The sequence below is a fragment of the Acanthopagrus latus genome, chromosome 21 (genome assembly GCF_904848185.1).
Source record: "Acanthopagrus latus isolate v.2019 chromosome 21, fAcaLat1.1, whole genome shotgun sequence".
Taxonomy (NCBI): domain Eukaryota; kingdom Metazoa; phylum Chordata; class Actinopteri; order Spariformes; family Sparidae; genus Acanthopagrus; species Acanthopagrus latus.
The window spans coordinates 13,909,467-14,050,222 of NC_051059.1; the positions used below are offsets into that span (position 1 = coordinate 13,909,467).

General features: G+C 40.0%; 8 protein-coding genes and 1 long non-coding RNA gene across 25 annotated transcripts in view; 4 read left to right on the top strand and 5 right to left on the bottom strand.

The window, feature by feature from the left end:
* The window catches only part of LOC119010865 (epidermal growth factor receptor substrate 15-like 1), a 17,914-nt gene extending 11,623 nt beyond the window's left edge, over window positions 1-6,291 (bottom strand). Inside the window, exons 1-12 of one of the 4 annotated variants that reach the window (XM_037083417.1) lie at window positions 6,139-6,289; window positions 5,568-5,609; window positions 5,390-5,479; window positions 5,249-5,296; window positions 5,057-5,152; window positions 4,791-4,856; window positions 4,575-4,700; window positions 4,379-4,438; window positions 3,900-4,166; window positions 2,138-2,295; window positions 1,410-1,575; window positions 1,114-1,176 (exon numbers count right to left, since the gene is read on the bottom strand). In XM_037083417.1, the coding sequence (XP_036939312.1) occupies window positions 1,114-1,176; window positions 1,410-1,575; window positions 2,138-2,295; window positions 3,900-4,166; window positions 4,379-4,438; window positions 4,575-4,700; window positions 4,791-4,856; window positions 5,057-5,152; window positions 5,249-5,296; window positions 5,390-5,479; window positions 5,568-5,609; window positions 6,139-6,192 (1,236 nt within the window). In that variant the 5' untranslated portion in view covers window positions 6,193-6,289. Of the gene's footprint in view, window positions 1-1,113; window positions 1,177-1,409; window positions 1,576-2,137; window positions 2,296-3,899; window positions 4,167-4,378; window positions 4,439-4,574; window positions 4,701-4,790; window positions 4,857-5,056; window positions 5,153-5,248; window positions 5,297-5,389; window positions 5,480-5,567; window positions 5,610-6,138 lie in introns of all 4 variants that reach the window. The other 3 variants (XM_037083419.1, XM_037083420.1, XM_037083418.1) reach the window with 3 other exon arrangements.
* Window positions 6,292-7,616: 1,325 nt separating this feature from the next.
* Window positions 7,617-11,335, bottom strand: calr3b (calreticulin 3b). 2 transcript variants are annotated; one of them, XM_037084980.1, is made up of 10 exons: window positions 11,157-11,335; window positions 10,570-10,671; window positions 10,035-10,238; window positions 9,845-9,939; window positions 9,529-9,738; window positions 9,224-9,337; window positions 8,972-9,115; window positions 8,787-8,879; window positions 8,524-8,685; window positions 7,617-8,392 (listed from the first exon to the last, which is right to left on the bottom strand). In XM_037084980.1, the coding sequence occupies exons 1-10, from the start codon at window positions 11,251-11,253 to the stop codon at window positions 8,264-8,266; spliced, it is 1,350 nt and encodes a 449-aa protein (XP_036940875.1). In that variant the 5' UTR covers window positions 11,254-11,335; the 3' UTR covers window positions 7,617-8,263. The 2 variants fall into 2 exon arrangements, with proteins under 2 accessions (XP_036940875.1, XP_036940874.1); XM_037084979.1 differs by having other exon boundaries at window positions 7,617-8,685; window positions 11,157-11,333.
* A 1,544-nt stretch (window positions 11,336-12,879) lies between these two features.
* LOC119010577 (dynein heavy chain 8, axonemal-like) lies at window positions 12,880-46,372 on the top strand. The gene is made up of 93 exons (XM_037082814.1): window positions 12,880-13,036; window positions 14,435-14,542; window positions 14,674-14,808; window positions 16,807-16,891; window positions 17,290-17,441; window positions 17,978-18,161; window positions 18,335-18,498; window positions 18,786-18,962; window positions 19,061-19,174; window positions 19,809-19,916; window positions 20,019-20,120; window positions 20,585-20,731; window positions 20,818-21,015; window positions 21,143-21,219; window positions 21,334-21,433; window positions 21,555-21,674; window positions 21,759-21,894; window positions 22,042-22,229; window positions 22,309-22,389; window positions 22,717-22,833; window positions 23,106-23,225; window positions 23,626-23,731; window positions 23,852-23,934; window positions 24,022-24,128; window positions 24,200-24,290; window positions 24,389-24,512; window positions 24,792-24,964; window positions 25,063-25,189; window positions 25,439-25,674; window positions 26,235-26,339; window positions 26,423-26,536; window positions 26,635-26,697; window positions 27,287-27,387; window positions 27,521-27,658; window positions 27,807-28,047; window positions 28,162-28,361; window positions 29,067-29,220; window positions 29,307-29,470; window positions 29,860-29,962; window positions 30,350-30,454; window positions 30,681-30,845; window positions 31,055-31,279; window positions 31,365-31,537; window positions 31,647-31,825; window positions 31,904-32,091; window positions 32,192-32,278; window positions 32,367-32,474; window positions 32,548-32,682; window positions 32,789-32,950; window positions 33,057-33,303; window positions 33,549-33,790; window positions 33,889-34,029; window positions 34,352-34,583; window positions 34,684-34,826; window positions 34,939-35,073; window positions 35,181-35,303; window positions 35,388-35,601; window positions 35,687-35,796; window positions 35,887-36,050; window positions 36,134-36,326; window positions 36,398-36,520; window positions 36,606-36,736; window positions 37,045-37,198; window positions 37,283-37,447; window positions 37,647-37,873; window positions 37,986-38,104; window positions 38,215-38,318; window positions 38,611-38,787; window positions 38,875-39,042; window positions 39,253-39,468; window positions 39,745-39,882; window positions 39,974-40,101; window positions 40,270-40,441; window positions 40,544-40,699; window positions 40,796-40,951; window positions 41,037-41,219; window positions 41,456-41,561; window positions 41,667-41,919; window positions 42,181-42,371; window positions 42,453-42,574; window positions 42,655-42,770; window positions 42,871-43,073; window positions 43,187-43,260; window positions 43,352-43,504; window positions 43,665-43,820; window positions 44,012-44,128; window positions 44,207-44,308; window positions 44,411-44,571; window positions 44,696-44,852; window positions 44,936-45,088; window positions 45,289-45,478; window positions 45,719-45,840; window positions 46,013-46,372. The coding sequence occupies exons 2-93, from the start codon at window positions 14,498-14,500 to the stop codon at window positions 46,298-46,300; spliced, it is 13,632 nt and encodes a 4,543-aa protein (XP_036938709.1). The 5' UTR covers window positions 12,880-13,036; window positions 14,435-14,497; the 3' UTR covers window positions 46,301-46,372.
* Window positions 46,373-52,056: 5,684 nt separating this feature from the next.
* On the bottom strand, window positions 52,057-55,939 carry rx2 (retinal homeobox gene 2). Its single transcript, XM_037082825.1, has 3 exons — window positions 55,657-55,939; window positions 53,006-53,262; window positions 52,057-52,656 (listed from the first exon to the last, which is right to left on the bottom strand). Exons 1-3 carry the CDS (start codon window positions 55,937-55,939, stop codon window positions 52,219-52,221), a joined length of 978 nt encoding a protein of 325 aa, XP_036938720.1. The 3' UTR covers window positions 52,057-52,218.
* A 12,675-nt stretch (window positions 55,940-68,614) lies between these two features.
* atcayb (ATCAY kinesin light chain interacting caytaxin b) lies at window positions 68,615-82,891 on the top strand. 4 transcript variants are annotated; one of them, XM_037082823.1, is made up of 15 exons: window positions 68,615-68,738; window positions 69,335-69,548; window positions 72,035-72,251; window positions 74,438-74,544; window positions 75,694-75,752; window positions 75,831-76,058; window positions 76,621-76,779; window positions 77,390-77,492; window positions 77,805-77,936; window positions 78,073-78,159; window positions 78,974-79,072; window positions 79,644-79,679; window positions 79,783-79,830; window positions 80,198-80,244; window positions 81,351-82,891. In XM_037082823.1, exons 4-14 carry the CDS (start codon window positions 74,468-74,470, stop codon window positions 80,235-80,237), a joined length of 1,068 nt encoding a protein of 355 aa, XP_036938718.1. In that variant the 5' UTR covers window positions 68,615-68,738; window positions 69,335-69,548; window positions 72,035-72,251; window positions 74,438-74,467; the 3' UTR covers window positions 80,238-80,244; window positions 81,351-82,891. The 4 variants fall into 4 exon arrangements, with proteins under 4 accessions (XP_036938718.1, XP_036938716.1, XP_036938717.1 ...); XM_037082821.1 differs by lacking the exons at window positions 68,615-68,738; window positions 69,335-69,548 and adding an exon at window positions 71,110-71,714; XM_037082822.1 differs by lacking the exons at window positions 68,615-68,738; window positions 69,335-69,548 and adding an exon at window positions 71,110-71,714 and having other exon boundaries at window positions 82,129-82,891.
* Window positions 75,911-97,498, bottom strand: LOC119010583. Of its 3 annotated transcripts, XR_005072001.1 has the most exons (6): window positions 97,384-97,498; window positions 93,392-93,526; window positions 92,948-93,227; window positions 78,110-78,225; window positions 76,610-76,757; window positions 75,911-76,045 (listed from the first exon to the last, which is right to left on the bottom strand). It is a non-coding gene; the product is annotated as an uncharacterized LOC119010583 (long non-coding RNA). The 3 variants fall into 3 exon arrangements; XR_005071999.1 differs by having other exon boundaries at window positions 92,948-93,526; XR_005072000.1 differs by lacking the exons at window positions 75,911-76,045; window positions 76,610-76,757; window positions 78,110-78,225 and having other exon boundaries at window positions 92,380-93,526.
* On the top strand, window positions 85,171-87,848 carry LOC119010582 (nicotinamide riboside kinase 2-like). Of its 2 annotated transcripts, XM_037082827.1 has the most exons (8): window positions 85,171-85,353; window positions 85,457-85,547; window positions 86,359-86,407; window positions 86,657-86,831; window positions 86,945-87,016; window positions 87,109-87,215; window positions 87,340-87,425; window positions 87,531-87,848. In XM_037082827.1, the coding sequence occupies exons 1-7, from the start codon at window positions 85,328-85,330 to the stop codon at window positions 87,423-87,425; spliced, it is 606 nt and encodes a 201-aa protein (XP_036938722.1). In that variant the 5' UTR covers window positions 85,171-85,327; the 3' UTR covers window positions 87,531-87,848. The 2 variants fall into 2 exon arrangements, with proteins under 2 accessions (XP_036938722.1, XP_036938723.1); XM_037082828.1 differs by lacking the exon at window positions 86,359-86,407 and having other exon boundaries at window positions 85,304-85,353.
* Window positions 93,512-100,113, top strand: LOC119010578 (protein-lysine 6-oxidase-like). Of its 6 annotated transcripts, none has more exons than XM_037082817.1 (8): window positions 93,512-93,693; window positions 95,687-96,494; window positions 96,910-97,018; window positions 97,452-97,589; window positions 97,703-97,859; window positions 99,498-99,593; window positions 99,692-99,807; window positions 99,937-100,113. In XM_037082817.1, the coding sequence occupies exons 1-8, from the start codon at window positions 93,691-93,693 to the stop codon at window positions 99,941-99,943; spliced, it is 1,434 nt and encodes a 477-aa protein (XP_036938712.1). In that variant the 5' UTR covers window positions 93,512-93,690; the 3' UTR covers window positions 99,944-100,113. The 6 variants fall into 6 exon arrangements, with proteins under 6 accessions (XP_036938712.1, XP_036938711.1, XP_036938713.1 ...); XM_037082816.1 differs by lacking the exon at window positions 93,512-93,693 and adding an exon at window positions 94,891-95,043; XM_037082818.1 differs by lacking the exon at window positions 93,512-93,693 and adding an exon at window positions 95,249-95,311.
* Window positions 100,114-104,148: 4,035 nt separating this feature from the next.
* Window positions 104,149-117,542, bottom strand: LOC119011758. 2 transcript variants are annotated; one of them, XM_037085102.1, is made up of 3 exons: window positions 116,087-117,542; window positions 113,467-114,127; window positions 104,149-110,049 (listed from the first exon to the last, which is right to left on the bottom strand). In XM_037085102.1, exons 1-2 carry the CDS (start codon window positions 117,080-117,082, stop codon window positions 113,576-113,578), a joined length of 1,548 nt encoding a protein of 515 aa, XP_036940997.1. In that variant the 5' UTR covers window positions 117,083-117,542; the 3' UTR covers window positions 104,149-110,049; window positions 113,467-113,575. The 2 variants fall into 2 exon arrangements, with proteins under 2 accessions (XP_036940997.1, XP_036940996.1); XM_037085101.1 differs by having other exon boundaries at window positions 104,149-110,052; window positions 116,087-117,541.
* Window positions 117,543-140,756: the final 23,214 nt, after the last annotated feature.

Consider the following 140,756-nt stretch of genomic DNA (forward strand, 5'->3'; position numbering starts at 1 on the left):
AGGGGACAAAAAGAAGGGGGAAAGGAGGGTGAGAGCAGAGGGGACAAGAATGGTGTGCATGGGGAAAGGGGAGCACCCTGCTGATACGTCTAACAAAACAAAAGACATGAAGGAAGGAAACACACAAACACCTCGCACAGCTATGGAGGGAGCACGAGTTCCAGACAATACATGGATGAGGACAAATGCACAGGCAAGAGAATGCTAAAGAATTCAAAGAATTTAACACTACAGTGAAATCTGGCTTTTTCACCAGCCTTCAACTTAACTTTCATGTTCCCCAAAAGGGGAACTGTGCAACAGAGATAATGCTTGTAAGGGGAGTACGTGTGCAATAATTACAAAAGAGTATCTATTTGTAATGTAATTTTTGAAACCTCTTGCTTTTTTTCACATCACAATAAACACAAAAGACCAGATTTTCTCTGATGTGGAGGCCTAAACCATTTGACCATATGCACTTAAGGCACCTTAGCTGAAATGGTTGTTCGTGTGACAACTGATTGTAAAAATGAAAAAAGCGAGCAAGCTTCTTAGTAATTTGTCTTTTTTCTTCAGACCTTTTCTTCTTTACACAGAATGAGAAGCTGCAGCCTGATGTCTGTTTTGATGTTCGGACACAAAAATTGAAATATGACATTTAAGAATGACATCTCAACATTGGAAAAAATTGAACCAGGCCTTTGTAAACACATCCTTTGCTTAAAAATAACAAAATCATAAACATCTTATGATGTTTATTTAAAGATAAAAGGCCTCTTCAACCATGGGTGACTTAGACAGGTGACATGAAACGACTTGAGACATGACTTGAAATGGTTGCTGTGACAGACCATTACTGATGAAAAGGCTGCAGGTGGCAGTGTTTGTTAAAAGAGACAAATTTGGGGAAAAAGGCATAACAAATATGTTGCACAGATTAAACTGTATTTAAGGATTTCTATGTTATAATATAAATACACACACATACATATATATACACATATATGTATATGTATACATAATACATAAGACAATGAACATGGTCCCTTTTTATACCACCTGCTTCCGACTGAGACAAAGAATATGATGGAACAAGAGCGCCACCTTGTGACTCAAAGTTCAACTACTCACTCTGCGCATATTAGTTAGTGGAGCATATTCAGCTCTCATGGATGCCATAAGCCCCGCATAGCTCTGTTAGACAGGACAGAGAAGAGCTCAAAAAAAGCAAAAGCATGAATAAATACAGTTCTGCAAGCCTGAAAAGCCAGAAAGCAGAAACCACCATTAAAAATGCATAAAGTAGCAGAGAGACATAAGAATCTTCAGGTACAGATGCAAATGAAACACTTTGCCTTGGAGGATAGGGAGCATTTCAGTCAAAACAGCTGCTGAAAAGTGAAGCAGTGGGCTAAGTCAGGACTCACGTGGGCCGCTGCTGAAGCCGCAGTCCTTTCTGATGGAGGGATCATGTCTGGGGTAAGAGTGGAGGGAGGGTCTACGCCTTTAGTGGTCTTCTGCTGGATCAGATACATGGCCAGAGAGAACTGCTCCCGGGTCAGCTTTCCTGTCTGTTTAGTGTCGGCGAGTCCCCTGCGGAGAGAAAGAAATTTTACTCAAAAAACAAGATACCGTACACTTTTTGAGAAATAATACCCAACACCCACTGACAACACTGTCCTCTGAAAGCTCACCATTTGGCGCACCATATGGCACATTTAATCATTCATGGCTCATGACTGCCATTGTGTAAAACAACAATATAGCAAAGCATATCCCTGAGCTGTGTAGAGAAGAAATTAATAATGCAGTAACTAAGAATATAATGGGATTTTCTTTTATTATGTTTTGCACTTACATTTTGTATCTTATGTTGCAGTCATCTGATCTGATCAGGAGAAACATGTAATAATTTGAATTGTCCACTAGATGGAGCTATTGGGTTATACCAAATGAGACCAGTTAAGCGTTGGTATGGGTGATTCAGCCCTATGAAGGAACCCAGGTATGAGGAAAAGCTCTGGTAAGACTGGTTCTATTAATCAGTTTTTGTTGAGGATGAATGCATGTTTTGTCAAATCCATGACAAACATGCTTGTGTTCTCTCAAGCCTCGAGCCACTGTGATATCGTTCTTAACTGAGTTGCAGTCTCACCATATCTGTGCCAGCATAGTCTGCGAGAGACTGGACTGCATGAAGATCTCTATGACCTCCGTTCCATTAACAAGGCCGTCGTTGTCGGTGTCTGCTTTCTTGAAGATGTCATCATATCTCTCCCTATCGGCCACCGGTACCACCCAGTTCACTGCTGGCTGGAATGAGCAAAAAAATGCCGTTTTTGTGACTTTAGATGAGGGAGAAAAAATCTGCTTGAACCTTGAGTGTATAATTTTTTTATTACAGGTGATATTTATCTATAAAACTGGTTATAAAATATGAACTGCACCTGATGATCACAGAATCAGTAAGTTTACTATAATGTATATACCAACAAGTCTTGTCAAAAAGCTAATGTGAATGAGATTGAACTTCTTTCCTCAAGAATTATTACTACAAAAAGCATGTTGATTTGTCACTGACAAATTGAACAGAAACCGATTCTAAATTCAAGATACGGTCACTAAATGAGCACATATGCACAAAATCTTCATTTTGAGAGATCTGACATAGACAGTCTAACTAGTTCAACAAGAAATTATCATCCTGGGGAAATGGTAATTAAACTGATAATTAAACTAGGAGAAAAACTGGAAAGACACGTGGCATGACAAGGAAGACACAACTAGTTTCCTGACAGCCATGTAGAAATGTAGGAGGAAACCGGTTTCTTGCAAAAGTCACGCATGAAAAATCCCCACAGCTATAACAAGGAAGAGAGAGAGGAGAAACACACAGGCTGTGCACAGTGTTAAAAACAATGTGGTGAAACAAGTCTACCCTTTAGCAACAGAAAAGAATCAATACATGAAATGCTGGTTACTTTAAAATGCCAGGCTGTGTCCATATGATGCTTAGTTATGGAGGAGAAAGGATAATTATTTTATTTTTTTATTTTTCCCAGAGGATTAAATGTTTTTCACCTTAAAACTACTCAACAATAAGTAGCCCACATTCAGAAAGTGACATTCTCATGCATCAAAAGATTATCCATTGCTAAATTATACCACTTAATAGAATAGGAAGCATGCATTAAAAAATAACATCAACAACAAAAAAACATATTCAGTAAAATAGCTTTGTAAAACTACATAAGATAGCAGCATAACATCATGTTGTTGATGTTCACAAATCTTGTTTCCTCCCTCAACAAGGAAACAAGATCTGTGAACATCAACTAGCAACTTGACAACTAGTGTGTATTTTTTCATTTTAACCTAATATTAACATTCATCAACTTTCAGTACAATTATTTGAGCATATATGATCATGTTATGTTTTCACAAAATTCTGATGTCTGAAATTAATTTTACTTAGGAAATTACTCAATAAAGGTTTTTGTTTTACATGAATGAATACATGTTTGATGTAATGCAGAATAGCAGAACATCGTAATGCAATAGTTTATCATTGGACTTGAACATTAGTTTACCGTAGTTTTTTTTTCTGTGATTTTGTTTTTTTTTTTACTGTGAAATCATGGTTTCTATATTAGGATTCAAGTCATCTCAATTTTATCATTTAGCCCAAAATCACCAATCACATGTCACAGGGCTGATCAGTGTGTGACTGTGACCTCTGTCAGGAGGCCCTCACCCTAAGAAATTTGAAAAAATAAAATAAATGTATTTAATTAATAGCAGTATAGGAAACATATGTCTAATAATACTGTGATAGTATCCCTAACCATATCACCCAGTCCAGTGAGTCAGTACACCTACATCAACACCGAAAGAGACACACAAGTGAGGAAACCTACCGGTGAGCTGGATTTAAAGGAGTGTTTTGGAGAGAGGTTGACAGTACTGCTGCTGAGGAGACCAGCGGTGCTCAGAGGAGGAGTGCTTCGCAGGGTCTCCTTGAGTGGGGCAGGACCACCCATAAGCCCAGGCATAGCTGGCAGCACAGCAACAGCACCTGGCAGACCACTTGCAAATTTTTTCCTTTTAGAAGGGGGTATGAGGGAAGTGGGTAAGGCCACTGGGACAGGCTCCTTCTCCATGGCACGATACACAAGATGCATGGCCTAGAAAATGGGAAATCACATAATTTTCTAATAAATCATCAATGCATCCTACATGTAATATCAAATATATGTATGTATGTATGTATGTATGTATGTATGTATGTATGTATGTATGTATGTATGTATATATACTGTGTTCTTCTTGGCTTTAAAAAACATCTATTAGCTTCCCAGACAGTGAGACTTCAAGTTAACAAAAGGCAGCAGCTTACCACTGTGAATTCATCTTTGTCCAAATGTCCATCTTTGTCAACATCACTGAGGTCCCAAATCTACAGAAACATTAAATGACAGTCAAAAGAAATCATATCAAGCAATATGAAATAGCTTTGAATAGTCAACAATGCAATAGCCAGAAAGACTGTGCTACAGTTGTATGTGTTACATCACTTCAACATGAAATACCACCTTTCCTAACACATCCAGAGGTAGCTTGGAGTTGACCAAAACCGGCCTGACTTTATCCCCAGGGAGGAGACCATTTAAAGGAGACAGACTCTCAAAAATGGCCTCAAACTTCCCTTTTTCATCAGGCTGAGAAAGACAGAAAAAACTCAAGTTCAGGCGACAAGTTTGATTTCCTTTTATCCTCAAGAGTGTTCTTGATATATGGTGTCAGCTCACCCTAATTGCCCACTGTGAGTCAGGTCCTGATGTTGAAGCACTTAATAATGGGCTGCTAGTGTCTCTCTGTAAAAAAATAAAAAATAAATAAGGGTAAGAGGGTAAGACACTAACAAGCAGCGAACAGTAACAACTGTATGAAGATGGGGGAAAGACAGTCAGGGATGCATTCGATGTCCATCAATTTATTATTTTTTGCATGTGTCCCTGTCCATTCCCTACCACATCATTGAACATCATACTTATCAGGGCAGTCAATAACTTACAAATTTTGGTGCAGCCAAGTTTCGGTTGAGGTTATTAAGGCTGATGTCATTTCCACCCTGCGCTGAGGCCACCAGTCTCAACGCTACGAAGAAACCCTACAAAAGAGGAAGAAAGGATGCAAGTCTGGTCATTTATGCTCACATCAGCATCACCAACTCTAGCATCAGCAAATCTAAGAAGAAATTCATTACCCGCTTATCCAAATAGCCTTTTCTCTCTGAATCTGCCAAATCCCAAATCTAAAATAAAACAAGAACATTTTTTTAGATGCTATTAAGCAAATACATTATCTATTCATTTTTTATGTGCACTTGTATGAGTTTGTGACCCACCTTCCCTAAAGTACTGTCCGACAGCCCAGACTTCTTGAGGAACTGAGCTGCATCTCCAGCTGATATTTTGCCTGTGTTTAATGGATCCAGCTAGAAAGAATCAACATAAAAAGCACAAAGTGAATACAGCCCACATAACAGTGTTTGTACAGTGATTCCATGTGACAGATAATGTTACCTGTCTGTAATAGCTCTCATAGGCTGGGAATCCACTTGATAACTGCAGACAGGGAAGAAATACAACACCAGCTGAGTTACAGATGAGAGTGTGTCAGCTAGCACATACACACAGTTAGCTCAGTTCTCAGAAAGTCATAAAGAGCTTCAGCATTAGCAGAAAGTGCATCATTTAGCTAATCCGTAAGAGGTACCGTTGGGAGAAAACACAGCTGTGATAGCTAACGTTAGCTAACTAGAGGTCTGTTTCTGTTCAGGTTTGGCTAATAAGTTAGTTAGCCATGTTGTTATGTTCAATAGTAACACCCTCGCTGCCAAGTAACGTCACTGCTTTACTTATAATGATGGCTTCTTTCTTCTATGAAACGCACAGTAACTTTGCTATCCTTAGTTAACCTAGCTAACAATGTTAACTTCGCTGACGCTGAAACGTCGCTAATACGGTCCCGCTGGCAAATATTCACCCAGCTTATGAAGTAGAGGTGTGTTGAGGCGACACAGCGACTGTCACTGTTATCTGATGATAATCAATATCAACATTTGAGACTTTTCTTTGGCAATTCAGTCCTTACCTGACTGAGAGTCATGAGCGCCGCCATATTTCCTGGTGTCTCGGGAGTGCGCATACGCCCCTTAACCGGGCGGGTACGAGCGGCGACGGGTCGTGGTTCCGCCTGTTGGTGCTCCTTCTCGGTCACAACATCAGGGTGAACCAAGAAGCGACTGGCACGGGGGAGTTATTGGTAGGAAAATAAATTTAAATTTAGCTGTGACTGGATGTGTTAAGGTGGCAGGTTCGCTGCCCCGATGGAATAAAACAGCCCCTAGAACCAGGTTCCGGTGGTCACGTTCGCACTCCTGTCATTGGGCCAATATACTCCGCCCGTATGCCAGCACGCCCTGCGTGCCAGCTCACTTACGTAATTGTTGTTATTCAATCAGTAGTGTTATTTTCTTTTTATTTGTAGACTGATATTTGTTATGCTAAATTATGTGTGTTCATATTAGGAAAAAAGCAAGGCATGAATACCTACCAGACAAAAATTAAGAGGGCCACCGGTGCTCAGCGGCCCTATGGGCCCTCTGGGTCTGCATGTGGTGACTTGATTTATTGCAATCTTGAGGAAGAACTGTATGCACACCTGTATCATACAATAAACAAATCAAGTCTTTTTACCAAATCTTGAGGCCCTGTCTTGGCAAGAGCCCATGTGTCTAAAACACCTACAATTTGATATATGTATTGGTCTATAATTGAACTTTTCTGATGTTTTGCTCATATGGTGCACATGCCAAATTAAGACTGACAAGCTGTCAACCTGAATCTTGGTGGTATTGCAGCAACAGCAGTGCCGGTGGCTTTGTTTATTCAGTGGGGGTTCAGTGATCACACTCGCACCCGGAAGCTGCTCAGTCCAACCAGTCTGATCTGCTCCAGTGAATCAGCTGGGGTTAAAGGCCTTGCTTAAGGGCACCTTTGTGGTGGTAATGACTTCCCTCGCCCAGATTTATTCAGTCGAACCAGCCGACCCTCTGGTCACACCTAACCTTCAGGCTAGCTGCCATTCTCTGCTGTGTTCAACACGTCACATTCACATTTCGGTGAGGATGGGAGGAACTAATGTGTCAACACGGGCCCACATCTAAGTTTGCCCCAGTGTCCCCTACCAGGTTCATGAGGTCCAGAGAAATGACAAAAAATGTATTTCAGAAATTGCACTTCATTGTTTTTGTTTTAGACTGATTAGCTTGCTCGTGCCATTACACTAGACACAGTTAGATTAAATAGTGCCTTATTTGAGAATCAATAATGCCATTTCAGATTTATTTTCTGACAGATCTTTTCAAACCTCCCCCAGAGGTTAAAATTTAAAAAACACGTCTGTTTTTTCCCAGTAGGCCAGATTGAAATAAATACTGCAACACCGCAGGTTCAAAGCTTTGTTTTCTATTCTGCCCATTACTGCAAAAGATGAGCATTCGAATATGGATGTTCATTTAAAGTAGATGCTTCCAAATGTGTATATGCAGTGGAAAATATGAGCAGTCATTAAGGTTATAATCTTTTAATAAAAACTTTGGTATCAATAACATTCTGTCCAATAAAAATAAACGTGTGATCCTTTGCGATGTCAAAAGTCACACCAGGGGCTCATCATCTGTTTCTCCAGACTTTCAGGATTTAAATCACATTAGAGGCAGGTTAAATTCATCTCATTTAAATGTCAAAAAAAAAAAAATCATTTTGTACTTTGATGAAATTTAATTTATGTCTGAACACGTCATTCAAGTGTGCCTTAAAGAGTGTTTTTAAAAGGGAAAATAAGAAGTCAGTGCTACAGCCATAATCAAAATAAGTTACATAACATTACAGTTTTGATTTGTCTGTACTTTGTGATTTGTGAAGTCTTACAGTTTGTGCATTGTAAGTTCAGTTATGTGCATTTTATTGTTGACCAGGCTGCAAGAGGACAATGGGATAATAAGGATAAAATCTGATTGGCTACTCCATATCTCAATTTGTCATTTGTACCACAGCTTCTGGTAAACTGTGCAGCCTGTTCAAGGGGATCTGCAAATAACATAGATGCTTAGATCACTACAATCAAGATAACAGATGTCAATGTCTGTTATAACAAAAAAAAAAAGGAATTATTGGACTCCGATTGTTGGAAACCTTAGAATCAAACCAGCAGTTCACGGGCAAAAGGGTAATATCATGACCAAAATGAAAGAGAAACCAAGTTCACCAACATCAGCTTGCAACCCTACACTACAGTACAAATGCCCCCAAGTTGTGTTGTGTCCAGATCTCAGGGAAAGGATGCACAGCAGCCACAATGACCCTGGAAAATATAGGACAGAGTTTCTAAAGGAGGGGCAGACAAAATCTCTGGACACCCTCCTCAAAGCTCATCCTTGGCCTTTGCTTCCTCCTCATCCATTTCTGAAAGGGCCTCCTCCATGTCGTCCTTTGTTTCTTCCTCCTCATCCAGGTCCTCATCTTCCTCATCCTCTTCTTCATCCTCCTCAGCTTCAGTGGCTTGCTCCTTGGTCTTCTCTTCCTCTTCTTTTCGTTTCAGGTCATCTTGGTCCTGTTTCATTTTCTTCTCTGGTTCCTGTGTTTACAGTTAATTAATTAATCCATTCAGTCTCACTGGCAACAGTACCATGTTTTGTACAAATGATTAAATACGGCTTGGAAAGAATATCAACATACCTTTGTCACCCCCCATGTTTCGTTTGCAATGTCCTCTGCCTCCTTCACGTCGTCTGTGATCAGGAAGTTGTCAAAGATGGTACCAGATTTCACCTGAGACAAAACATTAACAAATGTCACGCTCCAGTTCAAGTGTCACAACAGTGATAACATCATAATTCGAAGATGATCTCCTTTGTTCTCACCTGCCAGAGATCAAGACCTAAGACACCAATGCTGTCAAACTTATAGATGGTTGAATCAGGGCTATATTCAGGATTGTCAATCTCAGGATGCACCCAGGATCCTTTGTAGCTGGGGTTGTCGATCTGCTTGGGTTTCCATTCCCCCTGAAATTACAGACAATATTACTTACCTGACTGCAAAAGCTTTAGCAGATTGAAGTTAAGCATTTCTTGGGCATAAAATCCATGCCTGATTATCTATCTTAAGCCTACCTTGTACTCTGGGTTGGGGATCATAGGTGGTTCCCATTCTCCATCCATATCCTCGTCCCAGTCTTCAGGCTTTTTAGCATCAGGGTCTGGAATGTTTTCAGGTTTGTCCCAGTCCTAAAAGAAGGATAAAATATCACAAAATGGAAGGTGAATGAACAGAATTGGGGACGTTAACTTACTTTTTTAAAGCTTGGAAATCTGGGAGAGAAATACATGGATAAACACTTCTCTTGTCAGCACTTTCAATCAGAACAAAAGGTTTAAAATGCTGAAAGAGACCGATTAACTTTATTGAGTTTTTTCACCTCAGGCTTGGTGTCATCAGCATCGTCAATCTTGGCACGGTCATCCCAGTCCTCTGGCTTCTTGGCTTCAGGGTCCTTGATTTTCTTAGGAGGCAGGAAGTCCCAGTCCTCTTCCAGACTGCCGGATTCTACCTTCTCATTGTCAATCTTCACCTCATAGGTCTGATCTGGGTTCAGGATCAGTGTGTAAATGTGGGTAAGCTCATCATCCTAGAAGGAAGAGAAGTGTTTGGATTAAGCCACAGGTGCATAGATAGAGCAGGTTTCTATATCATAAGAATTTTTTTTTTTTTTACATCTAAAAAGCCAGCATTACCTTGCACTTAATCTCTTTTTTGATGAGGTGATTCTTGCCCTTGTAATTGAAGATGACATGGACTTTCTTGGTGCTGTAGCCACAGATATCAGGGCCTGGATAAAATAAATGTATACATTAAATGTTACAGATCCTGTTGTCATGTTAAGTTATGTTAAGATCACCCATTACAATGAATTTAATTTCTTACCAAACATGATGTAATATGAGGATTCTCCATGCATCGCGGTCTGATCCAAGTCGGCAGGGAAGACCTTCACATAGCCGCCGCCACAGTCGATCTTCTGCTCATGCTTGACTGTAAACTGAATGACCAGACTCTTGCCCTCATTGCTGAAAGGCTCGAAACGGGCAGAGGTAGCATAGAATCGAGCATCCTGGCTTGTTTGCAGACCTGAAAAAGAAAGTGAAAGAAAGAAACATATTTTTAACAAGACTGAAAAAAACAAAACAAAACAAAAACTAAACACCAAGAGAGTTAAAGTTACATATCTAAAGAATTGATTCATACTGAAGAGCTGTTTGAGACAAAGCAAAGTCCAGGAAAGCAGTACTGTGATTGTTTACTCTGTAAATAATCCATCTGTAGTATCAGATTGGAACTAGAGAATCTTTAAATGTATTTATTTATTTCATATGCTGTTCTCAAAAGAGAAAAGAGGTGCCTTTTAGCCAGACTCATTCTTGTTTTTCATTGAGTGGATTCAGTGTAGTGAGTGGTTTACCTTTGTCTTTCTCAGCATCTCCATAGAAGTTGCCAGCTGTTAGCTTCCACTCTCCATAGTCAGATTTGTGTTTGGAGTTCACCCAGCGACTTCTCCACTCATCTGAGAAGGAAAAGTAAGTGAGTTTGCTGATGTTCAACATTTGGAGCAACTTAAAACACATCAATCTGCTCCCTGAAAATCATTTGACTCATTGTTCACTCATTGTTGAGTCTTCAGTCAACTGTACGAAATTCGTTAGTTGCTTGACTAGGGAAGTGACTAGCAACTAAGATGTCATTTGTACAAGTTGGGGTATTACGTTTGCTAGCTCTGGGGCCTTGCTAAACGTAGCAAGCTAACAACCCAGATTAAGTAAGAAACTGAGACAGGAAGTATTTTTCACTGAATCACCGTTTGAAAAAAAAAAGTGTTTCCCGAAGAGAAAACGGTTATATAAAGAAACTCACAATGAGAGCTGTAAAAGAAAACAACATTTAAAAAAATAATAAAATAAAAGACATAATGGCTAACAGTCAAGCTAACATGCAATGAATTAACCTCCTGCACAAGAAACCTAACGTTAAGGATGTCTAGGCCAAACTTACCACCGTCCAGAAACTCCTCACGAAAGTAAACGGTCGCATGTACGCAGTAAACTGCCAATATGACCGCAACTACACCCAAAACTTGCATTTTCCCCATCTCAGCTCTACTTTCTACTACTAGCTGCACCCCCACTGAGTAGCACTTCTGGACACCGTGTGTGGAGAAGGAAGAGAGGGGAATATTTTAGAGTCGCTCCAGCGAACAGATGTCTGCCTGTCATTGGACAACAAGACGGTGTGTCTGGACCAATCAAAGTAGACCACGAAACATATGTCGTCTCCAGGGGCTGGTCCAGGATCAGTGGTTGTTTTTAGCATTTAGACCGTGTTGTTATACCACAGGTCCAGTAGAGGGAGCCAAATGACACATAAAAAGTAAAGTAGTCATCAATAGGAGGACTGAGCAGTCATCACTACCAACGATGAGGTGTCTAAGTACAGTTTTGAAGTACTTTTACTTTAGTCGTGTATTTCCATTTTCTTTTACATTTTGCACAAAAATATTGTACTCTCTACTTAATTACACGTAACTTACAGGTAACTTAAGTTACTAGAGTTAGTAACATTGCAGACTGCATGTTGCATTGAAGTTAAATGAATTTCATTTAAGACTCATGCTATTTTAGGACGTTGCTGAGTTACAATATACTATCACAATCAATCACAATTAATCTGGTAAGGGGTATAATTAGAGGAAATTTACCTGCTAGATTTAAATAACAATGGCTAAATGATACCTTATGTTACAGCAAACATATCAACAAGTCAAAGGTTTTTGACTGCACAGCTGAGAACAGGAATCCTTCCTCTGACCCTTGAGGTTGGCAGATTTAAAAATGTCCAGGAGGAGAACAGGTTGTGTGAATTATGTGAATTAGGAGAAAATGTTTCTAAAGCTTGGGGAAAAATATCGAGAATGTTTATTTGCTTAGTGTTATTTGTGCTCCATGTGTTTTTGCTGTTTTCTGGTCTGTTTGTTCCTTTCTCTGATAATGGTGTCTTTTGTAAGCCCATTTGGGCTGGGCACATTATTTGTTCATCACATAATAATAAAATGAATGATTTTTTTTTATGTATGTATGTGTATGTATTATATAATACAATCAATAATTCAAATAAAATGAAATTTATTGGGGATGGCAAAGAAAAAAAACAGTGATGCTGAACATCCAGCATTAATACATATCTCAGTCATGTAACTAAGTACTTAGTTACAATTTTGAGGTACAGTTCCTGCTACATTACACTTCCACTCCGATACAGTTTGTGGAGGCAAAAATTACTTAAATACAAGTATTTGATAACTTTAGTTACTAGTTATTTTGCAGGTTGTATTCTGCTTGAGCCACAGTGAGAACAAGTATTGGCAACACATTACTTTTAATACTTGGGCACATTTAATATCAGATACTTTATTAGTTTTACTCAAGTGCCACTGTCTTTTACCAACATAACATTTTAAAGGCTACAACATGGCTGGGAGGAGGTTGGTGTGCATAGATATTTGTCAGCAAGCTCAGGTTAATTTAAAGGAAGTGCAAGACGACAAGATTCGCAAAACTAGAGCTGTAACTGAAAGAAACACATGGACAAGAATGTTAATATCTCTAACAAGGCCACAGAAAAAGGAAGGCAGAGGCCTTTAAGCACGTGAGCATTAGCCGAAGTTCAACTCACACGTCATACGTCATCGGTTGCGCCAACCGACAGAGAGCGTGCAGTGGAACGGTGAACGTTAAACTACAGCTAAGGGCTACAACTGGACAAGCAGTCGGCAGTGAAGACGCAGAAACCCAACAACTACATTTCTACTTTATAGTTGGAAAAGAGAAACAACACAGACAGAAAATGTGGCCAGCAGGCATCTCTAATTTTATCCGGTGAGTTAATTTTTAATAAGAACGGACAATATGTAAATGTAAGAAGAGATAAGATGTTGGCTAATTGCAAATTGTCATCTGAAGAATGCCAACGGTCAGCTAATGTTACCTAGCTCGATCATCGCATTATGTCATTGCAAAATGTTAATCCACTTGCTTAATGTTACAGTAAATGCAACTTTGTGGTAGTTTATAAGTTACTTACTAGCTGTTACAGGTGTTTCGCTTTAAGTTGGAGTAAGGGGTGTTTCTGCCATGCCAATAAGCCCTTTCAACGGTTAAAACAGCTAGCTTAAAACCAGTCGGACGTTAGCCAGCCAGCCAGCCATTACGTTACTCTGCCCCAGTGTTCGTGCTTATTTGTGGAGGACATTACATCCGTTCAAACTCAACTGCTCAAATTTGTTTGTAAAAACTACCCAATAAGTCATACTTGAGTAACAGTCAAGATATTATGTGAAAATATTGCTTTGGTTAGAGTGAAAGTATTTCAGTAAAACTCGCGTGAAGTGGCTGATTATAAATGTACTTATTCATGTAGCATATTGCCATACTTGAGGAAGAGTGAAAATAACATGTTAAATTTTGTAGTTTGGTAAAAGTGAAAAGGGTCAAAAGTATCAAAATTACAAATAAATTATTGATACTTACATGTACATGTACACTACTCTGATTCGTCCTAGAGGTGACAGGGTGGCTGTGGTTCAGCGGTAGTGCATCTTCAGAAGGCCGCTGTTTCGATTCTCCTGGTCTGCATATCAAAATGTGGTTGGGGAATATATTGAATGCCAAACTGCTTCTGACGTGCTGGTCGGCACCTTGCATGGCAGCCACCACCATTAGTGTATGAATGAATTACTATCAAGTCACTCTGCACAAAAGCATCTGCTTGATGTCAACTGCTTGTCAGTTTGCCCCATTATCAGATATTCAGCTTTTGAATCAGTGTTTTTTGTCTAATTTCAGATAAGATAAGTTAATTTAACTTTTGCTCTGATTCAACTTGTAATTTGCAAAATAACTGGTATCTAAGTATCCAAATAAATGTAGTGGATTAAAGATAGTGGAGTTGAAGTATAGAGCAGCAGAACATGGAAATACTCAAGTAAATGAAAAGTACCTCAAAATTGTGCTTAAGTACACGTCTTAAAAAATTAACTTGGTTAAACTCCATCACTGCAACATTAATATATAATATAAAACTCAGCTTGATTAAAAACTGCCATCTTCGGATGAAACAGAAACAAAACACATGGATCAGCTAACTGATATTTCCGCCTCTTTTTGTCTTGTCTGAAATACTGTAATTTTATTCCCTAGGTCTATTAAACTAGAGGATCAAAAGTACCTGGCTCCAGTTCTAGTGACTGGCTAATTTTGTTTTTTGATTTAATCCAGAGAGGATAAGGAGAAGAATTGAGTTTTTCAGCAGCACATAAGGGGATTTTGCCTGAGCTCTGCATGATGGATGCGCATGATCCAAAGCCAATAAAGCATGGACCTCAGGTAAATGATTTAATATGTTTAAACAATGTCTAACAGAGTAAAAGTACACATGTTAAGTAATGTAAGCATGGTACAGCATTTTTACATGTGCATGTAAAATGACTGCTGTTTACATCTATTGCCCTATTAAGGCCAAATACAAGCAGGCAAGAGAAGAGCGCAAGAAGCTTCTCACGCCTGCACACAAGTACATGATCGACATCCTGGCTGACAGGCTGTCATTGGAGCCAACAGCAGCAGAGGAATTTATTTTAGATTCTTCATCTGTGAGTTTTTTCAATGGATTTTGACAATCAGTGCACAGAGTATCATATATTAGAGGTAATTAATTATTCCAGTGGTCTTGTCTTCCATGTGGCCACAATCTCTTTGGTTCAGAGACCTGAAGTAAAAGAAATGAAAGTAACAAGACTTTGCAATTGTACAAAGAAATCCTATTTGCAAGATATATAGCAGTTGCACCTTCTCATTAAAGCCCGACCAATAAAGGATTTTTAAGGCCGATACTGATACAAATATTTGGTGATTTAAAAATCCGATATTCCGGTGTGTGTGTGTGTGTGTGTGTGTGCGTGCGTGCGTGTGTGTGTGTGTATATATATATATACATAAATCCAGAAACGTGTATCAAAACATAAGCTAGTTATTTGTAGTTATTTATGAGTCTTCACTGAAATAATATGATAATGCAGTTTAAAAATAAACTTCTTTGTTTTATTGTCACAACAGAACAGATGCACATCACAAATAGGGTTTGTGGTGTGTGTTGCCAACAGGAACATTGTAGAGCAGGGCTGCTCACACTTTTTTTAGCTTGTGAGCTACTTTCAAAATGACCAGGTCAAAATGATCTACCTACCTAAGTTGCATTGCTGCCATCTATGGGACTAGCACCTTAGTGCACTATATCCTGCTATATAGACCAGTGTCTTTTAAGAATTTGAAAAAACAGTGTTTTCCCCTCCTGCTTGACGCTACTTCTAAAATACTTTTCAGAGATACTTCTTCCAAGCCAATTTCTTGCAATTCTCTGAGTGTCTTTGGCAGTCATAGTTTCTCCAAAAAATCAAAGCATGTTGCACTGTCTCAGATTCCTGACATGAACGCAAGCCATAGAGCTTTTATTGAAGCTCCTTGTACTCCTTATAGGCAAGATGTACTATGTTGGGTCCACCATCACACCAGTATCAATATGGCAGCAAGCAGAAGCAAATGTAAACAATGCCACATTGTTTCAAATGTAAATATATGTCATTGATTATAATGAAATATCTATTATGAAATATCCAATAGTTAGCTTGCACTGTTTTCATGTTGTAGGCTTGTCAATAGCTGCAGCATTCGAGCCAGTGATTAATATGGAGCATGAAGCCAAAATTGGTGGTTTTAAATGCCTTTACTGGCTCCTAAAGCATGTAATTGCCCACCAGTTAACTTTTAACGCTGATTTAATGCAAGGCAGTATGGAACTACTCTAAACTCTACACGTCATGAATCTGTTACCGATAGGGCACTGCCATCAGTCAGTTGCTGGCCTGTGTTAGGCCCCTGTCACAAAAAAAAAACATGCTTTGCCACCGGTGGGCAGCCCTTCCAACTTACCACCGGGCTTATCAAGTTTTCTGGGGGAGACCCTGCTGAGTATACTTTATATAACACAATGCATAACTGATAATGAGAGAGTAATGTAACCCTTGGTATTGCACATAAAAATTGACAGCAGTAATGCACACAGTTTACTCACTGGGAGCTGGTGGTTTTCTAGACAAAGTTGTTGAATGACTGAAAAATGTCCTCTCCCGCTGATTGATCGGTCGGGCTCTACTTCTCGTTATACTCTCCAGATGGAAATCTCGAGTGTCATAATCACACATGCTTCCAACAAAAACAAACATAGTACAAGTTGGATGGCATTCAGTTGGCCAGATAAGGTTCCTTCATTGATTTAACTCTGTCAAAGCATGAACTGCACGAAGGCAAATGTTTATGATGCTACCAATAATATTGCAAATTGCCAAAACACATCAACAGATCAAATTGCTGTGCATCTGTGTCCATCTCTGTGTTTGTGTTCCTACTCTACTGCTGGAACATGCACAAGTCTGAAGTTTACCAATTTGAAACATAGTTTCTGTAAATTAAAATGATTAATGATCTTCTGAGATGACAGGAACATGGTGTTTTTCATCTCACTGTGTTTCATGCTACATTACCATATCAGTAGTGTTGAAATGTGTTTCTGTCTTTGTTTCCATGTAAAATAGCTTGCTGCTTTTGATGATTTCTTTGCCAAAGGGGGTTCTAAAACCATTTCCTTCATGTATCAAGAGTCTGATATTCCAGGACCAGGTAGGCACAACTCTAGAAACACAATAGGCCAGCTTGACACATGTACTTGTCATGAGACTGTCTTGATTGTAGTATTAAATGCTAGATAACGTTGGTTTGAAATAGTCCATGAATTGTCAGAAAAATGTTGAAATGTAAAATAGAATTTAAATAATATCAGAAACCACAACATATATTAATTTTCTTACATGATAACTTTAATAAAGGAAACAAAACAGCCAAGTTTGATTCCTTTTTACTGAAACCAAAATGATAGCAACAAATTATCCAGAAGACCTTAACCAAGTCAAACTGATTGGACTGTTCTTCTCCCTGAATGGTTGAATGCTCAAACTGATCATTTTACAAGTCTATACCACTTTTTCATCTCATCAACAAGTATTTGGATTGTATTTCAGAGTGTGGGCGCTCATATCCTGGGACAACCAAAGGGGGAAAAGTATTGAGGCTGTTTGTAGCCAATTTGTCAAAGACATGCCTTACCGGCATTTGCTGCTCTTTTACAAGGAGTAGAGTTGACATACCTGTCAATTCAGAAAAGATACATGAGGTAAGACAGTCTTGTATGTGTGAATTGGTGTGGTTCTGTTATTATGATTATTTTACTTTTCTGTGTTGTGTAGAATAACTGTATGTAGAGTGCTGCAATTATGATTAATTATTGTGGGCTATAATAGTAATATGTAACAGTAAAGCTTTTACATATGGATCTGTGTCAAATTACAGAGATTGATAAAGAGCATTGATTGAAAGAGGTTCTGCATATTTGTTGCATCTTGGGAATATTGGGATCAGTTTGGAAAAAAAAAATAAGTCAGACAGACCCATGACTACTAAGTTCTGTTTGTCGACAGTTTTTCCACATCATTTGAAATGAACAAAACAGTGCTTCTACTGAGTAGCACACTAACCAGCCAGACGAAACTAATCATTTGGGAACTCAGCTTTGGGAAAAGTTGGCAGCTATTGTGGCCTTTGTGGTGTGAAAACACACATGTTGTAATACCTAGAAAGATGCTCAATGATGATGACAATGTAACTGGCACTAAGCTACTTTTTAGAGATGGATGATCTTGTGTTTTGTAGGAGATCTTCTTTTCAATGGTTGATGGCAGAGATGGCCTCCTGAATGGAGTAAAGAATGCCTTCAACTTTGTGCTACCAGCCCTTGATGCACAAAATTGGGGTGTCTTGGATAAGACTAGACATGGAGAAAAATTTAAAAAGAACTTCAAGTACACAATAAAACGTTGTCTTAGCTCCTTAGATGGTAAGCCTTTTCATTCTTAAAATGGTAATTTGCATGTTTGTTTTTTTGAATATACATTAACATTAACTTTCAATTTAAAGTTATCATTTGTTTCATGGTCTTTCAGTGACATAATTATTGCAAAGTGATCACCTTTATTTATTTATTTTTTTACTTTTTTGTTTGTACCCTAGACATCCAGATGAGCAATGAGAGTATTGTTCACCTGAAAACAGTCACAGATATTGACTTCTCTAACTTGGTAACCCTTGGTGACATGAAAGTTGCGGCTGCTGACTTTGACATGGTGCATCAACTGGAGGAAATCTTGCTGCAGTGGTATAAGCAAATCGAACAGGTTGATAGAACAACTTTTTTGTGTGTTTGTTATTACCGCAATAACAGATAGTCAAATGTATGTTGACAGAAAATGCTCAGAGAACCAAGACCCCAACCTTACAATTTCATTAAGATGCCATTCTGACATAATCTCATAATCATGTACTCCATGGAGAATAAATCCCATATTTTGAAATGTTAAAGAACATAACTTTCTAAAGAATTGTAGAATTGTTGTTTACTGTAGACTGTATGAATTGGTGCCTCAAATAAGGCAATTGGAATCTCTGTTTCCATGATCAACAGGTCCTGATTGTAAATGATCAGCTAAGAAAAGAAATTGATTCTGCTGGACCACTGAGTGAGTTAGAACACTGGAAAAAGATGTCTTTAAGGTTCAACTCCATTATCAATCATATCAAAGGCCCAGAGTGTAAAGCAGTGGTAATGGTGCTCCATATCAGCCAGTCCAAGATTTTGAAGGTATGGATGCTTGAGTTTTTGACCTCAGCAAACATATGTGTTAATCTTGGGCTCTGGTGTAGTTACTTGAAAATGGAAATTCTCCTGTGCCTGTGTAGACGTGGCGGGAGTTGGATGCCAGGATAACGGATCGTGCCAATGAGGCCAAAGACAATTTGAAGTTCCTGAAAACACTGGAGAAAGTCTGTCAGCCTCTTTACAACAGTGACCCGGTATGTGTCAGTAATGATGTGATTGATGTGATGACAGGAAAAGTTGTATTTGTTAGTATTGAATGTGAATCTCTATTATTTTGTACATCAAATTCAGTGAAAAATGTGTTTTCTATCGAATATTGCAAATGTGTGAATCATTTTAATTGCATAACACATATGTGACATTGCAACAGCTTGCCCATGACACAAATCAAAAATAGTTTTGGATGACTCAATACCATACAGTATACTATTGATGTTGATTTCCCTGTAGTGTGAATAGTGAATAAGTAAGTTTCAGATGCAGCCCATGTGTGCAGCAGGTGTACGTAAAAACGTAGGTACAGTGACCTCTTGTGGATAATATCAGGCTTTATTAAAGACACAGCAGAAACAGAATTTAGACAGCTGTGCATTGAGCTGTGCTTGCACTTACCAGGAAACAGTGACAAAGTTTGTCAGACTTTGTGATTTGATGCCATCAGGATTAAACTTGTCTTAAACTATACAGTTCATGATGGCAACCACTCCAGGTAATTCTTCAGACTAATACTCACCAAACTCTTGAGAAAAAATGTAGGCATCCCATTAGTAGAGTAGGCCGTATTAGTGATTCCTCCATGTTACTAAGATTTGATTCATTTGATTTCAGGTCACTATGAGGAAAAGTGTGCAGAATGTCATCAACACCATTCAAATGATTTACAACACTTCACTGTACTACAATACAAGTGAAAAGATATCTGCACTGTTGGTCAAAGTAAGTGTATTGTATAAGGTGTCAGAAAAATATAAGCTGCATTTAGAAAATCCTATACAATTTCCTCTATGAAACTAATTGAGTTCCTGAAAAATTGTCTAGGTCACAAATCAGATGGTTACAGCATGCAGGTCATATGTTACTGACAATGGCTCGTCTCTCATATGGGACCAAGATGCTGGAGACATCATCAGGAAAATGCAGGTGATGATGACACTGTAGCCTTTTCCATGCTACCATGAGTTGTCTGAACACGCACCAAGCACACAGCTCTGGGTGTAAACCTCTTATTGCTCGACACCACCAAATACACAGACACGGGGACTGAACGCGGCTCTTGCGTCTCGTCCTGTGTCTCGTCCTGCAGCTCCTCTTCTGCTCTTCTGCTCTCCTGTGCACCTCCCATGCATCCTCCATCTGAGGTCCAACATGCTACTGCATATAAAGGGAGACGGTGATTAGTAATTGGGTGCCACCTCTGTCAGTCACTCACCTGGTGCTGCTCTCCTGAGCCCTTGCCACCTCTCTCTCTCTCCTACAGCCACACCTCGACCACACTCACCTCCCCAGGCACCTACCTTAAATTGGTGGTATTGTTGATGAGGTTTGAATATAATGGATGTTGACATTAGCATGTAACTCTTTCCTTCATGTTTTATCACTGGCAGGCCTGTATCAGCTTGTATCAGGAGTATCAATCTTGCTTCCAGAAAACAAAGTCACAAACAATGGAAAGCCCTACAAAGAGGCCCTTTGAAGTTTCAGAGATGCAGATTTTTTGTAAGTTTGAAGGCTTCTGCAAGCAAGTTGAAAAGGTGCGGCCCATACTAACTTTCCTAAATTTAAATCTCACTGTTACAATGAGGCTTTTCCAAGTAACAATAAGCCTGTTCTCTTTTAGATCACACAGATATTTGGAGTGTTCAAAAAGTTTGAATCTCTTGAAAAATCAAATATTGAGGGCACTGAGACGCTGGTCAGACAATTCCAAACTGCATGCATGAGTCTGAAAAGGAAGCAGTACGATATGTTGGCTCCCAGAGCAACCGAATTCCAAACAGATTTTGTTCAGTTCATGTGTCAAATCAGTCAAATTGAGGTATGTATAATTTTTTGTGTTTACTCTGTAGTGTACATAGCCACTATTGTTTCCCTTTCTCTTATGTGTTCAGTATTGCTTCCAGTGTTGATGGTCATAATAAAATGTTGACTGTCCTTGTCTGCAGAAACAGCTGCAGGCATTTATGAGTTCATGCTTTTCAAAGATCTTCTCATCTCAGCAATCTCTACGCCTAGTACGTTGGTCAGTATAAAATAGTATTATAGTAAAAGCTAAATATTGCCCTTAACTTTGTATTTTAACGTTGCATAATTTGGCATTATAACAGTAAAGTAAAATAAATTCCTTTATTTGTAGTTTTCAGAGACTCAACTTTCCCTGGCTCAAGAAAGAAATTTCTAACGTCTTGGGTCTTATTCTTCAGCATTATGCCTCAGAATTAGAGTTTGTGAAAAAGGTATCCAATCTTCATAATAGAGTAGATACTGAGAACAAGTAAATTTATCATCAAATGTATTGACATAAAGGGAAGTTGTTGATTCAATGAACAGATCTACTTGTGTAAATTTTCTTTGCAGCTCTATGAAAGGCAAAGAGAAGACCCCCCATTAGCTCGAAACATGCCCCCTGTGGCTGGAAGGATTAGTTGGGTCAGACACCTTTACAAAAAGATAGAGGAACCCATATCATACATCAAAGTATGCCTATATTTCCCCATCAAAATTAAACTTGCACCTGCACTGAAATATTTTAACATTGAACGTATATGTTGTCATCAACAGGACAACTCTGACATCCTGTGCAGCCCTAAGGGAAAAGATGTGGTTAAAATGTACAATCAAACTGCATCTGCATTAGTGGAGTCTGAATTTGTTTACCACAGAGTATGGATGGATGACGTGTCAAAACTGGATAATGGTAGGTTTTCTGGCACTCAGGAAATTACTTGTTACTAAACTGATAGTGTTGATAGCTAAAAAGCACACAATGCCCTTTGTCAGGTTACATCATGGGATTCTGTTAATACCAGTTTAATTATTTTCTCCCTATTCTACCCCATCACAGTCTTAAATATTACATTGCTGGTTCGTCACCCAGCAACTGGAAAATTGTTCGTCAACTTTGATCCCAAAGTAACTGAGGTAATTCGTGAGGCTAAGTGTTTGTTGAAGATGGGTCTGGAAGTTCCAAAGCAGGCTTTGTGTCTAGTCAAGTTTGAAAGCAAACTATATGCCCATCACCTCAGACTACAGGTAAATCAGCACATATTTTTTTTTACAGATAGATGGGGTACTTTAATGTAGAATGACTTGTATATATATATTTTTATAGACCATTTTGGCAGATTATGAATCCACTTGTGAGAACATCCCTGCAGACTTCGTCAGCTTGATGGCTTCAAAAATAAAGAATGTAAGCAATTCATCAATACAGTACATTTAAAACTGGATAATATTACTAAACTCATTATATATCAAAATGTTTAGGAAGGTGAAACTTCTTGTCCTCATAAATGTAAATTAGTAGTTGCCACAAGTCAGTGTAAATGTTTAAACTGTTTCAGTCAATTGCCTTGCAAGGGGAAAAAAAGCTCAAATTTGGAGCTTGCTACAGGCAGTGTGAATAGATGTTGAAGGGGCTTTGTCATTTTTTTATGGATTTTGTATCTGAAAGAGTTACTATTAAATCATTGTTTCAAAGTTGCTAGTTCCAGCTATTATGTTTTGGGTACATTTTAAGGTGGACTCTGCGCTACGCCACGGGTCAGTGCTGCTCACCTGGTCATCCTTCCTCCTGGATAAGTTCTTCGAAAATGTTGAGACTGCTTTATTTGAGCTCAAACATCTTGTAAAGAAGGTATCGTACTTCATAAATGCACTAAGCAAAATTCTGGCTCTCATCCCTTTTCAGATATGGATACTGACAAAAAGCGTATTGAAATCTGAAAAAGATTACAAATTAATTCTTTATGTTTAATTCCTTCCTTGGATTAATTAATAATAACCTCTAGCGATGAATTGTGTTTTTACAATGTAAAAAAAGTCTTATATTGCTCCAGCAATTAACACTTTGTCAGCCTTCAGGGATTTAAAAAAACTTTTGCTCAAGAGCTATCTTCTTTTTTCCAGGTGCTGGATATCAGTAAGTTACACATTGATGATGTCCTTAAAGACATCTCAGAGACTGTGCTGATCAAGCTTCCAGAAGATCATGTTTCTTCTGTGCAGCACCTGATTGAGAGTAACAAGGTGTCGACTCCTTTTCCATTTAATTACTCCTTGAAGTGGCTATAGTTTATACCTTTATATTATCAATCTATCAATGCCAATGAAAAAATAATGTGAAGGTAGTGATGTGACCTACAGAGGATTATCAGCCAAATCTGCCACTTCCACCCGCCTCAGAGCTGTCTACAACTTTACTGTTTTGGCTCACTCTAACTGTTCTCACAGCGTTGTTTTCAGTTGCACTAGGCATCTGTTTTCAGTTGTCTCAGCTCTCAATTGGCAAAATTGAAAAAAAAAAATCAGTTATTGCAAATTCAGTAGTAATGACTTTTTTAAGAGGATGATAGTTTTATGTGATGCTTAGAAATAAATGATCAATTGTGCTTTGTTTACTGATCCACTAATTATATATTTCCTTTAGACTCAGTGTAAGGAGCAGGCAAAGACGCTGAACTACAAGGTTGGTCGTGTAAAAGAAGCAGTGAGGGAGCTTGGTAAAGTTTTCAGTGCCGTTTATGAATCAAAAGGTGATTTCACACAAGCAGAAATAATATAAAATACTAAAATAAAAATCATATATGTATATGTGGGTGTTTTTTTGTTTTACCCTTTGAATGTTTTATGACTGAGGAATGTGACATTTTCAGGAGGGAAACAGAAGACCCCTGATGAGGATGAGGGAATCTGTTCCGAAGGCCCAGATAGAGATCAAGCAATCAAATTTGAAAGGGTATGTTTGCAATGCCAAAAACGGTACTCTCATATACAGTATAGCAACAAATCTGTTAATAATTCAAAAAAAATATCTTAATTTCAGGAGTTCAAGAAGCTTTATGAATACTTTACTGAACGGGTATTAGATGCACTGGTCAGAGCAACCAAATTATCTCTGGAGACCTTGAAAATGAGGATTTTTGGAACAAAGTAAGTATGTCTGTGTTTGTTGGAATGTTAAAGAGGCGAATTTTTAACGATACTGATATGATGTCTTACAGAACAACGTTAAATTGGAATTCAAGCACTAACCAGAAGTCCAAGATGGTCACGCTAATAAGGTCTGAAGTAGAGCTGGTTATACCTAATGTGGTGAGTTTCCGCTATTCATTGGTGACAGGACAATCTAAAATTCCTTGCCAATCATCTTACACAAAAACATTTTTTTGTCTGATATTTGTCATCATCAGGTAATGATTCCCACTGTGGATGAGATCCAACACTTCATAAATCAGCTTGTCGATCTTGTATTGGGAGTTAGCAAGGAAGTTGTGTGGAAGCTGGAGTACAGTCGTGATGGCACAAAGAACAAAGGTAAATCATTGCCAGTATTCACATGGAAAGAAAACCCAAAAGTCAGATGAGAAGTTGATATGAAAGATTTGTATGGACCAGTAGTATATGATGTTATTTTAAGTTGATTAGGTAGTTTATTTGTAGTTCTCTTGTAGTCAGTTGTTATCAATCTTCTGACATGCCCAATAGCAATCAAAGCTGTGCATTCCTCTTAAAAAAGACCTCTTTCATTTGATGTGGTAAGATTGTCAAGGAAAAAATTCTGGCTATTGTGTCTGTTTGCCCATGATCTCAAAGATGGAGCAAAAAAGAACTTCCATCACATAGTTGTTGAACACAGGGAGATCAAAAAGGCTGTCATCATTCTGAAATCAGCGATTTGCTCCCAGAGAAGAGAAGCAACTGATGTTCTCAAGCACTTCGATCAGTTCAGAGTTATCTGGGATGAGAACAGGGACCTCAAAGTCAAGGTTTGACCCCCTGCTCACATAACATGTTTTGAGTTTTAGACAGAAAATATGATTTTTTTCTGCAATAATGACATCATGATTATCTTCACTTTTAAAAGGAATTCATGGACAGCAGTCCGTCCTTGATCCAGATCAAATCTGAAATCCAGCACTATGACTCAGTTGAAAAGGAAATTGATGATATTAAACCCATTATTGTTTGGGGATCTGCTGAATTGTCCACAGGTAAGGGAGCTATTATTACAAAAATATGAGAATTTGGAAGAAATTGTATTGCACAAAGCCAGAGGAAGTAGCTCAAGATTTAGAGATTTCCTCTACTGCAGTTTGTGTTAGGCCCATGTTAGGCTGTACTGTACTATGCTGTATTTTTGAAGCGATGATGGTTCTATACGACAAGGAAGAGTTTGAGAACTGTGTACATTAGAGGGGAGAGTGGCAGATTCCTCACTAATTTGTATCTCTTGTACATAGAGCCATTGAAGAAGTCCTTGAGGATTGAGACCAAAGCCTGGCAGAAACTGTTGTGCCAGCACCTGAAGAAGGAGTACAAGAAGAAAATGATTGACACCAGCATACATATGAACAAATACTTTGCACAGCTATCTCATCCTGTGGCTAATCTGGAAGACGTGCGTCGTGCCATGGCAGCCCTGTCAAAGCTTCGGGATGTTGAAGTACAAACTGATATGACATTGATATCCATTGAGGTATGAATAAACAATAACAAATGTGGTGTGTAAATGTAATCTATAACTTCAGTGATTATGTCACAGTGCACAGATCAGAAATAGCATTTAAAAAAAAAAAAAAACAAAACCCTCAGATACCGAAATACAACACAACCAAATGTTCTAACTGAAATATATAGATACATTCTAATCAGTTAACAGACTAAATGGGATCCTCAGACAGAATTTAAACTTTTGTTAAGTTTCCTAACATAATGTGCCATATCTTGGTAAAATCTTGTGTGAGATTCTGACTGATGCGGATGAGAACAAATATGGGAGTTAGATATTGTGGAAGTTAAGTAAGGTCTAATTAGAGGTGTATGCATAGATTGTGTTTTCCATCACCATCAAATTATGGTCCATATATGCTGTCTGAAATTTGTATATTCATACATTTGATGATTATCACACTTGGTTTAGGAACAGATTTCACTTTTATTTGAAGCGATATGTACACTTTCCATCTTGTGTGAGCACTGTAGTTTTATTCATGTGGCTGTCAAATAACCATCTCATTATTATATTTCATTGTGCAGGAAGCCTTTGAAATTTTAGCTAAATATGAAGCAGAGGTGACCAGAAGAGAAGCAGAGGGGGTGTACAATCTGAGGCATTTCTTCACAAAGCTTCAGTGTAAAGCAGTGAGTATAAACATCAGATGTATGATTCTGTCTTTTCCCATAATTTATCTGTGATATTGGTTTTTAATCCCTGAATATCCAAGGGATCAGTGCAAGATGAGCTTGTTCGCATGCAGCCCAAGTTCAAACAAAACCTTCTGGAGGGTGTTGCCATTTTCCAAAATAATGTCAACACTTTTATGGAACAATATGATACAGTAAGTCATCAGAAAATCTTTTGTTAGTCTCATCAGTGTTTTTATGCAGCAAATTTAAATTCATGTGTTACTTTGCTTTTGTACAATTTTGTTTTTAGGAAGGCCCCATGGTCGATGGAATAACTCCCCAAGAAGCCAGCTGCAGGCTCCAGATCTGTCAGGTACCACTGCCAATTAACTTAACAAGATTTTATAACGTCAATGTTGGATGTATGAAAAGAAGTACAAAAGTCGCATGCAGTATGTGGCACACTAACGACATTTCAGTTCTAGGTTAAGTTTTACTGAAATTTTAAAAACTAAAGAGAAACAATTACCCAATCTGGCCTTCATCAAATGTCCTGAGTTCTTTGTACCAAAAGTGAATAATAATTTCCTTCCTTACTGTGTCAACTTAGTACCTACGGTACCCCAAAGTACTGTAAAGTTGGTTAATGCACATGTATTAGCAGTGACAAATGAGCATGGGAATAAAATACATATAATTTGTTTTTATTTGTTTTTATTTATTTTAACACAATCATTCATCCATACCCAAACACATTTTTATGAGGATTTTTGTTTCAGTTGGTTTTTACTTTATTTGGTCCTGCTGTGTTTAATTGTGCATTAATGGTGTTTGAACTGTTTCTCTGTAAAAATATATATATATATATATATATATATATATATATATATATATATATATATAAAAACGTCTTGTGGAAGTTAAGTAAAATATTAATATATGTAGATTTTTTTTTTACTAAGGCTAGATTTGAAGAACTGTGGAGATATTTCAACACATATACCTCTGGGGAGCAGCTTCTTGGCTTGCCAGTCACACAGTATGACTGTCTTCAAAAGAAAAAGTGCGTTACCACTCTTCAAACAGTTACCAGAACAACATGATTTTTTATTAATACCTAGTTATTGGGTTGATGTTTATGGTATTTTATATCGTGTTCCGACTAATGGACCTATAATTTCCCATCATTACCTCAGAAAAGAGCTGGAATTGCTACGGAAACTCTATGGCCTGTATGATGCTGTGATGAGTAAGATCAGTGGGTACTATGGCATTCTGTGGACAGATGTGGATATTGAGAAGATCAATACAGAACTTTTGGAATTTCAAAACAGGTAATTTTCCCCACCTTACTGTGTCAAAAGAAAAACTTGCCAATCTTGCCAATACCTAATAAAATTATATCTCTATAATAAAGTAGTTAAATGTAAGTAGTAAAAATTTAAACTATTGTTGGTTATCAATGATGATCCCTATTTTTAGATGCCGAAAGCTACCCAAAGCAATGAAGGACTGGCAAGCCTTTCTAGACCTGAAGAGGACAATTGATGATTTTAGTGAGTCATGCCCTCTGCTTGAGATGATGGCAAACAAATCTATGACGAGGAGACACTGGGACCACATTACAGACCTGACTGGGCACCCGTTTGAGGTGGAGTCTAGTACCTTTACACTGCAGAACATCATGGAAGCACCTCTGCTGAAACACAAAGACGAAATTGAGGTTTGTTCGCAGTTTGGATGCTGTGGATAAAAACTGCCCTACTTTCTTGCAACAAATGTGTATCTTTTGTCCACCATTCAGAGCTTGGCCTCTTTTGTTGCATTTATACCGTAGGACATCTGCATATCGGCTGTAAAGGAGAAGGATATTGAGGCCAAGTTGTCACAAGTGAAAGAAGTGTGGGCTGGCCAGATCCTGACCTTGATGACATTCAAGAATAGAGGTGAACTGATGCTAAAAGGGGCAGAGACAGCAGAGATCCTCACCATCCTGGAGGACAGTTTGATGGTGCTGGGGTCACTGCTGAGCAACAGGTACAATGGAGCAAACAGTGGCTTCTAATTATAACAAATAAGATTTCAAAACATTGACCAAAATTGATAAGAAACACCAGTAAGAGAGATACTACAACTACACTGATGTGACTCTGACTAGAGGTAAGATCGGGCCTAAAAAATCCAGCCCGACCCGACCCAGGCCCGCAGGCATTAAAGCCCGACCCAGCCCGAGCCCGACCAATTAACTTGATTTGCAGGCCCGAGCCCGAAGCAAACCCGAAATTTCAATTTATCCCATAGTATTTTACGTTCACGAAATGTCCGCAAAGCCGTGCGCAAAGCGTGCTCTTGCTCTGCGCCTCCTGTTACCTTACAGCGCCGCCTTCTCTGTTTTATCCAAATTATTTATTTACAACAAGTATTCCTTAGTTTAGTATCCACACATCGTTTTAGTATACATTTTTATAAACATATATTTATTTTAAAAAAAGTCAGCGAGAGAGAAGCCCGAGCCCGACCCGACCCGAACGTAATGATTGACATTTTAGGCCCGACCCGACCCGAATTTCGGGCCGGGTCAGGCTCGGGCTCGGGCTAAAGATCTTACCTCTAACTCTGACTGATGATTCAAAAAGGGAAAAAACGGTTTTTATCCAGATAATTTTGGTGCCATTTATTCAAGGTATCCTTTAAGACTATGCTCACACGTTGTCTTGTGCTGTCTTTGTCTGCCTTTAACAGATACAGCGCCTACTACAAAGCAGAGATCCAGGATTGGGTCTCCAAGCTTTCAACATCATCTGATGTCATTGAACAGTGGGTTATTGTGCAAAACCTTTGGATCTATTTGGAGGCTGTGTTTGTTGGGGGTGACATCGCCAAAGACCTGCCACAGGTATAGTCAGTGCCTTTATCTTTATGTTCTGAAAATAACAAGCTCTTTCTTAGCAAAAACAAAAACACTTATATTTCCCAATGTAGGAAGCAAAGCGATTTCAAAACATCGACAAGTCCTGGATTACTGTCATGCAGCGCGCCCAAAAAGTTCCAAATGTGGTAGAGTGCTGTGCTGGTGATCCAGTTCTGGGACAGGTTCTACCAGATCTTCAAAAACAGCTGGAGTTCTGTCAAAAATCTCTTGCAGGGTAAAGCTTTGTCAACAAATTTTTGAAGTTATTTACATTTTGTGTGAATCATTTGTGGGACTACAAGTATTAGTATTACTCATCTGATCTCATCTCATCTATTACGCATTACTCATCATAATTACTCATCTAGGTAGTTCTACTTTGTTTGGCATTTTATAACTATATTTTAATTTCCTGAAGTCTTCTTATTTTCCTACCAATTTCTTTCCAAACCAAAACACTTGATCAAAACTATTTATTATTAAGTTATTTTCTATTGAATTTTGGTCACTCCTCACTTCTTGTAAATTCTTAAAGATATTCCTCAATGACATAGGCCATAGCTTTCCTGCTGCAATTGATGGTGACAATGTGTATAGGGAAGCTTATGTGATCTTACTCAACAGGTACCTTGAGAAAAAGAGGCTCCTGTTTCCCCGGTTCTTCTTTGTGTCTGATCCATCCCTCCTGGAAATTCTTGGACAAGCCAGTGATTCTCACACAATTCAGGTTAGAACCTTAACTGTCCATAGAAAAAAGTTTTTAAAACAATGTTTAGAGTAAAAAGGAATCATAGTACATCTGCCAAGAACCTGGTGTTTTTGGTCCCTTATTTCTGTGTGGCTCATATCAGATGTATCAAACCCTTGCCAAAATATTTCAATGAAATTTAGTGCGGCCAAGGTCAAGGAGGAGACTAGGATATAGCCCAGGTAAATATACTAAATTGTGTTTTCCTATGAACTGCTGCACTTTTTTGATGGAAAACATCTGGCACTAGGTTGTTGTGACACAATTTCTGCTGATGTATGCAAAAGATGTAATCTGTTATAGAAACATGTTGATTTCTTGAACGTGCCTGGTAAAACTAATTTTAGGCATCATTATTTTTTTCAGTCACATCTTCTTGGAGTGTTTGATAATGTTAATGAAGCAGAGTTTCATGCAACAGACTATGACAAGATTTTGGCTGTTATTTCACAAGAAGGAGAGGAACTACCGGTATGTGATGTTGACTGCATTCATAGATTGTAATTTAAATGTAACTTAAATGGAATTGCATTTGTTGCTCTTAATGTAAAGGACTTTGTCGCAGCTGTCCTGCAAGTGTTTCATGTGTTTTCTTTGTAGAAAATAATCTCAAAATGACTTGAGTAAATGTAAAGTTGTTTTCCTACATTGAACATAAGTATAGTGTGATATGGTAAATGTGTGTTTGTGGTTTCAGCTGAACAGCCCTGTCATGGCACAGGGACCAGTGGAGCTCTGGCTCAAGGAGTTGCTGTTACAACAGCAGGCCTCATTACACTCTGTTATCAAAGCATCAGATATAGAGATCAGCGATGAAGAAGACTTCGATCTTCTCTCTTTCCTCAACAAGTTCCAGGCACAGGTCAAAAGACAGTCATATGGCTGTCAGTAAAAATGTTTAATAAATTGATAGTTGTCATGGTTAGTGGTATCCTTATACCTTTCTTTGAGATACCAGGCCAGCAACAGGCTACTAACATCACAACTAATATTTGATTATATGAGGTTGTACTTTCAGGTCACATTTAGATGATTTTACAAATATGTCTTTTCATTCATTGTTTTGTTCAGGTGGGGTTACTAGGAATCCAAATGCTTTGGACAAGAGATGCAGAAGAGGCACTGCAAAATGCTGAAGATGACAGGGAGATTATGCCTTTTACCAGAAAGAAATTTCTAAATATACTCACCATGCTTATTAAACAAACTACCCAAGACCTGAGCAAATTTGACAGAGTTAAATATGAGACGCTCGTCACAATCCACGTGCACCAGAGTGATATCTTTATCGACCTAGTAGGTTATTTGAAAATCCTGTTATTGTTCCTTTAATATTGTTGACTGGATGTTATTGTTATTTATGCAAGACATTTCTCCTCAGGTAAAAAAGCGTATAAAATCTGTTGGTGACTTTGAATGGCTGAAGCAAAGCAGATTTTACTTCAAGGAAGACCTGGATCATGTCATTGTGTCAATTACTAATGTAGACTTCATTTATCAAAATGAGTTCCTGGGCTGCACTGACCGCCTGGTAATCACCCCTCTGACCGACAGGCAAGAGAAGAAGAATTTTATTTTGTTAGTTGATAATTTATGTTACTTTTTACACAGTGTGTAGTCCATAAATTGAATTGGAAAACTGCTTTTTATCTTCTTTTATCAGGTGTTATATCACACTGTCCCAGGCTCTGGGCATGAGTATGGGAGGAGCTCCTGCAGGGCCAGCTGGCACTGGGAAGACTGAAACTACCAAAGACATGGGTCGCTGCCTCGGCAAGTACGTGGTGGTGTTCAACTGCTCAGACCAGATGGATTTCAGAGGACTTGGCAGGATATACAAAGGTATCCCAGGCAATGAAACAACACATACAACTGTGTGATGTATTATTTCAGTTATGTCATGATTTATTCTGTTTTCAGGCCTTGCACAGTCTGGGTCTTGGGGCTGCTTTGATGAGTTCAATCGAATCGATCTGCCAGTGCTTTCTGTTGCTGCTCAGCAGATCTACATTGTTCTGATGGCACGCAAGAAACACAAAAGCACTTTCATCTTTACTGATGGAGACTGTGTGGATCTGAATCCAGAGTTTGGCCTGTTTATCACAATGGTAGGATACACAAATGTACAGAAATCTTACAAGAAAAACCTTAAAATTGGGTAGAAACATGAATTAAACACTAGTTAATGTGTTGTCCTCCCATATGTAGAATCCTGGATATGCCGGTCGCCAGGAACTTCCTGAAAACTTAAAAGTGCAATTCAGGACAGTGTCGATGATGGTACCAGATCGGCAGGTGGATAAAGGCTACTTTTTCTGGAGAGTACATTTTTCTTTTGTTCAAGTCTTTAGAGATCTAACTTCTTCATTGTTGTCTTTGGCAGATCATCATGAGAGTTAAGCTAGCCAGTTGTGGATTCAATGAGAATGTCATCTTAGCCCAGAAATTCTTTGTGCTTTATAAATTGTGTGAAGAACAACTTACAAAACAGGTGAGAATCTTCTGACAGGTACTATGTGAGCGATCATTGACCCACTGACACATAATCTTCTGCTCTTTGTCAGGTCCACTATGACTTTGGCCTGAGGAACATCCTGTCTGTGTTAAGAACACTGGGGGCCAGTAAAAGAGCACGTCCTGATGACACAGAGTCTAGCACTGTCATGAGAGTGTTGCGTGACATGAATCTTTCTAAACTGGTATGACAGGAGCTAAATTCTAACTAATGGGGTAATATAATACACCTTGGAGGTGTTTTACTGTGCTGGCAGTTAGTGTGTATGTAAATCTGTGTGTTTGTTTCAGGTGGATGAGGATGAGCCCCTCTTCCTTAGTCTTATCAATGACCTATTTCCTAGTATTCAGCTGGATGGGAGCACATATGTTGAGCTTCAAGCTGCTGTTGCTCATCAAGTTGAGCTTGCTGGTATTGTCAACCACCCACCATGGAACCTTAAGCTGGTTCAGGTACCTAAAGACATTTTTCTCTGCATGTAAAGCGCCTGTTGTGTTTTGTTTCTTATAAAGTTACTGTTTCGATCATACCTTACTGATATCTCACTGTCAATATCAGCTTTATGAGGCTTCCCTAGTGCGCCATGGCCTGATGACTTTGGGTCCAAGTGGAGCTGGGAAGACCACAGTCATCAATATTCTCATGCGAGCTTTGACTGAATGTGGAACACCACACAGGGAGATGCGCATGAATCCCAAAGCAATCACTGCACCACAGATGTTCGGTCGTCTTGACGCTGCCACCAATGATTGGACTGATGGAATCTTTTCCACTCTGTGGAGGCGGACACTTAAAGCCAAGAAAGGTTTGTAAGACAGAGTTTAGTGCACATTCTAACTCAGTTAGAACTCTTAGATCATATCACAAATTGCTTCAGTAAAAATGTTCTTCCAAAATGATGTATCTTGAATACGTTAGCATATGAATGGTTGATACCAATGAGTATGAGGGATTCCCACTGTAAAAATTCAAGGGTTTCCATAAAAACATAATGACTAACTGAAAATGTGACAGAGAATTTGAAAATTTTGACCGTTTTTAAATGTTTAGGGGAGTTTATATGGATTGTGCTGGATGGCCCTGTGGATGCCATATGGATTGAGAACCTCAACTCTGTGCTGGATGATAACAAAACACTGACACTGGCTAATGGTGACCGTATCACCATGTCCCCAACCTGCAAACTGGTGTTTGAGGTGCACAACATGGATAATGCCTCCCCAGCTACTGTGTCCCGTGTGGGTATGGTCTTCATGAGCTCCTCCGCTCTCAGCTGGCAGCCCATACTCCAGGTGCAGTTGTTATCTTTTTAATCATCAAAGGAGAAATTGCTTCAAGAAAACAATGAAGGGCTTAAGTGGAACATGTGCTTCATTTTTACTTGTTGTAGGGATGGGCACACAAACGCAAAGCAAGTGAGGCAGAGAGCATCTTGAATTTATATGAAAGGATATTTGAGGACGCTCACTTATATGTGAAACAGAATCTTAAACCCAAAATGGAGCTTTTGGAGTGCAACTACATTATGCAGGTATGTGTCAAGAATCAGGGATTTGATGATCCCTGACAGTCTGGCCACACTGAATGCGTGAGTAGTGCATGCAGATGAAGCGCCCCCCCCCCCCCTTCAACATGGGTAAAGTAAAATCAAGTGATCATATCTATTGATAATTATCAAAGACAAACTCCATGTAAACAGGTCAGGCAGGAATGCTGCCTATGTGAACACACACGTGAGTGAGTAGCAGCATCTCAGCATTGTAGTTGCCACGCAGTGCACAAGCATCCAGTGTGGCCAACCTCTAAGCTTATTTCATGGAAGACTGAATTATCTGAATATGATTCACCCTCAGTCTGTGAATCTGCTGGAGGGTCTCATCCCAACCAAAGAGACAGGGGGCGTGGTCGATAGCAAATACCTTGAACGCCTTTTTGTCTTCTGCCTGATGTGGAGCCTGGGAGCCCTTTTGGAGTTAGAGGACAGGGACAAACTGGAAGCTTACATCCGAGCTCATGAAAGCTGCATTGATGTACCTCAGACACAGTCAGGAGAGACTATGTTTGAGTACATGGTCAACCCAAACGGTACACTCAGTTACATCACAAATTGCTACATTAAATACAAGTTTTCTGCTGCCTTTTGTCTGGTTTTCAAGTGAGAGTTTGAAGGACTGTTCTGTTTCAGGTGAATGGTGTCATTGGAATAACCATGTGGGGGAGTATGTCTATCCTACTGCCCATGTACCAGACTATGCATCCATTCTTGTGCCAAATGTTGATAACACAAGAACTTCTTTTCTGCTGGAGACTATTACCAACCAATGCAAGGTGATCGTGTCTGCTTTTTAAAATCATAAGTACTCACTATTGTTCATTATAAACTGAATTTACTTTTTTACTTCAAGGTATGTCTTAAAGATGAATAGTGTGTTTGTTGTAGGCTGTACTGCTTATTGGTGAACAAGGGACTGCAAAGACAGTGATGATAAAGAGCTACACAAAAAAATACGATCCTGAGACAAATCTCTCCAAGTCCCTGAACTTCTCATCTGCAACACAGCCAATAATGTTTCAGGTAGATTATTTATCATGTTCTGTATGCATGGATTTGTGCAATTTCAGTCTGCCTTTTATTGCAAAAGCCTTTTTTCCCCCTTTTTTTTCTTTTTTTACCAATTACAGCGAACAGTGGAAAGCTATATTGAGAAAAGAATTGGAAGCACCTATGGACCACCAGGAGGACGCAAGATGACAGTCTTCATCGATGACATCAACATGCCTATTGTCAATGAATGGGGCGATCAGGTGTTTACTGTATATATATGGCAGGATTATTCTTATATAGATTTCCTACCATATGTTCCGTCTAAATAACCGCTGTATCTATAGATCACCAATGAGATAGTACGCCAGATGATGGAAATGAACGGCATGTACAATGTGGACAAACCAGGAGACTTCACCACTATTGTGGATGTACAGATAGTAGCTGCCATGATCCACCCTGGTGGTGGGAGAAATGATATACCGCAAAGACTGAAGAGACAGTTTACAGTTTTCAACTGCACGCTGCCATCCAACACCTCCATTGATAAGATCTTTGGTAGCTGTCTCTGAAATTATTCATTTTTATGCTTACTGTAGGTTGTAAGAAATATTTAAATTATTATTTTATTATCGTTCTGCAGGCGTAATTGGCTGTGGATATTTCAATACATGCCGGAAATTCAGCCCTGAGATTTCAGATATGGTGAAGTGTCTTGTGTCTGCTGGAAGGATTTTATGGCAGTGGACAAAGGTAATCCACTTGAAAGATTACGTGAAGTTGAATGTAGATATATGTTTTTTTAATAAACCAGTGATCTAATTTGATCATTTCACATTGAAGGCAAAAATGCTTCCTACACCATCCAAGTTCCACTACGTCTTCAATTTGAGAGACTTATCCAGGATCTGGCAGGGAATGTTAAACATTAAGGCAGGAGAGTGTAAAGATATCCCCACTCTGTTGGCTCTTTTCATGAGTGAATGCACAAGGGTGATTGCTGACAGGTACACTGCTTAAATACTGTAAAAATCTTTTTAAATACAGCATAAATGGCAAAAAGACGAACTGATACATTGTTTTGCAATAGGTTTGTTTGCTCTGAGGACAGAGAGTGGTTTGAGAGGGCTATGAGTCGTTTGATTCAAGAGCATGTTGACCCCAACCTTGTCTCAGAGCTTCATCCTGAACCATACTTTGTGGACTTCCTGCAAGACGCTCCTGAGCCCACTGGAGAAGAAGATGATGATGCCTGTTTTGATGCCCCCAAAATTTATGAACTGGTATGAACTTTGTACAGTTATTTGGTGTAGACAGATGTCACCATCATCTGAGCCATCTAACATTCTTCCAGGTGCCAAATTTGGAGTTCTTATCAGAGAAGCTGATGATGTATCAGACCCAGCACAATGAGAATGTAAGAGGCTCGATCCTAGATCTAGTTTTCTTCAGGGATGCCATGACTCATCTTGTCAAGGTTAGATTAAAAGCCAATCGAACTGATATACATCCTGTACAGTAAGATATAAATAATTCTGATTTATTTGAGATTTGCCTGACAGATCTCACGTATCATTCGAACTGACAATGGTAATGCCTTGCTTGTGGGGGTTGGAGGATCAGGGAAACAGAGCCTGACTCGCCTGGCCTCATACATAGCTGGATACAGCATCTTCCAGATCACATTGACAAGGTAAACACAAAAAGTAATCATAACAAATCTACTGTCAAGATAAGTGAGGCACCTTGGAAAAGGGTGACGATATGTTAAGGTGGTAGACAAGTATAAAGTATATTTTTCATTTGTTTGTAAAATGTTTGTAGGGAGGCTGTTGATGTAGTTATTGTGTATTACATGGACACATGTTCTGTTGGTATTTCAGATTCATGTGTCAAAATAGTACATTTGTATCAGTCATTGTTTTAGTATTATTTGCAGGAGGATATACAGGACATACAAGAGGCTTGTTTCTAACATTGCTTTGTTTGTTTTCTCAACAGAACATACAACATAAGTAATTTCATGGATGACCTGAAACTGTTGTATAAAACAGCTGGAGCTGATGGAAAAGGCATCACATTCATCTTTACAGATAATGATATAAAGGATGAAGCATTCCTTGAGTACCTTAACAATGTTCTTTCTTCTGGAGAGGTGAGGACTTCACATGAACAGACAATTGTTTAATGTCTTTGAAGCCATGTCCTGACTTCTTCTCTGTAAATTAACTATGTGCAGGTCTCCAACCTTTTTGCAAAAGATGAGATCACAGAGATCACCCAGAATCTGATCTCTGTGATGAAAAAGGAGTTTCCTCGTGTTCCACCAACTTTTGATAATCTTTATGACTACTTTATATCACGCTCCAGAAAGAATCTGCATGTAGTTCTTTGCTTCTCACCGGTAGGTTAAGAGTTTGTATTTACAGTACCCACAAGCATTAACCTAAAGGTATTCAGATACTTTGATTATCACCATCTACTGTATTTTCATTCTTTAAGATCCTGTATTCGTTCATGTATGCTTATTTTAAACTGTTCTGTTACACATGCGTAATGGAATATTCTCATTTGAGATGGATTGTATTTTCTCTTCTTGATAGGTGGGGCAGAAGTTTCGCTCCAGATCTCTGAAGTTTCCAGGGTTAATTTCTGGCTGTACCATGGACTGGTTCACTCCTTGGCCAAATGAGGCTCTGGTGGCTGTGTCCAACTATTTGTTATCAGAGTTTCCAATGGTTTGCTCTGCTGATGTGAAAGCGTCTGTGGTGACCACCATGGGTACATACCATGAAAAAGTGTCTGAAACCTGTGAAAGCTACTTTGAAAGGTATAACATGAAGTTTACTGTTGTGCAGTTTAATTATTCATATCCAGATAATCTCAAGCTTTTAGTCTTGAGACACACATTGATTTAAAGTTGATGCTGTTTCGTCTTTCAGATTTCGTAGAAGAACTCATGTCACCCCTAAATCCTACCTGTCATTTATTAATGGTTACAAAACACTTTACGCTGAGAAGCACAACTATATCAACACACTAGCAGAACACATGAACGTAGGTAAGGATACTAAGCTGCAAGGCTTTGACATGCTACAAAAAATGGCATGCATGGGCAACTTTGCAACATCTCCAAAGGGAAAGGATTTTTAAGTTGTTAATGATTTCTAGGTTTGGCCAAACTGATGGAGGCTAGTGAGTCTGTTGCTCAACTATCCAAAGATCTTCAAGTCAAAGAAAAAGAACTTGCTGTAGCATCTGTCAAAGCTGACAAGGTAACTAATAATACAACATCCCATGATTCTACACAAGATAAGCATGTGTAGATTTTTGAAATCAGAATGTACAATGTTACATAAAAACAGACATTGTTATAGCAAGTATGACATGTATTGGTCATGGCAAAAAAGGCCATTAATTGGTCAAAGGCAACTATGCAAATTGTCATGGTAGTATGAATATCTGCCACAGGTTAAATGACAACAGCTTATGCACATGCTGACCATACTGACATCATGAATGAGATGCTATTTATTATGCAACACATGTTCTGTTGTAATCACATAGGTGGTGGCAGAGGTGACAGTCATTGCTGAAGCTGCGACCATTGTGAAGAATGAGGTGCAGGTTGTGAAGGATAAAGCCCAGAAAATTGTGGATGGAATTGGTAAAGAGAAAGCTATTGCTGAGGGGAAACTAGAGGCTGCCAAACCAGCTTTAGAAGAGGCTGAAGCTGCACTTAATGTGAGATTTGTGTGACTTGAACATATTTGTATATTTACAGTACTTTGTTTATGGTGCTTGACAAGATGTACCCTAACATTTTTACAGACCGTCACTGCAGGTGATATTGCCACTGTGAGAAAATTGGCCAAGCCCCCACATCTGATCATGAGGATTATGGACTGCTGTCTGCTTTTATTCCAAAAGAGGTTGGACACTGTCCGTATTGATCCAGAACGACAGTGTATTCAGCCATCATGGGCAGAAGCATTAAAGGTAACAAAACACATTTGTATTCAAGTACTAAGAACCAGCATACTGTGAGCACTTTCTGTGAGCTATATAGAGAGATATGATTGTTGTCTGTATGTAAGTTCCAATATGCATTTTCTGTTGTTTGGATAATAATAAGAGTAATAATGACATTCAACATTATAAAGTAACTAATGGTTCCCTTCTACCAAATGTTCCCTATCTACTCTTAAGCTTATTAGTGGCGCTGGTTTTATGACATCCCTCAAGCAGTTTCCAAAGGACAAAATTAATGAGGAAACGGTTGAACTGCTGCAGCCGTACTTTGACATGGAAGATTACACAATGGAAAATGCCAAGAAAGTATGTGGTAGTGTAGCTGGTCTGCTAGCATGGACCAAGGCTATGGCTACATTCTTTGGCATCAACAAAGAAGTGTTGCCACTCAAGGTAAAGTTCATCTTCAACATTGAAGCTAATCATATTTTCTATATTTATCGGGCTTAGTAGACTATTGTACTTAATAAAATGGAAACAGATGTTTTAAGCCTGTCTTAGGGAGTTCATGTCCATTTTAAGGGAATAGTGCAGGATTTGTTGTTATAGATTCCGTTGTAGACACAAATATTATCACGATAAAATGCCTCTTTTTGATAGACTTTCTTTAAATGCCATCTGCTGTGCACCATTGTTTTGTAAACTGCAATATCATTTGTCTGTTTATAGGCTAACCTAATGATTCAGGAAGGTCGGCTGAATGTGGCTAATAATCAGCTAGGCATAGCTGAGGCTCAGCTGGCTGAAAAGCAAGCAGAGTTTGACAAAGTCCAGGCCAAATGTGATGCTGCTATGAAAGAAAAACAGGTACGGTTCAGCCTACTAACATATTCAATATTGAATCACCTTTAACCTGCAAATGGAAACTGTTTGTCACTTATATGTTCATGTTTTTCAGGACTTGTTGGATGATGCTGAGATGTGTAGGAATAAAATGCAGGCTGCATCTGCACTTATTGATGGACTCAGTGGAGAAAAAATTCGCTGGATAGAACAAAGCAAAGAATTTAAATCTCAGATCAACAGGTAGGTTACAAAGAAAAATGGAATGTAACATTTAAAAGTATATATTTCCAAAGTATGCATCAATGTTTGGGGACATTCATTTTTCTGATTGAGACTGGCTTATGTGAGGGATACATGCAATTTATGTTGAGTATGAAAGTATTGAAATGAGGTCATCTCCTTCTGCAGACTTGTGGGTGATGTGCTTCAGCTCACTGGCTTCTTATCTTATTGTGGGCCATTCAACCAGAGTTTCCGGGAAATGCTGTTGAAAAAAATCTGGGAGAGTGAGCTCAGGAAATATAAAATCCCTTTTACAGAAAAGCTCAGCCTCATTTCTGCCTTGGCAGATCCTCCTACTGTAAGACCAAAATCTAATTTTAATTTACCTCACTATTAGCTCCACATGAAGTTATTCATGTGATGAAACACATTTACACTTCTGTTTATGTTATGTTTTAAGATAAGTGAGTGGAACCTTCAAGGACTCCCAGCAGATGACTTATCTGTGCAGAATGGAATCATTGTCACAAAAGCAGCAAGATATCCCCTCCTCATCGATCCCCAGACTCAGGGAAAGGCTTGGATTAAGGAAAAAGAAAAGACTAATTCATTCCAAGTACATCAAGAAATGCGATGGAGTTGTGCCATTTTCACACAAATAAGATGTTTGGGGTCCCATTTGGTATGGAATAATCTGTTATCTATCTCTCAGGTGACATCACTGAATCACAAGTTCTTTCGCTCTCATTTGGAAGACTGCCTTTCCTTGGGTCGTCCACTGCTTATTGAAGATGTCTATGAGGACCTGGACCCTGCCCTTGACAATGTCCTTGAGAAAAACTTCATCAAATCTGGGACCAGCTTCAAGGTAATCTGCCATAGTGCCGACTTAAACTCAGCAATACTACTGTAAAATGTATTCTCTCTGAAACACTTTGATTTGTTTTTTGTAGGTCAAAGTGGGGGACAAAGAAGTAAATGTGATGGATGGCTTCCAGCTCTATATAACCACCAAACTACCTAATCCCGCATACACCCCAGAAGTCAGTGCCAAGACATCCATCATTGATTTCACTGTAAACATGAAGGGCCTTGAGAACCAGCTACTTGGTCGCGTGGTCCTTCAAGAGAAACATGCAAGTGTCTCTTTTTTCCATGGTGTACTAAACAAATGTTCTTAAATTGGTTGTATTATTAGTGATAAATAATAGAACATTTAATGGCTGTAACAGCTGTAACAACAGTGTGTTAGGGGCATCATGTGGCAGCTTCCCAACAGAGCCTTTTGTGTCACTCTAGCTGAATACATTATTGCACTTTTAGCTAAAGGCTTGTTTTGCTAAGTTATGAGCTTTTATAATTCTTGTAACAGGAACTGGAGGCAAAAAGATTAAAGCTCATTGAGGATGTAACTGCCAATAAGAGAAAGATGCAGGAATTGGAGGACAACTTGCTGTACAAACTCAGCAGCACAAAAGGTACAAATGTTTCTGTCGTAGGTTAATGCCGGTTTCTTCAAGGACACATCTGTAATGTTTTTATATATTTCTAAAAGTGAAAAATGTTTCTGTGTCTTATTAAAGGTTCCTTGGTGGATGATGACTCTATGATCGACATTTTGAGTATAACTAAGAAAACCGCTGCTGAAGTTAGCGCAAAGCTCAGTGTTGCAGCAGAAGCAGAGGAAAAGATTAAAAAAGCTCAAGCAGAATATCGTCCGGTTGCCTCCCGAGGCAGCATCCTTTACTTCCTCATCACAGAGATGAGCATGGTCAATACCATGTACCAGACATCCTTGGGTCAGTTCCTCAAAATCTTTGACCTGTCACTGGTAAGGTATGTTTTCATCAAAACTGGTTCAAGAATGATCTCTGAACAATCTTATTATTATTGTTATTTTGAGGGTGAAACATTGGTATGTTACCTTATGTCCCACACTGGAGTATGCTAAATACTAACTCTTGAGTTAAATTAAATCAACCTTGGCTCAGTTAGTCTAATAACCAGAAACATTACTTTACTTAATCACTTGCACGCTGTCTTTGTCTCTATCGCTCCTCTGTTTACAGTTCTTACTGCATTAATATGCTTTTGCAGGTCAGAGAAATCCTCTAAAACTCAGAAGCGTATTGCGAACATCATTGAATATCTGACTTTTGAGGTGTTCAGATACACAGTGAGAAGCCTGTATGAAAACCACAAGTTCATCTTCACACTCTTGCTTGCTCTCAAGATTGATTTACAAAATAACAAAATCGAGCATAACCAATTTCAGATTCTTATTAAAGGTAGGATAATCTCTGCCTTTTAAATAAATGCTTATTTTATGGCATTTTATGATGTAATAACTTCTTTGAATATACAAACAGGTGGTGCAGCTCTTGACCTGAAGACATGCCCTCCAAAGCCATTCACTTGGATCCTGGACATGGTCTGGCTAAACTTGGTGGAACTCAGCAAATTGCCAGAGTTTAATAAGATCATAAACCAGGTGATCTTAGATTCCATGGATTATAAATCTGAATCATCCATTAAAGTTTCCTTAGTTTTTGATATTAATATATTTTGAAGGTGTCTCAAAATGGGAAACCCTGGAAAGCATGGGTCGATCTGGATACCCCAGAGGAAGGTGTCATACCAGATGGATACAACACCCTTAATGTCTTCCATAAACTTCTGCTAATAAGGTTGGATCCTGCTGCCACTAATGTTGCTCACAGTATGTGCTCACATATATAGTACGACGTTGAAAACAAACAAAATTGAAGGAAGCTATTTGTTTCAAAGGTCTTGGTGCCCTGACCGTACCTTGTCTCAGGCCAGAAATTATGTCGGAGAGGCCATGGGCTTGAGGTTCGCTGAGCCAGTCATTTTGAACCTTCATGACACATGGGGGGAAAGTGACCCTCGCACTCCTCTAATTTGCTTCCTCTCTATGGGTTCAGATCCTACTGAACAAATTGAAGCACTTGCTAAGAAACTTGAACTTGGTGAGCTTTACCGTCCTTTTTATCTGAAACATATTATAAATTTCTCATCTTAACCTTGAGGATTCCTACATGTGTTGCATGCTGTGATCCCATCACATTGTCATGTCTTTCAGAATGCAGAGCTATATCCATGGGGCAAGGTCAAGAGGTGCATGCAAGGAAGCTTGTACAGACATCAATGACACACGTGTGTATTCAAAGTTAATTAAGTTGTAAGTCGTATAAATGGGCACTTTTTAAAGTGAGAGCTGACAGTGTTTCCTTGCCTTTATGTGTAGGGAGGCTGGGTTCTTCTGCAAAATTGCCACCTGGGCCTGGAGTTTATGGATGAGTTGTTAGACACTATCACAACTGCAGAAACCATGCATGAGAGTTTCAGGGTGTGGATCACCACAGAACCACACAATCTATTCTCCATCACACTCTTACAGGTGAGACTTCATAAAGCTTCTATGTAAAGTGATGAATTAGTCAATTTCTTCATGAATCACTTTACTTGTTGACCCAGACTTTACAAATGCTTTTGTGAAACTAGATACATGTACAAGCTTAGAGTTGAAGTAGCATTGTTTCTTACTTCTTCTCCTTCAGTCTTCTATCAAGTTTACCAATGATCCACCTCAGGGAGTGCGTGCTGGTTTGAAACGAACATTTGCAGGAATTTCACAGAGCCAGCTGGAAATCACTAACCTTCCCCAGTGGAAGCCCATGCTGTACAGTGTGGCCTTTCTCCACACTGCCGTGCAGGTACTGTCCATTCCAAGGTCATTGAAATTAATCTGATAGCCAATTTGATTGACTCATTCTTTTAAATGTAAAACATGGAAGTAAGTTCACAGCAGTAAATCATTGATTGTTTTTTTCTGTTTATCTATTAACACTGAGTTTATTTTATGTGTATTCATGCATTTCATCGCTTCCTTTTTGTTTTTTTTAAGGAACGACGCAAATTTGGACCACTGGGTTGGAACATACCATATGAGTTCAACTCTGCTGATTTCACTGCAAGTGTTGAGTTTGTTGAGAAACACTTAGATGATTGCGGCCCCAAGAAGGTGAGGATTCTGCAAAAGCGATTTATATAAACATTTTCTCATTATTTCCCCTCACTTAAATGTTTTTTCCCGCCTCAGGATGTGTCATGGGTAACTGTGCGATACATGCTAGCCGAAGTACAGTATGGAGGAAGGGTTACAGATGACTATGACAAACGCCTCCTCTCGTGTTTTGCACGCGTAATAATCCCATTTTTGTGTTTATCCATATGTTAAATCTTCTTAATGAATTTATTTTTGTTATTTGTTCCAGTAAATGTAAATGGGTTTTTCTCATTGCAGGTGTGGTTCAGCAAAAAGATGTTTGACCCTTCGTTTTGCTTCTACACGGGCTACAAAATTCCAGTGTGCAAGACAGTAAAGGAGTACATGAAAAACATTCAGAGCTTGCCCGCTGTGGATTCACCCCAAGCATTGGGGCTGCATCCTAATGCCGATATCACGTAAGTACCCATTAACCTAAACTATTAATGATATAGATACTGTGCTTATGAATTGCAATATAAGATGTGTAATTATAATGTGTAACTGATTTTAGCATTCATGCTTTGGTTCAATGTTGAATAGGTATCAGACAAATACATCGGCTGAGGTGCTTGACACAATCACAAATATCCAGCCCAAGGAAAGTGGAGGGGGATCAGGAGACACTCGGGAGTCAATTGTTTACAATATGGCGAAAGACATGTTGGACAAATTGCCTCCCTATTATGTGCCACATGAGGTCAGTTTGTTGGATCATCTTTGTTTCAGTCAACAAGTCTTGAACCGACCGAAATCTAAACTCTACACCTTTTATGGGTTAAGGTCAAAGCCAGGCTGTTGAAGATGGGAATTCTGAACCCAATGAACATCTTCTTACGTCAGGAGGTGGATCGAATGCAAAGGATCATCAGTGCAGTGCGGACAAGTCTGACTGACCTGAAGCTGGCCATTGATGGTACTATCATAATGAGTGAGGTGAGATTACTGATTAAACACAATAACTCACTCTTAAACACCATTGCTGTTTGTTTGCTTAAGTTATATTGACTGAATATTTCCTTATTGCATTACTGAAATGGATTATTTTTAATATTAACTGCAAAAAACAGTTTAATTCCTGAAGAATATGAGTATTAAACTAGCTGTGAAACTACTGCTCTGTCTTGGACTCCTAGAACCTCCGAGATGCCCTGGACAATATTTTTGATGCCCGTGTACCAAACCTGTGGAGGAAAATCTCCTGGGAGTCATCCACATTGGGCTTTTGGTTCACAGAGCTTTTGGAGAGAAACAAACAGTTCCATAGCTGGGTGTTTGAAGGAAGACCCAAAACTTTTTGGATGACAGGCTTCTTCAACCCACAGGGTGAGTAACTTTTCTTTTTTCAGAGTAAGGTATTAAACAGTTTACTTTAAGGGGCTTTTAGCTGGCTATGATTTATGAATGTAAAGAACAATAAATTAATCCCAACAGATTCATTTCAATTGATTGAAACATTGTGAGTTTGTCGGTAGTAAGATGCATTGAAATGGAGATCTCCAGTCATCGTCAGTTGGGGCTGTTTGAAATCAGACACATGCTGTCATTCTTGGGGGATGTTTGCAGGGTTTCTAACAGCTATGAGACAAGAAGTAACAAGGGCAAACAAAGGCTGGGCTCTGGACACAGTCACCCTGCACAACAAAGTACTGAAGCAGACAAAGGAGGAGATCACTGCCTCGCCTACAGTAAGTCAAGCAGTACTGAGAAATGTATCAGTCTCGAATTCAACTTTCACTTACGTTCATGATAAACTTTGTGTCATTGCACATTGCACCAAGCATGACTGCCTTCTTGTTTTGATTTTGAGAAAAGTGAACAATTGAAGTTTATTTTGTCACCGACTATATTTCTCAACAGGAGGGCGTTTATGTTTATGGTCTTTACCTGGAAGGCGCTGGCTGGGATATGAAGAACACCCATCTCATCGAGTCCTCACCCAAAGTGCTTTTCACACCCTTGCCTGTCATACACATGTTTGCCCTTAACTCCACTGCCCCAATGGATCCTAAGCTATATGTCTGCCCCATCTACAAGAAACCAAGGCGCACAGATCTGAATTACATCACAGCAGTGGTGTTACCTACCATTCAGTCACCAGACCACTGGATCTTGCGTGGGGTTGCTCTGCTCTGTGACATCAAATGATAGGTAGTTGCATGTGTATGTTCATGTGTAAAACCACTGAAAGGAAAAATAAATGATTTTTAAAAGTCTGATCGCTACCACACTGCTGAAATGCTTCAATCAGAAAGGTCTGAAAGCTGTAGGTAAATCTAGTCATGCCATTAATTTCCACAGTTGTTTAATTTTATCTGATTATTTCATTGTCTGTCAGAAAATTATATTCTGGAGGAGGTACCCATCATGTAAGCATCACTACAGGTAAATGATACTAGTCTTTGAGAATATCACATATTCTTGCAACTCTTAACATGTGGACATCATCCTTTATAAATCACATCTGGAAGAATCAAGTTACGAATATCAGTGCAGTGTAGATGAGATAATATTCACCACTACACATTCACTAGCAAAGTCCGTAACTTAATTGCTCCCACCTCCTCACCATCGTAATTCAAAGACGGTCCTCAAAGAACATTAAAAAAAACTTTCAGCTGTCTCAAACTAAGTATGACAGTGAAGAAACCATCAAACAAGAATAAAAGAGCCAAATTGGCAGAGATTCATGTTCACACCCCAGACAGACCAGCTGGATCCTGGACCACTGTACAAGTTAAGATAACACAATAATCAGACAAACTGTCAATACATAACCCCAAAGGAATCTGTAAATACCCTGAGACTGTTCTGTATTCACAGGACCTGATGCAGTTGGATAACTTCAAACAGTGTAGACAGATCTCCAGACAAATTGACCTCCATGACGCTTGCCATATAATCCTGTCAGGCGCCCTATGTTTAATGTAAGAAAGTAATGTCCTATTTGATCTTGTTGCTTTTTGTGAAATGAATGAGATATTGATGCTGACTCTTTTTTTGTATTCTGTATACAGAATGAAAGTAGAGATAAAGCGTCAAAGCCCCAACACTGCACAAGACAAAGACAGCCAGCAGACAACTCAGGCCCCACCTCTAACCAGCACTGAAATGCAGGTAACTCCCCCAAGAGTACTTGTTCGGTGGCTCCCAAACAGTGACTTTTTTACAGTGACTCCCTGTAAAAATGTGCTTCAGACCAGTGGAAGGACACAAGACAGGTGTTCTGTTGTGCACAGACCAATGGACCACTTTTTCTATTGTGGCTGAGGATTGAAACAAGCTGTGTATTCAGCCTATTAGGGCAACAGTGTTGTACAGACATGTTTGAAATATACTAATTTAAGCTGACCACAGTCGAGGCTCTCCTTCGAGAAGAAAAGCACCGTACCTAGTGTGATGTGTAAAAGACTTCAAGTATGAAGTAATATATTATAGTTAAGAGGAGACAACCAAAAAAATGCCCAATAATCACATAAACAGAAACTTTACAAAAAGGATTATTGTCAACACTGCTCATGATCTCACTTCTTGTATAAAATACTTTTTGTATTAAAAAAAGACATATAACAGCAGTGAGAGATTACTTAAAATCTACAACAGTTTCATTTTCAGTTTTTCTTCCTGTCAATGGTCAGTGTTCTTTCTCAAACAGATAATTGGGGTGGGATTGATAATAAGATGTAATTGCATTCAGACTGCCATTCTAGTAAGATCAACATCACTAGCATGGATTAGAAATTGGATATTGATAGCTGTCACCCAAACGGAAGTTATTCTTGTGCATTGAGAGCTGTACAGTAAAGTTATGGTCAAAATGTAACCTGAACTCTTAATTTACTGCCACCAGACAACTTCTGTACTAAATTTTACCCTCGACTCCAGCTGACACGGGTCTGCTCTGAACACAATCACTGTAGCTATCTCTCCTTCTCTTGCTCAACCACTCACACACTATTCACTCCCTGTTTCTTAAAGGAGCTATGCTGCTTATCTAACCCCTCTTGGGAGGATGACGAATGACTAGATTCTGCTTTAGTCATACGTCATAATTCCATGTTAGCAACAAGTTAAAATTTGTGACTTTGAGCACAAAATCAAGTTATTTGTCCAAAAATGTTTGGTGAACAGTATGGGTCATCAACACAGCTAGGAAAAGCAGAATGAAAATTATTCTAAAAATACCAAAATACTCTGGAGGGGGGCCTTTAAGGTTATTAGTAGTGTTAATGTTCATCAGTCACTAATGTTCGTCAGTGCGCTGAATGCAAAATTAAGCCATTAACGTGCCAGTGCATGCTATTCACATGTGTGCAAAGCAAGGGAGGGAGTTCTGTTTGATTGGCATGTCCTTTTTCTCAAAGTGAATGGTGGGGCGAAGACGAGCAACTGGCGCCAGGCATCAAATCCCCTCCCCCCCAACCCCCTGAGTGATCCCCAATTATGTCAAGAGGGAAAAATGGTGTCCCTTTGAAAAGTGTTCTTAATCAAACCCAATTAATTCCGCTCCTTTCCCTTATTATTTCCACCATGGATCACGTCCCGCTAGTCAGCCTGTTAACTAGAGCCTTGGCCCCTGTGAAGGTCACGCTTGGCCAAGCAAAATAACATAATAATGGGTGTAATTAATTACTAGTTCTGAGTGTGTCTCTAGCAAATTCTGGATGTTGCTACATTAAGTCTTTCTGACAGAGGTGTGGTGAGAGAGTTATCACTAAATATATTATGCCTTTACATCTACATCCTCTCTGATTTATTATGCGAAACTGCTAAAGCATATAAATGGTATGAATACTAAGCAGGCTTAAAACCTAGTATTAATACTTACAAGTCTTAAATAATTAGTGGGTTAGTTTCTCTATCAAGTGGCTTAACATCATCTGGGGTTTGACCAGTAGCAGTTCATTAAAAAAGGTAAAAGCTGTATTTTATATGGTATATTCTAAAAGATCACAGGATCAGACATTTCATATCAGCTTATTACTTTCCTTGGCAAGCAGTTGATGTTGATAGTTTAGTGTTATTTCTTCAGCACTGACACTATTAACATAATTGAGCCTGCATTATAACATTACGATTTTTTTCAAGCTGTATCCATTCAATTATAATGAACATTCCTGAACATGGAAGAGTTTTTTTTTCATTACCAACTCTTCTTCTTGGAGAATCTTTGCAAACCATTGTTCCTTTGTAATAATAATAGTAATAATAATAATAATAATAATAATAATAATAATAATAATAATAATAATAATGATAATAATCCATTATTGCCCCTTTCAAAACAAAGTTACAAAATAATAGAATCCAATGAAATGACAATAGATAAAAACAATGATACAGGAGAACAGATAATCAGAGAGGATATGATATGACATAATAAAACAATAAAGGAATTGGCAAAAAAAAAGCACATTTTAAAACTTGTGTTTGAAATAGATTGAAAATAGATGATACAGTGAAGCTTAAAACCTTGTAAAACCACATTTTCTTTCCCCAACCCTTAAATCATCTGACAAAATCATTTACTCAGTGTCAATGGAAAAAAATAGTTTGACTGTGTCACAAGAGATGGTGAAAATTGAGTTGAGATAGATAGCTTATACAAAATTGTATAAGAAATCAGATTCAAAACAAAACCTCTATACAAATCTCCATCTAAAAATAAATTGGAGCAGCTAAGCCACACAGGCTACTGGAGGGCACTTAGAACTTGAGCCCTTGTGGCCTCTGCAGCCTAGCAGGCGGGGCCTCCTGACACCCCTGGTTGGGCCTGATGGAGTGGAGCTTCATCTGTCTAACGGCCTGGCAAAGGTCCACAGGCCTGGACGAACACAACAGGCCTCCATCAGGCCAGCTCGTCTGTCACAGCTTACATGGCCTATTGTACACCAGCACTCATTAACAGCACAAAGTCATCTTGGTGGCTCACTAGTGCATGTGTAGAAAGAAAAACAAGATCCACAATCAGAGTGCCTCTACAGTGGTGCTATTGTAACTTTATTCTGTGTTTTGCACATGGAAAATAAAAGTCACTTTCTAAAAACTTGAAAGAACTAGAAATTCATACATAATGATATTGATAAAAAAAAAAAAAATAATAAACATCCTCACAAATTTCAAAATGTGTCTTCTAGTCATGAGAATGTTCTTTTTTAGTTCTTTGGCTGTTTAGTCCACTGTTGTCAACAGGGATTATAACAAAATAAACAACAAACTCTATAAAACTGACAGTATGGACGCTGCCATTTCTAAAGGCCATGATACACAGTTGTGTTTTACTTTCGAAGTAATATTTGTGACAACTCTTTCCCACACATCAATATGATATTGACAGGAGACTTACATTGCCAGATAATTTCCCCTCAAAGCATGGCAGCACACATAGCACATAAACACATACAGTATAAAACACACAAGCAACATCACCATGACCTTCTGTCACTGACAAACATCAGTGCAACGTCATTTCTTTCTTGTCGTGGTCCACCAGTTACATCAAACTGCTACTTCCAAGAGGTAAGAGAGGCTGCCAGCACCCATTAACTTTCTCACTCTAAATCCATCTGACTTAAGTGAATATTTTGACAACAATGGCATGAGTTGCATCATGTTGATGAATGCTATGAGATATATCCTTTACTATGAGGACTATAATAGTGGGGGCGGCTGTAGCTCAGCGGGTAGAGCAGGTCGACTAGTGATCGAATGGTCACTAGTTCAAATCCCGGCTCCGGGCAAGGCTGAGCTGCATGTCAAAGTGTCTTTGAGCAAGATACTGAACCCCACATTGCTCATCAGTGAGGGCCCTGCGATGAGCTGCCGACTTGTCCAGCGAGTACCCTGCCCTCGCCCTGAGCTGGGATTGTCTCCAGCAGCAACACCCCATGGAAAGGGATAAGCGGTTACGGACAATGACATGACTAGTATAGTGCATAACAAAAAAACATTATTATTTTGTGCTGTATCTCTTAATTTGAAAAAGGTAAATGGTCAAGTTTGAGGGAGGAGCGAGGTTAATCAGGTCTTGAAACGGATTTTTCAGGGGCATCTGAGTGCATGCTGTCTATGGCTGAGAATCCAGGGTTAATCGCTTTAAAAGCAGTAATTAGGTGTTAAGAGGTATGCTTGTCTGTTTAAATTAGCCTCCGGGCCAGATTATGCTCTGTGACTTCCGATAACCTCCCCCATCAGGGCACGGTGCTCTCCGAAAGGCCAGTTTAATGATTTAAATTTTGAGAAAGTACACATTTTGCCTTTTAAACCTAATTAAAATTGATTTCAGGGAACTGGTTTTTATGATAATCACATGTAATGACTTTGAAAAGCAACTGAACATATACTATAAAATGCTGGTCAGAAGTTACTTGTGCAATAAACAAATGATAGAAAACAGAAAGGTAAAATTGAATCAAAGAGACAAATAAGGAAAAACACTTTCCAGCAAATGCCCTCAAAGCACAGCATTCATTAATCCTCATGAAGATTTCACTTCAAGGGTGTAAGAACATTTGATACCCAGGTGTATGAAGACAGAGTAATGGTCAATATTGTATATATATATATATATATATATATATATATATATATATATATATATATATATATATATAATTTCCACAAAAAAAACACATACATCAATTAAGACAAATTTCTTAATATTCTCATCCTGTACTAACCATGTCCAAATAGAAAAAGGTTGTTACTACTGACCGCAAGGCTCTACCTAGCCTCTCATGTGCTATATTGCTGTTGTATCAGTACTGTCTGAAATGTGTCAGAAATACACACAATTAGCCCAAGTTTTAAACATTCATGTTGAAAATGTTGTCTTATTTAAACAAAAGTCTGTTCCCAAACTTGAGCTATACAATGGCTCATTCAAACTTCAGAACATTTTTAAAGTGAAATTGAATAAAGTTCACAAGAAGTTCATTTTCAGACTTGCTTATGACTCCTTTGGTGTCATGTACTGTCCTCACTTGTACATGAAACAAACAGTAGAAAAGCAGTTTGTAAACATTCACAGAAGCAGTTCAAAAATCTGTCCACAGTTCTTTATCAGATCACATGTGCTGCCAGGTTTTATCCATTGACTGAATGTGCTCTTTGGCCTTCATCCTGAGTGCTGCGATGCTTGAACTCCTGTCGTCCTCCATCGGATATTTATCGTTAAAGCTGGGTGGGCACTGGTAGGGAGGAGGGCCCATTGGCTGCATACCTTGGACCATTCCAGGTGTTGTGTTGAGGAAGCTGTGGCTTGCATAGGCAGGCTGCAGGCCCTGTGGTGAGCCCATGAATCCTGGGATGGTATGCATGGGCGTGGCACTGGAGATGGGCGAGGTAAGCCAGGGATCTAGGGGCATCGGGTTGGCCACTGGCCCCACGCTTGGAGGAATCGGGGGACGATTGAAGGACAGCATGGGTGAATCATGAAGCTTCATAGTGCTACTGTCCATCTTCTCTTGACGTCTCCACTTGGCCCTCCGATTCTGGAACCACACCTGGACAAAGGGAAATGAAGATGAGATGGTGCCTGTGATGCACTGAGAGACAGTAGCACTGATACTACCACTAGGTGGTGCAGTGGTCAGAATCTTTCAAGTAAAACAGATTTATGGTGTGAAACCGTGGTTTTATGAGAGATCTTTTAGTAGTTTTTTTTTTTTTTTTTTTGCTGTTGGGTGCAAAAGGAAGGATGAGAAAAATGACAATTAAATGATGAATGATGAAAAATTTGGGATCTTAAAATACAAATTACTTAGCATTTCTGGCCCCAATTAGGGAAACATGTCAAGCCAGAAATTAAAGCTGCGGTTCCCTGTAGTATGTTCTCCGTAGTGTAGTCCTCACCTGAACTCGGACTTCAGGCAAGTTAACCTTCATTGCCAGCTCCTCACGGCTGTAGACATCAGGATAATGGGACTTCTCAAATGCTCGCTCTAGCTCATGAAGTTGATAGGTGGTGAAGGTTGTACGGTTTCTTCTGTGTTTCTTTTTAGTGTGCTCTTCCTCTTTAATGGGGTCCGGAGACCCCTCAGCATCGTCCAGATCCTTCTGTAGGTTGCTCATTTCTTCATCACACTTGTCACTGGAGAAAAGGTCAGATTCTAAAATGAAAGAAAGAATACACAGTTAGTTGACTAATTTGTGAGAAAAAGTCTGTCCATTAAGACCTACCAAAACAAATTTAGCTTTTTTTTTTTTTTTTTTAAATGGCGTGCAGCTGGCATCAAGCCATTAAGCCGTCTTTAAGTTTGGCAACACCACCATTGTGACGTATCTTTTTGGCTGACTAAAGGCAAGGGCGGATAGAGGAAGCTTGTGCTAAATGACCAATCAAGGATCTTAGAGAGGTCGGACTGGTGTACATTTAAAACTGCAAAAACAAAATTGTGAGTCACTGAATCTCAAAGGTTTTCTGAAGACAACTTGGCCAGTCTGTATTCATACTGAACCATTTTTTAATGAAAGTTTTGACACCTTAAAATAATTGGTAAAATATTTCTCAGAGCAGCCAGGTCAAAAAGTGAAATCCTAACTTTCCTCATCATGATAGAACAGCTTAATGACTGATGCCCTTTATACAAATGAGGGCTTGTAAACACCAGGGGTTTGGCAAGTCCAAATTTTATCACATCTTTCACTGAATTCTTCCATTGCAATAATCCCACACTAACAGATGCTACCACTTAAATGTTTGAGTCCCCACCTTCTGTAATAACAAGGGACTTTAGTTGGCTTCTGCACAAGCTGAGTAAACAGTCATAGTCCAGATTAAATGAATGTACATTAGGGCAAGTGAGCCTAGTGTCTCGTGTACCAAAGCCTGTTAATCATACCAAATCACTGAGGCAAAATGGTTCACAGATCACTGGATCATTTGGAATAATGACGCCAAGCACCAAAAGCTTTGTGTTCAAAGTGGTTCGTGAAATCTTTAAAGCAAGTTAGTTTTTTTAGGAATACACCATGAATAAGGAATGAGGCGGATGATTGCTTTTTACATACCAAAACAAGTTATTACACATCAGCACAATCCCCTTTGATTTATGCTATCATTAAACATAATATGTAAAACTCTAGGTCAAACATGATATATCTTTGTCACAAGGAAATTTTGATTTTTGGTCAGGAGTCACTCTCTCAGTATTGGAGTCACTCGGCTCTGGCATGGTATCATACAATGGAAGTCACAGACAATAAGCACCCATATTAAGGTGGTGTGGTCTTAGGAGCAAGTGTTGACAGGTGGTTAAAAGTGTGGTGATGACATTTTTTTTTAATTCAAATTATTGAATTGAATTATTGAATTGCAAATATAGCCAAAAGGTCTTAAAACAGTGGCAGAAGGTTTTTAATATGTGTCTCCATATGGAATAGAGGCTGTGTTAAGCTGGGATTTTTCACAGTTGAACCCGATATAGAAACCTTTTTATGACAGAAGTAACAAAACTTGCAACAAAAAAAACAAATGCAGATCACTCGTGTCCGGTACACATCACATACAACAATGTACATTCAGAACCCTTTCAAACATGGACATAGCAAAAAGAGCACAGTGACTAATGACATTATTTTGTGGGTCCCCACTTGGATGTATCATAAATTATGCATGAATGATACCATAGCCATGGCAGTAAAAGTGGGATGAAACGCTTTTTCATATTACACTTGAGAAAAATATAAAAAATAGACATATCTGTTACGTGTGTGTGTGTGTGTGTGTGTGTGTGTGTGTGTGTGTGTGTGTGTGTGTGTGTGTGTGTGTGTGTGTGTGTGTGTGTGTGTATAAACTAATGTACCTTTAATAAATCTCTATTTTACAGTGAAGTTGCAGCTATAATTAAAAAGCTTGGATTTTTTTCACTTAGTTTAAGCTTCATATAGATTCTAGGAGTTGTCTATATTTAATAATGTCAGATATCGAAAGTAGGGAAATTTGAGGATTCAGCAGTATAGTGCTCATGAGCAAAGGTAACATTGTCTTTAGCACCATGTGCCATTTGCTTTGTATCAATCTCTTTTTGGCTGGCCCTAGTGTCTCTGCTATTGTACTGCATATGCAAGAATCCAGATGTATTAAATGGAATTTCTGAAAAATGACAAGGGTAAATGCACTCAAATGTAGTCCTATGCCTCTCCTTCTCCACTCACCAAAACTCACTGCTACTGCTCGTTTTGGCAAATTCAGGACTTAAGTATAACTAATATGTAGGTAACTTCACATCAGTGTCATTTCAGAACTTCAGATAAAGCATCAGGAGATTGGTTGCATAAAGGTGACGTAGAACTTCTTTATGGAAGGGCAGTGGTCCAGCACAGAGGGAAAACTGTGTGGGAGTATTTTTAAACCGGACTTAGGGGACTCGGACAGCCTTAGTACAGACCTAATACCATTTGTTGCACAGTTAAAGGGAACATCTCCTGATTGGCATTGATACTGAAAAAATGTATGAGAGAGTTTTTGTTAGTGACAGTAGTTTCTACTGTACTGGACTCACCATGATAGGAGGCTTGTTGGGAGCTGTCACCCAGCTCTGGAAGATGCCCATATGGGTCTGATGAGACCTGCTTCTCAGGATGATGTGGGTTTTCCACATTTGCTTTTTGGCTCTCCTCATCTCCTACTGAATGCAGTAAAGGTTCCTGGTCTTTAGTGAATCCCAGTATGACATCGATACTATGGACCCTGCCTCCAGCACTTGACCCGGCACCTTTTGCCATGTCATAGTTGTCCAGGCAACTATCGTCCACTATTCCCATAGTATCCATTGACAAATGCATCCGAGCCTTTGAAGACAACTTATCTCTTCTTTGCGAAATTAAGCAAGATGCTACCAAATCAGACCAGGCAGAGTAGTTGTTGGACAGAGCTTTTTTTCTGCAATGGAGAAGATTTACTGTATGTGACGAGTGAAGACTGTGTCCTTCAAGGAATGCTTCAGTGAGTCTGAATGTATTGTCGACACAATAGCAGAGCAAACTCACATCTTTGACTGTAAAGGAATGAGAGAAAAGACAAAAGACATAAACAATACAGTCAATCTGTGCTTTTAAATTTAATGTAATTATATATATATATATATATATATATATATATATATATATATATATATATATATATATATACATATATATATGTATATATATATGTATATATATATACATATATATATGTATATGTATATGTATATATATATATATATATATATATATATATATATATATATATGTATATATATATATGTATATATATATATATATATATATATATATATATATATATATATATAATGAGTTGTAGTAAAATTGAACATCTTAATGAATATCTAGCAGACAGGTTCCCTTGTTTTATTAAGACGAATAACTTTCAATAGCAAGAGCAAATATCTTCCATGCCCTGCCACAAGAAACTTCACCAAGTTATGCTATGTTACTATAATTTACATTATGGTGGATCATCATAAACGTTGCTGACTACCCACAAGCTATTTGTTTTGCAAAAGATAAACAAAGAAAAATGTTTAAAAGGACTTGAAAAGTTCTTAAATGAAGAAGATTTGTTCTTTTTGATCAGTGAACCTGTTTAGTTTATAATATTTAGATAAAGTCATCTAATTCACAACTCTGGCTGTCATCAGTCTAAACTTTCAGATTTTAAACTTCACCGGCGATTTTAACTTTTTATATAGGTATGCAATTATTTTGGTATGAAATCAACCTCCTGACATTTTAGAAGTTCTTGAAAGACACCAAAAAGCCAAATTTTTGTTACACTTGAATACAAAAATAAGCATTATCAAAACCCATACATCAATAGATTCTGTAATTTACTGAATACACAGTAAGGAAGTACATAAAGTAATCTTACCTTCTTCAGGCTATGCTACACACGTGGTGTCTCTGCAGTCTGTAAGTAGAAGAATGACACTAACAATATCTTCTGTAGGCACTTGTTACTCCCAGTTAAGTCCTTGAAATCCCCTGCACACAAGTGAGCAAAGGAGCTGTTGGAGTCTGAGCGCAACAAGCACATGTAATGTCTTTCTCTCCTGACAAAACTGCCCTTAACCACACAAGACACCAAACCTTGCAGGAGAATGGTAGTAAAACCAAAGGGTTTAAGAGGTTTATTAATTGGAATCCTTCCCCTTTAAGAATGACTGACAGTTGTTTTCTGGTCAAGTAATTGCTCCAAATGTGTCCTGCATTCAGACCACAGAGGGAGGCCATTGCTAATGAAGCCTCGACAAAACTTTCTTTCAAAAAATCTATTGTCTGAAAGATAATGGCTCGTACTGAGAGGTTTCGCTAATCCCTTCATTATAGACAATGTAACGGAGAAAAGACACAGAGATGGACTTTAAACTTGAATAGCTGCACACTGTAAAGACTTGTATTCCAAAAAATTGATTCATTCATGTAGGCACTTAAATTTTTTATGCACTACATTACTCTTAGGATAGCTGACATTATTGATTATGAATTAAAATAAAACAAAGAAGTGAATTATTTGTTAGAGGGGAGTTCTGTTGTGGGTGGAAAATCAATGTTGTCATGGTTTCGATGCCTATTAATGCCTATTACCCCATTTAATAAATGTTGTCCTATTATACAGTTGCTATAAATAGAATCACAACTTAAACACAACTAGTTGCCCTGTTTGTTATTAATATAATAACAATAATATAATGATAATAGTAATTAGTAAGGTAGTAATATTATTGATAATAGTAATATTTGATGATAATTTGACCAATGACAATAATGGTAATAGGGTTTCTGGTTTTTCATCTTTATTCCAGGGGGGCCAACAAGAACCCCAAAACACAAGCGAGTTACAAACTTCAATCCTCTGTTTTACCTAGTTTACTCAAACAAGCACAATAGTGGACAAGACTCAACGCAGTCATAAATATATTACTTTTAACAGGCTGCTCTGCAAATATTTTTTTATAGCTCAGCCCTTGACAGTTCACTTTAGAACTGGGTTGGGGGCATCAGGGGGCTTTTTATCCTGCAACCTGAGTTTCTCCTTTGCCAGCTGGCATAACCAAAGCTGTGGCAGCTCCAGTAGGTGTTGCAGAGATCAATCCCATCCTTAATGAGCCTAAAGACTTCACTAGAGATTTCCTCTGACCTCACTCCTCCTATCTGAAGCTATTTTTAGGAGTTCTCTGCATGCCAACAGTACCAACAAAAGTGGTGCTAGATATGTTCTTTATCATGTCATATTTATTTATTTTTTTTATTTATTTTTTTTTTCAGCAGCAGTATGTTGGAAAAAGTATTGTATGTACGTATGGTGTTCACTTTGACAGCAGTCCCAAGCATTAGCCAAGCCACATCAATAACATACTAACTTTATTATATTATGTCAATGTCCCTTTAACACCCCACATTTTTCAGGATGGTCTGCCTACACTCAAACATAATTTGCCTAACACAGCTACTTTTATTACTTTAATTACATTTACATTTTCTGTCTACATCTTAGATATGATCAATGTAAATTTAGTCAGATTTGATAAAAGATTTTTTTTTTTTTTTTTTTTTTTTAAAATTTTTTGACACGTATTAACGATGCTAGTGAAGGGCTTCCATCCATGGACACGCCAGTCCCTAAAAGAGGAAATGGGCACAGAAACTTAACACTTGTCCACACAGTTGGCACATGTCTAAGCTGCTGTAGACTACTAAATGCTAACAAGTTTAAAGCCATCTGGCAACACTGGGCAGCATTGTCAGTGGTTTCTATGAGCAGAACGGCTGTGGGTCGGGTAACTTTGGCTGCACTCCTTTTCTTGGACGACAAATTCGTTTTCCAAGAAAGCAGAGACTGTAAAGCCAATTACTTTTGCCAGTAAGTAGTGAAATAAAGAACTTACAGATGCCCCTGTGACATGGATTTGTCATGAGGTAAGTAAGTGCCATATGGTGACTGCAAAGAAAGTCAGGCATGTGGAGTGTTTTGCAGAGCGATCTCTCTCCTACCTTCAGTATAGGCAAAGAATGGAAAAACATGCACAATCGTACATTTCTAATTCATTTATTTATTATTGTACTATATTTTCAATGACTGGTAGTTTACGTATTTCAGAGATAGCTGATATTGTAAGACAGTCAATGGACTTAGCAGCTGATAATAAGTCTCATTAAATAGTGATGCAAGTGAGAGGAAGAGTCAGTCAACACATCCAGTGGTTGAAATAGAAATGTATATGTATTTAAGAATATACAACAATATACACTTGATGAATTCTGTTTTCTGTTAGAAAAGCATCATAAAACTGTTGTGGTCAGGTTGAAAAATGTGTTAGTTTAGATGTGGGCAGTTTATAAAGAATTTTATCAAGTTGCATTGTGGGGATTCGACTTAGGATCGACTTTGTTGGTTAGGGACTGAAATGCTGTTTAGGTTGTCATTCATTCTTTTTCAGATCTGTCTCTTGTGAGACTCCCACCTTAATGAAACTATAGTTCTGAATCACCAGAGAACCTCTTCAAATTGCAGGCAATGTACCCACTTAACATTTGGACAAGTCATAGCAAAAAATGCATAGCTGTGATTAGTAACATTAATGATGGCTCAGTTCTAACAATTTCAGTGTGTCAGCACGTAAAATGTGAGCATGGGCCATGAGCTTATAAACCTGAAATGAATTCAGCATTTTGAATAGTTTTTTTTTTTTTTGACAGGTCAGTGGGTCTTATGTTGTACATTTGTACTTTATGCCACTGTTGACAGAAAATGGTTCATACGTTATTGGATCCAATTCAGATATTTCTTATGACCTTTACTGTTTGGCACACTTAATTAATGGCTAATATCTATATGAGACTTCTGAGATACTCCTAATACCACCCCAGTCGTAGCCAAGGGAAATTGATAATCATTTTATCACATTAATATATTAAAGCTGTCCCTCTTTGCTTGTTTCCCCATTATCCTAATTGAGTACAAATTGGTTAAGAGGGTGCAGCATAGCTATCAAGCTCCTTAGTTTTATCAGATGACGATTTAAGCCTCTGAGATCCTATTAGGAAGAAATCTGCTAATGTTTAAAGGCGCTGTGTCAGCTTACAAGGGGAAAGGGGGATGGTGAGCAGCAGGGGGATGACAGGGAGATGATGGAAAGGGAGGGTAAAACGCTGAGAGACTGGTCATGTGATCAACTTGAGCTCTGAAATGTCAGGGGAAAGCTGACTCTCTCACATCTTGTACAGTCGTAGATGTGCTGGTTCGTGATCATTTTGTGTGAGCCAACTAAGTTCAGGATCTTTTTACATTTTAAAGTTCATGTTTAGAATTTTTAAAGTTTCAAATAAAAACAAAACAAAACAATATCCCACATGGCTATAGATGACATGAGGTATAAACCTTTTTCTCATTATTCGCAACCAAAACAAGTAATCTGACTTACAAGTAACAGTGAGAAGCAGGCTGACAAATTGTGTTTACTGACAAGGAGTATACAAAGTTTTCCTGAGCCCAGTTATGATGTCCCATCCTTGTGAATAACTGAGCCTCTTTTCATATTTAATAATGATACTGTTAGCAGTTAACCTGTGTACCTGTGAAATATTCCAAATAGGTGGGGTTTTTCGGCATTCGGAAACTTTCTCAGTCTTTAATGAAGTAAAGCATTCATTATACAGTCTTCACTGTATTCAGGTGATCATATGTCAAAAACTATAAGCAAATTAAAAAATTATGTTTTATGTTTGTTTCATACAGCATCCTAACTTTTTGGAATCGGCTGTAGAGATGATTCGTAACTTTGCTTATTTACTTAAGTTTTGCTGTTTTGACTGTTTTCAGCCTTCTTTGTGGCCCCTCACACTGAATCTTGCAAAAAAGAGTGCTCATCAATGGGATATTATTGCCCCTTCAAAGATGTGATTATGTTTATCTTCAGTCTACACTCCACATATTGTAAAAACAGGACGAATGTTGGAATGTTGCAGAACGTGTCCCTAATCTCTGTGTCCAAGAAGCCTAAGCCCAAACAATGTGTCCTCACATAAGGACAGTGTATTAAAAGGTTAAGGGTTGACAAAGAAGCAGGTGGCTTTGAGTAAAGCTTTACTTGAGGATAGATCAGTGTCTAGTCATTAGCAGCATTAGCACATTACAGTAATGTTGTCAGCAAGGTAACAATTCACACCAGGAATGACTGATCAGAGTCAATGAGGTAATTCTATGAACATTATCTTATTATTCTGATCACCCACTCACACTGCATTGTTTTGATTTGGTTAAGAAAGCTGTACTCCTGTCATCATCCTCTGTGACTGACCTTGTGTGGGTCTGTGAGAACATAGTCTCTCCCATGCTGTGTTGCTGGTGGTTTTTCTTCATGCTTGTAGTTGACAATCATTTGTATAAACAACATACATTTAAGACAAGCAACAGCACTAACAACAATTACAAATGAACACAAGCCAATTACAAGCTCAGTGATTTATAACCAAAAATGAAAGCAGGTCCCCTGCAAAACAAAAGATCACCCAGCTACTAAAACACAGCTGAAGAGAAAAAAAATAAGGTTATCAGTTCACATACATTGGGAGAGACATTAATGCCCAGATACGAAAGACAATTGAGAGATGGCTTTAATGGGATTTTTTTAAGACTAACAATATCTCTGTTTGAGCCAAGAAGCATTGTTACAGATTTTTCCAGGTTTATACTATAACCTGAAAAGCAGCTAAAATGTTGTATAATCTCCAGCATAGCAGGTAAAGAGGTATCTGGGCTTTGTACAAATAAAAATGATATGTCATCTGCATACAATGCAATTTTGTAAGTGTTTTTGTCCATGTCTATACTGTGAATATATTGATATCTTTGCCTAATTTGCTTCGCCTGTTTGATCTGGCTTGACAAGTTCAGGGATTGCATTTTCAGTTGGTTTTGCAAGAATTTTTGAGGGGATTTTACTGTCAACATTAATGAGGCTGACAGGTCTGTAAGTGCTACTTCTATCAGGTGATTTGCCTTTTTCATTTATTAGAACAATATCTGCTGTAGTCAACATTCTAGTCAAAAAAGTGGATATTTTTGCCCCAAACTTCTTACAGAAATCTGGGCCATATCCATCTATCCTTGCAGCTGTCCTACTTTGTGAAACATTAATAGACTGTGCAACCTCTGTTTCCGATAAGAGTTTGCTCTATATTCCTGGCTAACATATGGTAATTTAATTTTGTTGTAAAATGTATTTATTTATTTCCATATCTTTGAAGCATTGGCAGATGAATCTGACAAAACGTGGTAGCACTACACAAGAACATCCAAAGTTTAAACTTGGAAAGGCAAAGAAATAAGACCAATCGTCATTTGCTTTAAGAGCACAGAGAGCTGATGAAGGCACATTTCATGATTTCATGATCAAACTGGTAGCCCATCGTATGACTCAGTACCCATGAAGTAGCACTCAGTTTCAAAAAGGTTGGTGACCCCTGTGTTAGAGTCACATTAAGGTTAGATTGATTTAGATTTTAAGTTATGGCCTAAAACTAGGCATTTGGTTTCATTGGTATGTGTTTAAAAATGTTATAGTCCTATAACTGAACACAGTGTTTAAAGCAGGAAATAAGCTTATTCATCTCACCCTCTCAGTTCAGATATACCTGTATGACCTGGAAAGATTCAATTAGGGACATTTGTGTTATAAGCCTACTTCTTTAGGTACCTGCAGTAATGTCGTCATTTCCATATTCGCATTAGATTTGACCTGTTTCTATTTAAGGGTGGTCTGCTCAGGCTCTGACCGTCTGGTAATAAGATTAGCTGTACCAAGAGCTGCAGCTTGGCGCAGTTCTGTGGTTACTTGATTTGCTTGGGTTCCTTCACCTTATTCCCATACACTGCCATGTCAGTACATGAACATCACCTCAGCATTTACTTAGATACTGTGTTGTGCTTCATAAAAAACGTGGGCCAGTATGAAAAACAACTACAATGGAACTTTTGCCATCAAAGGTATTTTAACAGTTTCTAAATAGTGCAGATTTATTACAGATGAGGCAAAGCCACAGCCTAGATCCTAGTCAGATGGAATATATAGCTTGAATAATCTTACTGATCACCCTACACCACTTGAATTCAAAGAAATCAGTGACATGTCTTATGCAGAATGCCACACTTTCAATTGGACAAAGAGACTTTAACTTCATTACAATCAGCATTGCTTGAGATGTTAAGATGATTAAATAATTATTGTTTTAAAGCACGCTGGCTAAGAGATGTGTTTAATGGCGGCATCTTGAAACCAAGCCATGACATGTTATTACACACGGAGCCTAATCTGCTTCTCTGGCTAATTTGAGCCCCAAGGAAATAACCTCCCACCTAATGCTACCTTATAATCCTCGATCGCATCCGTTGATGTCACACATGCAATACACATTGTCACACAGGCAAGCAGGTTCAAACTACCGGTTTCATGCCCACACACTTTTGTAACAAACTAAAATCAACTCTCTTGTGTTTATAACCACTTTGGTATTCGACTAGCAATAAAACAGCAACATTCATATTGTAATGGATTATTAAGGTCTGGGTTTGTCTAGTATTTCGATATAAGGAATGTCTTTTTTTTTATTAATTATGGAGTTGTACTGTCCACAAAATGAACTATTGTTACTTAATTTATTATGATATGTAGTACATGAGAGGTTTCAAGTTTTCTGAAATATGTTAGATTACAAAAAATACTCATTTGATGGATGGCTGCCTGCATGGATATTAGGCTTGCTGCATTAGTTGCTGTTAATGGTGTTACTTGGAGATAGGCATAAACCAATCACATAACTCGCCCACCATCCCCAACAGCGTTTACATTTATCATCCACGCTCATTAGCAAAAAGCAAAAGCACTTACATGGCAATATTTAAACCCAACTGAGATAAGGAACCTGATAACGTTTGACAAGGCAGCAGCCAAAGCAGCCCAGGGACTGAATCTGACCTGTGGCCCTTTGCTACTACATGTCATCCCTCCTCTCTCCCTCACCCTGTTTCCTGTCACTCTTTGTCTGTACTATGAATAAAGCCATGAAAAGGCCATGAATGGGGGAAAAGAAGTCAGCTACCTCACTGAGGACTTTAAGGTGTGCGGCCTGTTGATTGCAGCTCTTCATCAACACTTCTGCTTCACCTTGTTCCAGTACTCCCCCACTCACTGAATGAAACTACTCCCTACAATATTTCAAACTGATCCACTGTCTTTAAATCCCAAAAATGGCTGTTGTTTTGTTCTGCAGACACACTACTGAGTGCTGAATTCACGAAACAAGTTTCAACCTTGTCAGCTAATCTTTCACTAGCTAATTGCCTTTAATTGGAAGCTGCAGATGTTGGAAATTAGCATTAGCAGTAACTTATGACGGCGTTCTACTAATCTTAAGCATCTTTTCTTGTAAAATGTCAGGTGTAATCAGTAACACAAGCATTAAATGTTTATAAACTGATGGGAAAATTTAATCCGTTAGACATCCCTAAAGAATCTTTTGTCACTTGAGCGTCAACAAAATTTATGATGCCATGAATCCCTGGATAGTTCGATGGTTTGAAAATGCAGTCAGAAAAACCATCAGTCTGATACAACGTTGACTGTAAGGTACACCCGTTCAGTCCAATTTAATCCAATAATGATCTTCCCTGTAATTAAATCAACCTTAGTGAAATGAATGATCAGCTTTGGTTGACGGTATTGGATAAGTGTTGATTCAACTCTTTGGATTTTTTAAGGCTGTAGTTCATGGTGCTGTTATCGACTGCATCATATTAGAATGTGTATCTAACATCGCCTCTCTAAACTAATCTTTTCTTGATTTTTATAAGGCTGCACCAGCTTAGCAGGTGGCAATTTAAGACCAGTGAAGGATTGACAGAGTAATGGTATGTATCATTCCTGCACTGTTAACTGAAGGTGTGTCTTTTTGTCTAGACAAACATGAAGTGGGAGCCTACTTCAAGTAGTACTAATCACACCTGCTAATCCCTGCTTAATGGATATGTAGGTCATATTTTCTCTTTCTCTTTACAACCGCTGTCCACAGTATTAGACAGTTCAGTATGAACAAGTTAATTATGGTTACATTTGTCCATAAAATAATACAGCTTTTCTTTTCTGTTGTGTGAACTGCTTTCAGGAACAAAACAACATTATTGCATTTTAATATATTTAAGATTCTTGGTATGTGTACATCCATACAAAGCACATTAATTAATTAACTTTACCTGTTGTGCTTCACCAGTCAAATGTTTTGTCAGCCATGCTGTAAATATTTCATCCAAGGATCACAGTTTACTCACTTTTCTTTCACATGTTGCTTCTGGTGCTCCTTATACTCCTTCCTGGGCATACCTTTGGACTCTTGTGTTTTCTTTCCATCTGCTCCTGCATAATTGCTGTCCTCAGCATCTCCTCAAATAAAACCCTTCAAGTTTCCACTCAACATTTGAGTCATGACACAATACCGTAGCTCTATCTGAATAGCTATTATTCAGTCCTACAGGGAAAGGGAAGACGAGGGATAGTGGAGATAAGAAGGGTAATGCTAAAATCTAATCTTGTTAAAAACAACAACAAATTATTAACAAGAGTTGCTTTTTTCATTGACTGTTTGTCATTAATATTACAGTAGACTGTATCAATAACTTGTGTCTGAAGTAAAACCGCTAAAGAGCTTAGCTCATAATTGGAAGCCTACAGACGATGAAGAGTCTTTACCTTGCCAATTAAATGCTGCAGGATAGAGTCTGGTGACATAGGCCACTGCTTTCTACCTCACTAACATCACTAGTTACACAAGTAAACAAGTGTAATAATGAACACATCAAGGAATCATGTATCCCATAATGCAATCATTTCAATGCTCTGTAGAACTGTAAGCTGTCATACAGCGAGAGCAGAACTGCAGCTCAAGCAAGCTGAGGTGGAAGGATTGAACATTTAAGATAGCAGATACATTCAAATATACCCAGATTGGCAATGATACCAATGCTTTGAATTGGCATCAAGACATCTCTGTTGACAAAGGATCTTATATGAGGAATCTTGGTTTGATATTTGATCTGCTTTTATGTCTGTTTTGGTTCCAACTGACTCCTAAGAAAATATCTAGAACTTAAGCTTGGCACATAAGCTGGACTTTATGAATATCAGCTGGTTTCTGTCTCTGGTTTTGCACTGGGAAGGCAAAGTACAGCATTATTTGAGATATAACAGACTGAGACTCAGTCATACAGTAGATACACTATGTTTCTTGACTCTTACCAAAACAATGAGCCAAAAGCTGAAACCTTTGTACAGCTGCAGAGCAGATAGAGCCTTGCCACTAGAGAACCTTCTACAGTATATAGAGCAATTTCAGTTTGTCAATTAAAAAAACTGTTCATTGTTTAAATGAAGGTGTGGATGTTACAAACAAGATCTGTAAAGGCAAATTAATATACCACAAAAGTCCTTTATAAAACTTATAAAACAAAGAACTAGAGGATTAGAGGAACATTAAGAACATAAGAAAAAGGATAAACCTACACATATAAGTCAGAAGAAGCAGAGGGACAATCAAAAATATACTGTAAAAACCTGGAAGGAAGTATTACAATTGCAATATGTGGATAATCAACTCTCATTATTGTGCCTTTAACCCAATTTATGGGAAGTCATGGATATGTTATAATGCCTGTCTCAGTATAATCTTTAATAGTTACACATAATGTTTTTCAGGATTATTGGCATGTCCTGAAGGGACCTCTGCTGCCAGTGGATTTGTGAAGGGTACTCAAGAAACTGTACCGACTTACAGTAAGATATCCCTGATCATCTCCTGTGTCCAGTACGAGGCCTTATCTTCCTAAGACTCAGTTTTTGAGGGACCTTGTTGACTTAACACCACTGTGACCTAGAACCTTTGTACCCAACACAGAACTAGTATGCCTCAAGATAATCCCCTGACCTTAAAGACCTCAAGAGCCATCAGAAGTAGAGACTTAAGCCATAATTTTGTGAATCCATCCAGGACAGTTTGGAGCTTTATATGAATATTTTGATGTCTTATTTTGATAAACATTTTGATGGCGAACTAGAGCCTTCACAAAAATGCCACAAGGCGGCCATTGCGATCTTACTGTCCGCCATAAGTGAACTCTGTATTTTGCATCATATCTGCGGAATCCAACATGACACCAGAGAAATGGTGATGTTTACCCCTATGTTTTGGTGGTCAAGGATTACAATGATACCATATGCAACATCATAAACTGTTCAGGTAAACAGTTAATCCTGAATTCAGTGACATTATGAGAAGGAAATAACAGTATCTGAGAACCTGGGAGAGACTTAATATCATGTGAGTTGCATGCATGTTTTAAAGATGCTTGAAGTTTAATCCTTTAATTCATTAACCCTGTTACATTGTCTGGTTACTATCGATTCAAACCACTTGCATATGAGTAATTTGAGCATAGCCAAGGGTACAAAGCTGATGATTAATTTACTGTAGTTAAGTCATTGTGTTGAAAAAAATTGTAAATCCACCAAGGGAAAAATGTTCTGACTTTCCCACGTGCTGACTTTACTGTCTTTATTACAGCTACTGGACTTCACATAAGGACTGTTTCTGGACTGACAAAGAACTGTATGTTGAGGGTAATCTTTTTTTGAGGAGAATGCAGTCTCTTAAATTATTATTATTATTATTATTATTATTATTATTGTTATTATTATTAATAATAATAATAATACATTTTATTTGATGGTGCCTTTCAAGTTTCCCAAGGTCAATTTACATAGAATAAAAGCATAAAATTATTTTTTATAATACTTGTTTGATACCTCCACAGTTTATAAAGTCATGTTATGGATTTGTCACTTTGATGCTCTCTTTTGTTGACTCTAGATGTATTTTTACAATTTTAACCTGCTTCGCTTGTGATGTGGTTAACATTGTGAAAGTGTTTACTTACACCCATACCCCGACCTTTTCCTAAACATAATCAAGTAGTTTTGTTGCATAGACCTAACTGTGGCAGAAAGCAGAAAACAAAACTACAAATAAAAAGTCAGATGAATTTGAAAATAAAGAAAAATATGTAACAATATTCTCTACATTGGACACCTGGGGTTCAGGATCTACTCTAAGAACATGTTATTTCCCTATTATTCATCCATCAAGCTCCTTTGTTTTCTGGGCTGTAGTAAGCATTACAGTCTCAGTTGCTGACAAAAAAGATATCTAGTGATTAAACTGCTTAAATAACCTTACATGAAGTTTTTAATTAGTATTCAGTAAATGTGCTCATTCTTTTTACGTATCAAACCCGAAACCTGTGATGAGCATGTGTTTCAATTTTATAGCCACATTTTTTTTTTTTTTTTTCAGGAACGACAACCCTGGACATGAAGACTTGTGGGAAAATTGGGATAAGGGCCCTCAGTTTTTACATGGTCACCACAGTTATTGCTGTTCTAATCCAACCAGGGAAATCATCCAGGACTGCTACAGTGTCCCCTACTGGTGATGCAGACACTGTGCAGGCAGTGGACTCCTCTCTAGATCTTATGAGGTATCTGCTGAACAGGAATTGTTTTTAGAAGAAATCATAGGTAGCATGTAACATGTGCATTCATTTAAAACTCCTTCTTAAATGTATACAGTCATTGTTTCATAGTCACCAACTATTAACATTTGCTCATTTTTATGTTTTGTATCAAGCATATAGCAATTTATTCCACTAATGAATCTGCATGGAAGAGTCTTGGTGTCATCAGAGTGAATGAGACCAGTGGAAACAATGAGATTTCTTTTATGTTCCTGTTCATGTGGTGGGGACCAAATGTTTGCCAAACCCAAAAAATATTGTTTCAATATATTGTCTGTGTTATCTTCATTATTGTTGTTACACAGTCACCACACCACTTACTCATACTAGATGAAAGAGTACCTGTGTTCAGCACGTCAGATGGGACTAATTGAACGATTAAATTGTCCAGGTGTTTGTTACATGCGTAGGGCTGCTTGGGATTTGCTGCCTTGGTGATAATCAGTGTGCACATAGCCATGCTGGTGTGTTCTAACATGCTATCGCTGAAATCCTGTGAGAATATTCTCAATATGGATAGACCCGTCTCTCCTCTCCTGTGTCTCTCCTCTATATCACAGGTTTTCTCTGGTGGGAACCCTCTTCCTCCTGGCAGGATTGTGAAGATGACAGACACTGAAGTGATTCATCGTGAAGTTGCTGTTTTTACTGCCTGCATATCCACAGCTTCCTCACCCTGCCCCTCATCTATTTCATGATCACACAAAAGAATCCCTTCAGGCTTCTTGGTTGTCCTCTTGAGGCTCTCACTACTTCCTTTGGGACATCATCAAGGTGATTTTTCCAGTGCTTTATAGTTAAAGTAACACCTTGCAGACGCATCAATAATGGTTTCCTGTACGTATTATATGGGTTGCTTCACAGTTCTGCAACCCTACCTGTTACACTCCACTGTATGGAGGAGAATCTCAACATGGGCAAACAAGTGATGATGTTGTTGACTTCAGTCGGACTGCCAAGTGAAGACATATCACTGCATATCGACATATCACTATCAGTTTCAGAATTAAAGAGTGATATCATTTTTGGAAAATGTGCGTCATTTAACCTTCACTTCTTCAAATGGCTGTTTGAGGTTAAACGGTTTGATTTTAGGGTTAGGGGTGGGCAATCTGATTATTTTAGATTGTGATCCATCTTAAAGGCGTCCACAATCTACTTTTCATGCAAATCACATATTGCTGTATTGAATTTCATCTTATTTCTGATCTTCGCATATCTTCATTGACTAGCTGATCCATTGAAAATAGATAATGACATACATTTTTAGCCAGACTGCCCACCCATAGTTGGGGAAAGTAAGGGGAGAGGCATGTAGATTAGAATTAGAACGTGACTTCATCAGTGTGGGTCTTGACAAGGAGAAAAATACAATGGTTCAAAAGTAGAAAAAGATAAAAGTATTCAAGAGCAGAAGCTGCACCAGAATGCCAAATCCATGAGAACATTTGTTTTTGTTTTCACCCTCAACGACTATGACCTCAATCCTTTTGTTGCATGTTTGTTGATGGGCTCGTCTAAGGAGCACTGCCAATGTGCTGGGTGACTATATCAGCATGGGCGGAGTGCCACATCTGTCCAGACATGAGCTACAGAGCTGTACAGTCTGAACTTCAGCAAGACTTGACGGCATCTGTTTCCAAAGGCTAAGATTCACATGATGATTCATGTTCACTAACCCTAACCCTAACCCAAAACATGTTTTAGAACTTCAGAAAAAAAAACACTTAAAGATTCTCGGTGACTTATGTTAATGGAACAAAGTTTAGAAAGGGGACAGACCTTCTCATCTGTGGGGCAGCAGCCCCTGTGCCTCCTGGTATCGTGACTAGTGTTGTGCATGTGTATATTCATGTGTGTATTCATTTGGTTAATAAGTATTGTTAGTAAAAATAACGGAGACCCCAGAAAGAGTAGGACGGATCTTAAAAAACAAGCTTAACAAACAAACATGAGGTAATAGACACATCTAGTTGACCCATGTATGTAAAATATGATGAGTAGACCAGCCCGCTGTTCCCATCCTTGAAATAATATAGAGTATATATACACTCTACCACCACCTGGTGGCAGAGACATCATATTGCAAGCCAAAAAACTATATGAATGACCTAGTTCCACATGGGGAAAGCAAATACATATAGATCTGTTTAATATTTTATGGTAAAAATGAAAATGCTACAAAGCAATTAAAGATGATTTTACCTTATTGATTCAAGGACTCAGGTGTCTTCAGATAGCGAAGTACTTAAAACAAGATAAGCCACAATTTAAAGATTCTCAAGACAAGATAATTTATAAACTTGTTTATTTTAACTATTCAACTGAAACAATGTTGCAACACTCAGGGTGTCTCAACTGCACCAAATCTGTGGGGAAGCAAAAGCTTTTAGTCACAAGTCTCGGCATGTTGCAGTATTTCTGGGCTGTTCAGGGTAGCGTTATAAACAGAGAACTGTAAACACACCCGAAATGCATTATACTGCCAAACAGCCAATGGCGGGAGAAAAATAGGAAACTGTGGCTGCCCCCTCTGGGCCGCTGAGCACAATGTCAGAGAGATGCCACTGACGTCGGCCAGAGCTCAGTGCAGCTGTGAGGAGAGACGGAAAGAAAGAGAGAGAGGAACAGAAAGGAGGGGGCTGTGAGCATCACAGCCAGCGAGCAGGAGAAAAGGAGGAGAATTCATGCGGAGGAGGGGTTTCATCATGAGTGAGAGAGCTTAAAAGAGATGGTGAGAAAGAGAGAGAGAGCGAGGCTGTGTATGTGAGGGAGGAAGATGCTGTTGCCAGGGAACAGCGGTGAGGTCGAACCGTCCATCTTTTCCAGCTCGCAGGAGGATAAAAACATATTAAATCATGGATACAAACTGGACTGAATGCGAGGGGAGGAATAACAGCTGATCCTGACTGCAAGCGGCCGAAGAGAATCAAAGAGAAGGTAGGAAGGTGTGATTACATAATCACCATAACACAGCACCCATACGGCTGACATCATCACAGCAGGATTAGAGCCCGGGGTGGGGGCATTAGTGTTGTTGGGGGGGGGGGGGGGATTCAGCAGAGACAAGCAGAAATAAATAGGAGGAAGAGAGATGGAGAGTCATCGTCATGAGGCGAGCTAAAAGCGCTGGACGAGGATTATCTTTTGTTCAAAAAGCAGCACGGTATCTGACTGGCAGAGGAGACTGAAAAGATGAAAGCAGGATGGTGTTTGCTGTGCGATGACCCTGACTCTCTAAACTGTTCTCCTTTCCACAGGAGGAGACAATTTCTCTCTCAGGCTCCATACGCAGCACCAGTAAAGAGCAAGAAGATTGGGCCCTGAACACAAGAGTGTCCCACCTGCAGATGTAAACAGTGGTTACCCTCACTCTGCTCAGGCAGATTCAAGGAGGAGGAAGAGCAGGACAAGAGAGAGGAGCACCTGAAATCCAACTTCAAAACGGCACAGAGGAAGTGTTCTTAATTACACAATGTGAGTACCCTGCCTTTATACGTGACAGGATTTTTCAGGCTTTGACAGGATGTAGTACATTTTTCCAGGCCAGAGTCTCAATCGATAACATATTTAATGCTTTGTTTCATCGGCTACTGCTGTTACTGAGAGAGCGTCTGTTTCCATTTGTCAAATAGAGAGAGGATGGCGGTCGTGACAGATTAGCTGCTCTCCTCTCACACACACTTTAAGGCCCGGAAAATGTCATTTCTCAATCAGCATTCTGGACTACAGTAACATGCGTTAACATTTTCCTCTGCCAAATTTAGAACTGCTTTTGTCATTTCAGTTGAGATGCTTCCCAGTTTCTCTGTCGTGTATTGATCAGGATTTAGCAACATTTTAATCAGATTCTGTCAAACCACAGCCACTCAGTCCTGATGAAGCAAATACGCTGTGTGTGTTATAATAAGAGTGTTATATATAAATAGAAATAGAATAGAAAGTCTATAATAGTGACTAGACTAGTCAAATTCAAACACATCATCACAACATCACTCGATCATGATGTCTCGCCTTGCATTGCTCCTTATCTCTTGATTCTTATCTCCGAGCTGCAGGCCATGTAAGTGATTTCATAATGCAGAGGAAGAGAGAATACCGTGTTATTTAGTTTAAGTGTAAACTGCTGCTTCACTTACATTTTGCTTATTGAATACCAAAAAAAGTCTCTTGTTAAAAAACAAGCAAGTATCACTGTATCTTTCAGCTTCAGTGTTCTTACAGATTATTAAGTGTTTTGTTTGATAAACACAGCCCATTGAACAGCTCACAAGCTAGTGTTTGGAAAACGAAGGCTGCTCTGCCATATGGACTCCAATCCCCTACCAAACATGTGCTGCTGCAACATTATTGTCCATCAATCAGCAGTTCAGTGTATGAGCATCTGAGCCCTTGACAAGAAACATCTGCACAGGCAGCAAACCACACGCACTGATCTGGTGTGAGAATTCCCCTACTTTATTCTCAGCTAATCACACAACCTCTTTTATTCTTAAAGCAGCAGAGAAGATTATCACTCCATCTCAGAAAGTGTGAGAACAGAGGAATGTTACTCAAAGGGAGATGCAGCTAAAAGGGTCTTCATTGATGTGGTGTTTAAGGAGTTCCCCAGCAGTCCCACATCAAACACTCCGACTTTCTCATGGGATAATGCAGTGTAAACACATTCCCCTTCATTATTTGGACTCCAATCATCCAATCACAACACAGCAGCATGTGGCCTGAAGGCATGTGTCTGTCCCAGTATAGGCACTGATGGCCTATCAGTGCCATTCCAGTGGATAAATGGACAGCAGTAAAGTCTGCTATAGCATGAACTCTGGCTGGGACTGTGACGTAGGAGGGACGCTCCTCCCCCATAGCCTCACACATGATGTTCGTTCTCTGCACGACCAATTTAGCCTGCAACAACTGACCCAGACACGAGAAACAAAGCTTTACTTCACACGCTTATAAAAAAAAAAAAAAACATGCAGTGATGGAGAGACTTCTGTCATTTCTGATTTGGTTATGTAAAATATGGAAGCTGAGATCACCATCTGCTTTACGATGGCACGTATGATTTGTTTGTATCACCCTGAGGGTCTGGATGAGCAACGTTTTATTTTTATCTTTTACTCTAGGGATGTAGGGAACAGAAAGCCACTGGGACTGAGTTTTTATACTTTTTTTATTTCATGACAAACTAACCATAGTGATTTAAGAAAGTAGAAAACATGTTTTGTCTTGGGCTATCTATTCAGCGGTTCACACTTAGCAATGTGTTGTATCAGGGATAAAAGTTGATGATAAGGCAAGATTGTTGGCCAGATTCTTGGTTACATCCATACTCCAGCAACATAGCATATCGCTTCTATAAGGTTGTTGGACCTGCGTGATACAGGTTAAAAAAAGAATCCAAAATCAGTTTTACATTTCCCATAAGGCAACTGGATTGTTCTTTCATTAAACCCTCCCTGTCTGGTAAACACCCACGTCTTTCAAACTCCACACCTTGAATTTTTGTAGCTCCAGCTTTGTTTCATTTAAGTTTAAGTCATCAGTGCGGTGTACAGTGGGTGGAGTGGCTCTTGGAGACAGCTACAAGTGCTGCGTGTTTTAACAAGCTTGTAACACTTGGGTTCCAACTGAATGGCATTGTTTTATGTGTTTGTCAACGACAGTAAGCTGAAGCCTGTCCTCCCTGGCAGAGGATGGGTACAGCAGAAGCCACTTTACGCATGGACAGCATGGAGGTGAAGGATGAGTGGCAGGATGAGGACTTCCCCAGGTAATTGTGTGTGTGTGTGTGTTTGTGTGTGTGTAGTTTGTGTAATTTGTGCACAGGTTTCAGCAAACAGGCCCAGCTCTGATGATTGTCACGTGTATTGAAAGCTGAGAGGTAGCAGGTGTGTTCTTTCCTCGATCTAGTCGTTATGTGTTACGTGATGGGGCTGTGTCAAGTCAGTGAACAAAACAGCAGCAACCATGGAGGAAAAAAAAAGCAGGGAAGTCAAACACTTCGCAGCATCGAGCAATGGAAAAAAAGTCGACCACCCACACTCCCGTAACTGACAAGAAACACTTCTACAGAGGAGGAAATGTGTTATTAAAGGACATCCAGTGTATTCACAGCATGTATTTATACAGTATATTCAAATAGGAATGGAATGGAGGAAAAGAAAATGTTCTTGTTTTTCTATTTCTCTATATCTCTACCACACGTATCCACAGTTCTTATTTTGGAATGTATGATTTGGTAGAATTTAACTGAACACAGTTGTAATCCGAGTGCTAAAGAGAAACGTTCAAGATGCTTTTATACTGCAAATTGTTTTTCTCCTGCCTGCTGTTTAATCCACCCTTAAATATCTGTTGCTGCTGTCTTTAACGTATCTCTATAGAGCCTCTGACAACATAATAACAGCAATTATTTCCGCTGCTCCATCAGCTAGCCCATACTTGTGGTTGTTTTAGGGTGTGTTTGTCTATTCATGCATGACTGTGTTAATGTCTGTGTCTTTCTCCGTCTGTCTGTATGTCTGTGTATGTGTGTGTGTTCGTGTCAGTGCTATCATCTGTAATGGAGCCTTCTTGTCCCCCAGTACCGAGGGTTGAGCTGCCTTATTATAATGTCAGAGGGGAGTTGGTAATTATTGTTGTTGCTTTCTCAGACGACACATATTGTTTTTGAGGACACACTGGAGTTAGATCACAATGAAGACGCTCCTAAAAAATTGAATCCCACGGGCAAAGATGTGAGAGACAAGGTTTCATACTTTGTAGTTTATTTAGAAATTAATTTATAAAAAAAAAAAAAGCCAAAGACCAAAAAATCATTAACCTCATACCAGGAGAGTGATGGGCCAAAAGGGACACTTTCTATATGAAATATATATATATTTTTCATCATTACTGTTTTCAATGTTTTTCTCTGCAGGCCACTACCAGAGGATGGATATGTTGATTCCTCATGTGGCCTCACTGACAGCAGAACCAGTAAGAGAATACATACAGAGCACTAAATGCATTTTTTACTTTGTTATGTATTTAAACATTCCTGGTCCGCCTGTCCAGATCCTCCCACCTCTCTGAATGTGGGTGAGTCCATGGCCCAGCGTAAGCGCCGCACTCTGGTCGCCCCTGACATGAATCTTTCCCTGGATCAAAGCGAGGGATCGGTGCTCTCTGACGACTTCCTGGAAACGCCTGATGACCTGGACATCAATGTAGACGACATAGAGACTCCTGATGAGACTGATTCACTGGAGTTCATCAACAACGGCAACGAGCTGGAGTGGGAAGGTCAGACAACAATGATAATTTTAGAAAGAGGTGGCATGTGTGTTGGAATTTATTTAAGAAGCATATCAGGCTTTTCACTCAAAAATTGGCGCCAACTGTCAAATACAGCAAAAATGAAAACAAACAGTGACACATATCTTCCACAGACAACAAAAACTGTACTAGTGATTCAATAGGATACGAGTATTTTAACACTCACACATGCAGCATTTATTGTTGGGCCATTTTGTATTGAATTGCGAAATACTGCCTGGTGCTTTTATTTTTTCCACAACCTGTAAACAAAGCCTGTGGGGATAATACGACTGTGTGAGCTGTGCAAAATTTACAGGTTAAGTGTGGAAAATTAGAATTGTTTCTCGATAATGTTTCATTAGATCGATTCTGCTTGGCAAAGACCAGACAAGTATTTGTAGAAACTTTCACTCACTGTGAATCATGTTAAAGTTTTATAGCAGACATTTATACTGACTTCCTGGCCCTAATTTGCCTCATGTTTACTTATGTTAGTGGGAGTGGCAAATGAAGGTTCAAAAACACTGTTGTGTCACCTTGTGCCTAGATGACACTCCTGTGGCCACTGCCAAGCGTCTTCCAGGTGAAAGTGAAGAGGAGAGAGACTCTTCCGGTCGTCTGTGGCGAACTGTGATCATTGGTGACCAGGAGCAGCGGATTGACATGCAGGTCATCAGACCATACCTGAGGGTGGTCACACATGGAGGTTAGTAAAAGAGTTTGTCTAAATACCTCTAGTGTGCATGTTGAGATTCAATTTTGGATCAAAGTTTTTATCATTTTTAATGCAAAAAGGAAAAACCAATGCACTCAATTAAAGAGAGCTTGGATGAATCATATGGTCAGGCAAAAAGAGAATGCATGAGGATAGGAGTTGTATTGGGACGCAGACTCAGTTGTCAGTTTATCTGGTACAGCTAGTTAAAGCTGGACAAAGGGCTGGACAATTTGGGGAAAAAATCTGGTTGCAATATTTCCGACCACTATTGGGACTGTGAAGTCAAGCTTTAGTTCTTATTCTCTATGTGATAGGTTTAAAACAAAAAGAAGAAAAGGACAATCAGAACAAACCCACTTATATGGCATATAATGAACAATGGAATCTTCAGTGCATCACACTGAAATGTAACTTTAATGATGTTAACCAGATCCAGTCCACAAACACCTGCTCTCAGCAAGCATGCAAAAAGCAAGCCAGGCAATATTAATTACACAAGGCTACTTTGACAGTAATAAAATGGAATATACTTATATTGATAATGCAGTCAGTGAAACAAAGGCCATCATACTGAATGTGTGTCTCTCTCCTCTTTTAGGTTATTACGGTGAGGGTCTGAATGCCATCATTGTGTTTGCTGCCTGCTATCTCCCTGACAGCAGTTGTGAGGACTACACGTACATCATGGAGAATCTCTTCCTGTAAGTTCCAGTCTGGTCTCTCTCAAGGGACTTTTTGAAAGTGACATGCTGTATTATGAGCCTTCTCATAATACTGTTTTTCTACTTTCTTCCGTTTTCCAGTGTGTAATTGATCGTAAGATATGACTGGAGAAAATATTTAATGGGTTGTGCATGTCAAATCATGTTTGAAACGATTATTAACTTCACATGCTAGAAATCAAAAGGCAACATTCATTTTGAAGCACAGAGCTGGATCAGATCCACTTCCCAACGCAGGAATTCTTTCAAGTGCTGTACCGTCAAAACTGAGCTTGTTTGTTCTGTCCTCAGATATGTTGTGAGCAGCCTGGAGCTGCTGGTGGCTGAAGATTACATGATTGTTTACATGAATGGAGCAACTCCTCGTAGGAAGATGCCCGGCATCAGCTGGCTGAAGAGATGCTACCAGATGATTGACAGGAAGTAAGACTGACACTATATAAGAACAGCTGGGATTGGACATGAGAACATATTCAAGAATGTACAACTAATATTGGTGATGATGAAGATAAAGATAAATGATGATATGATCAGTGATACATCTAAATGTTCTCTGCAGACTGAGGAAGAATCTAAAGTGTCTCATCATCACTCACCCAACATGGTTCATCCGGACTGTCCTGGCCATCTCAAGACCTTTCATCAGGTGAGGATTCGTTCAATGTGGTTTCATAGTCCTTCCTCTGAGTCATGTATTCTATGAGCACCTTATCTGCAAACAAATGTTATAAGGAAGATAAATTAGGAGATCACGACATAGTGATTCAGTTGCATGTAGATTCAGACCGTCACAAACCATAGAAGTGTTATTCATGCACAAGAAAATGAGCTTTGATATCTCAAGTTAAGCCAATAATTAAGACACCCCACCAGATTTTTATATCTTTATATCTTTTTTTTCTAATCTTTTTTTCTATCATTTCGATACTTTTATTTTTATTAATGTTGCTTCAATATTTTATGAGTCCATTGTATTCTTCGAATTATATCATACGCATTGTAGCCATTTCTCAAACCAGCTGTTTAGCCCTCTTCACAGGTAAACACAGGTCATTTTCAATTATCATAAATGCTTCCACCACATGTAAATCTCTTAATAAATAAACATGTTTTTACGCTAAAGGGAAGTGGGAGAGTACTGAGCAACAAAAACCGATTTATTGAACTTTTAAGATAATCCTTGGGAGGCTTTGAATAAATGCACATGTCAATTTGTGGCTCTTCCTGAGGTTTTTTTGTCCTTGCTACATTCTTCTTTTGTTTTTCGAGGATCTAAGGACAGAGAATGTCATTCACTATACAGATTGTAAAGCGCAGTGACGTGATGTGATTGTGATTTTTGGCTATATAATTAAAACTGACTTGACCCTTATTGTGCTAATTGTGTGATGAGAGTGATAGAAGTCTTAAGACAGGATCATTCCTGAAAATAAGGTGTATGTTATTCACGGTTTCTTCAGCGTGAAGTTCATGGATAAGATCCGGTACGTTCACACCCTGGAGGAACTCAGCCAGATCATCCCCATGGAGCACGTGCAGATCCCCGAGTGTGTGTTGCAGTAAGTACTCTGAGCCACCAAGGGTCGCTGTTGAGACACGTGAGTCTATCACAGCTCACATTAAGTATTGCGCACTTGAAAGACTGATAACAGTACAGTGATCAAACTAAAACTTAGACCTGTGTCCTTAACGCTGTCCTTAACTCATTAATGTTAAGTATGTTTAATTATTAGCATTTATTTGAATGCACAATATAGTGTATATTTGAATGATCTTGGACAGGTGGAACAGCAGACGATCAAGTTGGCAGAGACATGACAGCCAAGTCCTAAACAGCGTACAGTAGGCAAAGTTTTCTAACAAGTGAAATACTGGTGTTCATACGAAAACTAATATCTGTTGGTGGCTGTAAGTCAACATACTTAGCCATCTGAATCTCATAACAAGAGACTCTGAGAAACACTGCCGTGAATCCAGTAATAGAGACACAGTAGACGGAGCCAAACTACGACAGCAGAAACAATCTGTGCCAACATGCTGCAGTTCACTTTTATCTTCTTTGTACTAGCAGTGAGAAGTATGATGTATGTATGTCATGACGCATGATTTCTTTTCTCTGTTTCTTTAAAGGTATGACGACGAGAAGATAAGAGCACAAAGGGAAAGGTCAGCAGTAGACTCTCTTGTGATTTTATTTTTATAAAGAGATTTAATGCATGCTCTTTTTCCTGTGTCAGTTTACATAAATATTTGCCTGTCTTACTTGCAGACTTCAGCAAGAGCAGCAGCAGACAAACCCAACACCGCCCAAAGAAAGGTGACCTCATTTTGCAGTACATACAGTCCTAAGCCATTTTTGGATGAATCAAAGGGTTTTTTTTGGTTTTTTTTTAACACAGCACTGCAGTACTGGAACATTGAAATAGTTCAGCCTTTTTTTTTATTATTCTCGTATTTAGAGGAAATCTGAAACCGATTAATTTTCACTTACTGTTCTTGAGATACTGAAATAAGGCTGTTCCTTTTATTAGTATCAAAATGTAAAAAAGCATGTGTAAAGTGTGAGCTGCTTCTGCAGCTACATGCGTATATTTTGGCAACAGAAAGCATAGCCTAATATGGGTGACATGTGCAAGGCAAACATTTATATTATTTTTGGCTTAACTTTAATCTGTTATTTCCAGGCCAAAGTCAATGATCACAGAGGTTGGCCGTGACATTTGACATTAAGGTAAGGGTCGTCGTGAACTTAAGTACCTTTCCAACTTCATCCAGGCTGGTTTGTAATGTCAGCCCTCTGTAATTAATCTGTGACATACAGAGAAATGTTCTCTTCTGCTCGCACACACACAAACACACACACACACACACGCTTGGGTACAAAAACAGCCATGATACAGTAAATCAGCTAAATGTTGGACGATAGCCTGTCTGTAGTGCTGGGTCACTGACCAAAGGTCTAAAGGGTCGGTTCTCAGTTCAGGGGCCCCGAGATCCAACTGACAGAATCAGAGCGAGTCCAGTCACAAGCACAAAGAATGAGAGAGGGACTCAGATAACAGTTTCATAATACTTAACTCTCCTCCAAAAAAAGATACAGCTTCTTTAATTTTTCAGTCACAAATAGAGCTGCAAATATTAGCTGATTTTCTATGTCTTATATTATACTACATTTTAGTGAATGAAATCTTAATTATCGAAAACCATACATACTGTTTTGGAATGTCGGTTGAACAAAACATGACGACTGATGACAGACATTAGAAAGGTTTTAGCTAATTTCTGATATTTTATAGACCTAACAAAAAACGATTAATCAAGAAAATAATCAGAAGAGCAATCTACAATGAAAATTCTCATAGTCTCAGATCGATTAAATTTAAAATGTTGTAGTAAAATTACTAATGGATAGTCAGCCTCAGGAGGAAGCTGAAGAAGACGCGGGTTCCTTTGAATACATTTATCACATTATCACTTCAGGGCTGCAACAATTTTTTTCATTATTGATTAATCATTATTCTATGAATGTCAAATTGTTAAAAGAAATTACAGTTTCCTCAATTGTACATTTTGTCCAACTAGCAGACCAAAACCCAAAGACACTTCAATTACTGTCATGAATGACAAAGAAAAACAGCACATCTTTCTGTTAAAGAAGCTGAAATCACTGATTAATAGATTATCAAAATAGTTAATTTTATTTTTCTTTAAATCAGCTAATGTAACAATCCACTAATTATTTCTTTCTTTCTTTCTTTCTTTCTTTCTTTCTTTCTTTCTTTCTTTCTTTCTTTCTTTCTTTCTTTCTTTCTTTCTTTCTTTCATGGGACTCTGAAGATGTGAATTACCTCAACACTTAGATAAACGAAAGGCTATAAAAGTAAAGAAACAATCATATGTCTCGTTGTGGGCTCTGAGATGTGTCCTTCTTCATGCCATAAAATATAGCACCATCAGATTACTATCAATCACCAAGTCCAGCTCATTTTCTCCTTCGCCAAGTCATGTTTCAGTTCTTTAAATTTCAGACTGCGATCGACTCCAAGAAATGTTAGCTGATCTTCCAACACCGAACAACGTGTTACATAAATCGCAGCTGCTCGTCTCTTTAAGCCTCTGTACAACCGATCAATTCTATTTTTAATGGCTTGTACAAACTGCGGTCCTGGCAAATTGATCCACGATGCACACAGCCTGTCCTGAAATCGGGGGAAATACCCACCGCAGTAAGTCAGGGTGTGTAAGGCAGGATGAGGTGGGTTATTTTAGAAACTCAACCCCCCCCTTCTGTGCACCCCTGTGCTGCTGACCAATCCTGTCAGCCTCCATATATCAAAGGAGCTATCAGCCGGAGGACTGGCTGACATCCCAGGAATGGATACAGGCACCATCTCTTAACTAAATGCCAACGGAGGAAGCAAGGGGAAAATAAATAGGCTAACCTGATATGTGTCAAGTTGGGTTTAGTTTAGATTTTGTACATGCCTACAGACAAATACCAGGATTATATAAGAAATGTTGTGTTTGTAGAGATGCACAAATGTCACCTGACATCTGTCAGGACAAAGGTGATGGACAAAGAAAGAGACTGAAACTGCCTGAATTTACATTACAGAGCTTTAAATTGAAGAACCAGTGGGGAACATTCACTCATTAAAATGGGAGTCAACTGGACCACCGTCACATGCTTGTCCCACAGGATTAAATCTCCTGACTGGATCCATTAACTGCAAGACAATCATTTCTCAGAAACATAACCTTCAGTGACATGCTTGCTTCTAACTTAAAGTAAATTTACACCAAAGCATTAAACGATAGAGCTAAATCAAAAATGATTAGCTCCCTGCATGTCAAGATGAGCTTTATCTACAGCATGACTTCAACTATATGAAAACATGATTTACATGGATGAATACTCAAGCCGGGAATATTGTTTGATTTAAATTGTACATACTTGTATATATATATAAATATATATATATTTTGTGAAAGCGTTTGCACAAATATTTGATATGAATGGCATGGGTGTTGTTTGGTTTCATGGCTGTTAACTGAAAAAACAGTGTGCAATGATATTGTTCTTAGAACTCCAGTGGATGTTACTGATGCAAACGTGAGTTACAGTTTTCCAGGGTTTGATATGCAGGTGGCATGCTTGTTTATATCCTTCCGTCTCTTTTACATTTGTATTTGTCAGTTTTTAAGTCATTTGCCATCGTGTTTCCAAAGGTACTTTTCCAAGATGGAAGTAATACATTGTTATACAATACATTGCAATATATTTAAAGAGAGTCAGATTTATTGATAACAGTGTTATTTATGAAAATGTGCCATTTGCTGTTTGTCAAAAAAATAAATGAATAAATGAGTGAACGAGACAAAAGCTTTTGTCATGATTGTGTTAAAGTGTTCCACTTTGACCCAGAATTTTTTATTTTTTTTTGATGGACAGGTCTTGAAAAGTTATTAAAGAGCATATTTATAATTTATGAGAGTGTCCTTTGTGTCACCTGACAGCCCTGTGCTGTTCTTCACAGGGGTCATTCAAACATCATGCTCCACTCAAGTGACCTTTCTTTATTTATAAATGTCATGTTGCTGTGATCAAAAGGTATTAACACAATACATAACCCACAATAAACTCCTTTCTCCTGCAGCCCCCTCGACATTTTGGCCATTAACTAACATAGACTCTTATGTAACCCCCAGGCTGGCGTGGTACATTATGTGTATTGGTGGTGGGTTTCTTTTCCCATAACACCCACTTTACCCTGTCCTCGTCACCCACAATATCTTTTTGCATTATTTAATATTTATTTAGTGATGAAAGCATTCCAGGTGGTTTCCTGTAATATTATGTGAACTTTGCTGTAATAATTTGTCTGTATTGATCTGTTTTGGCTGGCAATTTTGGCTCGGATTCAGGCAGCCACTGTAGAATAAACAAAATGTCATTTGAATACAGCTTTTAACCAAAAGCAGCATTTAAAAAATGCAGGTCAAAGTGGCCTGCATTTCTTTTCATACTGTCGCACTGTTTCACCAGGAGAATGTGAAGATTGTAATTCACAGTGTTACAAGACCACTATGAATGTCTTTTTTCAAGTTTCAAGTTTAAATATAAGACTGATAATGTATAGGCAAATCACAAATAAATCAAATAAATCACTTTGCGTCATCAATCTACAACTTCATAAAATCCTCCTTAAATGCCATCCATTAATAAAGTAAATGCAATATACAAAATCCAGTCCATGAAGTGCATCGTGGCCACAGATTAAGCAGCCAACAAACCTATACATGATTACATAAGTGAACTAATCATCTCCTAGTTCTGTCTCCATAGTTAACATAGTGTGTCATTGATCCCCTCATCTAATTTTAAACTCTTCCTATATGGCTGGAAATGTCTGGAAGTGGATAAAATATTAGTTATAATTTCAATAGGTTGAATATTAGAGTTAAATTGTGACACACAATAACAGTAACCCAGTTAAATCATTCACCGAGCTGCTGGTCATGTAAAGGTTTGTCTGTCTTCTGCTTCTAAGAAGGAAAAAGTATGTGCACCACATGCTTCACATGGTGGACCACATGGTTTGGTGCCCTACAAAATGTCTGAGCCTGTATGGCACAGTTTTGCAATCCAAACCAACTACTTACAGAGATGTGTTACATTTGTCTAAAGTTCACAGCCTTTAGACTAATACAGCATCAAAGCTGCCAATCGCTTTTGATTGAAGAGGCAAAATAAATATTATCATCACATGGTGTTGAGAGGCATCTCTTCTCCCATGAGATTGTCATGCTGCTGCAACATGAAACCATGTGCTCTGATAAGTGGGAATCAAAGTTCACGTCTTTCGCACTTAGATGGCCATAACTCGGGACACTGTGGTCACACGGCTGGCTGCCAAGTACTCGAGCAGGTTGCATCAGAAATATGCGTGACGCAGCGGACGGACACACAGCAGCCAGCTAAATATAGCGCCTCGGGTTTTCAGCCACCCAGAGCTCTCCAAGCACGGAAACTTTTTCCTCTGAAAAATCTAAATAATTAGATTTTTTGTGATGCAGATGTTTCAGTAACAGGGTGTGAATTTCATACCGTGGCATGAGGCACAGCACATTATGCAGCACTTGCCTCCTCTCCAAACATCACCTTTTCTCAGACTAAAAGCCCCTCATGATGAATTAAATCTGCACTTAAATCACTTGTCTGAAGTTTTATTGTAAAAGATTATTAGAAAAGAATTGAGAATAAATAAAGTTTTTGTGTCATTGAAACGATCAGCAGTAACAGTCTGCAGTAGGTCTTCACCAGAGACTCCACATGTGGCTGTGACTCTTTCCAAAGAGAGAATTAACCATGTGTTTCACAGCTTAGCCCCCCTTCACCTTTTCTCCATTATCTTCTAATAACTGTGCTGGGTTTGGGATTTGTCGTGCATTTGCCTGGCCGGTGTTCTAGTGACCCCTGACAGCAGGTGGAAAAGTTTTGGATCCACTTCATGCAAATGTGACGCTCCTAAGTCCTCCTCCCGTTGGTGCTGCAACCCTGTAAGGCGGCATCCTACTGGCTGCGGGAGAAGTGGGCTGATTGGTTTGAGAGGCTGTGACGCTGCAGCGAAACCCTTTATATGCCCGGCAAAGAGATTGTCTATCAATGAAGTAGTAAAAGGGGGGAACATCTGAGACAGAGGAGAAGGAAAGGTTTTTTGTTTAGAAGAAGCCTTTGACAGATTGTTTGTTTTGGCTGGGTTCCCTTCTTTTATTTACTGAATTCCATAGGTGACCAATATACAGAAATAAAAATGAAGTTCATCATTGGCATTGGAGGGTAAGTATCAATTTAACTATTAAGCTATCTATCTAAAAATTGGAGTGAGGAAAATCTCAGGGTGTAACTCATCTGTGTGGCATGAAATGTATTTTAATTTCAGAGTGACCAACGGTGGGAAGACCACTCTCACTAATAGACTACTAAAGACATTACCCAACTGTTGTGTTGTGCATCAGGATGACTTTTTCAAGGTAAGGCGAATTATATTGTGAGTTTATTGTGGTTTATTATGTTGAGTTTAAAGCTACAATAACTATTTAAATGCATAAATATTGAGTTGAAGTAAGTATTATTTTTGATGTTATTTGAATTGCTATGCTAAATTTACCCTTGAGGACATTTTGTCCAAAGACAATATTCACCAGTCTGACCTGCAGATGTCCTGTCATCTCAGTAGCCTAGTAATACATCTGGCTGATTGTCTCCTGGACAGCCAATGAAAGGGCTGAGCGTCCCCACTTAAAGTCAGACAGCAAATCATTTTTGCAAATTCAACCAAATTTTGCAACCAGCTCAAGATTTCAGATCTATCGCATGCATCTTGTCGTTCTGCATCTTAAGGGCCAGTGAAGGTTGATTGACCAGCGATAAGCGATCGCTTTTAAATTCAGCACCGTGTACATGTTTTACTACTAAAGCAAAACATCAAGAGGATCGTCTAGGGTCGCAAAAAAACAAAACAAAAAAATCATAATCATAATTGCCAGAACGCAGGGGCCGGTAGCTTTTTTTCTCAAAAGAAAAAGAAGACCGAGACATCTTTAAAAACACTCTCCCTCTCATCAGAGTCAGGCAACAGCATGGTGTTGAAGTGTGTAAAAAAAAAAAGAGAGATATTTCCGCCAGCGCAACATCGGAAAGGAACATTTAAACCGCTATCAAAAACTGCCACCGTGCAATACTTTTGGTGGAGACGAGTCCTTGACTTGTCCTGTCCAGGTGTGATCAACTCCGGCTGATTACTAGGTTGCAGCAATGTTTTATTGGTGACTGTTATTTCAGAAACCCGATCAAATAGAAGTCGGGGAGGACGGCTTTAGACAGTGGGATGGTAAGAATGGATTTCCCGTAGGAAAACCATGCAGTAATGTACATTTTCTTTCCTGCACAATTCTCTAGTTTGGTAACCAATCACTCCTAAACTTTGTGATGATTTTTTTTGTTCTATCATCTATTCTGTGAATGCTACAGACATTCACAAACATTCGTGACTAATGTGTGTTAAAGCACATTGGTGAGGAGTGTTATTTGCATGTGTGGTGAAGCCTACTCTTCTCTTTCTCTCCTTGTTCTGTATCAGTGATCTCTGCCCTGGACATGGAGGCTATGATCAGCACTGTGAAGGGCTGGCAGGAGAACCCAGTCAAGTTCGCCCGTTCGCACGGCGTCAGCCTGTCACCTGAAGCTGAGGAAGCCGACTCCGAGAACGGCATCCACATTCTCATCGTGGAGGGCTTCCTCATCTACAACTACAAGTGAGCCGCCTGTCGACGTATTCGTTTTTTCTGCACAAGCTCTACAATTCAACCCACAGGCCTCTTGACCTCTAAAGTTTTCCGCTAATCTGAGCCTTGCCTCCTCTCTGCAGGCCCATTATTGACGTCTATGACAAATGTTTCTACATTTCCATTCCTTATGAGGAGTGCAAAAGGAGGAGAAGGTAACACGCTCTCAGAGTGACTTTGACAAATTACAACTGAAGGGTGAGGTGAGGCATTGCAGGCTCTAATGTGACTTGATTGATTCCTGCAGTACAAGGACATACACAGTCCCTGACCCCCCAGGCCTGTTCGATGGCCACGTCTGGCCCATGTACTTGAGACACAGGAAAGAGATGGAGAACAACTGTGACAGGATAGGTAAGCCGAAGAAAATATCCACACCCATAACATCAGAATAAAAGCAGAGTATCCCCCGCTCTCCTTAAGAAATAAAGTTATGAATGACTCTCATTTTCTCTCAATGTGGCCTTTTCTTGGATAGAGTACCTTGACGGAATGACATCTACGGAAGATATCTACAACAAAGTATATGAAAGCATTCAGAACTCCCTGCTGAACAACTTATAGGTAAATAAGAAAACAAAATATATTATACTGTACTTCTCACTGATGGATAAAAGATAAGTGTTTCATTCGGTGTGAGTAACTTCTCTCTTTCCTCTTTTTCTGCAGCAACACGGGGACAACTCTGGGATTTGTGTATAGACTTGTAAATATCATTTTGCGTCAATGTGTAACACCGGTTCTGTAATCCGAGCCTGATTTGTAAATAGTTAATCCTGTAAACTTATGAAGGACTAATGGCAGAGGCGTTGTGTTTTGTATTATCCTGTGTAACTATTTTTTGTAAAAGATAAGCCACCTCTGGACTGCCCAGCGTTTAACATCCGGGACGGATCTCAACTCTGATCTTGTTGTATGCGAAAGTATAAAAAGCCAGCTGGGAGGAAGGATTTGTGTCTTGCAACTAAATGAAACAACTGAATCCACTTTCCGTTTCCTGTCTTTTCTTCACACGCACACCACCATGTAGGTCCAATGAAGATCAGAATCACGAGCCTCAGGTTTTACAACACAAACGTTTATGCGCACTGAGGATGACTGATAACATCCTGCTGCTCTCGAATGAGACTCTTTATCACCCAGATTAGATTTAGAGCCTCAATAAAAGGAGCTTGAATGTTTTCCTCTGAACAACAATAGATGAACTATTAGTTTACAGGACGGTGAAAGAAAAAGGCCTTTGTATGTGTATGAATATGAAAATAATGTTTAAGCAGAACTTTTTCCAAACCCCTAGTTGTTAATAAAGTATATATACAACATTATGTAGACAATGATTTCAATGGGGCTGGTTTTATACTAACTCAAATGTCAAGAGGCTGTGAGAAATGGTAGTAAGGCCACGAATGAGCCCCATATTTCTTTATAAAGTTGCATATCAATTAAATTTTATTCATTTAATTGTTGCCTCTGCCATGGAGAGCAAGGTTTTCCCAGCTGTGCCCACGAACAACCTTTTTTATTTAAGCTCATATTCACCTTGTATGTCTCCAAAGTTCCTTTTTCTAGGGTCAGATGAGATTTCATCTTTTTTTTAGTGTCAGAAGTTCAGAATAGAGCAGTTCCAGAACATATGAAGTAAATCTCTTTGGAGAGAGGAGAAGCATAAGCATCACATGTCTGATAACTTGGAAGAGCATTTTAACAAACAGGCACACTTTTTGTAATGTGTTTGCAAGTTGGTGTGTTTTTTTTATCATTTATAAAAGATTTTTATGATATGTAATGTCCTTGCCCATATTTATACAATGTGCCTAACTTTTAATCGCCTCTTTCAGTGCCTGGAACTAGAGTAAGTCCCCAAAGTTGTGTAAATTGTTGTTATAACGTCTTTTAATGATTATATGAAGAACTGCTAAAAATCAGGCAATCAAGCACACACATATCGCAACTATGAAATACTGAGGGAGAGGAAGGATTTGTGTGTCACAACTTAATGACTGACTGAATCCACGTGCCCATGTAGTTCCCATAAAGGCATCCCGTCACAGCACTGGGTGAGGTAATCTAAGTTTTTCTTCCTCCTGTTCCTGTTCTGCTCGTTCAGACTGAATGGGAATTTTGGGTAAAGGACTATCATTTTTGTACGATTGTTTCAGAAATCATACACCAAAAGGAGCAAAATAAACCAAAAATGAACGAACGAACGAATGAATGAATAATGAACACGCCAAGAAATAAAGGTCATTATGAGATGGTGTGGAACATTTATCAGGGTAAAGTCCACCTGCAAAGCACTAAATGAAAATATCAATAAATGGAATGTGTCCTGGTTGTTTAGTTGACGACCTTATTCTTCACCAGCGTGCTTCCCTGCAGTGCTCACAACTCGTCCAGTAATATGAAATAAGCTTTCTATATTCTAGCCTGTGGCGCTGCAGAATAAGGGAGCAAAATCTTTTCATTGAGACTCAGCCAGCTTCTTTTTCTTATTCTTTTTTTTTTTCCATTTCAATCACTGGCATCATTTGAATGAAGGCATGGTGTGAAAAAGCTTCTCACTGAAAGATGAAACGTCCTTTCAGAAGTCCCCCACATCGCTCCAACCTCAGCCCAACACTGTCTGCACAGAAATGAGGGGGAAATGCTGAGCAGTAAATTCTCACTTTTTTATTGATGTTTCAATATCAAAATGGCTGTGAATTAATGGTAACCTTGAGGGGCTGTATTCCTCTGTCTGATGATACAGCACGCACCATTAAACAAATGACTCACGTCTGACAGCAGCAGTTATGACTCAGACATCAAAAGGATTTATAGTCCGAGCATATCATTTTATCTACAAGTCTTTGGTGTGTTACAGTCTTTTTGAAATCTCTGTAGAGCCTCACACTGTACCAGCTCTGTCCCAGGGTCCAGAGCCACAGAGGGTGTGTTGGATGGGAGGGTGGGGGTGCTCAGAGTCTTGTGATACGTTTCTGGGAGTCTTTACATGCCAACAGTTGGCCCCCTGGAGCAGAGGGTGGCTGTTCTGTCAGTTTATATTTAGGCTAAGTGTCTGGAGAATATATTTAACGAGCGCACAGCCAATTACTGACCTACACACCCACTCCTGGCCTGACTCAGGGGCCCGTCCCCACATGCCAGCTCCAGGGTGAGAACCTTGTGGGGTGGCATGTGGCCGGACGTCACCTGCTGTCATGGCAACCCTGAGAGGAACAGCTGGGGCGTCCATATTTGGGGCGGCGAGGTAAGAGATGAGTGGCTGTCACATGCTGCGCAGACCCCCTGCTGTTCGAGTGAGTAAGGACCCCTGAGGCATGTGAACACTTGTGGTTATGCCTCTGATGAATGGCAGGAATATTTATGGCTGCCTCGTTGTGACTGAACATAATGCGAACAACTGAATTCATGTTGGGACAACACTTGACTTGAACATGTTTCAGAGCATTTAAGCTTTTAATAAATTGTTTATAACATACTTTAATGTGGTTGTAAGTGTGTATAAGAAGTGTTTTTTTTTTAAATATGCAGTATTATATTTAATCCTTTATTGAAATGTTCAGATCCGGATCTCTTTTTCAAAGAGACCTGCATATGTAAAAATGAACATATATAGTTGAGGCATTAACACACAGTTTAATCAACCAAGAAAAACATTCGTTAAGTACTTTTTTTAATGTTCCAATGGAATAAGAGTTTAAGAATGTGTGGTATTTACACTTTCTCAGATTAAGAAATATTTAATGTTATCTCAGCATTGTTTAACTATTTGTTGCCTGTTATTTACAGACCATCCTCACCCTCACTGGATGAGCAGCTGAAGGTTATTAGTGCTTCCTACTACATTGTGGTGTGTAATTAACTATTTATTGAAGGTTAACATTTATAATAGAGCCTTGAAGTAAAGTGTCACCCATTTTGGTAATACAATGTAAAGACTGTCCATCATTTGGTTTAAAGGGGCTGATTAGGTAGAAGTCACAATTTACATCCAGTGCTGAAAATTATCACTGAAAGCGCAGAAAAGGATGCTTGGTGTAGTTAGTTATTATTCATTTCCAGGTGGTGTTCACGGTTTCTGTGCATTTGATCACCACATTTGCACAAAAATATGTGTATATCAGCCAATGTATCAATTTTGGATTTTTAAAATTATTATTTTATTTAATAAACACTCAACTGTCAGACTCTACTAATTCACACCATCAGCTGAGGAGAAAAGGCGGACCAGCTCCTCTCCTGTCGGCTCCCACAGCCAGTTAAACATATTTGTGTGCACTGAATGAGGGACGTGGTCCCAACTGTGAAACAGTCCATACACTGCACCTTCTTACCCAGCAGCCCCTTGAGTCCCAAATGTAATCCTCAGTGACCTCCCCAGTTTTCCCAGCATTTTTTAATTGCTTGTTTTAATCTATTTATTAATTTGTTTGTTTTCATTTTACTTGAGACGACAGTTTGATAGGGTTGTTCTGTTTTTCTTCTGTTGTGTAACATAAAGCCAAACATACTTTAATCTCATGACACTTGCAACCCTTTTTTGAGATAAAACACAGTTGTAGAGAGAAGCAGATACAGATATTATATAATGAAGACAAAACTAAACTAAATACCGCCAGTTTTTATTGTTTACTTAGTTAACACTTACTGATATATGCTTTTAGTGGGTTTCTTTGTATAAATTTGTTTTATACTATTTGCTTGTCTGTTATTTTATCTGACTTGCTGTTATTTAATCCACTTAATCCAACATTAAAGGGGCATGGTGTTGTTTTGGAGAAGAAATTCAAACTCAGAATTTTAATATTTACACTATTACTGAGGTAATGACACAAATTCAGAAATATATATATATTTTTTTTCATATAACTGAATAAACACGCTGTTCTCAGAGAAAAATAAGGTCCTAGAAGCTAGAAAGGTGGCAGGGTCCGCCACATATGAACAAAGTAAAACAGTGTGAAACTGCGTTGTCCCTTAAGGTAAGTTTGTTTAATCAATCTATTCAGTCACTAAAAACAAAGAGTTTGTTTGTTTAGTTTGTTCAGGCATTAAATATCTAGCAGTGAAGATCTTTCTCCTCTGATTAACATTTCTTCCCCAAAACTACAGAATGCACCTTTAACCTGCCTCTGAGCTGTAGGTTAAAATAAGTATTTATTGAAATCTGACTCACTGGCATCACAGTATCACACTTTTAATAATCATCATTAATCGATGGTACATTTATGGTCAATTAAAACTTAGTTGGCAGTTTATTCATGGTTAACAATGAAATGCCGTCTTAACCTTTTTACGCAGCTGTTTCTTGTTTACAAAGCATTTTATTATTTGATTTCAGTGAAATTAAACTATTAATTTAAGTGTAACTAACCATAAACTCACCATTTAATAATGATAAATACTATAAAGTGTCACTCATCACTTTAGCTTTAATTCAGTGTGCTCATGATGTTTAGCACAGTAAATAAAGTGACATGCTTTCATTTATAAAAAACAAAAACAAAAGCACAAAATCGAGACCTACATTTAATTTTAGCCTGAAGACAAATCACATAAAAAATTACACTTAATGTTCCTTGTCTTCCTTTTTTGTAACTGTGCAGATCCTTCAAGTGTTAAAACAGAAACAACCAGCAGTCACAGACATCATACAGTGGAGCTGAATGGCTGAGACACAGGTAGAAACAGAAGGTGTTAACATTTAGGTTAAGGGTCTCCTGGTTAAAGTTTAGCTCACATATTACATGTGCTCCATACGTATCTGTCACGTGTAGATCGACCAAAAACGTGCTGATAGATGGAGCAGCATGATGGTCAAAGCTGAAACGTGAGTCGAAACTGAGCACGCTGACTTTGGCAAAGGTTAATCAACGATAAAGCAAGACATGTGTCACGGGAAACCTGATGATCCGCAGCCCTGCCAAACTTCATCTTTTAGTAGACATTTCTATTTCAACTCAGGTTAGATGGTAAAAAGCAACACAGTTTTTTGCCTCTCAAGGGGGGAGAAACTGAATGAGAGTCCCACAACAGAGTGTCATAACTTCACTTGTGTTCAAACATTTTGTTCAGCATCTCACCTGTATTGCCTCCCCATGATCTGTGGTAAACCCTCTGGATCTATCATTTAGCTGTAGAGGCCTCGGGGGAAGACAACAGGTATATTCCTTGTGGGGGACGTTTTCTTGTGGTAAAACCATTTTAAGACCATCATCTTCGTTAAATCTCACAAGAAGCAGTGAGCTGTGAGCAGCCCTGGATACCTAGATTCATGGGATAAGATATATTCAAAGCGTAGAAGAATTAGTCTTTCGCTCGGGGAAAGCTCTGCTGCTGCTGCTGCTGCTTCTGCTGCTGCTGCTGTAGGTGTACCGAGAAAACAACCAGAAACTTTATTTTATTTCCAAGCATATTTTTTTTTCTAATTTTACAGCACAGATTAGTTCATGTGGCAACATTTGTTGTGATTTGTTTACTTTCAGGTCAGACACACAAGAAAGACTCAATTCATCGTCAATACTTACTGGCTAAATTTTGTGGGTTACATGTCCTGCTCGGGAAGTCTTGTGCCAAACCAGTGCCGAGGATCTGGGGCTCTTATAAATCTGGACTGCGGCAGCGAGCGGGGCGGGGCTGGACTTTGGACCAGGCGAAGGCTCCTGTGGTTAAGAATAGAAAAAAGCATGTGGTCTCGCCATCCTGATGCCCTATTTGGCACTCTCGTCGGAGAGGTGTCAGATACCGAAGTCTGCAACACTCGTCTGTGGATCAGTATTTACGGCCCGTCTTATCCCGTTTGTGATCAAACAACCAAAGATCCTTAATGGTAAATATAGATAACAGTAATGTCATAGTGATCTTTATATGTGAACGCCACACTGAAGAATGTTGGAAGAGTTCAATAGGCAATAGGCTGCACATCAAAAAAGTTGGATAATTCAGTTTAATTTCATTTTTTTGAGATTTGCAACACATCGGTCGTAAATACAAATCCCACGTCTGTAACAATCTGTCAGCTGTACCATGTGTGTAGGTGTGAACTGCAACAAAACTCATCACATCATGACAAGTGTTGAAAACTCGTATCTTGAAGTGAACACGTCTGTAACGCTGCGATCCGACCCTCTCACTGAAGTTACATGGTGCAGAAACAAGAGATGGAGGGGCGGAGTGGCTGAGACAGAGACGCCATTCACCCTGTTAGAAGACACCGTAACATCAACATGATTCTGAGGCTGTAGGTGTAAGGTGAAAAAGTTACATAATGATGCTTGAAAGTGTGTTTTTCAGGTTTTCAAGTCTAAACACAGTAACTCCTCTAACATTCAAACTGGGAGGAATGGCTACTCTGAGTCTTTTGACTGACGAACCAGATGCACTATAGGTGGAACAGTGATTTATTTTCATGTCCTAGACATCATGACCAGTTATTTGACCTATGACCCTGAACTGTACACGGATACTGTGATCTGTCTTTGTATTGCAAAAAGATTTACAGGTGGTGCATAGACAAAGTGCAGTAACTACAGTATTCCTCTTGTCTTCCACCTGAGAAAATCTATTTATTTAATTTCTTACTACATCATATCTGTATTTCATTGTTTCAATGATTGGATGTTTAAAAAGGTTTAACAGAGTAATTACAAAGAAGTCGAACAACCCTCTTGGCTTGGTATATTTAGTGTCATTGTAAAGTGTATAAAGCTGTTTTAAAAATGATCCACTCTCATATAACCCAGACAGCTGCTGCAGGCCGCAGTAACTGCAGTAAAACTCAGATTAAACCCAGGCAGACCACAATATCTGCACTTACTGCAGTCTGCAGTGGGTTTTGGTTGGATTTTATAGTTACTGCCATTCTGACATTGCTTTATCACTATGACAGAGCAAAACTTAACTTGAGAAATGTTGTCACAAGACAAAACAGACATTTAAAAGTTCAACTTAGAATTAAATAGATAAATAACTATAAAGTAGGGAAATAACGTTTGCAAGCCTCCTTGGTCCTTGATCTGGACCTGCAGGGTGTCTCAGGATGATGCCTGATGTTAAAAGGCTCCTGCAGCATCAGTAGTTTCACGTAGACGCAGCCTGCCGCCGTGTGGTGGAGGCTCGGAGCCGCAGGAGGACGTGAGGCCGTGTGACGATGCCTCTCCAAAGATGCTGCACACTTTCGGTAGACTCGGTGCAAAACTAACCTCTGATATCTGCTCATTAATGTCTATGAACTGACCGTCTGTGGCGCTTAAATGAGGTTTTATACTGACACGTTAGTCAAGTTTTGTTGTTTTTTTGTTTTGTTTTTTTTTTAATCCACAGTTATATTTTAAAATTGCTGACAGGTGAATTGTTTTGTTTTGTTTTGTTTTGTTTTGTTTTTCAACAAACACTTTGTTTTCTCTTCCACTGGGCTCACTGGTTCTGGAAAATCACCAGACTGAACGGTAACATTTCGATGACTTCAGTTCACACCCGTGCGTAAAGTTTACTCGGCAAACCTCCTCGTCTTACTCTTGTGTAACAGAAGTTCACCGCGGCGAGGCAGGGGTTAAATTTTCTTGCTAGAAAGTCTGACTGGCCTGAATTCGATAAATGACCAGGAAAAACAACAAGTCTCCAGCCCTCCTCTTGTCAGTCCTCCTAAGAACTGTTATGTGGTTGTGTGAGCGCACTTTGCATCCACTTCCCACAGAGACACAACATCTGTGCGCGCTGTTCGTCTCATGATCTGATTTATCACTGACTTACAGGCGGGATTTATTTTTTCTAGTTTTACTGCCATGGCAAACTGGTCACTCTTATTTTTGTACTTTTTCCAGGGACCACTTCTCTTCATCTTTGGGCAGCAGCAGCAGCAGCAGCAGCGCACAGCTGGCTCCTGGCGGCACCGGATCCAGTGGGAGAACAACGGGCAGGTTTATAGTTTAATGAGCACTGGGTTAGAGTACCAGGCTCCGGTTCGGTCCAGAAGCCAGTCGAGGGTTTATGTTAGCAGCAGGAGGGATGGAAACAGGGGCCAGGTGGCAGGAGCGCACAGGACAGCGACGCTCGTTAGACCCGGACAGGCTGTAGATCCAGGATCTACCTCTGTTAGACAGTCTGCGCCTTTTAACGGTCGTGCGTCGGGGACCAGACAGCATCCTGAGCGTATTTACAGTCATCCAGGCGCACGACGCTTTAACCCAGAACACACCAACCCCATCAACGCCTCTGCACCGGGGAGTTTTACAGATTTCCCAGGCAGGAGAAGAGCCGCGGCCGGGGGTGCGACCGCGCTGTACACCAGAGGAGGAGAACCAGCAGGGCCCGGTGCGCAATATCAGCAATTACGCGCGGGGCCAGAGGCGATATCTGTCTCCAGGCAGACGGATCACTCCATCCCAGCACTTCCAGCAACTCTGGAGAGGGAACCCGAGGCCCCCTCTCCATTCCCTGCTGCACCCAGCGAGGACGTTTCAAACGAGGCAGCCGGAAATGGAGAGGACATGGTTAACGACGACCCTCGAAACCCGTTTAAAAACCACAGGAATTCTGTCTTATACAACCCCTATCCCACAAGAGGGAGGTCAGTGGCCCGCACGCGCCGTCCGCCTGGCACAGGACATGGAACCAGATATTTCCAAAATGGTAAGTGTCCTTATCATGTGGAATGAGGTAAGCCTTCTAAATTGGCATGGATTTAAGAGCGCTCCAGTGGGCGCCTCAATTTGGATTAAACCAATGTAAATAATCATCCATTACAGAAAATGCGTTTTTAATCAGCTGGTTTTTTGTTAATGAATATTACAAATCCAGCCTCATGTCCCACTCACTGAAAGGGAAAAATCTGAATAACAAGGAGGTAAAATATGTTTTTTAGGGCTTTGGATCCGGGCTGACAGCTCAGGAATGTAAAATACTTTGAATCCTGCCAACAAACACAAACAGCTGCTCTGTTTCAGTGAATTGTTTTCAGAATGAATAAAGTGTCAGAATGCAGATGTCAAAATCATAAAAGAAAAAATGTAAAAACTTGGGCTGTCCCTTTATTCTCCTCTCCCAGGACTGCCCGACCTGGTGCCAGACCCGTACGCCATCCAAGCAGGTGCTTATGTCCAGCGCATGCAGATGTACGCGCTCCGCTGTGCTGCTGAGGAGAACTGTCTCGCCAGGTAATCGCTGGTGCCAAAAGTGATTCATGTCTTCAGCACGCAGACACTGAAACACACACACACACACACACATCCTCTCACACACTCTCTATCGCACAGGTATTTCCTTTGTTTGTCCAGCTCATTGACGGTTAATTTCTCTTGTTTTAGCCCCACTTCTGGTTTGTTTCAGGGTAACTTTAAACCACAACTTTTCAGTGTGGCCGGATAACTGAGTTGCAGAGACCTGTTTGATCTTATAATGGAGCACTGATTCTCCAACGCGATGTCCTGCCAACACATAAATGTTCTGGGTTGGTTTTCCCGCAAGCATTCGGCGCGGTGGAACAAACCCTCTGCACTCCGTTACCTTTAAGACAACTAACCCTGGGAGCTCAGCCCGTGGCACTTTCCAACGCAGCTTACGCCCGTTTTCACTTCTTGTCCATCCAAGGTCGGCGTATGGACCCGCCATCAGAGACATCGACTTCAGAGTCCTCCTGCGGTTCCCCCAGAAAGTGAAGAACCAAGGCACCACCGACTTCCTCCCCGTCAAGCCGAGATATCAGTGGGACTGGCACAGCTGTCACCAGTGAGTTTCCTCAGCCTGCAAGTGAAATGACCTCACGTCGTTTAAATGTTATGGTTGGCTCCATTCAGCCCTGATACGAAAATAGTAACAAGCTTCTATTTTTTGTCTATCAGACACTACCACAGCATGGACGCCTTCAGCAACTACGACCTGCTCGACGTCGTCACCGGGCGTAAAGTGGCCGAGGGACACAAGGCCAGTTTTTGCCTGGAGGACACCGGCTGTGACCCCGGATTCAGACGGCGCTACGCCTGTACATCTCATACACAGGTTAATAAACACTCATACTGACATACCGAGATGTAAAACCATCTCCAAATCTAATCTAGAAGATTCGGGTACGTGGACACGTATTTAGAATCATTTTTTCGCATCACTACTACGTTTCATTGACTGAGTGAATCATAACATTTATGAATGATACTGCTGGGTTTAGGCAACAAAAGCAATCTGATCAAGATTCTAATGCAAATCAATTTGTGAAACTGAATCTTTAGGATACGCGTACATTGACACAAATTTTCCATTTTAAAGTTATGCTGAGTCTGTCGACAGTTCCTGCTCGTGCCCTCCAATCCTTTAGATCAATTTTCAGCAAACTGGGCTGCTTTTGCATGAGAGGCCTGTGGAAATCAGAAATGAGGAATCCGAAACAATCAAAGACATTTTTGTTCTAAATACATTCAGTGATAACATTTTAAAATCAGCAAGTGGAACGGCTTATAAGGTGCAAAGTTCTGGAAGTCAGTTTTTCCAGCTTTGGCAATCATCCGTAGGGGATCTCATGAAACAGGACACTTCAGCACTCATTCAGTCAGAACAAACCGTGTATTTTTGTTACCGTCCAACTGCCTGATGTTGGTTTTTTCTCACCTTATAAGGCCTCTTATAGAAAATGCAGAGAGATGGCGTCATATAGAACTGTGATACCAGGAGTGGCGGTCCTGGATAAGGGCCAGTCTTGAGGTCTGCTCTGGTGAACAGTATCATTAACTATGGATTTACTGAGACACCTATAGAAGCCGACCTTTACTGTTTGACATTGTTTAGTTTTTAAACAAAATGTCTACACAGTTCTCGTACCTTTCTAAAAGACTTTTGTAAAATGGTGAAAATCCTGATTTTTGGTCTCTGGTTTGTGCATTTCTTACTCGTCCAACACATCCTTCCTGCTCAGTCAACGTCTGGTCTTTGGAACTCCACACTTCTAGTTTTTAATGCAGACCTTCTGTGTAAAAATCTGCGAGCTGAGATTATAAGACACATTTCAAACTCATCAAACCTCCTCAGAGTCACATAAGTGTTTTCATAGGTTGTGTCGTACTTTCTTTGTCTTTGACATGTAATGGTGGAGTGCCCCTTTAAATGACGATTTAGGAATTTGTATCAAAAAATACACAAGAAAAAGATAAAATAAAAGAGCTTTTATAGCTTTTGTAGTCGACCATTTTGGATCACCTCTCATGTCACACAGTAGATTAGCATTTGTTTGTGTAGTTCAAAGTTTCTGCAGATATTTTTATTCTCTTCTGTTTGGTCAAACAATACTTAACGTACTTAGCGGGGTTCTGAGCAGCAATTACTTTTGTTGTAGAGTCTACTGCAAATCCTCCAGATCCGCTTCTGAGAACTGTTTTTCTGACAAAAAAACTCTAGTGTATGCCAACAAAGGAAAAACATCCTGAGGACATGAGAATATTTATTATATCTGTTGTCTGGGATCTGTGATTCTGGCTTTGCACGGCTTAGCGCCGGTTTCTTGTAACAGCTTTGCTTCCAAAGAACTGTTTGTATAACTTAAACTCAAATCTGGCTCATTTGCAGCGCTTGTAGGAAAATAGAAGTCAGTCGTCTAAAGAGTCAAAGCATTAAACCAAACTTGTGGGGGGTTTCTGGATGTGTTCTCAGGGACTGAGTCCAGGATGTCATGACATCTACGCTGCCAACATCGACTGCCAGTGGATCGACATCACTGACGTTCCTCCAGGAAACTATATCTTGAAGGTGTCACATTATTATTTTTTTTCCTCAGCTTCTCTCTCGATGTGATTAACCCGCAGAGCTGCTCACGCGCTGTGTTTATTTGTCTTTACTTTCTCCAGGTTACAGTCAATCCCAATTTCCACGTCCTGGAATCGGACTTCACCAACAACATAGTGAGATGTGACATCATATACACAGGCGTCTACGTCCAGACGCGCAACTGTCGAGTAACAAGGTACCGTACAAGTGTTTCTGTTGCATGTGGTGTGCTCTCATTTTGAATATTTTAAACACATCTATCCTTTATTTATGTGTTTACAAATTGGATGCCTGTATTCACATCTCTTTTCTTTTCATTTTTCAGAGGTTGACATCTCCCTTCTCAAGAGCTATCTGCAGCGAACATCTCACCTCGTACTGTACGACAACATCAACTCTATGACAAACAAAAAGTGCAATTGGTAAAGGAGTCTAACTACAACTGTGTGCTACGTAGTCTGGTGTTGCATTTACTGGAAATAAATGCCAACGTATACACCAATTTTGTACGTTGACTGGTGAACTGGGATCATCAAATCTACTTGATTTCTACAAATGTGCCATGACTCATAAGAAAAAGACATCTTGTCTCACCTTAAAATACTCGTACTGTGTTCATATACATTTATTGCTTGAATACTGGTTTATTGCTCGAAATGTTTTCTGTGTCTGCTTTGTGTTGTGTGCACATTAACAGTTCTTACAGTTGATTGAAAGGATGAGATATTCAATATTTTTGTTATTGTCAGCAAATCCCGTGATTAGACCTAAACCAGAGATATGTTAGTCCGTCTCTTGGTACCTTTCTGTACCTGCCTCCCAATCCCATGCCTATTGATTACTACTGAAGATACGAATCTTCAAAAACGGATGGAAAAATCTGTAGTTTCGTTTAAAGAAAATTTTAAAAAGAAGAAAAAGAAGAAGAAGGAATAATCTTATTTATTTTTAACAGCTGGACTTTGTGGTTTTGTAGACGGTGTTCCTCAAAACAAGAGCAAATAGTGCATTTGTTGGGGAATACTTTCAATTCTTGCAAAATTGGATGCACAAATATTTATGGTAGTTAAACTTACTATAAGTCACTTTTAAAGTGATAATTAGGGTATTTTTATGTGGGGTTGTATGAGGTACTGCTCTCTAGTCAGTGTGTTACCTACGGTAGGTGACTGTAAGCCTCCCCCCACATGTGAAGAAGCAGCACGAAGCAAAGCAGAGCATTGTACTGCTGAACATGACTGAAAGCAAGACGCATTTTAGCTAAAAGAAGGTATAACTAAAAAAAAAAAAAAAAAAAAACATCTTTCTAAGAGAATAATTATGGATATGTCATGTTACCCTGCAGACCAGCTGTTAGGGTCAGACTTTCGGCAGCTTTCTGATGATAATTTAAAGCACCAAATATGTTAAAAATATAACATACACCTAAACAGATATACATTTTTATATGTGGGACTTTTTTTATGTGTCTAAAGTACATCTTGTTGTCGTTGGTGCCGTTCAGCAGTTCAGTGCTCTGCATCTACTGTAACAATTCAGCAAAACAGCTATTTAAATGGATACATGTCGTAAATGATCCTTAGGGTCTCTTGGATGTTCAGGACAGAATTCTACCCAATCCGGTGAAAAATAGACGACCGGTGAGGCTCAGAATGCAAACAATCACAAAATTCAGCTCAGAGGGCAGAACTTCAAACAATCGATAACTTACAAAGTATTTGGAGCACAGCTATATGAAGGTCAAGGAGAAATACAGAAAATGAACTGGTCGGCACTGGGTGAGCCATATAAAAGAATCTTTTAGCTTTAGGCTTACATGTGACGACCATTTTCATATTGCACTTGTTAATCTTACGCAGTCATAGTTAGATACTTAACACGTCTTCGCCGTGCATCCTGCAAACAACTTTGAAGAAGATGTGATCAATAAAGATCTCAATGACGAGGCAGAGATGCTCATGCAACATTGAAATAAGAGTTCCTTGAAGCTGCTTAAAGCAAAAAAAAAGAAGAAAAAAAAAAGCCACAGCGTGAATATTCATGACAAAGAGGGAATCAGTGAATTATAATGTGTCTCGCAATAATTTTTGACATCAAAGGAGCTCTTGGGCACCAGGGAATAAGATATATCAGGCTTTGAATACAGACAACACGTGTGAGTGGGATTAATTCACTGCCGGTTTTGTCTTTTCATGGGATTTCAATAAGAAAATAGAGAATATCGCCGGTCTCATCCTTATTAGCAAAGTGCAAATGTCTCATTTTATGGTTAATACAGAGGGCTTATGTTGGATTCAAGCTTTTACAGATGTGTGCTTGTGTATAAATGAGTGAATGAAAATCTGGAAACTTTTATGTAGAACTGTTAATTTTGCTAAAACAATGGAAAACCTTATTATATTCTGTTGGTATGTTGGATTCAATGTAATAAAGATGTTGAGGAGAGAGGAATTTATTGTTATAACAGTTCTTCCAGCCTCTTTTTTTAATTTTTTTTTTTTGAGTGATTACCACCGGCACCAGCTTAATCTTCGGTTCATTTATTGATTCTCGGAGGATTTTGTCTTTTTTTTTTCTGGATGGTAGCTGCACGCACATTTTCACGATAATACTGCCAAGGACCATTCAGAAATAGATTGTTTTAACAGTTTTAAATTTAGCTGACAAAAGCGGTTTGTTTGATCAGTATCCCGTCCTTGTCCCGCTGAACAGAGGAGCTTTACTCTGACTGATGAGGCTGATTGTGGCCTCAGAGTCAAACAGACCCGCAGGCAGACGCTGGCGGCATGTTTGCTGACAGGCCTCTGTGAAGACACAGCCCGCAGGATCTTATACAGCCGTGCCATATCTACTAAAACGCGGCCAGAGCACGATGAATGGAGGCCTTTTCTCACTCTCTCCTCCTGCGTGCATGTAAAGTAATGTGTCTCACAGACATTTTTAAAAGACCAGAATTCATCGTCTCACGGCTTCATTCACGTCGATCGGGGACCGTATAGGGGCTTTAATAGCACTGGGATGATCTGTCTGAGCTGGAGGACTGACACAACCCTGCCAGAGAGTCACTCAAAGAGGTTTCTCACCCAGGACAAATGTGTTTTTACAGCAGGCACTAGACTGTTTCAAACAGTCGAAGACTGACAAGAGAAACGCTCAGCATGCATAGGTTGTACTCACCCTGGAGCGGGTAGAGCTTCACCTGATTCAAAGATGTTTTCACCTCCAACGAATCACTCTCTCAAACAAGCTTTATATACATACCGTGAGGCGGTTTTGACTGATGTGCTGGAAAACATGCAGGCCCCAGACAATGTATGCACTGTTAAATGCACAGATGTTGGGTATTTACAACGAAACAGAGCTCAGTCTCAGCTTAAGAGAGCAGTGGACCGGGGAGATTAAGCACAATTTGAATGGTTTACGTTGGAAATCGCCAAGGTGCCTCCCTGCCAGGATAGATTGTCTATGTTATTGAGAGTGTCTGGAAAATCCCCCCAACTCCCATTCAGTCGACTCTGTTCCTGTCTGTCTTGGAATTTTCAGGACAATATTTACAGACAGTTACTATTTCAGCAAAGGATCACAGAACAGGAGTCTAGATCTGAGCACAAGTACAACAAGCCAAGAGCATTGGAGGCAGCTTTGCAAGGCTGTAACAGACACAGAGCTGTACACAAGCATGCTCACAGAGATAGTATCAATATGCTGATTCTAAGCACGTGTTCACATTTTACCTTTTTGCATGTTAGCAAGCTCACATTTGATAATTATCACTCAAAAAACCACTGATGTGTTCTTGGAGGTGTCATTAGTTTCACAGGTCATAAACCAAAGAATACAGTGCTGCAGACATGAGTCCTCAAACCCTGAAACCAGCTCACACATTCTAGCATAATGGGTTTTTGATTAGTTGCCAGATATAAGGTCTGTATTCAACAAAAACATAAGGGGGCGACATATCACCAGCATGACCAACAACTGCTCCTCTTTGGCAGCTATCCTTGGCTGTAGCTAGCTACCATTAGCAAATTAGCTCATGGAGCCCATCTACCCTTGAGTTTGTCTGGACCGATCACAGAGGGAGTCACCATGGACAGCAGGGCTCAGCCCAACTGGAACTGGCTACCTGACATGAGAGAGAGCTGGGGCTGAACAACCTCAGAGACTGTTGGAGTCAACTGTCGGTTCAGCAACAGAACAGCGTGAAGGTGATTCAGCGACCACGACTTTGACTTGAGGGACAACAAATCGCGGCAGGTGGGTTGCAGTCTGGCATCAGGGGAAAATGTTGTGTGGAGCTGGAATATTTTCTCATGCTGTGAGTTGAGGATTTCTTTTAACCAACCCAGAGATGATTGTGGTAAGAAAAACCAAGACTGCTGTGGTGAGTTACATTTGGTTCTGGCTGAGTTAGAATGAAGTGGGTTTTACGACGAGTTAACAAGACAGTTGAGCTCGTCTTAGTATGGTGAATGAGCGTACTTGTACTTTTCTGTTTAGTAAGGAAAATACAAGTAAGAGTGTTGAATTTCTTGGCATTTTGTGAGTTTATTTTGTGATTTATCACACAAACAGCTGGCAAGTGGTGTTACAGACAGGACAGGCTGGAGGCTAGCTGGTTAGCATGCTAACTTCAGAAAGCATCTCTACAGCACAGTGCGCAGCACACTTTGACATCAACACAGTTGTTTCTTCACATTCTGTTAATAATGTCAGTTCATCTTTTAAATGTTCTAAACTAAAATTCTCTTTTAAATCGGTATATACCAGTCAACATTTTCCTCCAAAGTCGTCTTCAGTGCAGCATGATGTTCGTCTTATAAATTATGGTCAAATGTGGGGTCTAATAGATTCAATAGATTGATTGTCCTCAGATTCTCAGTCAGATCTAATCAAGATATCCTCCCCAGCTCAACCCTCTTGTCAAAATGTGGTCTCTACTGGCTCCAAAAAAAACAAGATGCCGACTGCCGTGATGCCAAAGTCAACAACAGCAACAGTTTGTGAATGATTCCATTATAGCTAGAATTGATTAAAACTGAAAATGCAGCGGTTAGTTTCCGATTCATCCACCAAAACGTCTTGCTGTTGGCCTCCTGCTAGGCAGCTTTCCACCTCTCGCTTGAATGACAAAATTAATGCTGGAATATTTGCGCTGGCAAGTTCACACAAGTTACCAATCGATGCATCCTCAGTGAAATGGACCTCTCAAGAACACTTCCCAGAATTGTAACCGTTCTTGGCAAGATACAAACTTGTGTACTGGGACAGCGCTTGGGCCACAAGAGATGACGTTTCACAAGGACACAAGACAGACAAGGACGCATACTGAGAGAGACTCAAGGGTTTAAAATGGCAGTCCACAAACCAATGGGTGACATCATGGTGGGCTCACACTTTTATTACACCATTTGGCTTTTTTTTCTTGATTTATACTTGCTTTGCTCTTTCTTGACATTCTTTTCAGACTCACTTATGAGTCAAACCAGGATTACATCCCCGGAGCCAGTAAAAACTCAAGGGATGTTGAACTTTAAGCTGTCCGATCAGGTGACGAGTGCTCGGCTGACTTGCTCTCTTCAGAGCTCAGCCGGTCTCCTCCTCTTTGGACCAGCATGTCATTTTAAACATGCCACGCTGTAGAGAAAGACAGCCACTGTTTGCTCAGCTGTGGAGCTTCACACCCACATCTGGACGCAGGCTCTCGTTAGCCTTACACAAGCACAGAGGAGAACCGGCTGGCACCTCTCATTTGGCCTCAACAAACACCATCCAGCGTGCAGGTAGGTAAGGTGTGGAGGGAATGGGATGGGTTTTTCGCCATCTGCCTGCAGCTTAGACTGAACATACTGTGGCAAGGAGAGACATTTTCCGGATGCATCTGCACGTAGGTGGGCAGTGTTTGGAGAGGTTACCGAGGCCAGGGTTTGGTATTCAGAGGTCATATTTCAACAAAGCGGGGCCACGTGAGAGCCGGCGGGGACGTAGCAGAGGAACGTGCTCGGCCCACAGAGAACGTCTTGACAGGTTGGTTTAGGCACAGAGCAGAGAAATTCCTCAGCACTTCTGTCATCCCACTGAGATTAAGAGCAGCGCTGAGGTCAGCCGTAGACCAGCGTGTAGGACAGACAAAGTGGGCCACTTCCTCACCCGGGGTCACTTACACAAGCGGCGGAGACGGCGTCGTAAATTTACAGAGTGAAAACTACATGGTGCGCCGAGACAAAACACAGAGGAGTCGCCTTCGAGTGGGACTGATGAGGAGTTCTGTTTCTCTCTCGAGCTGGGTGGTATTGTGGCTTGGGTTATATTTTTTTTAGGGGGGGGTTGCTCAGAGGACTTGCTATTCTTTGATTGTACTGTACTGTTTTTCCCATGAGCTCCTAATCTCTTTCTTCAAACATTCAGTTTTCCTCTTCCATCAGTCTGTTTTGTTCACTTTGAAATTCCCAAAGGACATTGCAAAAGGGACAAGCTCACATGTTTTTGGCAACGAACAACAACACAAATTCCTCGTTTGACTGTCTTTTAAACAAATCAGTGTTTGGTAAAGAAAACCGATAATCCCTAACTCGTAACCAGTGGATTGGACTTTTGTTTTCTGGACTGAAATAATGTATGATTGAAAAACTAAATAATAGTACACACAGTGTTATCTTCAGCACACACAACAGTGACTGTTTTTTTAGGTAGATGAAATTAGCACACATTCCCCAGCATGCAAACAACTGTGGGGATATTTTTGGGGGATTTGATTTTATCACTTCATCTTCTGACTCTTAATATTCAGTCTTGGTGGTATTTATTTTTATACTGTCAGTTTTTTTATTTTTGTCTTCCTCTTATTTAATTGTTTTCTGCTGACGTTACTCCTGGCCTTTTGGCTGTAAATTCTTTTGTAATTATAACTTTAAATCTGTACAATAGGTCTATAAAAAATGCATGTTTTATCTCAAAACATAAAGAAAATCTACATAAGGCCAATTTAGACATGGTATATTTTCTAACTTCTAAAATGTAATGGCTACAAACCAGCTTACATTATTTTTATTTACATTAACATTTGATGTATAAACACATTTTTAAGTTTTTCTTTTTATTATAAGAATTCAATGAGCTGAAGGGATGAAGAGTAGTTTAAATCCCCACAAGCACCTTGTTTTTGCTGACCTCTAGTAGTTTAAAGGCGGCTCCAAAACTATAGGGGGCGCAGTTACTGCTGCTTAGCTTTGTTAGCTCAGTTAGCTGTGGAGCTAACTCTAATTCCTGTCCTGTGACCTCGGATGACAGAGAGTCACTGCAGTCAGCAGGGCTCAGCCTCGGCCGACTCCCAGTGAACACAGCTGGACACCAGACTGGGGACTGAACTCATGCTGCATTCACATGCTCCCAGGACGGTCACGTTCGTTTTTCTGACTTTGGTGTGTTAATACCAACATTCATGGACCAACATGGCTGTCTCAGTTTCAGTGTCACATGATGTCAGTTTGCCAACTCCTGTACCAAAGTGAGTTCTTGTTTCAACTGACAGATGCCAGATAGAAGACAGGACACAGAACAAGGCTGATGGTTCATAACTTATGGTTCGATTAGCAACTTGAGACGCGAGAATGGAGTAGAAGTTTAGGGTAAATCTACAATGCATCAGCACACTAATGCACATCTATTTTTTAAAACTCGAATTAATCTAAGCTCGCATGTCAGCTGAGGTGATCAGCCTCTTCTGCGCTCCGCGAGGACTGTTAACCTGCATGCAATGAGAGCCTGCTCAAACATGGTCAGCCACGACTTTGACTACAAACCAAAACCAGAATGCTTCCAATACTAAAGTCCCTTACCTACAGATTCTGCATTCATATGCAGATATCTGTTTGTAGAGATTACTTGGGACTACGTGTCATCACCCTAAAGCTGATACTGTCTCTCCCAGCATGGCTCTTTGTTTTTGGAGGCTGGTTGGTTCTCTAGCCGTGGTTCAGGATCAGGCCGTAGCCTTTGAGACGGCAGTTGTCCATCCTGAACCGAAGCAGGCGAGAAAACAAAACTCCACTGGACGCACCTGCGGTATTAACAGCATCCTAGTCATGTATTATTTTTGGGTTGTTGAGACAAACGGGAGGTGGCAGCGTTCAGAGTCAGTGTTGTTCTTGGTTAAATCTCTGTCTGACATTCCAGAGTCACTCCAGTATTTACAAAGGCGGCACGGCCAACAGCTCAGCCGGTGTGCCTTCAGTCTGATTCATGCACTTGGACAGCAGGCCAAGACGTGGCCTTTCTCAAAGCCCACCAGGGTTTGGGCGGAGCAGACGTTATCTGAGACCCAGGCCTGCAGACCTTTAAGTGATCCATTGAGGATTGATGGTTGTTTTGTGACTTTGACTTGGTATTCATATGGCGTCTTATCGAGTGTTACTTGTTTTAAAAGTTTAGTCAAATAAAAGGGTTGAAAGAAAGTTTTTGTTGTTTTTTTTTAAATCTCACTGCCAAAACAGAACTCTCCTATGAATAGAAAGCAGGGTGATGTATCTGCAATATGAAAAATATCCTGACACAGTTCATGACTGGGCTCAAAACTACTTAGTCTTTGCTAAACACAGAAATTTAGAGACACAGTGAAGCACTGTTGATTCATTAAACGACTGTTTTGTTTGGCAGTGGATGAAAAAACAAAACCCCAAAAAACGATCACCTAATGCATTAATCGAGCATGACGAACATTCTCTGGATCAAGCTGCTCCAAATGTGAGGATGTTCTACATTTCTCTGTTTTTATTTTCACGGTCCTGTCATTTCTGTCCTCTTTCAATTGTCTTTCATGTTTTCTGGGTTTTGTGTTGTCGTTTGCCGTGTGTCCCTCTTGTGTTCTCGCGTTCCTCCCCAGTGTGTTTTTCCTTCCGAACCTGCTCTGCGTCGTCTTCATTAGCCCAGCCCTGCTCCCAGTGTGCTTCCCAGCCTTACAACTCCCTCCCTACTCTCTTGGGTTTCTACACTCGTTCCCCTCGTCTGTGTTACTCCACCTGCGATGCTTCCCCGCGTTAGTTTAGTTTTTATTCAAGCCACATGTAAACTTCATGGCACAATTTAAGCAGGATCAGGAAAAGGATTTGTCTTTTTCCATTGACTACCAGGCAACGTTTTTCCCGAAAATAAGGTCCCATGGGGCGTGACTTCGGCTCTCTGTTTCCTAATGTTTCTCTCCAAATGATTTCTCAATACAGTCATCAAATAATTGATCATTAAAGTAACCTTAGGATGCTAAGGATGCTACAATAGGACACTCAGCGCACCAAAAAACCCAACTCACTTTCGATGTTACTCTCGACAAGTCATGATGGCCTCCGGCACTTGACCTTGCGCATCTATCTAACCTTCGGCAGCTTATCGCCTCCTCACGGCGTCGCCCCTCACACTCCGTTACTGCGCAATTAATCTAACTGTTATGGGCTGCAGGCAGAGACAGCGGGTGACAAAGTGGCCGGGACACTTGACACTTTGCACGTGTCATATTCCATCTGTCACCACAGCTCTCCATCGGCGATGCTGACAGTGACGCAGAGAGCGAGGGGTGTTTTGTGAGGTGGATGGATTACGCCGGTGGTCGGAGGGAAGCTGTGTTGCTGGCCTGACAGCAGCAGGAGCTTGTGAGAGCAGAGTGGTGAAAGTCTCAGACAAGATTTAAACAAACACGGACACAGACGCTGGCCCTGGACGAAGCAGCGGGCGTCCTGACAGAATAAGGCCACAAGGATCGCACACTGCCATCTCCAGATCAGCCAAGGAAGTAACTTCCACAGCCACTTGGGACGCTTCTGCTTAAATAATTTCCCAGAGTCAGGGGCAATGAAACGCTGGCATCATTTCTTTTTATTTAATATTCCAATGTGGGACATTTAGCGGCCAATGCATCACCTCTAGAGATAATTGAGACGTCAGAGTGATTTGTGTGAGAAAAGTCCAGCAGAATTTATTGTATTGCAATTTAATCTCAGCTCTGCCTTTCCAACTTTCCCGTCTCCTTGCCGATTACAGTCCAAGTGTAAAAATAACTCTACAATAGTTCAGATGATATGAATCTTAACGTAGCATACGTTGGGTTAGGTAGTATCCAAACTGGTGTAAGCTGCCTGAAAATAGATTTCTTTTGCAATATAAAAAAAAAAATAGTAAAAATAAATTAACATTGTCATGAAGAGATATGTTTCTCTGTGTGGTCGTTGAGCAGCAGTTCACAGTTTATTCCTCTCATTGTTTGCCACTACATCACCAGTAACAGCAAAAGCAGAAATTCTCAGAGGTTCTCACTCCTCCATGCTCCTGTGCTTGCATGACATACAGTCGTGGGTCGACTCTTGGGGAAGTTTTCCCTTTGGAAATACCCCCATCTTCAGGCCGTGCTCTGTTTCCACCGGCTGACAGCTTGTCTCAGTGGCATCAGCTCCTGCTGGAAACATCACAAATAAGAAGGAAAAAAAAAAAAAGTGAGAAGGAAATATTTTAAATTCAGAACTCAGCAGCTCAGTGACTCACTGCTGCAACAATCAACACTCTACATTCAAACTGTGCTCCTTCTCAAGGATTTTTTTTTCATAATGTCATTCAGTGAAGGACCACAGTGTTAATCTCTGCTCAGTTGAAAGTGAAGCAGTCAGTGTGCGGGTGTTTTTGTGTTTGTGTTTGTGCTCATGTGCTTCCATCATTGCGAAGACCAAGTTTTAGGCCTTGAAAGCGAGGACATTAGGAAAAGTGAGGACATTTATGTTCTGTCCTCGTCTTTGCAGGACAAATACACTTCTCATCGCGGCCGGATTAACACAGAGGGCCAAAAAAATGAGCTGTGGTCCCCCATCGACTGCCCCATTTTTTTCAACAAATGGCATTTGGTCAACAGCAGCAGAAACGCAGGACAAAAACACACATCACAGGAACAGTTTTGTGCAAATAAAAGGCAGAAGGTATGAAAGTTAAACATTTAATAGGTTATGAATCAGCCTCAGTGTTGTCTTGATGCGTCTTTATGACATACAGTACTTAAGTGAATAAGACCATCAGTGTGAAGATCGGCTATTTCTACAGATTTATTTGTCCCTGGGTCAGACTCTGAAAATGTAAACAATTTTTTGAGTGTTCAGGATAAAGTTAGGAGTCTCACGACCTGAGGAAAGCTGCTCTGTGGTCTGGTGGTACAGCGATGGATACTTCTGTATTGCCAGACAGAAGTACCGGCATGCACCGTAACATTTTATATTGACCTCGTCACGAGAATGGATTTAATTGAATTTAACAAACGCTACAATGCGCTACGATAGGCGACCAAGCGGCCATATCCAAAGTAACAGGATGTGTAGTATGTGGCTATGAATCTGAGGTGTTTTGAGGTAGTGTGTCCTCTCAGAGTTGCTGTAAGGGAGGAGTTGTTCTTTGACACACCACTGTAGTCATTGCTATTTGTTGAACAGCAATTAAAAGAGGAAAAAAAAGGAAAATATGCTTAAAAATACATTGTGTCTTTCCTTCACTTGCTTCCAAAACTGTATGTACTCGTATTGCTTTTATCCACAGGGAAAATGAACATCAAAAATGAACGTTCCTTGTAGCCCTTAAACTACTCAAATGAAAGTATACAATCATGAAATATTAAGTGTGTCAGTGGGTTGTGTATGTAAAATGTTCGGATGTGGAAACAGACAACACTTTTGTTGCCCAGAGCTGCGGAAACCAGAGCTCCTATTTCTCAGGAATACCGCCTGACATCAAGTTAGCTGTGTTCCAGTTAGCTTGTGGTAAATTGATTAAGCCCATGTTTATTCAGGAATGTGCGACACAAATACGAAATATAAACTGATTTTGACACAGGACCCATATCGGACAACACCGGTATCTTTTTGGACTCCCGGGGCTTCTGAAGTAGAAGGGCAGGGCAAGGCCAGTGTCATTTTTCTTAGACCTGTCCTTTCTATTTCCTTCTCTGTTATACAGAAGTCTTGTTCTATAAGCTAATTAGTTGAACCCCATCTTTCAGCCATGAATTAAAAAATACAAAGAAACTAGGCCTGTTTGAGGATTAAAACTAGGGTTGGGGTTTCAATTATGTCAATGAGAATCCTTATAAGTATAGAAATAGTGTGTGTGTGTTTGTGTGTGACTTCCAAAGCATTAACTGTATTTCGCTCTGGGTTAAGTAGGAACACGTTCCTTTCATTTTGATTCATTTCTTTATTCATATTTAAATTAGCTCTTTTATTAATGTTGATGCTCATGTCCCCTGTTATTTGTGCGTTACCACGACGAGCAACCACTTAAAGAAGTTAATGGGAATTGAAGGGTTAGCGTGAAGTTCGGATTAGTCAAGAGTTTAGATAAAAAATGAATCACAAGCGTAAAAGTATAAGTGTGTGTTTGTGTGTGTGTGTGTGTGTGTGTGTGTGTGTGTGTGTGTGTGTGTGTGTGTGTGTGTGTGTGTGTGTGTGTGTGTGGCTGGGTTGCCTAGCACCAAATCTGTTGTGTTATCCATTTTAACATTGAACCTGCTCTGGGTGACTAATTCGGATGATTCAAGCCTCGTCTGTGCTTTGAAAGACTCTGAAAGTGAAAAGAAATTACAGTGTCGAACAGAAAAGCTACATTGCACTTACAACTAATTAAACGCTTGTCTCACGATAAGAATTAAAACTCATGCGCTTTCATTGACTTGTCTCTCTGGCTGCCAGCCTCGACGTCTCGGCCTGCCGTGCTGTGCTGTGCGCCGGTGCTTATGTTTGTATGGACGTCACAAATATACCAAGAGTTTGCCTCACTCCATTCTGGCGCGTGGCCAGGGGGTTTTATGATTAAAACCAGATTGTGCTTGCCCAACTCGGAGAGGCAAGAAAAATAGATTGCAGTTACGCATACTCCGCACAAGAGGGAAGCGCAGAAACGTGCACGCCTGCCTCTGCAGCATCTGTAAAGGTGGCCTTTTTGGAGGAATGATTTTCCCCTCTGCTGGAGGGACTTTTTCACAGATGTCGTCTTGTTATTAAGTCTGCTTCTAGTTCACAGTCAGTAATGACACATCTGACTGTGGCACGAGAAGAAAGGTTTAGTTCCTCCTCATCAAGCCCCAGACATAAATCATGCCAGTCCTGAGTCAGAGCTATGATCATCCTGTAGATATAACGACGCCTCTTTTGTGTCACATGATTGGAGTCAAGCTGCTGTGGGGTCTTCCTAAGCCAAAAACATCTGAGCTCCAGCCAAGTCTCGGTTCCTTCGAAGTCGTGACTAAGTTACACTGCAAAAGGAGGCCTGACTTGGATTTTATCCTGCACTCTGCCCTCAGACTGAAGTGAGAAAAACAGTCCAAATCAAAGGAATTTTTAAGCCTCGTGTTCTAAAATATGTAATGATCTTGTTTTGCAAAGATCAGAAATTCCTTAAATCCACTCAAAATAGCCAACTTTTACTTCAGCAAGTGAATTCCTCTCCTCCCGCCTGACTGATTCTGACCACATGTGCCACCTAAACTGAAGAGCAAACGCTCACTTCTCGTTCGACTTGCCAAGACAGATGGCTTTTTGCAGTGTAGTGAAGGCTGGGAAATCATGTGACATCAACAAAAGCAGACACATTACGCCCCCTCCGCCGCCACCGCCCACACACAGACATCACACACACACACACACACACACACACATTCATCAAACGCACACATAAACCCTTTTTTGTAGTAGGGAGGAACGCTGCAATTCATTTACTGACTCTGAGAAACCACGCTGCCAGTAAACACAGCAAACGTCATCAGCTGTGAGCGCTGACGGAAACATCAACACAGTAAAAGAGGGAGAAAAAAAAATAGACCTCTTGTATCTGAACTCACCATGAGTTGTTCCCCTGCCTGCATGGTCCCACTTTGACCTCCACTCGCTGCAGCAGGGTCTCATGTTTCAGGCCCCCATGGCACTGGGGCAGACCACCCCCCTCCTCCTTCACACCATGCTGGCGTTCTGGCGGCCTCTCCCGGGGTAGGCAGGCGTCCTCAGAGGCTTGGAGGGCGGGTACGAGCCCTTCCCACACCGCCCGTTTTGAGGGTACAGAGGAGGCTTTTGAGTTCTCGAATTGGAGGTGCTGTTACCAATAATGACTTTAGGGTCCAGGCTCTGTGGGTGTGACTCAGGATGAGTTTGGCCAATGTGATTGGAGTCTCTGGGAGGATACAGGTGAGGCGGGTGTCCGTTCACACTTGCCTTGACATGGTTGATGTCCTTACTGTGGTTGGGCGGGGTGAAGCGGCTTGTTTTCACGACTGATGCCATGTGAACGGGCGAGGGAGAGTTAGTTCTTAATATGATCCGGTCTTCATCAACGTGCCGCAACGCCTGGACAGGAGCTGGAGCAGGCTTGTGATTGGGCAGCGGGGCCAACCTGAGGTCACCAGGATGAACTGAGCCGTGAAAGGTAGTGGACGACCCCTGAGTGATGCAGGCCGCCTCCTCACTGAGGTCGATGCAGGCTGTGAGTCGATCGATCTGCTGGACCACCTGAATGACAATGAAGAGAGTGGGTACTTGTCCAAACTGCAGAAATGAGTGATTTTAGAACAGTTCTTGGACTTTACTGGCACATTTTCATTTGATTTCACTTTATATTTCACTGAAGGTCAGAGGGAATTATTTTACATTTTACTCAAGCACGTGTCTCTGACAAAAAACAGCAAAAACGGAATCACCAAAGCAACATTTCTCCTCTTTACCTCTCAGGTGGGTTCCTGCGGTAGAGGAGATGATGCTCACGTGATTAAAAAGAGATTATTCCAAAAAGTAAATACAGATTTCTGTTACAGAATTTTCTTTATTTTTCTCCTGTTAATCATCTCACAGCACCTCAGATGTGTCTTGTGACCCCTTGTGAGCATGGAACCTCCCAGTGAAGTTTAACATTTCCATAAACTGATGTCATTTTGGACAAACTATTTAACTTACTGAAATATCGAGCATCCGATATGTATGTACCTTTGTCACAAGTGTGTGAGCACTGCTGATACACTAAAAAAGTTGTGAACTTGTGTTATCACAACAAATCTAATTTGAGCAAAGGAACATTACATCATCCATGTTTGCTCACTTCATCTTAGCCTGATTTACCCTGAGGTGGGCGGAAGCTGCAGGTTATTAACTTCTACTTAAAATACAAAAAATGTGACATTACCAGATACGTTCTCAGTGTTTGCCATGAGAAGCATGTAAAAGCAGCTGTGCATCCTGACACCTTCATTTTGTCTCCAAATGACCTTGTACAGCCTCTGCTTTGTTCCTGTGATATTGATATCGGTATTGGTTCAGTAAATAACTGTTTTCTATATTGTAGACTCTAGTTACTTGTTTCTTTGCAGACCACGTGCTGCCTCAGATCCATTCTTTTATTTTTATCTATTTTCATGCTGAATATTGGATCTGATGATCAACCAGGGCAACAATTAGGTAACCCACATAACAAAGTATATATATATATATATATATATATATATATATATATATATATATATATATATATATATATATATATATACACGTAAATGAATGTATAATGAACTTTTACTTATACAGTTGATACTGATATAAAATACTTTCAATGAAGTTCTATCTATGGGTGACTTTCACTTTTACCAAAGAATGACCTTCGGGTAGTTTTACCATACTGGTTACAGTTAGCTCCACCTCATCCAGCTATTGATACATTAGCATTAACAGTCTAATGATGAGATGTATAATGAGACTGTTCATCAGTAACGGGGGCCAATGTGATTTCTTTTATTTTTGATATTTTTATAACACTTCTACTTTTATGTGAGTAGTCGTAGGAGGTGAGCACTTCTTCCAACACTGTCACTGTATGTATGACCTAAGAGTGTCTCTGACTGAAGCAATAATCAACAAATCAGCCGTGATTCTCATCAAAGCTGGTTCATTTGCATCCTTCTGTTTACCACGCTTTAAATCCCAACCGTGGAGACTCTTTACATGTAATGTTGCGTCGGTACAATGCAATGGCCTTGCACAGATGCATTCAGCCGTGAATCAATGCCATTTCACAGCTGCATGCAAAATGGATACTGTAAGAGCAAGGCATAATTTAGTAACGGTCTCGAGCCAGGCTTTTTAATGTGCTGGCCGGAACGCTGCCAATTTCGGCGGCGTTCTGCAAAAGGTCAGTGCAAATCGTTCTCAATCACTGCTTCGGTAAGAGATGATGAGTGAGTCACAAACAATGCAGTCATCATGCACACGCAGAGCTACTGATATGTTCACATGAACATGTACCCACTGATACACGACCTGTGCCAAACTGATCTGCGCTGAGCTTTGTGCTTATCAGTTTGAATGTCACAGTGTCCAGGGGAGCTTTGATAAAAGGCTGGGACACCTGCGCCTGACGCGTCATGTTCAGACACCTGCTGTACACATAAACAAAACAACAGCTATAATAACAGACCCTCCTACCTCTTTCATCTCCACGTGAACTTGCTTTAAACCCCCCAACACATCCTCCAGATCTGTCACCACTTGTCTGATTTGATCCCTAACCAGATCATGCCTCGTCCTCTGCTTCGCCACCTCCGACTCCTGCCGCCGGAGCTCGTCGTTGGTTGTTGGCTTCGACGGCTCTGGACTGGTGATGCCAGAGGGAGGGAGGCAGGGCCCCTTCTGTCTGCCTTGTTTCAAGTTTTTCTGCGGGACCTCAGTGGGGAAGAAAGCTTTGTGAGAGCCACCGCGTCCATTACAGCGCTCCTCTGATCCGCCCTTCAGTCTGCCTCGGTCCTGATGGCTATCTCTTTCCTCCCCTCCCTCAAAGAACACAGGCCTCTGTCCACTGTGGCCGTTTGACATGTGTAAACGGCCAAGATGGGGCTCATGTGACTCCAAATGATAGTTCTCCGAGGTGCAGCTTTCCTCCTCCTCGTCCACGCAGACATACCTGACTGTCCTTCTGTGCCTGTACCCTTGACCTTTGACCTGAAGATGAGGGAGAGGATGTGGCATTCCCGTGCTGAGGGGCACCACACAGCCACACTGTTCTCTGACAGACGGGTAGTGTCTCACCCCAGGCTCCGGCGGGTAGCTCCACTGGGCAGGGTTCAACTCCCAGGGGCAAACTTGGCTCAAGTCATCTGACTGGCTGTAAGGGCCCGGCCCTGCGAACACAGGCCTCCTCTGTGGGCTGCGATGACCGCTTCTCTCTACTCTGTCCACTACGAACACTCGCCCTCCTACGTCTTTAACCCGAGGAGCCTGGATGTCTCCCCTGCAGTCCAGAGATGGGTGGTCCGTCTGTCTGGCTGATGCTGGTTTGTATGCCGACCCACTGTGGCGGCCGTACGCTTGCTTCTCATAGTGGACGCAGTGCTGGCAGGAGCAGGGGGTGGAGGGGGAGATGGAGGTGTTGGTGTGCTGAGAAAATCGGTGGTGTCCCGTTGTTTGTGCGCCTTCTGTGTACATGTCCAAAGAAGTCCAGAGAGGCTTGAGTAGAAAACGCCTTAGAAAACAACTGGTTTCCTCCCGTCCCTGCTCTCTCCAGCCCAGTCATTCACTCGCTCTGTTTTCCTCATCTGCGTCTTCCCACAAGAAAAACTTTTCTTCAGCTCTTTCTTTTTTCGCCTCTCTCTACCCAAGACTTCTCCCTCCCTCCCCTTCCTTCCTGTCTGTTGTTTCCCTTCTTCTTCTTCTTCTTCTTCTCCTCTCCTGTAGTTGTTAATCTCTGCGCCTGTTCTTTTTCTCCTTTCCTGGACCTTCTTGTTTCCTCTACTTTCCTCTAACTTTTTCTCTACTCCTTCTCCTTCCTCACCCTGTAGCCCTCTCTCCTACACGGGGCCCCTCTCCGCCTCCCTCCCTCTCTGTCTCTCTTTCTACCTCTCCCGCCTCGTTGTTCTGTCTCATTTGCTGCTGCAGGCTTCTAGTCTCTCTCTCTCTCTCTCTCTCTCTCTCTCTCTCTCTCTCTCTCTCTCTCTGGCTCTGTATTTCCCGTTTCCTCCCCTCCCCTCCCCTCCCCTCCCCTCGCTCTCCTCTCTTTCTCCACCTCTTACTCCGTCTCTTGCCTCTGGTATATTCTCTCACATAGTCGGCTGTACCTGAATTCATGAATTCCTCCTCTTCCCTCCACCTAAAATCCAGCTGCCTGGTGAGGCTCCTCCGGTAAAGGAGTCCATGTGAGGTTTCCTGTCTGTCAGAGAGTGCGTGAAAAGAGTCCCAGCTCCGGTGCTGAGCTCATTAGCCCAACTAAAGCCTTTGCACTCTGCAATTAAACGCTGCCTGGGATTCCTTGGCCGAACGCTGAGAGAGGAGGGGAGGGGAGGGGAGGGGAGGGGAGGAGAGAAACACAGGGGGAGGTGGGGTTTCTAACATACACAGACGAGGGAGTCTGAGTCTAGAGACAGAGCGACTGCCTTTGTACGAGGGGAACATTTTTTCACCATCCTGTATCTGCTTTTTTTTTTTTTCCCCTCTTCTTTACCTCTCTCCCCACCAGTCCCTTCCCCTCTTTGTCCTTTGCCTCTCCTGTCATTCCCACTCTATCGTTGTCTCGCTTCAAGTGATTTCACCTCAACAGTGTGGAGCGAAACTTCACTTTGCTGAGGCAAGCAGAGACATTATGGTAGCACTGTATAGAAAAAAGTACGCACCCTTCTCCCTCCTCTCACGTCCATACAATGGAGTTTAAATGGCACCTAAACAGCTCACTGTCACAGACGTCAAAACCATGTGTGTTCAAGCCATGTGAAATCCATCATGCCTTTTCATTTACGAATCAACCTCAGCTCACTACAGATAATCATAATCTCCAGACAAATGGAACAAAAAAAAAACTCCTTCATACAAAATTAGAACGCAGGATGAGCAATCGAGATCTGTCTCCATCTGAAGCGCTTGTGTTGTTGTGGCTCTAAATCCACAGCGACTGAGGACAGTGAGGCGTTTATTTTCAAAGAAAATAACTGGAGCTTTGAAAACAATGGGTTGTAAAAAAAAAAAAAAGAAAGAAAGAAAGAAAGAAAAGATAAAAAAAAAAAAACTTCTGAGAATAACAGCAGAGGAGGATGAAGGAGATTCATCCGTCCCAGCAGGAGGATGAGCAGTCCAGTCCCAGCTGCTGGGAAAGATTGTTGTAGATGAAACACAGCTGGAGTGACTTTACCTTAACATATACGCTGTATAGTCTCACAGGAGCGTGAGGATATGCAAAACTGTAGGCAACCTCACACCACACTGAACATGAAAGATTGAAAACAACTTAGAATACGAGTCGCACGCTTAAATTTAAAAGCTGTTCAATGCACATGTGGTGGGCAATACTGATGAAATCCTCGAAAGTGATGCTTATAAAGTGTATCATGTGACGACTAGAGCCTTTGGGAACCGGTTCAAACTGGATCCCTCAGCCTCGTATGCTCCGAGCTTATCAATTCCCTTTATCGATGCTGCCATGTTTTTTTCCGACAGTTGAGCATTGTAAAACAAAGACGTCAAACTCCTGCAAACTCTGGCTTCAATTCACAAAGACGGAGGCCAATGTGATAATGTCAGTAGCTGGAGGGGATGGTGTGGGAGTACAGTTCGAGCATACAGTTCGAGCATACAGTTCGGCATTTGTGAAACCATCATGGCCGTACTCAATATTTTTTAGGGGAACTTGGGACAGTTCTGGGACAGGTATTTTAAGCCAAACCATAATGTTTTCCTAATCCTAACCAAGTGTTTTTTGCACCTAAACCTAACCACACCACAAGCACAGCATCGTGACAAGCTGATTGGACTGCCAATTAGGTTGGGAAACACCGGCAATATGCTGAATCCTCTTTCTCTGCAAGAACGGCTTAAATTCAAGGACTGCCATGTAGTTTTCATTGCAAACACAGGCCTCCTCTGTGGCCTGTGATGACTTCTTCTCTCTGATCTGACCACTATGAGAGCTTGCGCTCCTACGTCTTCAACCCGAGGTGCCACAAGTGCCACTGCTTCCCAGCCGAGGTGCACATTTGGGTTAATATCCTGTGATTTAAGAACATTAGTCCCATGTGGACAGGCTTAGCAGGCTTCTCTTTGACCAAGAAAACCCCAAATTAAAAGTGTCTATGGTACAAAGTTCTCTCATTTCATAGATAGCTGAACTTATATTGACTATGAATCAGTAAGACAATCACTAAATAATCAGATTTATGAGCATAATCACTAAAAGGGCGTTGGTATGAAAAAAAACTGATCAACTCCCATGCCTAATTGTGGTAATACAACATATTCTGAAATTTTGATTAAGAAACTATCAATAGAGTTTAACATACCAGAACTACAACACTGACATATTATCAAGATGATACAAACATGCTCTCAAATAGTTGCTCAAATGCACATCCAGCACACATTGAGAAATATTATCATTCATTTGGAGTCATGTTTCGGTCCACCTGATGAGCCTATAGAGTTCTATAGAAAGCTGAAGTCACAACCCTTCCATGGAGCCTTATTTCAGAAAAACTTTGTATGGAAGTGAACGGAGAGAGACAAATCATTTTTTGATCACGTTTGATTTGTGACGTTGTTTAGGACATTCACCAGTTTCTTGCAAACATTATCTGTCTGCTGTTTGATGCTGGGAAGTTAAAACACGGTCTGTTTCCAAACCAAAATAATGTGCTGAGGAAATGAAACATTTAACAATCACATAAAAGTCTGACATAAATCTATTCTCACAGCATTTCCCACAATAATGTAATACACCCAGAGAAATGAAAGATGGGTATGACAAAATCTCTGATAGTTACCAAATCTTTCGTCTAATGGAATCCTTCCTATCGCCCACATCTTTTATTTGATGACCTTCGTTCCAAGCACAGTTTCAGGACATTTTGTCTGTTACCACACAAATGTTTTAGTCTTTTCATAAACACAGAATCTGAAACTGAGCTAATTGTAAAATCGCCAGCTGATGAACCACCTGCAGAGAACAGTCAGTCAGCCGAGGGAGAAAAGCAATCTGGCTCTAATTTGTTTCTTTATTTATTATCAGTCAGCTGTTTCCTTTCAACCTTTTTGTGAAAGCATCATTGTTCTGTTTCGAAAAGAAACTTTTGCTTTTTTGCTACTTTTTTTGCTTTCAATGACTTGGGCAAACTATTAGCACAGCCAAAATATTTTCACCTTCCACCTGACATTTTGGGATGTTATCCACCGCAGAATATTCTATACAAATTACTGCACTCTACCCTTATCTGTCTCATACACATGCATATATACAGACAGAAAGACGGAAAGATGAGAGAGTGGGTAAGAGGAGGCAGAGCAACACCTCAACCTGTCATCTGAATCTCAGTATTTCTCAGTCGGGGTTCCTCAGGCAGATCCTTGTCTACAAGATACAAAAGGACTATCAAAGGTTGTAGTTGTAACATCGTCTGCACCCGTACAAAAAAGATGGGTGTAGCGTGTGTGTTGCCTCAGAAAGGTTCCCAGCTTGTGCAGCTCTTACATCACACCGTTTTCGTGTTGGCCTTCCCGCCTCCTGCTCTGCTGAACAGCTCGAGGGCACCCGGGAAGAGGAGAAGGAGAGCCACACTTCAGCACACTGCACTCTCCTGTTCTCACCAGGGTCAAGATGACCTAATTAACACATATGGATACTTATAAATGATTCTATAACAAGCGCTCAATATGCTGTCAGGGGTGCGTCATATGGCATGTGGCCTATTTACCCCCCCTGCCGATGTGTGGACCCAGATATGTACTGATCCGGACTCTGAGTGTCCCACATCATACTAGATGCAGAATCTTTGTAGACACCAGATGTGACATGGTTAATGTTTTCATCTGGGATATCACTGTACTGTGCAGGATAGTATAGCATAGCCTCATTAAATGGGCTCCCACTGTGTATATTGATTTTTAATTCTCTTTGATTACGTAAAAGTCACTTCAAGAAAAAGCCAAATAATACAACGCCGAACATTTTAAGCCGGTCGGTGTGCAATCATCAGACTATGGTGAAATAATGAAGCCATCAACTTAAGTCTTATGGAAAATACTTATCATATCATACTTGCAAAACCAAGATATCTCAAAGAAAAGGAGTATTGTCTAATACATGCCCTTTTCAGGCCTTTTTTATACATTTGACCTGCACCTCATTCTTCTTTTTGATCTACTACCACTTTATATTATAACTGCATCAACAAAAAATTTTTAAACTTAACACCGACAACTTTTCCCAGTTTATTGGACAGAACATACTGGAGGCTTTGACAGTGACGTGTGATGTGTGTCCTCTTCTGATATGTGAGTCCCATATCAGACTGTTAGTTCTACCCCTGTGCACAGATACGCTGTATTTAATGAGCTCTCCGTGATGTAGATATCAGAGTTATCTTGAACAACTGCGTTCACAAACTTTAGATCCAGCAGAACTTTTTCTAATAACACTCTGATCTCATGCGACGTGAGTATCTTAAACTCCAGTTCCGGTTAATTATAACACTGCATAATCGAGCTGAGAGGAGACACTTCCTCCATGCAGCCCCTTGCATCAACGCTTTAATGGACACCGAATGTATAAAACATGAGGGGCAAATCTTAACTACACCTTCTCCTTAAAAAAACTGCTACAACTTTTCTTAAAGAAAATCAATGTGAGATAATGGCCTTTACCTGCTTTCACTGTCATTTGGCAGGAAAAAGACAGAGTGAGTATCCCTTATATTTTGCACAGTCAGTGCACACTGCTCGCTTTAATGAGGGTGAACGATTCCTGCAGTTGTAGATGAGGTCAATTTAATTTCACTCCCAAATGATCTCCTATTGTGAGTAAATTATTGCATATCCATACTAGACACTATCACCATGAGAAAGCAAGATTTCCATCTCGCCTTGAGGTGAGATTAAATTCCTTTTATGGTGAGAGGGAATAGAGTAATGCCAACCAGTGGTGTACTGAAAGTGTCAAAAACAGGCCAGAATCACATAAATAAAGCCAATTCACCTCTCTTAAAGGTGTTTGATGTCCAAAAACCCCCTCTGAATTTAGATTGGACACACTGAGGCAAGAGGTAGTGGAAGAAAAAAAACCTGTAGTCAGAGGTGTTTCCTCCACAGTGTGATAGAGACTAGTGACAGTGTCGAGCCCAGTTTACAGGCCCACGATCTAACATGCAGTGAGGTCATATCTCATATCAGTGCTCGCGTGAGTCATACATGTCCTGCTTTTTGGGGAACACAATGGTTACGTTGTTCCAAAGAGGATTATAAAACAATTCCCATTTCCAAGCCAGGAAACCCACTTGCCTCATGTTTGCCACAAAAAAGCGCTGTGTCATGCAATTCACAAGATAAGTTGGTCCTTGAGATTCTGTGGGAGAATAAAACAGTTTTAGCTTGACACTGGAAGCTGGGAGACTGAATGTGTTCTTGCTTTAATGGCCATAAAAATGGACTATCTAGCAAGTCGCTGCTTTTAGTCCTTCATTCCCTCTGCAAGGTTGGAAAATTACTGTCTAACGAGAAAGTACATCATCATTTTACTCATTGAAATTAGAATTAAATCTATAGCTTTAAGTCCTTGTGGCATGGTCAGTCATTACCGCACGTAACTCAGTTAATTGTACAGCAGCGAATCTGCACACAAAGCGCAAAGTACCTCAGGGTGCCGTGGCAATTTTTTCTGTATGTGGTGAGCATCAAGGACATCACACGGGATTCAGCTGTTAAAAGAAGGCCTGGAATTCTAATGACAAAGGCAAGAAGCACTAATGGACGGTATAATGACAGGGCCAGAGTGTGGTTGCCTTGAAAGCTCAGCTTAGACAGCTCACAGAAAGCTGTTGCCATGGCTGACGGTAAGAAAATGAGACTGAAAGGCTTCATTTTGGCTCTGATGATGAGAGATTGTACCTGCCATGTGTACTGAATGTGAAAAAAAAGGACTTTTGCTCACCTGGTTTGGCGCTTAAATGGTGACAACGGGGCGGGAGAGATCAATGGCGGACATGGAAGGAGTTTTATCGACCCTGTGCAGACAGCATCAGCGGACACGTTACAGCGAATGCAAGGGCATGTTTGTGGTTAACGCCGCCTCAGACAAGACCAGATCCAGGTGAGCTGTACAGAAGACCACATGTTAAGATGTGGCAGAGCAGAACAAACTGATAAATGGTATGTCCTTCCAAATGTAAAATTTTAAAAGGCAAAGAATGTAGGTAATGTTTTCAGTTGACTTAAGTTACTAAACTATCCCATCATCCCATCATATTTACCACAGCCTTTCAGGATATAAAGGGGACATTGCCCGCCCGTCATTAAGTTTGGGGTGGACCTGAATGTTTCCATTTTCCTCAGAGTTTGGACTACTGACAGATCAGCAGAATGTGAGTATATTTGTTGATTTATTTAGAATGGAGATGTGAAAGCATAATCTGGATCTTAATTTTTCAGCAGATATTGGTGGCAGAAAAAAATAGCATAGTTAAGGTGAGTTTTATGGGGAACTTAACGAAACGAAACCTTTGTGTTGCCAGTTTATGTTTTGACAAATGAGTGATAGGACCACCACATTAATAGTTCTATGAGGCCACTCATAATAGATAACAGAGCTAAATGCTAACAACAATGCTAACATGCTGGAGATTTTACATACAGTACTCCTACTGTTTAGCATTCTTGTCACCTTAGCATGCTAATTTTAGGTCATTATCATTAAAAAAGTACAGCTGAGGCTGATGGGAATGTCATCAGTTTTGAATGCATTTGCTGGATTTCAAATCCACCTTCACCGAGCTGGTGTTCTGTCAGCGTCCTTTGAAAACAATCATGGTGGCTCCTCAAGAAGTTAGAGCAGATTATTTTATGGTATTAGCACTGGCTCCACTAGTGGTACCATTCTCCATTTGGTAATCTGATCAATTGAATATAGCAAATGGCAGACAATGTTTCATCCGGTCACCTGCCAAGTGTGTCTTGAAAGTGACTACCCTTTTCCAAACAGTTTCTAGCGGTGATTTCCCAGATGGTTCTGTGTAACAAACCATCTGTCACGTCTGGTTAGAGGATGGCAAATTTAAAGGTTCACCTTATTGTTATATTTTTAGAATTCATTGTGAGGCTGATGTGAGATTGTTTCCCTGATTTCAACCAATAGTTGTTAAGATATTTCAATAAGGACCAAAAGACCAACACGACCACCCAGAGCCACGTTGCTAGCATGGCTAAAAAGTCATGACAGCATCCAGACATGTCCAGAGGTCAAGAAACAATCTGTCAGTCACAAATCAAGATGTCAAGAAAGAGTTTACAAGTCCAGACTCCAACAAGAAACCAATGCCAGCGGTTATAAAATGACAAAAACATCCTGTTGAAATGTCTGACTCCTTCCTTTTGTTTTATCTGGGAATTAAACGCTGTGGCACCATGAACACATCAGTCGGGGACATGAAAGTCTGGCCTGGCGTCTTCCCCACAGCCTGGGACACTGATTCTAAAACTGGAACAGACAGACTTCTTTCCACTCAGATCTGACCTGCAGCAGTAACATGCGCTGACCCAGATAAGCCCACATCACATTGTTCATTAAACAGCTCGATGCCAAGGCCTTTGGTCATGAGTATAGTGCAGAAAATGTGAAATGACCACTGCCAAAGTCCATTGTCTGTATGTTTTTTTTCACAATGGTGGAAGAGCTAATCAGATCCTTTACTTGAGACAAAGCAAAACTAAGTTCTTATACAGAAAGCTGGTCCCTGTGAGTGCATATTTACAGCTTTTGTCTACTTTTTAAATAGGGTATCAGGGTATAATTAGATACGTATAAGCCTATGTTCAACATCTAGATGAGACGGAAATGCTGCGCATCTCATCACCTTTGATTTGTTGATGGTTTGATCCCACTTCCTTCCGTGATGCATCCCTGCTGTTTATGTTTCTCTCCTACATCTTGGCAGGAAGTGTACAAACACCTTCGGATGTCTGAATGTAGTCATGTTGTGTCAGTGCGCAGGTGTAACTCTGGCCCACTGACTGTCTTTCATATACTTCAAATAATTTAACTTTTTAATGCAGTTGATGCACAAAAAAACCAAAAAAATATCACATGGTGTATGAACTTGTTGGGCTGTATGTAGGGGTGCATATAGATATATTCCCACTCGATTTTTAAAAAGCTGTGAAGGCGATATTGCGTCTGCCATGGCTGCAGAGACACAAATTATGGGATGTAGAAAATGTCTCATGTCTCGTCTATCTTCGGGTCATCATTTAGTTTTTTCTTGTCTTTTAGTTCTGCTTACTGTTTTGTTTTGGCGTCCAACTCTACTCTCGTTCTAGATCCCTTCCTGCTCTGTGTGCTATTCCCGCCACTGTGATTGCCCGCCCCTCCCTGTGTGCTACACCTGTGCCTGATTATCAGTCCTCCCTTGTGTATATAGCCTGCGTGCTCCCTGTCTTCTGTGCCGGTTTGTCTTTGTCTCTCTCTGTAGGAAGTGTTTTTCCTTGTAGTGTTTGACCCTGTTTTTGTTCCTCAGTTTTTGCATCTGCCTGATCCCGTTGTCTACGTTTGCTCCACCGTCTAATCTCCTGTTATGTGTACCGAACCTCATTCCAGCAAAGATCTTTACCCTCTTTTTTTTACCTGACCTGTCTCAATTAATGCATTTGGGTTCCTAATTTAGGGTGTCCGACCTTGTCAATGTCAGCAGAGTCAAGACATTTAAAGGAAGACATGTATCCTCTGGACAATATAAGCAGCGACATGCCCAAGGAATCACAAAGGGGTTTTCATTTTTGGTAACACAAAAGTACTCTCAAAACAGTGATGTTTTTGAGAGTTGTTGCCACACTTGTCTTCTTTCTCCCAATGTGCCTACTTTATCAGTAGGATTTACGGTTTTTGAATTATTAACTGACAAGAGTAGCTCTCAACTGCTCCATTCACTCCAATGTAAATCGGGAAGAGGATTTTCAAAACTGCACTCTTTTTTAACTCGCTCCTATTACCACATTTCTGAAACTAGGAGCTCTCTCTCTCTCTCTCTCTCTCTCTCTCTCTCTCTCTCTCTCTCTCTCTCTCTCCCCATCTGTTTGGCTCTGTAGCCTCTCTCTATTTTTTAATAATAAAACTTTTGGCACTTAATTTGTACTTCACCTTCGAGCGCATCCAGACAAATTATACATTAAAACGCACATATCGGTCACACACTTGATGTGCCTCTACTTTTCTTAGTAGAGGCACATAGACATGAATGAGACCAGGTGAAAATATCGAGAGAGAAAAAAAAAAGGGATTTCAAAAATTGACATCTCTGGCATACTTTAACCTAGACACACCATTCAAAATTTAAAATGTAGATACAAGTCCAAATTATCAACTTGGGATTCAACTTTTGCTTTAGCTTTCATAGTTTTTTGTCACGGGGCAAAGCACACAGCCCACTCTCGCGATTTCCCGGAGGGGAGTTAGTTTTGTACCTCCTTTTTTCAACTTGTAAGCTGCTGGAAATCCAATTTCCTTGCAGGAGTCATCCTATAAGGATCAATAAAAAGAAGTCTAAGTCTAAAGTAGCAAGTTACTTTTTTTTCTTCTTAAATTTAACTCTACCCAACATTGTGACACCTTACAGCTCATGCTGGTGGGAACATGAATGCTTGCTCCAAATTACACAATTAAATGACACTTTATCCAGTAGTTGTTGAGATTTATCAGTCTGGTCCAATGTGGTGGACCCAAGGATTTAACATTAAAACCTGGATACATTGTTAAAGTGCAAACCCATTCATGACTATCAAACCTGCTCAGCAAATTAAGCCAAAAAGGCTTGACATCTTACTATAGAAACAACCAGATCTTGTGACCCAGTTGTGATGTAATTACTCGGTTTGGCCACTATGATTGCCATCCCCTGCTAACAAGGCTAAAAACACTACTCCGATATGCAAAATTATATGTTTCGCATTTCTCCATCATTTGCTTTATTTTTTGTTATTGATGTGACAACTTCACTCCCGTTATCATTGAAATAACACCAGCAAAGGCTCTCTTTGGCTGATCTGATCTTAACCCTACAGTCTAAAAGGATGTTTCCATGTGTCACAAGGCAAAAAGTTTGGGAGCCCTTGGTGCAAGGCAATCTACATTTTTACATGATAAGGAGGCAAGACATTTAAAATTGATCACGTAACATTTGGGGAATTAGAGGCTCCAGTCATTACACTCAGCAGACTGGCCTCATTCAGATATAATTATCTCATTCTCAGATGCAGACGAGATATAATCATTGCAAACGTCCTCATGTAATACATATTAAGAAGAAAAACATCACAGAACAATTCTTGTTTTTAATATTTGGCCGCACAGACACCAGGATGGAGGTAGTGACGCTTTGAATATTTAATTTTGCCGTTTCCTTGACCTTCAAGTTCGCAGCCGTTCATTTGTTCAGACTGACCTTTCGTGTTTACCGACAGAACAACAGCAGAATAATTTCTCCTCCACCACCGCATTTTTAGCACAAACTGTGAAGCCTCCAGCCTTCATATCTTCCCATTTTAGATGAATGGCGATGCACTCAAAGCGGTGCAACAAGGGAGAAATCAAAGCCTTACTCAACTTGACAGCCACTCGCCATGTATTGTGTTTAATTTCACATCCGTTATGATAATGTGCAAAATCCTCCAAGATAATCGGTTCACGTCAAAATCGTAACTCCTTTCTCGCTGTTTCACATCTGCTTCAAATAATGGCGTCAAACAAAAGCCAACTCCGGAAAAATACGAGTGCTGTTCTTTTGTGGATGTTTCAAGCAGCTCTCAGTGTCTTTTATTGTGTAGATAATGGAAATGCACATCACATGAAGGAGAAAAATCCTCCTCTGGTGCACTGTGGAGACACTTGAGAGCATTAGCTCCCTGCTGGTGACACTATTACTAGTTTCACATCTAATCTGAGGAGAAACATGCCAACATAGATCGCGCGTCATTAAAAGGCCCTTGTGACCGCCGTTTATATAAAGTTTCCAAAAGTGTCCTCATGCAGCCTTAGCATCAGAGGTGCTATTGATTGTCAGTGGAAGTGTGAGAGGGTTTTTTTTTTTTTTTATGCTTCGTAAACAGCCATTAAAGAAAGATGGGCAGTCCTGCAAGACCTTGGCTGAACCACCTCCAGAAACAGCCCAGCCTGGGAATGTGGTTTAACACACTCTGCTGACACAACGTTCAATCTTGGCTGCCGCTATGCAACCTCTCTTATTTTCCTAAGTGGCAGTATCTTATTTAGTGCTGCAGCTCTCATACAGCATTGTCTGGGAGAGCTGGGTCTTATTTTGTCCTCTGAATCATTGTTATTCAAAACTGTATTGAATACCGTCTGAGGCAGCTTTCAAGTTCAGGTCCAATATAGTTTAAATTTAGACTGGCGCCCTCGTTTGTAAGACTTGAAGTCCGCCTCCTTTCAAAACTGAGCTTATTTTATTGTGTTTCAAGTTGAATGTTGCAGAATCAAATATGTTGTAAAAAAAAAAAAAAAAAAAAAGTCCACCAAAGTCATACTTGAGTAAAGATGTCACCTCTGCAACCCTAATGTATCTGGTATTAAATGCACTTCAGTATCAAAAGTAGGTTTCTCGCAGTAAGTAATTATGTATCATAAGTACAAGTAAAAGTAAGAAATTATACACACACTGTATATAAACACGTATGTATAGATTGTATCCTATGAGTCAACAAAATGGAATCACTGAATTTGGTTCATCTGATTGTCAATTAAATTATTATTTTTTAAATTATAACAATGTTCTACTTTAGCTCAGATGCAGCATGTTATCTGCAAAATAACCAGTAAATAAAGTCATCAGCTAAAAATATTTGAGTGAAAAGTACAATATTTGTCACCATAAATGTAGTGTAGTGGTTTAACTAGCAGATGGAAAGACTCAAGTACTGTACAAGTGTGCTAAAGTACAGTACTTGAGTAAATGTACTTAGTTACATTGCATCACTGCATATATGCAAAGTTTGGGACTAAAATGCTGTTTTCACTTTCACTGAAAGTTTAAATTTTCTCTGTGCTGATTAAAAATGGACTTTAAAAAGGCAGGCCAAAAAATGTGATTTGTGAGTTCACATCTATTCAACTTATACAATGTAATGAGAAATGTTAGTAAAACTTCACTATTTCAGAGGAAGAAGTTACCCTGGGTAAGTTGCATTATGGGTAATGTGGGTGCCAGGTTTTAAAAAAAGAAGAATGTGTGAAACAAAATGATGATATCTGTATTGATCTGGATCACTTGTTTGTAAACTGTCCACAATAAGTCCAACAGTCTAAGTGACTGCAATGCTAGACCAGTGGACTGGTTTTCAAAACTTGGTGCAGGCCTACATTACCCACAATGCAATTTAGCCACTGGGTCACACCACTGGAGGGTGGAGATTACATGCAGCTTCCCCTGGAGCCACAAAAATCTTCACAGTACTTTTTTCACAGATGAAAAGAAGACAGATTTAGAGAAGACCTGTAAATACACTTTTAATGTGTATGATTGGTTAGATGAGATGAGTTACCCTTTAAATAACGCATATTTGTATAGTCATAGATTCAGGATTTTCTTAATGAGGCTAAAGGAGTAGATGTACTTTAAGGGTTTTAACAGGAAAACTGTTTTTGCAGTTTCTGGAGGTCCCTCCCAATACTCATCACATCAATTACGCACACTCAAGTGTAGTGTCTGTACAGAGCAGTTCTCAAAAGATGACTTTATTTATTCACATGAGAAACAAAGCAAGAAATGACATAAGGACAAGGGTTTTCTCAGTGATCCTACATGTTTTTATAATAATTTAAATTTAAAAAAGTTTATACACGTGAAATCTGTTTTAATATCTCCAGTAAAGAAATAACTTAATTAACTGAAAACATGAAATAATGGAAACACTGACTGAAAAGAAGATAAAGTCAACAAAGGGAAGAAAAACTGCTGCTGGTAAATGAGGTACATCATAGAGAACATAATAAGGGGAATTCGGTACATCAATAAAAATTGCAGATAATGAGAGAAAGGCAAAAAACAAAATGTATTTCTCAGAGCTTGTTGGAAGTAATCTGTCACATGACACAGTTTCAGGAATAACCCAGATAATGTGTTGTTACAGAGACATATCGAAAAGTAGGATAATATAAAAGAATGGAAACTGGGAAAACACAAAGTGTTTGTGTTTATGTGCCATCTGAGAGTTTCATTTCCCTGTCATCTACACCACAACAACAGCCAAATCCCACTGTGTTGTCTGAAAAATAAATGAAATCCTCTCTTTTTCTGCCATCGTCCACCAGCAGTTGGCCGCAGCAAGAAAAATCCTTTCCCTAAAAGAGCTTTTGGATGCTGAACATCAGATTCACTCAACTCTTTGGATGATTGCATCTTTTTTAGCAGTCGCCATTTTAGCGAGTATCAACACTGTTTTGAGGGATTTTTAAGGTGGTAAGTAACATTTAATTTGTGTTACATTTCTGAAAAATAATCTGACAAAAAATAAATTACTCCCATTAAGATGTGTCATAATTGCAGGTTTTCGCTTTAGTAAAATACGCACAATTAAGTATACCTCAAATCAAATCAATGTGAAGACTAAAAAACATTAGTTTTCCAATGCATAAAGGAGATGAAGGTCAGGTGTGAAAGCAGTAATCACAGCTGCCAAAATGTAAAATAAATTGCGAATGGTGTGTGAGAGAGATGTCAGAAAACAAAAGAAACAATAACGGAATGATGACAGACTTTGAAAATCAATTTGCTTTTATTTGTGAAGATGAATTGGTCACACATCACTTTCAGTTTGTATAAAACGGCCAAATATTGAACTCTTGTTTGCTACATGCAAAAAACAGTAAAGATTATATATGATATCTTCTACAGTTACTCTGTAGTCGATCAACAGAAAATCTGCAACTATTTTCATAATCATTTGAGTCAAGCAGTTCTAAAGCCTCCTAAACATGAAGTTCTGTTGCCTCCCCTCCTCTTAACATCAAAGTAAACTATATATCTTTAAATTTTTGACAGACAGAAGTAGTTCTCATCATGAGCTCCATCACTTTTGATATATGGTGGCCCTGCCAGTCAAAACACAATAGAACCCTGAAAACTCGACAAAATATAATTAAACACGTCAACAACCAAACAATCTGGAAATAACTGACACTGAGCGATTATGACACAGCTGGACACAGCTATGATGCACATTTCTGTATGTATCAGCTATTTTTTTTTTTTTTTTATCAGATATGTAAGTGGAACTTTCCCCAGAATCACTTTATCAAAAACTCAGCTAAGTCTTTAATATAGCAGTAATATATTTAGCATTTCGAGAAAAGCATGGTGTGAACTCTTCTGAACAGATCGTCTCAGTCTGCTTATTTTCATACTTTCAAACTGAAACTCTTATTTTGGAGCGAGACAGATCAAACTCGCTCAGTATAATTAGCTCCTCTGCATTTCCTGTGTGACACCGCTCGGGCCACTGAGGCGCAGGGAGAGGCTGTGCAGCCGACCTGACAGCTTGGTATGCGCAAGTGTCACTTACTCCCGCCAACCCGTGTGAGGGTCAAAGGTCGCCCAGCCATTTTCACAGATGGTTTTTTCCTCTTCTCTAAAAGCAACTGGATACCTACCGATCCCACTGAGAGCCCAGTACACCGAGGTAACTGTGTTACACATTCTGCAGCTGCTCACAAACTAAATGAGCTTGCATGTAGAACATCGTTAAATCTCCCTCATTATTTAATCAAGCAGGCGTGAAATTGATTGAAATGATTTCATGCGCCTCTGAGATAGATTAAAATTCTCAACATGATCAATAGGTGGCACTCATGATCCTTGACAGTTTTGCAAAGTCATCTGTTTACTGGCATAAATTATTACCCAGTGAATACAAATACATTTTTTTTTTATTCACTAGTTTTCACATTTCTGGTCCTCTTTCATGCGTCAATGTCAAGCATGTTTGTAAAATGTTGCAGCGACGTCTGTTAAATCCCAAATAATTAAACAAAACTTTACTCATCAAACATTAAAATGCTGTTGCCCAGCTTTAAGAGATGTTATTTTGGGCAACTGAGCTGAGTGAAACAACCTTTTCTGCCACTGAAACATTGCCCATCCTTGTCCTTCATTCGCATTCTTGGCTGGCAAAGCTCTTATTCAGTCATTTATCACCTCTGGATTTGATTAATGCAACAGCACCCTCTACGGCACATCCTCCAAAGTCCTGCAGCACATCCAAAAACCCGCAGCCTGAGTGCTCTCTCTCTCTCTCTCTCTCTCTCTCTCTCTCTCTCTCTCTCTCTCTCTCTCTCTCTCTCTCTCTCTCTCTCTCTCTCTCTCTCTCTCTCTCTCTCTCTCTCTCTCTCTCTCCCTCCTCTGATCTATTACATTACTCGCTCACTCCAAAATGCCTGTTGGCTTTTCGCGCAGCAAAGGATACAGATCAATCCACTTCTCTCTACTTAAAGAGCTGTTCATCACGTGGCTACTTTCCCATCTCCGTGGCCTTCTTAAGAGTCTTGTGCGTTACTGGAGCCAATGCCAAATGTCCTGAACCTGACTCCAAGGACAGAAGACCCACAAATCTATCATTTCCTGCCTTCAATCAAACGGTTAACAGCCCCTTTTTATGCTCTCCCGGGCCATGACTGATTTGTCTAGCCATCTTTTATGAATGTCAGCTCACATCCAAATGACAGATTGGATGGAATTGATCTGTAGTACCTCTCTGGTTGTTTACATCTTCAATTGTAGTGCTCGGTACACGCATTAGACACTAGTTGTAGGGCCCCCCTTTTCTTTTTTTGTTTTGCAAAAATCGAAGCCTGCTAAATCATTTAGATTCCATGAGACAGACACACAGACAGACAGATTTACATTTTAAACCAAATGTCTGTGCTTCTTCCTCATTACATTTTCAAAATGGACTAATTTCCTGAGTTTTCATGCATTCAGTGCATATCACGCGTGGCAGATGCAGCATGATGAAACAAGACAGAAACAGACTCAGGGAGATTCAAATGGGGAGAAAATGATGCATGCATCGACAGAGACCCTGCAGCCTTCTGCCTGGATCCTCTTGTCCTCTCAGTTTTTGCTGCTCAGAGCACTTTACTAATCCAAATATCAGTATTTGACATCCTTGGAATGAGACTCAATAATCTTTGCGGTGCATTTATGAACAATTCAGACAATGATTCTACCTGTAAATTGAATTACATGAATATAATGATGTTATGTTTTATGATAATAATGTTTACTTAGCTTTGCACAGAAAAGGTTGGTAGAAATCTCTTTACTTTTGAGTACAATAGTGTCTGAGCTTTCTTACTTTTACTAGAGTAAATAAGTTGAAACACCCCTCTAACCAGTCTTTTTTACATTATGTCTGTACTTCTACTTGAAGAGGAGCTAGTTGCTAAATGAAACCCTGCAATTCGGTCGAGACAGGAGCAAAACATTTGTTCCTTCGAGAAGTTCTAGGACAGTGCTGTTCTTTGCTCTTTCCTTCAATTAAGAAAAAAAAACTCTCCAATTCTGATACAATTGAAGCTATAGCAGCACATATGCTAAGCTCTTGAGGAACCACACGAAGCAGTCAGTAGCCGCTCCTAGAATTGATGATTGGTTAACCCACTGTTGTTCAGACTCAAAGCCTGGAAAAGCATGGTTCTTAAGATCACACAATGCTGATCTCCGAAAGGTGAGTCATAAACCAGAGTCTGGAGAAGTTACCATTTTGATCAGATGATGGCACCACAAGAATTAAGGGATCAACAAAGTTATTAGAATTCCTCCTGAGAGAAAAAAAATCTAACCAATAGTTGTTGAGACGCTTCACTCACAACTGCGAGTGTGAACATGTTGGTGCTAGAGGATCATGAGAGGTAGTAGGGTTCATCCTCTGGGAACCACAAAAGTGCAGATTTTTGTGGAAATTCATGCAATAGTTGTCAGGATATTTCAGTCACGATGAAAATGGTGGCCTCGAGAACACCACTGAAACAAGCAGGAAATTATAAAGAAATATGAATGCCAGAATGCCAATAAAAAAGACATGAAAACGAAGAAAGAAAGTTTGCATTTGGTGTAAATACATCAATCAGAGACATCAGCATCACAGAGTTAAGGGGCTCGTTGGACATCAGAGAGCGGTCAAAAGTGGTTTACCTCCAAAGTCTTTCAGCCGTAGCTGCACATAATGGACAGTCATGCCTCTCGGAGCCAGCTAGCCCATTAGCCTGGGCTAATGCAGGACACCCCGCCATGCACTGCCCATCACTCGAGACTGGATCTGGTTTCACATAGAAGCCGCCTCGTCTCCTTGTGCTCGGGGCAACTCTCACTCCAACACAACAACCTCTGAGGAGAGAAAAGTTTGTTTTCTCTCTCGTACTACTAGGTTTATCTACTTCATAGCTATAGGTTATAAGGTTAAGGAGAGGATATGAGGAATCTGTAATAATACTGAACATTTCTGAGGTTGTACAGACAGAAATATTGGGGGTGATTACAAGTGTGTGCACATATTTAATGCTAACTTTTATAAAATGCTTCATTTTTATATTGTATGCTCAATAACACATATCAGATTGCTGTTTCTCCTCAAAATGTGATGTGGATATTGGCTCAATCAGAGGGTGAAATTGTTTTTGACCATGCCTGTGATCTTGGGTTTCACAGCTCTGCTGTGCTAAATGGACCGGGTGCATTAGGGGCCGGAGAGGAGCATGCTGCAGAGTGCTCTTAAAAGGCGAGGGGAGAAAAACAACTCGAGACAGCCTCCCTGTTTCTTTCAGCCCCACTGACCTGCTGTAGAGGGACAGTGACATTCAGCAACCATGTATGGAAGCGCAACGTATCGGGTTGCAGCCGTCAAATCAAAACAATCACCCTGATGGAGAGAGGGCAAAATGTACATGGAGGGGATGGTGACGGACATGAGGACCCTCGTGTGATTGTGGGTGAAAGTTTTCCATTTCCTCTGCTTTGTTTCAACCGGACAGAGTTTGCAACAAAAAGGAAACAGATTCTTTAGTAGCATTCTTTGAAGTTATAAAACCACACAAAGAAAATACACCAATACTTGTAAAAGTCCTGCATTAAAACCTCACTTAACTAAAGGTATGTAAGTTTTATCAGCAGAATGTTCTGGAAGTATCAAAGTAAAAGCACCCCCAATGGACGTTTACTGTCCATCTGTAAGAAAGTGTGTGTGAGACTGACTCAAGAGAAACTGCAGTATAATAATGTGAAGTAACATATTAATTGATGTGCTATGACGACAGCAGTGGAGTTTTATAGCACAGGAATAATCTATATCAGCTTTTGCCTTACAGGATCTGGTCATCATTGGTTTGACTCTGCACCTGGGATCTGTTGATTATAAGAAATAAATATAGAACAGCACCAGACTTTTGTCTGTCTTATTATGTGGGTATTTATTGTTTCATGAGCTACGTACAGCTTATCTTTGACATGTAAGACTGTGTCCAGAAAATGGATTATTGGTGTGATCTTCATTCATTCAAGTCATGAAGAAAGCTTTTAAGGGTTTTAATTCCCCTCTCTTCACATTTCTTTCTATTGTAATTTTATCTCATTTGTCTGATTTACCTTTCTGCATACTTTGATTCAATATTTAAATCAACTCCTCTTACTTACTTTAGAATATAATGATTAACAAGTGTTTTAACATGCTATTTAGCTTTATCTTATTTCATTGTGCACTACTTCTTAGTTTCACACAAAAACATAAAATCCAACTTCATAAAATACATATGTTATTGTACAAACACTCACTCAATCTTGAGTGCCAGTTGAAGTTGTGGTTATCTTTGCAGCCCAGTCGCCAGAATAAAAAGTGGGTGTTTTACAATTCCGCAAGCTACAGATATGTTCAGATTGGTATTTTTCATACATACTATATCAACATGTCTGTGGTGTCATTTTATGTTCACGTTACATGATTTCTTGTCAGACTGCCAAACGAGAGACGGCTGTTCAAGACGGGCGTTTCAACATTCGTAGGTAAATTTGTAAAATGAGATGTCAGGACATTTTCCAGCAGGATCTGTGGTGACAGAGCCGGGTGAGCTAAAACATGATGTGCCTAAACCTAAACAGAGCACATGTCACAACACTGTCACAATGTAATGTTGAAAACTGAACCGTTAGAAACACAAAGTTGCAACATACCAACTCTAAAGTTATCCATGGTTTGGTGTGTTCTTGCGATCGGCCATTACTTAGAGATCTAATGCTTTACAAAATATTTGAAGTGCCATGTTTGCCATCTTATTTCACTGGAAATTGTTTCCCAGTTTGACATAAAACTAGATAAAGCTACCTGTGTTTGTTTCACTGGATCTGTGAGGCGATCTGTCAGTAATTATAATCAATATAATGTGTTTTTCCTACATGATTTGGGAGGGGCATTGGCTGGGTAAACATGGGGTTTTCCCCCTTTGCTCACTTTGCTTTGTTGCTTTGTCCCAACCTGCAGACAGCTCCTTCTTTTATATTTGAGCTTACGTCTCCCTCCACATCTTCTCTCTTCCACCACGGGAAGGGTGACTCATCACGCCGAGGCAAATATGCCAATAGTGCACGCTACCAGCAGGGTGTGTAAATTCCACACCTGTCCCATCATCCTCTTCCCCTCCTTATCCTCCTCTTCTCTCCCCTCCCTTCCTTTTTTTTTGTGCCTTCTCTCTTTTCACACATGCTCCCCCCCCTTCGCTCACCCACACCTCGCACCGAACAGCCTGAGCAGCAGAAAGCAGTGCCGTCTTGCTAAGAACATGCAACAGACACCAGAGGGACCAGCAGGGAGAACGCTGAAGGCCTCGCTCTGTCTTGTCACCCCGCTTTCCTACTTACAAACAGGTGAGTTTGCAGCCATTACAAGCACTTTTATGATTAGATGCATGAGGGGCGGTGTCTAAGCTCTTTGGTCAACTGAAGAGGAGGGATAAAAAAAAAAAAAGAAAAAAAAGAAGAAAAAAAAACGTGTTGGAATTTTACTGCAGTGCATCTTTTTCTTATTTGGGATTGTTTTGCTGAATATGGCGCTGCTGAATTGCTTGTATCGACTGATTTTAAAGTGCTGCTCGTTCCTCCTGTTCCCCCCATTTCTCTGTCTTTCTCTCTATCCTCCAATAACACCCACTTTTTCTCATAAAAAAAAAAAAAACAAACTCCACCGTCTCTGAAATGCTTTGCCTGCTTCTCCCCTTCCAGAAGCGGACCGTTAACCTGAGCCGAACAAGCCTCGAAAAAGTTGAATAAAGTGTTTAAAGGTGACAGGGGAGGTTTTTGTTTAATAACCCCAAAGATGGATCATCGCACTCCTTCTCCGCAGGAAAACAAGGAGGCGGTGGGATGACAAAGGCTGCAGCTGCCTTTTCTTCTCCTGAAGCAGGGTGAAAAATGACATAATGGCTGTGGAGCTCAGGTAACTTCACTTAGACACCGATACCCTTGAAACTAATCCAACTCTTAGGTTGTGTTTACAAGATTTGCGCCGCTGCGAGCGTGTGAAATCCAAGTCTACCCGAGTGGGTAATGACAACAACGAAGTGATGAGGAAAATTACAGAATCCACTAATCAATACCTGGATAAATGTTATTATCTTGTAGTGTTGTTTACTGACATTTATCCACTTTGGAGGAGAGAATAATCCAGACACGATCACATGACGCTTGCAGTCGCATTTTGCCATCGCAGGAGGAGTAAATTTGCAGGACACTGAAGAGAAACACAATTCCTGCAGACTTGTGAGTGCAGCATGACGCTCTCCAGATCAAGGCGGCGTGAACGTGAGAGCGAGTTGTTTTCCTGCGAGCGGTGATGTCATGACACCACTCTTTGGGCGGACTAGCAGTTTATCCTGAAAACTGAGCCCGTGTGTCCTGAGGCTCAGACAAACTATCTGAGCACAAATGAGGAAGGTAGACACTCCTCGCAGCTGCAGAGGGAGGAAAGTACCCACCGTGTGAACTGAGAAAGTCGATATCTGCTTTTAAAAGTTCATAAAACACCAGAGGATCATGTCGTTTGCATACAGTTTACATGCAACTTTCATGCAACGGGCTGCACGGAGCTGAAGGTCTGCGACTGGGCCCAGTTTGATCTGACACTGTTTTCTTCTTTAGTATTTCCATTCAAGATCAAATACTGTGCTTAAGTGCAAAATAGAGGTACTTTACCAAAGTATTTCCATTTTCTTTCACTTTCTACATCTACTCCAGCACATTTCAGAGGTTAACATTCAGCTTTTTGCTCCAATGCATTTTAGAGAAATCCAAGAAAATTTGAGAAAATATGAGGTATCATATACTTAAAGGAAATATTCACCAAAAAGGATTCTCTACTCACCCCCATGCTGATGAAGAGTTGTTCAAAGTCCGCATAACATTTCCGGAGCTTCTGCAGCAAAAACAGTGTTGCAGCGTTCTCCTTAACAGCTGAAGAAGATGAGGACTTGTTTTAATATGAAAAAAAGAAAGAACCTAAAATGGCTCCATAACACAAGTCTCTGGTAGCCCAGAGATCCCTAATCGATTTGAAACAATGTTATTTACACCCTTTTTCTAAAGCAGGAAATCTGCAGTAAAGCGTTAGAGTGCACCCTGTCTGAAGTGAGGCAGAAGCTCTGCTGCTAGTCGAGGGTGTAAATGATGTCTTTTCAAATCAGTTCGGGATCTCTGGGCTTCTGGAGACGTGGATTATCATCAACAAGTTGTCCGGAGACGTTTTTTTTTTTTTTTTCCATCTTACTTTTTCATTTAAAAATGAGTCCCCATCTTCTCCAGTTGTTTAGGAGAATGCTGTTAACGCTGTTTTGCCGGGAAGCTCCAGAAAATGCTTTGTGGACGACAAAAACTTCTCCAGACTTTTGAAGATAGTGACTGAATTTTCAATTTTGGGTGAACTCCAACATCAGCACGATATTTTGAATGGGGGACTTTTACTTGTATGGGAGTCATTTTACTTTGACTTAAGTAAATGACCTCCACATTTGATTTGGAAACTGATATGATTTGGTTTACTTAATTAACATGCAGATCATGAAAGGAGCTTTTGTTGCATTGAAAGTAATAAAAATGCACTTCACCTCTTTGGCCAACCACTTATCCGATGTCTCCACATGGTCTACATTCAAATTAGTCGTCAATGTAACATATAAGATGTCTACAGTTTGTCTTTATTAACACATCTCCTGTGTTTTTTTGTATATGTGATGGTTTCTTTGCCCGCAGTGGTCCTGGACTTCTCATCTGAATAAGTCACAGCGAGAGAGCAGCAGGAGCAGCAGCAGCAGAAACACTGTTACTTTGGCAGGACCGAGTGCGAATGCTGCATCACTTAAATCCATTACATCCGTTCAGAATCTGTGTGTTTTTATGTGTTGTGTAAAGATATTCTGTCTTGCAGAATGAGACACACGCACCTCACAACCCCTGCGGCGGACGTCACTCTGGGAGGACTTTTCTGAAGGTGCAGAACTTAGCTCATTAGTGAGCATTGAACCAAACAGGAATTGTTCACAGTGGCTAAGTTCAGTGTCTGACATGAAAGAATGAGCCCCTGCATACCTGAGCGCTCCCGGCCGTCCCTAAACGGAGAGGAGAGGGGAGGGAACAAGGATGCATGGGAGAGGAAAAAAAAACAACAAAAAAAACAGACCACCTGTACTGTAAAAAAAGAGGAATGCTTTTAAATCTTTGCATGTCCAGACAGCCTGTACAGTAGTCAAACTCTCCTGAGTTATGAGGGTTTTATGAAGAGGAAGAAGCGAGGGGCAACAATGGAGGACACAGGACTCTACATTTGAAATGGAAAAGATTGTTATATAAAACTGCCGATTTTCAGGGACAAAGATGATTTCAGTCAATAAAAGCCATATCAATGTGTCGACTTTGGCCTCACTTTGCCTCACAGAGTTGAAAACAGAACCGCAGCTTGTTAAATCTTGGGCTCTCAGTCACTTTTGGGATGATGTGGTAACGTGGGCGTTTTCCCAGTTGTGTACTCCTGTGCCTACTGAACTGGATTCAGTGTGATTTTGCAGAACTGGCTCAGTCCAGCAGGAACAAGAGTGACA

What these genes read in the sequence shown, in the direction of transcription:
- calr3b (XM_037084980.1), bottom strand. Translation starts at nt 11,253, where the DNA reads ATGGGGAAAATGCAAGTTTTGGGTGTAGTTGCGGTCATATTGGCAGTT. An exon ending in CTCATATTACATCATGTTTG is followed by an intron (nt 9,940 to 10,034) that starts GTAAGAAATTAA and finishes TATTTTATCCAG; the next exon opens with GCCCTGATATCTGTGGCTAC. An exon ending in TCCCCAACCCAGAGTACAAG is followed by an intron (nt 9,116 to 9,223) that starts GTAGGCTTAAGA and finishes CTGTAATTTCAG; the next exon opens with GGGGAATGGAAACCCAAGCA.
- LOC119010577 (XM_037082814.1), top strand. Translation starts at nt 14,498, where the DNA reads ATGATGGATGCGCATGATCCAAAGCCAATAAAGCATGGACCTCAG. An exon ending in AAGAACAACTTACAAAACAG is followed by an intron (nt 32,475 to 32,547) that starts GTGAGAATCTTC and finishes GCTCTTTGTCAG; the next exon opens with GTCCACTATGACTTTGGCCT. An exon ending in AGTGCAACTACATTATGCAG is followed by an intron (nt 34,030 to 34,351) that starts GTATGTGTCAAG and finishes ATTCACCCTCAG; the next exon opens with TCTGTGAATCTGCTGGAGGG.
- rx2 (XM_037082825.1), bottom strand. Translation starts at nt 55,939, where the DNA reads ATGCATTTGTCAATGGATACTATGGGAATAGTGGACGATAGTTGCCTG. An exon ending in CCAACAAGCCTCCTATCATG is followed by an intron (nt 53,263 to 55,656) that starts GTGAGTCCAGTA and finishes CTTTCATTTTAG; the next exon opens with AATCTGACCTTTTCTCCAGT. An exon ending in TGCCTGAAGTCCGAGTTCAG is followed by an intron (nt 52,657 to 53,005) that starts GTGAGGACTACA and finishes CCCTTTGTCCAG; the next exon opens with GTGTGGTTCCAGAATCGGAG.
- atcayb (XM_037082823.1), top strand. Translation starts at nt 74,468, where the DNA reads ATGGGTACAGCAGAAGCCACTTTACGCATGGACAGCATGGAGGTGAAG. An exon ending in CAGGATGAGGACTTCCCCAG is followed by an intron (nt 74,545 to 75,693) that starts GTAATTGTGTGT and finishes TTTTCTCTGCAG; the next exon opens with GCCACTACCAGAGGATGGAT. An exon ending in CCTCACTGACAGCAGAACCA is followed by an intron (nt 75,753 to 75,830) that starts GTAAGAGAATAC and finishes CCGCCTGTCCAG; the next exon opens with ATCCTCCCACCTCTCTGAAT.
- LOC119010582 (XM_037082827.1), top strand. Translation starts at nt 85,328, where the DNA reads ATGAAGTTCATCATTGGCATTGGAGG. An exon ending in CGGCTTTAGACAGTGGGATG is followed by an intron (nt 86,408 to 86,656) that starts GTAAGAATGGAT and finishes GTTCTGTATCAG; the next exon opens with TGATCTCTGCCCTGGACATG. An exon ending in GAGTGCAAAAGGAGGAGAAG is followed by an intron (nt 87,017 to 87,108) that starts GTAACACGCTCT and finishes TGATTCCTGCAG; the next exon opens with TACAAGGACATACACAGTCC.
- LOC119010578 (XM_037082815.1), top strand. Translation starts at nt 95,648, where the DNA reads ATGGCAAACTGGTCACTCTTATTTTTGTACTTTTTCCAGGGACCACTT. An exon ending in AACCAGATATTTCCAAAATG is followed by an intron (nt 96,495 to 96,909) that starts GTAAGTGTCCTT and finishes CTCCTCTCCCAG; the next exon opens with GACTGCCCGACCTGGTGCCA. An exon ending in CCTGTACATCTCATACACAG is followed by an intron (nt 97,860 to 99,497) that starts GTTAATAAACAC and finishes ATGTGTTCTCAG; the next exon opens with GGACTGAGTCCAGGATGTCA.
- LOC119011758 (XM_037085102.1), bottom strand. Translation starts at nt 117,082, where the DNA reads ATGTACACAGAAGGCGCACAAACAACGGGACACCACCGATTTTCTCAG. An exon ending in TTCACGTGGAGATGAAAGAG is followed by an intron (nt 114,128 to 116,086) that starts GTAGGAGGGTCT and finishes ATTGTCATTCAG; the next exon opens with GTGGTCCAGCAGATCGATCG.